This window comes from Chaetodon auriga, chromosome 13, assembly GCF_051107435.1.
Source record: "Chaetodon auriga isolate fChaAug3 chromosome 13, fChaAug3.hap1, whole genome shotgun sequence".
NCBI classification, from domain to species: domain Eukaryota; kingdom Metazoa; phylum Chordata; class Actinopteri; order Chaetodontiformes; family Chaetodontidae; genus Chaetodon; species Chaetodon auriga.
In genome coordinates, this window is record NC_135086.1 from 11,795,751 (window position 1) to 11,939,929 (window position 144,179).

At 40.8% G+C, this 144,179-nt stretch overlaps 4 protein-coding genes across 7 annotated transcripts; 2 read left to right on the forward strand and 2 right to left on the reverse strand.

Annotated features, from left to right (window-relative positions):
* Positions 1-23,241: 23,241 nt before the first annotated feature.
* LOC143330813 (uncharacterized) lies at positions 23,242-35,066 on the reverse strand. Its single transcript, XM_076747574.1, has 12 exons — positions 34,867-35,066; positions 34,195-34,302; positions 33,572-33,679; positions 33,036-33,143; positions 32,413-32,520; positions 31,141-31,278; positions 30,909-31,007; positions 30,333-30,485; positions 30,087-30,212; positions 27,154-27,195; positions 26,648-26,755; positions 23,242-23,295 (listed from the first exon to the last, which is right to left on the reverse strand). Exons 1-12 carry the CDS (start codon positions 34,984-34,986, stop codon positions 23,242-23,244), a joined length of 1,272 nt encoding a protein of 423 aa, XP_076603689.1. The 5' UTR covers positions 34,987-35,066.
* A 6,513-nt stretch (positions 35,067-41,579) lies between these two features.
* Positions 41,580-42,700, reverse strand: rprma (reprimo, TP53 dependent G2 arrest mediator candidate a). Its single transcript, XM_076747168.1, has one exon. It carries the CDS (start codon positions 42,455-42,457, stop codon positions 42,149-42,151), a length of 309 nt encoding a protein of 102 aa, XP_076603283.1. The 5' UTR covers positions 42,458-42,700; the 3' UTR covers positions 41,580-42,148.
* A 2,294-nt stretch (positions 42,701-44,994) lies between these two features.
* Positions 44,995-82,444, forward strand: galnt13 (polypeptide N-acetylgalactosaminyltransferase 13). 4 transcript variants are annotated; one of them, XM_076747699.1, is made up of 14 exons: positions 45,049-45,481; positions 48,882-49,149; positions 57,026-57,194; positions 59,544-59,710; positions 60,436-60,643; positions 62,358-62,528; positions 63,269-63,386; positions 63,991-64,171; positions 65,927-66,066; positions 69,245-69,343; positions 69,964-70,098; positions 70,380-70,409; positions 73,643-73,860; positions 79,125-79,223. In XM_076747699.1, the coding sequence occupies exons 2-13, from the start codon at positions 49,008-49,010 to the stop codon at positions 73,826-73,828; spliced, it is 1,746 nt and encodes a 581-aa protein (XP_076603814.1). In that variant the 5' UTR covers positions 45,049-45,481; positions 48,882-49,007; the 3' UTR covers positions 73,829-73,860; positions 79,125-79,223. The 4 variants fall into 4 exon arrangements, with proteins under 4 accessions (XP_076603816.1, XP_076603814.1, XP_076603813.1 ...); XM_076747698.1 differs by having other exon boundaries at positions 73,643-73,852; positions 79,125-79,216; XM_076747700.1 differs by lacking the exon at positions 70,380-70,409 and having other exon boundaries at positions 73,643-73,852; positions 79,125-79,216.
* Positions 82,445-89,974: 7,530 nt separating this feature from the next.
* On the forward strand, positions 89,975-113,978 carry kcnj3a (potassium inwardly rectifying channel subfamily J member 3a). Its single transcript, XM_076747702.1, has 3 exons — positions 89,975-91,526; positions 93,107-93,323; positions 112,119-113,978. Exons 1-3 carry the CDS (start codon positions 90,849-90,851, stop codon positions 112,712-112,714), a joined length of 1,491 nt encoding a protein of 496 aa, XP_076603817.1. The 5' UTR covers positions 89,975-90,848; the 3' UTR covers positions 112,715-113,978.
* Positions 113,979-144,179: the final 30,201 nt, after the last annotated feature.

Here is a 144,179-nt window from a genome sequence, read left to right on the forward strand (position 1 = left end):
TGAATGAAACAACATAAATTATGGGGAACAGGTGCTAAATTGTATTTCTTAAATGTCATTATAACCGTAATTATATTCTGTGTTAGATGATCCACTTATTTGCAACCCTCAGCCTGCCTTTTCTTGCTCATGATGCAGAATTATTTGCCGAAGAGGTCTACACTGTTACAACAAGCGCTATTTTAGATGTTATAACAGGTGCCCATTTCAGAAGCCGCAGTAGCTGTCGTTCAGACACAGCAAAATTACCTTGGTGTATTGGGGATCATTTAGAGAACTGGCTGTGATTTTCCAATTATTGGCTCCTGTGACACAGTTCTCCTGGCTGTCTGTGCTTGGAATGATTCCCAACTGCGGTGGGAAATTAGAAAGTGGTCACTTTTTACCTCTTTAAGTGCCATTCACACGGCTACAGTCTTCATCCATCCCCTGCTCCTCTTGCTCCTGCATTCTGGTCATACATTTTTCACACAAAACAAGGTTAAGCAGCAGCTCACCCATGATGAGGCTTATTCAAACAGAAAATTAGTTTGATGGCCTAATGAACACATTTATTTTCATTTATTGCTGCTCTTGTCCAGCTGAGATGCTATGTGCACTGTCTTAAACATTGTGGACGATCTGGGTTATGTACTGAAGATCTTTCCAAAATGAAAAATGGATATTACAGATGTGCAGCTTATCTATATGCTGCTCAGTGCTGTTGTTTACTGTGGACTTGTCCCTGGGATTTAGAGGGCCATTGGAGTGTGAAGCATGCAACAAAGAGTTGGGAAACAGATGAGCCCACACTTGAGGTAGACTGCAATAAACTCTGATGAATTTACTGACAAGTGAGGGAGAATTCCCTATCCATTCTCTTAACAAGCCAAAAAGACAGCAAGGCGACAGTGAGGGGCAGTGATGGATCGAGCTTCAACCTAATGATGGGAGTCAGTCAACCACGGTGCATCACTTGTCTTCAGGGAAACAAACATAAGACCAGCCATGAATCAACACGTTGCATAGCTGCAGATGTTTTTGGTTGGACTGAATGATTTCAAAAAAGATTATTTGAAGACATTGTTAAACTTAGGCATACGAAAGAAAAAACTGAGACGGCACCAGCAGTTAGAAGGACTTTTCCTCAACCTGCTGTTCTCAAGCATTATGTGGTAAGCTGTTTTAATCTTTATTTTCAGTGTGATGAATCAGTTTTTACTCGATTTTAGACCAAAATTCTATTTGAAAATGCAAACCAAAAATCAATCTCAACTAAAGATGCGCCAGCACGGTGGTGCAGCAGGTAGCAAGAAGCAAGAAGGTCGCCGGTTCAATCCCCGGGTCGGGCAGGGCCTTTCTGTGTTAAGTTTGCATGTTCTTCCTGTGCATGCGTGGGTTCTCTCTGGGCACTCTGGCTTCCTCCCACAGACCAAAAACATGCTCATTAGGTCTCTATATATTGCCCTGCCCTGAATGTGTACCCCGCCACTCACCCGTTGACAGCTGGGATAGCAACCCCCGAAAGGGATAGGCAGTATAGAAGATGAATTAACTAAAGATGCAAACACTTGATAGCATATATATCATATATACATCAGAAAATAATATTAAAAATATAGTTTATATTCTATATATCGTATATTATTGATTTTGGGAAATTCATGATGTAGAAATATGAACACTATGAAAAGAGTAGAATGTCAAAATGTAAACTATTATAATTCTGATCTCAGCAAATTAATTCAATTTTTGATCTTAGTTGAGGACTTTTTAACAATTTATTATTAGTATTTATTCTGTATCCAGCTGGAATTAATTAGGAAATCATTTAGAAGAACTGTTGGTTGAAATTTAGTCCCTGATACGAACAGCTGGCATTTTAACTGGTTGTTATCACAATTATGAATTGTAATAGCTGAAATTCACATGTAATAATAACTGAATTAAAAAAAAAAATCCTTTAACTCTTTAGATGTAAATGTGAGAAAAAAAAGACAAAAAATGAAACTATTAAAACTGGTTGCTATGATGCTGCCTTGGCGGAGGCGCTGCCACCAGCAGAGGCGCTGTCTGTATCTGATCACATGCACACACCTCACTGCAGAGTACAAGTGAAGAGAGATTTTCCTGAAAGCGATCAATAAAACATGTCTGACACAACTCAAATATCGGTCCGGCTTAACTCTTTGGATTCAGACTTCTATTGATCTCACATCATCTTTTATTCATCATTCATTTTCTTGTAGACGACAAGTTTGATCTGATGCCCAAAACTTTGCCAACAACTGCTCCTATACACAGCAGATGTAAGCAGAGTATATTTATGTGCTCTGGTGTTCTATTTATACATCCTAACACAGTTTGCCAGCGCCTCATTGTTGTGTGTGTGATTGATTCACAATATATGAGGTGGTCAATGTTTGCCTCTGGCCATTTGACTCAGTGAGCGTCGAGTCCAGCATGCTGCTGACCTGCCTTACAGGCACTCTTCTCTCATCTAACAATTGGCTTCCTGTCAGGCATGGTCACATTAACAATCAACAACACGCAATATTACATCTGCAGCGTGCTTTTCAATTTCCCCTCTGAAATAAAGGCGCCAGCACACCTCTGAATGAGGTCATATGAGTCTGTTTAACTTGTTTTTAGACTAGAAAGCCTTGACAAAACAAGCATTTGTAGGGTTTTTTTGTGAGAAAATTGTCACAACAGTCATGATTTTTCTTTTTATGGTTCATAAAACTTCTTTTCATTTGGAGATTTTTGTGTTTACTTAGGATCACACTCTCTCGGTAACTTCACCCACAAAATGGTTAACATGATAACTGATTTAGTGGCACACATAGGCACAGTGTGGTGTATCTTTGTATTGCTGTAGCATACGGTTATCTGCCCTCAGGAGATGATTTTTCCTGGCTATTGGATAAGTATCGTCCCTTTTAAAAGCAAGGGCTAACTCCGCAATCATGCCTCTTTAAGTTTTTTGCTGCAGTCGTTGCTTGAGGAGAACGTGTTTTGTCTAAAAGCATATTTATCCTCTGGCTGATTATTGACAACTGTGCCGCATGATCAGTGAAAGCATGACCTCTGAGCCAAAAAATCAAACATTATCCATTTACTTCATGCTACATGCAGCAGCCTGGTCCATGTGCAAGTTTACATGCCACCGCCTCTATCAAACCCTGGGATCACAATTGCGAACCTCGCCTACACCGAGCTCTGCAGAGCACATTTAGAGCAGGAGTCGAGAAACTATTTTTGGCAAGATTCCTCTCTGGGTTGCAATTATCACACAAGAACACACAAAGCTGTTGATTTCTGAGTACCAGCTATTCACAGTCTCTTGTTCTGAAATAGTTGCTGATTTCATGGATATTCTATCATTTACACCAAAGGGTCTACTGTACTTCCCCATAGCCATGCCACACATGCACACACACACACACACACACACACACACACACACACACACACACACACACACACACCATATACCACCATAGAAACCCCATGATGTTAAAGCACAACGGAAAAAGTATGAATGAGACATGCCTGCTGAATGTCAGAGTAAATGTCAGCCTGTATTTGGCTTCATTCTTACTCTTTTTACGCTTCAAATAGAAAATATCTGAAAAGATTTGTTTTCTCAGCAACATGACACTCAGGAAGATACCCGGGCTCAGACGATGTGAGGTATGAATGTCTTCTGTCTGACAAACCTGACTTTAAGCTCAGCACTTGTGAGCTTCTGCTGAATGTGTTCTTCACTGGCCTACGAGGACGTGTGAGCACTTTGAGAGGATCTAAGACGCACTGTCATCTGAAAATGAATTGGGTTGAGATGGACATAAAGACAGTGCGTCCCAGAGTGTCACTCACACTCACACACACTTGCTCACTCAGGACTATCCCTGCCTGACTGATATCATTTGCTACCCAGCATTAATAAATGTAGAAATAAAAATAATGCGTACTCCTGTTGAACTCATTATAGTAGGAAATTTGATTATTCACTTTCTTACCAAGAATTATGAGAATATCGCTAACACCCTCATGTCTGTGCGGTAAATATGAAGCCACTGCTGGCAGCCAGTTATCTTAGCATAAAAACTGGGAGCAGTGGGAGAACAGCTAGCTTGGGTCTGCTCAAAGGTTAAAAAGCTCACTCTTTGAAGGTATAGCTTGACTTTTTCATAAATACGTTTATGTAAATTTGCTTCCTTGTCGAGTCCTAAGAGAAGATTGATAACACTCTTGGAACAGTACCAAGCGCCAACCTTCAGAGCTGAAAAACTAAGCTAACGCAGAAGTGCCAAAAACTGCAGTTCCTCAAATGGCCACTTGAGACTGGCTCAAAAAGCAAGTCAATTCCCCATAGCCCCCCATATTAAGATGGTAAGGTAACAAAAATGCAATTCTTATTTTCAGGTGATTTTCCACATGAGTATTAGATTCTATTTCTGCCTCATTCTGTCAGTTGATCCCCCTGAACACATTGGTCTTTTAATGCTTGGCAAGAAAAATAACAAGTGTGTTTCCCAAAATGTCAAACTGTCTCTGTAAGGTGAGGCCAGAAGTTCTAAGACATTTCCGACACAATTTTGCTAAAAATGGTTTAAAAGAAAAGTCATGGAGATGACAGTCTGGTGATTCAGTTCTGGCCCAGCAGGGACACACATGGCTCTTCATGTGGCAGACTTAACCTCTCCACCATCTCTGTATGTTAGCAAAAGCATTGGTTTGATTTACATGACTGACATGTAATAATGCATTCACAACATGATCAAAATTATTTCAATTGCTTTAGTTACTGAAATGTTATGTATTTAGTCCTCATCCAGTCATTCGGTAGGCTCCATGCAATATTTCTGGCTGGCTCCATTTTGGAATGCAGCAGGAAATACAGTTTATCTTTGATGCGTCTGAGGTACGAAAGAAGGTGCTGAGTGGTTTTCATGTGAGGACTGATGCCCAGCTGTGGGCACTCGCTGGCTGCTGTGTCTGTGGTTTATAATGAGAGGAAATGGCTGGAGAAAAAGGGGAGAGCAGTGGGAGCACAAAGAGGATGCCAGGGGATTTATGTGTAATAGCAGCCCACGAAATTGGCCTTTATGCTCCATGTCCTTCGTTTCAAATTTCCTAAAGAGTATCCTGTTGCTGCAATGTGTTTTCATGATTGTGCTGGTGGAGGGATGCATGTTTGCTGGAAAATAACCAGGATTACATTGACCAAGAGCCGTTATGTCTGAATGTAATATGACTGCTGTTCTTTGAGCTATTGTAGAAGTTTCATGAAAATTTCCTGCAGGTATTTTTCATATGAATCTTTCCATGTCAGGCCAGATTGTGGCGCTTCTTCTAGTGTATATTGCCATGTATTGTATACATGTTGTTGTATCTTTACTTGCTTGTGTACCCTATAACATAATTGACAATAATAACATAATCAAGTACGGTATAAAGCTCATTCTTATTCCTTCTGTGCAGCATTTTAAATCAGTTCAGCTGCTCTTTATTTTGTATGGGAGACACTTACACATATGCATTATGCAGCTGCATATGAGAGCTTTGTACTAAACATCACAGGTTTAATTAAATCATGAGCTCTCGACCAAGTGAGTGCAGAATCACATATACTAATAGTCATAGGATGAATATTTCAGCCACAGGATTTTTGCGGCTTATCTTGATGAAGAGCAAGTGGGTTATGGTGTAATCTCTGGATCAGCTATGGCTTTTAACCACACTAACCACACTGCTTTTGCAAGATTACTTTGAAATATAGTCTGCTTTCAAGAGAGAAGCCCATTTAAACCCATCTGATATTAGTCCTATCTCCAAGGAACAGCATAGGACTTTCTTTCCCGAAGGAAGAGAAAAATACGCAGAATCGATAAGCACATTGAGTTCCACTGCTGAATGTAATTGCTGTTATATAGTTCCTCCCCTCTTCACAGAACATTGTGTTCAGTACATGAATGAGCGGTCAATTAGCTATTACAGTGCTCATTTGTCTGTATGTAATACCCTGCCCGTCAATCAGACAGAGTGACTCAATGGAGATAATGATGCTCACTAAACTTCATGACTGTGAATACATGTGAGTCGTCTTGGCACATGGCAACAAATCAGAAGAGATAGGCTCACAATCAGGAGTATCTGTAGGCCTGATGTGGCATCTGTTTGTGAAACTGAGCGTAGTTGTTTTGAAAGACTGTCGAGATCAGGTGGGGAACCAACATCAGGTGTGGAATGAGACACGGATCCCGGAGGGAGCCGCTGTGGGAAGTGTACTGTAAAATGGGGCAGTGATGGCAGGTTCACCACACCTTGTTGAGTTCCACAGTACTTGACAAACTGGAGATAAATACCCCAAAAATGCTCATCCAGAGGAACCGTTTGACATCTGTTATGCAAGAAGACTAATTCTGTAACACAGTGGAATGCTTCTAAACATCTGGCAATACCAATTAGACATGCAAGACTGACCACTCGGGCCACTGGAGAACAGAACATTTTGTTTTGAAGTTTTGTTGTGAGAAGTTTACTGGGTTCATTCTTTGCATATGCCTATTGACCACTGATTTTATAAGCCGCTTTTTTTTTGTAAATTGTCACAACTTAATGTGCCAGCAGCAGATGAGACTCCAAAAACTGCAGGACATAATTATATTAGTGAAAATATGTCACAGTTTTGAGCATGGACTGTATCTTGACCAGTATTAATATGTGTGGATTTCACCTCAAAGGTCCACTTATGTTTTTGGTACTTTAAACCACATTTCACAGTATTCATCACTGAATGGAGCTGGCCAAGCTGTCATCATGTGATGGAAGTCTCTATTTTAGTAAGTCAGTGGTAATCAAAGTCTGTTTCTGCCACAGTACGGCGAGCCACCAGGGATGAAAATACTTTTCATGTGGTCGGTCTAACCGCTGGTCCAGACTAAAAACTGCTGGATGCATTGCCATGAAGATGTGTCAGAGGTTAAGTCTTGTCGTTGTCCAACAACTTGAAACTTGAAACTTGCTTTCATTTTTGCACTGGAGGTGCCATTTTGTGTTTTTCCTATTTTGAGTACATAATTAAAAAGGACAGTCAACTGGTGATTTTAATTTAAATGTCACTTATATCTATTGCAGTTATACCAGTGGACTTGGAATTAATTTCCCGTGTCACGTTTCACCTATGTGAAAAGTAAATTTAGTATTTTATTTCTGGTCCATTTTATGCTTTCTATACAATTATACCTTTGAATTTATTTATAGGAAGTTCTTTTTTTTCCCTCATTGCTCTATTTTCTGACTATTCTATTTTCAAAGCCTCCCTGGGGCCCATGAGACCCTCAAAGAGTCAGACAGACCCGTTGTCCTCCCAGATGTGGTGACTGACACAGCATTATGATATTCAGTTAGCTGAAAGCACCTGCTCCCAGTCTGTAATGAGTATGCAGAGTTTGCTGCACATGAACCAAATGGCAAAAAACCTGATGGAAACTGTGAGCCCAGACAAAAATAATGACCTAATGTCTGAAGCTCAGGTGGGTCGGCTCCATTTAAAAATCCCTCACCACTTTAACTCACTGACACATTTGATATTTCATTATAGTGATGCCTTAAGCCGCCACTGGAATGTGATGAAGCGGTGTCATGTTGCTGTCTGAGCTCTCTCTCTCTGCTTGTTTTCATAATTTTTCCAATCCACAAAGCAATTTCTCACCACATAGTGAAAGGTCATTATTGTTATGTGATCAAAAGTTAATGAATAATGAGGAGGGCTCTGACATTTTCATGTTAAAATAATGCTATTATTTAAAAAAGACATTTTTTAAAAAACTATTTAAGCATTAATGAATAAGACATGTCATGAATGTGTGAAGTAGATTTGTTGATGATAATGAGTTATTGATAATGTGTTTATAATACGTACTCTTTGCTATTTGTGCATTGATGATATGTACCTTTGTCCTCACTCATTTTTGGAAAGGACCTGCAGTTACAAACACACTCATGTTGTCATTTATGTTGAAAATTATATCCTCTCAGAACAATGTGGGGAATTTAAAAATTCCTCCGTGCAACATTTCAGCCAAATTGGACACTTCTGAATGTGTCTGCATCTGGCAATCCCTGATTGTTAATTAGATATCATGTTAAACTGTCATTCTCTGTTTGCCTGACTTATTTAATTTGCTCCATCCCAAATGCTCTCTTCCCCCTTATCTCCAGGAAACAGTTGGGCTGAGGCCATCTCTCCGCTGGCTGGTGCAATCCTATTGACTTCACACATGGAGCAATCCTTTTGTGCTGTTTCTCAGAAGCTCTGATATCACAGGTCTGTCCTGTCAGAGTTGAGACAGGCATTTAATTAAAAGAGCATTGCTGAGTTGTTTTTCACTGTCTTGCCTTGAGCGATACCACTTCCACTTCAGTGGGTCAAGAGGTATTTGAGGCACTAACTTTTGGTATTTCATCTTTTTTAAATGGGATATCCAGTGGAGAGAAATTGATAAACCTCTAGGCCTCTTTTGAATGGTCTCTGAACCACATCTACGATGATTAAAAGTTTGTGATCGCTGATGTGAAGTAAGGTGGAAATGCACCACAAGATTTAGGGGATATTTTAGAAATTCTTTGAAATGAAGCTGCCATTTTATTGCACTGCCTTTAATAGTAAAATGTGTGTATGGTACCATTTCCCCTGCTGCTCATTTACTTGGACTGAAGACTTTGTTTCACTCACAAATTGGAGCATGGAGTTCACATATAAGATTTTGAGTGAAATGTCTCAACAACTATTGGATAGACAGAAGTGATCTCTGTCCAGTACTTTGGTTTGTAACCAAATATCTGTAAAACTAATCTCATTCCCATCACCCTCAGTTGAACTAGCATGCCAAACTAAGGTGTTGAGAATGAAAAACACAGTATTTGCAAACCATTAGCATCAGCCAAACCTGCAGAAACTGCTTTTGGATCTGTTTTTGTTATTATACAAACTAGGTTGCAATGACAGATAAAACAAATACAGACACATAAGTGCAGTCAAGTAAAGAAAATGGTCACACATACCAGAACAAAATGCTGTGGTTGTATAGATAACTTATAGATGAACAAGACAACACATCTGCTGCAGGCAATCTTTCCACACCTGCCATCCTTCAAATTAAAATAAGGAGCTTTAACTTCAGGAAACCACTCTCTGTTGCACCTAACAGGATTAGAGGGTCCACAGTTGATGGAGGAAATTACCCATTAGAACTAACAGACATGCAGGATTTATTTGGGAGCGTGCAGGACACCTTTGTGTGTTACACAGAGCTAAACCCAGCTGACACATATCAGTGAGACAGCAGACGCATGCATGAAGCATCAGATGCCTTCAGTTAGTATGGCAAGAAGAAACTATTGCAGGAGAAATCTGTCAACACAAGTAACAGTTGTGTGAAACAGGTACGTCTAAGACAGAGCAAAGCATAACTAGCAGCAGCTGCAAAATCACTGAGAACTTGTTAGAAAATAGCTCTGCCTCATTGACTTCCTCTGTGATTGGTGCCTTGTTTGAACATGATTAGTAATTATAACAGTGTTCTTATTCTGATTGTGTAAACAAATTCAAGTGGTCTGACAGAAATTATGTGATACTTCATTAATTTAGCCTCGCGGCAAAAACTTAGATTTGCAACATGTCTGCATGCACCTCCACGGGAGGTTTTTGTCTAGAGCCCAGTGTGTTTGTTTGGGTGTTAGTCAGCAGGATATCTGCCATAAAAACAAAATTTGGCTGGACGTCAGGCAATGGGGCTGCATGCTGAGAGCCCTACACCTCAGAGGGTGTCCCCATGTCGTACTGCCACACCAGCCCTCATCCACCAAGACTCGTTTCTGGTCTCATCATCATCGACTTCTGGTTGGGCAGGCAACTAGGGCAACCAGCCTATGGACATAAGTCTCCTTTCTGTCTCTTCCTGCATTGTTAATAGTGTTTTTCCATTCATCATTGTGCTCCACAGTGTTTTCCGCAGATTTCACTGTTTTTTGCACAATTAGTCAGAAGAGCGAAGGGGGATTAGACCATGAGGAGCGCTGTAATGTTCTCACCAGTGTGAAAGGCAGAGTGAGTTGTTGTCCAGACCCCTTGGCATCACTTTTCATTGTGCAGGGTGGTCCAGCACACTTCTATAGAAGTCTCGCAATGTGTCAAATAATGTATAAAGAATGAGAAAAGTCAACTAAAAAACTAAAAATCACACATGCATTCACCCTTTTGTTGAGAATACGGTGAAGAATGACTCATCTAACTACACATATTTCTGTAAAACCTTGCTCCTATGATTTTTTTTTGCACTACTAAACTCTTAAATGTGGTTGTGATGGGTTTACACACTGCTATTCTCCTATGCCTCCTATACATTCTCTAAGTTATCATTGAGAAAGTGTTATTGCAGAAAGTCTGATCACACTCACTTTCTCTCATATAAAATGACGTCTACACAGCACCCATTTCTTAGGCTGCTGCGTTCAAGGTAATCATCTTTAACTACCTCAACAGAAACTGGAATGTGATCATGTCACATCAGTCTATTAAAGTACTCACTGAAATTGAAATACCATACCAGTGATTGTAGTGTTAATGTTTGAGTGGCAGCTGCTCCTTGTTAGAGGTGCTTATTAAATCTGCAAGCCCACTCACAAGCCCACTAACATGCTCATTTCCATTATAAGAATCTTTGAAGGATGTGGTGCCTATTATCTCCAGACCTGAACATGGGAGTAAAGGTCAGGAGCTGGAGACATTAATTCAGTTATAAAGCAGTGAAAAGGAAAGAACAATCCTTTGAACAGCAATTTGTTGTCTCTGCGTGTGTGCTTTGACCAGACAAAAACAAGGTTTGAGAGCGATGCAGGCCACAGCTGAATATTTATCAAGCAGCTCTCAGATTCCGGCCCGGTGTCCTGGCTACTCAAATATGAGTCTCAAAGTGTCAGTTGCCTTCTGTCAAATCTGTCCAACCTGCCAGTAATCAGAGCCTGCATTCAAAGGCTAATATCATGTGACAGTTGTCAACCCCATGCAGCATGTCACCCCACGACATCCTTCCAGGAAAGCACAGTACTGTACACTGCTCACAGCTATCTGTTAAGAAATGGGAGCATGTCCATCTGTACAGTCTTTGTACAGAAAATACACGGACAAAGATGTTCTTTGGTCTGATAATCGCATTTTAGACAGATCAGGAAAATAATGCTGTCAGAGTGAGTAGTGGATAGAGCATCTAACAGGGGCTGCACAATGTGAGTGTCACCCAATGAATGGTTTTGAAAAAATAGTAAGTTCAAGATTAGAAAAATGAACTAGCCTGTGCAAAGCTGAAATCCATGAATGGTACCTTTGATCATTTTGTCTTCCTCTCTTTTAACTACAACATTTTATTAGTTTAAAACATTTTATTTTCTTAATGCCTGTGTTTCCTTTTGGCCATTTTCAGGCAGCGGAACAACCTGTCAACACAACACTGACATTTTATCACCGTGTCACAGGGTTGTTGAGAGCACAGAGACTGAAACAAAACAGGGAGATAATTTATTTTTGCAGGTGTAAAAATGTAGACAGCGAATCAATCAAGGTGTAACTTACCTTGATGTAAGTTTAGCTTTTATTCATCGGATGGGACTTAACCTTATTCTAGCAAATGTAAGGTGTGCACCCCGCAGCACTGCACCTGTACTAAAGATTCTGTTTTTACAGCGACACCCTTGTGCTTGTTATAGACCAAAATGCAATTGGCAGTTTCTATATTCACCCTAATGATGTCATTTGCATGTTTTAAAGCTGCAGTTGTCATCTTTCTCTTCTTATAGATCTCCATGAGGGCAGTATCCACAAAGGAGTATTTCGAGAAGAGCCTCTGAAATTGGATGCCACAAAATCAAGTGGGGATTATGAGGCTAACCGGTACTGAGACACTCAATGCCACTTGTCTCATTTCCGACCAGATGCCTGAGCTGAGCATTTCTGCTCAGCCACAATGAGAATTATTGATTGCCGACACAGTCTTGGTTGCCAAATTTGTGCAAAACTCAGCAGGGTCGCACTGTTCTGTAATGAGAAAGAAAGAAAAATGTGCTGCTCATTAGTGGCAAAGTTATCACTGTACCTGTTTGCCATGGCAGGTCCACTACCTTTTACATCTGTCCCTGTTCTTGTCTCTAGGAGTCTTGTTGCTATGTACATTGCCATCTACAGACCCATCATTCCTCAGTAAACACATTATCACATTTATGGGTATTATTAGAGTTCAATTTATGTTCCTTTTAGCCTAGAGCAGTCTGTCAGGCACTGATTACAAAAACAATGCATTTATTTTGCTGGGTGTGTGAACAGTTTTAATGTCATGGTTTTAGGGAAAGATGAGGGTGTGTGTTTCCCCTGTGAGAGATTTTCCATTTGCATTCACAGAGCCAGGTGGTAGAGCCTGGTGGCACTGAAACCTGCTCTGCTCCGGATACAGCTGATGTGTTTTGACTTTGCTGTCACCAAAATCACAGGCTGAAAGCAAGCAGAGGGACACTGTGGACCCCAGAGAGAGTGACACACACTGAGATGGAAAAAGGTAAAGAGGAGAGGATTGAAGACCACTGAAAGCCACAGGAACTACTAGACAGAGAAACACGCAGGTTCTTGTATTAGTCTGCTTAAATAAGCTCCATTTCAATCCTATCCACCTCAAAAATTCAGCAGCTGACATGTTCTGTTCTTACATTTTCATCATGAAATGAACAATTTCCTAAATGTCACCTGTAGTTTTCAGGGATTACTGACCAGCAGAAATAGACTGTAATGGAAGTCGCCTGTCATACTGCCTCAGGGATATGTCTGAGCCACACCTTCTCAGACAGTTTATTTGCACGTGTGTGTATGTTTGCATGTCCTCATGCGATGTATGTGTGTGCTGCTTGTATTGAGAGAGCTTTGAGTTCACTAACCTCTATATGCCCATTGCTTCAGGGCTTCAGGGGTGACTGCTGTCACTTAGCTGTCAGAGGGCATTAATCCTAAAAACGCATATACAGTGACATGCTTGAGAAGAAAAGTGCAATGCTTCCAGTCCTTTCCTCACAGCCGCTGCTGTGCACTGACATCGTCTTAGGTTAGAAAAGATTAAAGGAGGTGGCAACATTATCAGCCCATTTCATGTCAGTTTCATCCATTTTGTGCCACAGCGCTCCCTGTGCATCACATCTGCTGCGTAAAAATAACCTAGCGTGGCATGGCACCACACTGACTGAGCTATTTTTAGAGAAAACCTTTGGAAACCAATTTGGCTCGCCAACAATATACCCAGACAAAGTAACGCCCGTGTCTGACATATGACGGAAAGGCCCCCCTCAGAGGCTTTGCTCTGATGTGCAGCGCGTGATGAAAGTGGGGGGCAGCAGAGTGCTGCTTTCTCTCTGTCTGCCCTGGGGTTGCTCCAACAGGGACCTGCTCTGCCTTTACTGCCTGTCAGCTGAGGGACTTTATGTTGAACCAGTCCAGCCTGGCTAGCTTACTGTGCTGGCTACTGTCTTTGCCAGTGAAAGAGGCAGACGCTTTTGTGCTGCTATCAATCTGCCATATTGGAAAGTCATTTGGTGAAACAGCGGTGTACGTATCTGCTCTCAGTTGAGCAAAACACGTGACAAGCAGCAGTGGAAAATCTCATGGATTCATACACATTGATTTTAATTTTGTCTCATGAATTGAAATGAATGGGATGAACGTGACCGGCGGCAGCAGCAGTAGGGAACACTGGTTTGGCCAGTATGTGAACTGAAGTTTGAGTCCAGAAACCAGGCAGTAGATGGAGTTTTAAACTCTCTGATTTGTTGATTACAAGAATAAGTGTTAGAGACTTATTTTGACTCAGAATGCATTTTTTTTTTATTACAGCATGAAAGTGCTGTTTGGTGTGAAAAGTAGCAGCAAGGAGCCATATGCTCATGGTTGTCATGTGCAGACAGTTGTTATGAAGGAAACACTATTTCATGCACATGGTGCTCTGACAAGTGTTTTTTCTTTCTTTCTTTTTTTTTTCTTCAGTTGTCAAGAGCAATTATTTTGTACAACTATTCAATGTCTTTATATTTGGTAATTTCCTCTCTCATATAAATGAATGATTAGAATAGATTTATTAAAGATTTATTATTTATTCTTTAGTCTTACTCTACAACCAGCAGCTGGTCAGCTCAGCTTAGTGAAAAGACTGGAAACATGGGGAGACAGATAGCCTGGCTCTGCTGTCTGCAGTCATATTTACTGTACAGACATGAGAGTGGCGTCAGTCTTCTCTGTAAGGTAGGTAGATTCACTGCCCATTTGGAATTTCTGAACAACAATAATAATGTGCTAAGAAAATTTTGTTTCTTGCAGGTTTTTGTGGCTACGTTATCAAAAAGCCAATAGTACTTTGGCTGAGTGACTTTAAAAGGTTTGAAAAGGACACAGAGAGTACAGATGCTCCGTGTCAGGCGCCAGAGCAAGTCTCATTGACAGGTAAATGTGTGACGAGAGGTGTAGTGAAAGGCACCATCGGTCAGGTGAAACCCTGAGGCGTTGTCAAGGGATGTGATCAGCTCTGCAAGTGGTGGAGGGGAGGAGGTCAGAGTCAGAGTCAGGGAGTCAGACTAAAATGGTGCACGCCAGGTGCAGCTGCTGAGATCGGTTGTGACTGCAAGGCTCAGATTAATGACAGCCATGACTTTCTGGCACCTCTCTCACAGCAGCAGTGCTGTGGCAGACTGTTAGTACACAAAAAGCCCTTATTTCCACACTTTAAGAGGACGTGCACACTAAAGCTTCCTCACATTCATACACCTGCCTAGTTTTTGCCAATCCTGGATGAGCTAAGCCATCTAAATTTTTAAAATGCATCCAAGTTCATTTTAGCCCTCCGTGCACACTAAGCTGGCTTTTCTTCTCACACAATTATGGAGCTTTTTAAAAAATGGTCATCAGGATTTAACTGTGGAAGGGGAAAATAAAACTTTTGGAAAAACATGACATATACTTGCTCAGATGTTGTCAGGAGCAGTGGGGGCAGTAAAGTTTGACAGCAACTTCCTCTTTTATGTGTTCTGTGCTTGACAACACACACACACACACACACACACACACACACACACACACACACACACACACGTGTTTTCACACAGAAAGCTGAAAGAAAAATGTTTGCCTGGCTTTATTTGTGTGAATTTGACTGCTGGAACGTTTGTCCAGTCTGTGTTTATTGGCCCTAAACAACCAACCGACTGTACAGATGTTAGCTGTAAGCTAACTAGCGATGGACAAACAGAGTGTGTGTTTGAGTGCTGTGTGTGTGTGTTTATGTGTTCATGGTCAGCTCGGCCCCTGACTGATCTCCCTTCAGTTTCTCTTCATCAAACACATTGACAAATGTTTTGCTCGTGTTGAAACATTCAAAGAAATGGGAGCACAACTTCTTTGGCTCAGTTGGTGCTGCGCCTGCCCGGAAACAGTTTCTATTTGGCGCCTGTGCTGCTTGAACATTGAGCTCTCAGGGCCACCTTATCTTTGGTTCAGCAATGGCCTTCTCACTAAAGCAGTGCACAAGTTACTGCTTGCCTGGTCAACATCTATGAATGTTGATCACCGGTTTACGCTCATGTAAATGCCTGAAGGAGAAACAGAAAAGTCTGTGAATGAGAACAAACAAATTTGTCAACCAAAAGGAGGAAGAGGATGTTATTTCTCCATCAACCTGGTGCTTCAGTGTACATGGAGTTTTTTCCAAAACCAATCTGAAAATGTTACCGTGGACACTTCTAAATGTAAAGTGCATTTGCAGACTGAGCTGGCTTAATGTTGACCTCGTCCATCCGCCCTGGCACAACCGCAGCTACTCTCTCACCCACGTAACTGGGAGTCTGTTTGGACACAAAGACGCCTCTCCTCCTCTTCCCTTTTTTAATCACAAATCAATTTCCTCTCAAAGAGGACCTGGGAGCTGTTTAATGGTTACAAAGAGGGGAAAACAAGCAGAGAAATAGATCAAAGCATCTCTAACACAAGGCAGGTGCAAAGCTCTGAGAGCCAAGCTTTTATGTGGTGACTGGAGCAGCTGTGTAGATGATCCACAATATTACAGCCCGGCTTTGTTTTTCAAATGGGTGGTTCTACAGCTCAGACCCAGTGTAAATGGAATGAGGTCACATAGGATAGTCATGAATAGGCTAATCATATCTGAAATGCTTGATTGGATGACTGGTGCTTTAGAGGAGATGTGGTTTGCAGCTATGACATCTAATAAGAGCTACTTAAAGGCTAAATTACATATTTGTGATTGTGATTAAAATGTCAAGCTAGAGTTCTGAAGATGATCAGGGAGTGCTGGTGTCATTTGTGGCATCATTACTGAAAGGTGTTTGGTGGGGTTGAAGCTCGGGATAATAACCCATTTTTAATGCAAAATTATACCTTGAATAACCTACTTTGTAAGACTGTTTGGAAACCTGAGCTGATGCAAACTGGCACGCTCAAACAGGCGGGAGTTTATTGGTCATGTGATGCGCCTGACCTTTCATTTGTAAGAATAAGCAGTGGGGACAACAGAACAGCAGAGGTCTTTGAAAAAGCGGCTCCTGGAGTGTGGTGGGCTGGATGCTGATCCTTTGTGACAGCTGTTGTGCTGTAAGGTGTGGCTCCGCTAGGCCGGGATGTCATTTCACACACACTGCTGCAACACTCTGTGGACGCAGCTGCACCTGTAATGCTGGCCCTCATAGCTTATAAGCAGGGGAGAGAAAGGTGTCACACACACCACATGGTAGAGGTAACACTGTGAAGAAGGGAGGGAGATCCGCAAGAACTGAACAAAAGAACCCTGAAAGCGAGATGCTATCTAGGTGCTTGTAGTTGTTGATGAAATACAGGATTATTCGCTGTTATTTTGGCACATGGATTTGTAAAATAACACATCAACAGATTTAGCATGTATGGGAAGACCTATAAGAAAGAGTTCGGTTCCTTGGCTGCTGCCCATACATTGACTGTACAGTGACGGGGACTAGCAGAGCTGTATTAGTGACATTTTCGAATGTCATCCCATTCAGCGGCTGTGAAGTCACACGGCACATGATGTGAAGTGAAGTGGATGATTCTGACACTGAGTGATTGACGCTCCTCTTCTGTGCTCAGATAATATCATTTGCACAGAATAGAATTTCCACAAGTTCTCTCCTTTTCTGACTCATTTGCTTTAACTCCCCTCTCCTTCAAATCTTGGCTTTTTGTCGACCTGAATCTCTTCTGCTTTATGATAGATCTGTTCTGTCAATACAGCCTCTTATCTTTGCTCACCAAGTCTCCCCTTTAAAGATTGTGTCTCTTATAAAATATGATACTTTTAATCAGAAAGTCATACAACGTACATGGGAGTAATTGTTCTCTGTCACAAAGGCAGACTTGTCATTAAGGAAGTACTGACAGCTTGTTACAGTTTTAATCATGGACTTACCCTACTAGGGGAAGTGGAGCGAATCAACTTTATTGTTTTTGCTGCGCTTCTTATTGGTGTTGTTGTTGTTGTTGTTGTTGTTGTTATCATCATCATTATTATTGTTACTATTTGTTTTCTCTGGAGCTAAGCTGTAGCATTGTTTATATGGAGGAAGTCAGCGATGTGACTGAAACACTCTTGTAGACGGAACAGGGCGATAATGGCACCACGCCTGGGGGAGGAGGAGTTGCAGCACCGTGAGAAGCAATTCAAGGAAGCTCAATAAGTCATGACCCTGTAGAGGTTTTATCATACAGCACTCGGCCTTACTTTCATGCGCTGTGACAGAACCAGGAGGTGCACCATTGAATTCCCAAGGTAAAGCATTGGATCTGGAACATGGGACACCGCTCTGATGGGAAATCAGATTATACCGTTCATACTCCAAGTCGACAGTGTTGTCGGTGAACTCAGTGTTCCTGTGTTCAGGTTTCCTATATCAAAAGAAAAGGTCTATCAAGAGGTAGATTTACTCAGTCTACATCAAGCATGTTTGAGTGTAGCATCAGGGGCTGTGCTCAGCCTGAGCTAGCACAGACCTGCTAAGTGCTTTAGCGCTGATATTTCAGGCTTGACGTACCCCGATGGTATGAAAATCCCTTTCTGGAGAAATTGCACAGTATGGTGCTCCTATCAACAGCTCCATGCAGCTGAATTCTGGACATACTGTAGTTCCTTTAACCCTGAAGTGGGCACATCAAGGAGAAGGACATTTCAGTAATTTAGTCACTATATAATAAATGTGTGAATTAGAGTCTCTGCAAAAGAATTCTTCGGGTCAGAAAAACAAGATTTTGGACCTCAGCAACAGAGGCTGTAATAAAAGCATTGATGGACAATTTTAGATGGGAGACTTTGTAAAGTGTGGCTGGGGAGGCGGTGTGGATAGCATCACATTTATCCTGATCAAGTTTAAGGTAATTGCAGGTCATCCAAGCATTAATATCATGTAAGCTGCCTGTCATGTTGTATTGTGGTAGAGTGTCTGAGGGCTACGTGCATGTGTAGAGTTGTGTGTCGTCAGCATAGCAGTGAAAATTGAGGCCATGTTGATGAATTATGTCCAAGTGGGAGAACATAGCTGATGAACAGTAACGGTCCAAGAACTGAGTTGTAGGGGTACACTATGGGAAAAGAGGGGCGTGGGAGACCTGAAGCTGCTAATGGAAATCAACTGTTAAGCTGTGAGGTGTGACTTGAACCATGAAAATGAAGTGCCAATGACATCAAGTAGTGTTTATAACTGGTTGTTGATTGGTCTGTTATGACAGACAATATCAAAAGCAGCAGTGAGATCTAACAGGATATTTGTAAGTTTGAGTCAGCAGCTACAAGCCGGTCATTGGCAACCTTAGTGAGGATAGTCTCCATCTACCATCTACAATCTCCTACAAGTTATTTCCACTTAAAAAAATGTATTTTTTTCAGGAACAAAATTGTAAAAAAAAACAATGTCATTATGCATAAATTCTGTTGTGAGTAACTTACAGAAACAATGTTGATGTGATCAGAGGATGATGTGGGGAGGACATACTGTATGTAGGGTGGTTTCGCCAAAGGTGCTTCATTACTGGTCCAGTGACTGAGCGCAGCTGACAGCTGGGGCACGGGAGTGAGCCACATAGGCATGCAGGACACTGCTACTTGGCAGGCAGGTCCAAACTGTCACCGCTGATTTCTACAGTCAGGTCTGAAGAGAACGCTTCTCATCAGTGTATCTTTGCTCAGCCAAGAGTACTGGAAAGGACTTACATACAAACATAATCACATAATCGTTATAATTTTGTGTGGCTTCACAATTTATTTTGCGCTTTATAAGATGCCCAAGTCTTCTATTTGTGAAAATCATATTTAATTTGATTAATAATAGATATCTGCTTCAGACACGATCCTTGTGAGTCAGAAACTGCTTCTCTATGTCAGTCAGGTCTTAGGAGACCAAGGTGGTGATGATGATGATGATGATGAGCATGATGACGATGATGATGATGATGATGGTAATGGCTTGGGACCTGAGGATGAGTCAGTATCTATGATGCCAGTTTGAGCCAGGTGTAGAGCTGAGGTCTTGAGGTCTCTTCATGGCCCCTGAAACCACCTGTCAGTGCTCAACACAAAGAGCTCTGGGCACAATCGTCTCAAAGAAAGACCTTTTCAATAGTCTAATGAAAAATACATGTTCAAATACACTTGAGTCATGGTGACAGGTCGGGATAAATGTGGTGCAGCAAACTATAAAAGGAAAAAGAGTGCCAGTGGGTCTTTGGTGCTCTGTTGAAGTATATATTTAAAATAAAAATAGGAGAAAATGTCCCAAGGTTACACCCAGGCAGACACATATAGTATCAGAGATGTTTTACAGCATTTGTCCTGAGTATCTGTTGTTGTGACAGGCCATTCAGCACAGGAGTAGTTACACAGTTAGCCCCGCTAGCATCTTGTATATGGTACAACCACGAGAAGAGGCTTGGGTGAGCTTAAGTTTGTCGTGCAGATGCTACAAAAGTGAGAACAGAAGTACTAAAACCTGCACGACCTAAGGTGCAAATGCCAGACAGAGTTAAATAATGCATATATCTATTTTACATCTTGCTGTATTATTAGGACGCTTTGCTCATCACACCTGCCATACATTAGTAATGGCTTTCTCCAATCTAACAGGCTGCTATGCATTAGAAAATGTGATTTGCGAAGTCGAAGTAGATCCAGAAAATGGCAGTTAATGGGGCATTACAGGGCATTAAGATGAATAGTGGGAGAGTATGCTTACTGAGTGTGTATTACATGCTGAATGTACTATAGGTCAACTAATGCTCTGGCTGGGGAATAGTTCAGGTGATTATGATTTTACTGAGATAAAAATGATCCAGAAAGCCTGTACATTGACTAAAGTGAATACTATAAAGTGTGTCTATCCTATGAAACTGTATGTATGGTGGCAAAGTCCTCACATACTTCAGAAGTGAATTGGAAAGCTCCCTTGAAAGTTTATTTTATTGTAGAAAAAAAAACCCCACTTGAAACTCCATCAGCACCCTGAGTGCTTTCTTGAAAAGGTTATTACCTTTGTGGTTATGGTGTATGAAGAAACCTTCCTCTAAAAGCAAAGTAATAGTTCACTTTCAGAGACAAGGCTGTGCTGAAGCTGATGTAGCTGCCAGAGAGCTGCATGATTAGAAGGTCAATAAAGCCTGAAACACGCTCACGCAAGAATTGAAATGGATTTCAGGGTCAATATCACATCATCACAGCTATTATTTTTAAAGCAATGAACACTCATTACGCATTTGCATGACTGCAATGAATAATGAGTTCCTGCTGGTCGTCTATAACGATCCTGCATTGCATCCCTTCAGAAGAAAGCCAAAGATTATTCAAACTGGAAATTGTTTGGTTTAGAAAAATCTGGTGTTCTCTCTAATTACACAAGTGCATTTGTTTCTTGACAAAGAAATAAATTAATCTGGTTATCTCGAAAAACAGAGTTAATTTTGGACTGGTGCTATATTATGAACACACACACACACACACACACACACACACACACACACACACACACACACACACTTGTATAACTGTTCACATGGGGACACACCATTGACATAACGCATTCCCTGGCCCCTTACTGTAACCTGAACATTAACCTTATTCTAACTCTAACACCAATTTTTAACCCTCTAAAAGCAGTCTGGACCTGTGGGGACGTCAATTTTGTCCCCACGGTGACAGGAAGTCCCCATGGGTTGATGTGCAGTCAGGTTAAAGACCCCACAGGGACACAAGCCTACACACACACACACACACACACACACACACACACACACACACACACACTTTACTTACATTAATTCCCTGAAGTCTTAACTTAAATGTGTACCCCAACCCTGATTGTCATGTTTTCCCCTTTACTGGCAGATTACCACAACAAGCTAAAAATCACAGCATGGAGCAACATTTATTCAGGGTCATGTTTCTGTCCAGCTAACAAAAGTAGGTCCAATACTCTCTTTTTAACTCTATTTTGGTCTCCATCAACTCCTGAGGGAAAACATCTGCACTGGGCTATAAAAGTCCCCTGGTTCTTAGTAACGACTGACTAGTTTCAAACTAGTGATTTACTAAATTGGGTTGCACCATTAAAACTAATAAGGACATCTGTGATGTGCTGGAATAATACTTTGTGTGTCTCAGGTCAGAATGTAGACCATATTCCGTATTATCTCTTTGACTCGACACTCTGAATCACTCATATGTTAGCTTTGTCATTTGTTTCAGGATGCAATAGTTACATGTGGCAACAACTACCATCGATCTAAAAATTAGTTTGTGTGGTGCAGCTGTTTTAATTTGGTGTTGCGTAAATCTCCATTAGTAAACTCTTACATCATAACTAGGCTAAGTTTGAACCTATGAAGAGCTTGTGCAACTGGCTGCTATCCTTAGGCCGCTACTGTCTAGTCTCTACTGCAACTTTTTCTTTCTACTGTGTTTATACTCTGGTGGGATGGCAGTGCACAGGGAGTTTATTAGAGCTTTACCTCTGAAAACAGCTGCCTGCTCTGGCTGAACACAACATTAAATTTACGGGCTGTAAAGAGAAAACAATTAGCTAAAAGGTGCTTAAACGCTCTGCAGATCTGAGGATGACTGCAAAATTTGGTGATTAACTGTGGTTTCCTTGCCACAAGATACAACTTTTGGTATCTTTGACCCATCTGTGATATAAAAATATTGATTGGTGCAACTTTAAAATAACCAATCTGACCTAATCTGAAAGTCTCAACCTTCAACTTTGAGGGTTTGTATGTTGGGACCGGCTTTCTCCTAATCATCCCCATAATGTGACTGTATCAACAGACCTTTGTTCCCACAGCATGCCCCCCCCAACACACACGCACACACACACACACACACACACACACACACACACACACATACTCGTATTTGTCCCTTTTTGGGGCCCCACGTTTTTTACCAAATTGTGGGGCCCACCCTTTCCAATGGTCCCAGACCTCTGTAAAAAATCAGGCAAGCTTAAAAAAAAATAACAAAATTTTCAGTCACTTTAGATTAGCCATATTCAAAAGTTTTTTTTCTATGCTAGTTTTTTTGGTCACTTATGGGACACATTTCTAGCATTTATTACTTGTGGGATCCACTTCCACACACACACAGATATGTCAAGTCTTTCTACCTTAGCAGGGACCAAAAACTAGATGGAGATATCAGTTATTTCTATAGTTTTTTATTAACAAAAAAACTGCAAGGCTGCATCAGAGGTTTACATCCTGCATCTCCTCTTCTCATATTCGGTAGACAGCGCAGTGATAATCAAAAAACAATCAACTGGTAAACATGAATCAACTGCTGATTATTACAGTGAGCTTTGATAACAGGAAAGCAGTCCAACAGCTCCTTGTGTTGATAAGAACACAACATAATAACATAATAGCATAATAAGTAGGGCTATCTCAAATATAATAGCACCTCCTCCTACAAGCCTACCTTTTACCTTACCGTAAAGTGAAACACTTTTACTCTAATTTTCTTCGCAGAGAAGTAATTCGATTTTTAACAAAGTACTTCACTGCCCTCCAGTCTCGACTCTTCAGGGCTTGAGGTTCTGCAGTGATACAGCGCTGACAGTCCTCCTTTGCTGGGACTTGGTTCATCAGAATGAATTTCTTCAAATGGCGCTCTACTGCAGCACATTCTTCTGTTGTCCAGGTTCTTTTAACAGCAGTTTGTTTATCTAAATGGGCATAAAAAGGACAAGTCACAGAGTTGTAAGAACTTCAACTTGTAACTACAACTGAAAAAATCAGATTGATTCCACTGGTCATCCAATGAAGTACTGACTTGGTTGAGACCATAGAGGACTGTCCCACAGTCAGGAAAAATACAGTTTTACCAACAATTAACTAAATACCTCTTTTATGCACAACCCCCTAGGTGCCACATAACTAAAATCTATTTAAGGCCGGGTGATGGAGGGCTTTTAGATTGCATATCAATGGCTTAATCAAGCCCAGATTTGGAATATTATCCACCCCACTATGTGTTAATAAATGTTCAAAATGCAGAGTATTGTTCATCCATATGCAGACAGAAAAGGCTTCAGTTTTTGTTTTACTCCTACATGGGTTACAACAGAACAAATTCTTTTTTTCGAACTTCTGATGTCCCCTTTATCAACATCCCCTTTATTAACATGGATCATCCACTTTATATCATCTTTAATGACGAAAGGAACAACGGTGGTGGATGGCTCCTCTATTTATATATGTTAGACGTGAGTATATTTTTCTATCCTTTTTCTGTGTAGTTACCTATATGTTTATTGTACACATCTACAGTGTATTTGTTCATTATGGCTATCTATTTATGTATAATTTATTCATATAACCATACATTTATACATATATTTGTGTATAAATACAACATTTTATATTTCAGTACAGAGGATGAGACAGCGAAGCGACACTGTCTCCATCTCATCTCTAATCTATTTCAACCCTACAAGGAGATGGAGATGATGAGAAAGAGGAAGATGAAACAGCCATGGAACAGATAAGATTTGTGTGGAGTTTGTGAGAATTAGCTTGGATTTTGCCTGTTCACCAAGTGAAAATTTCTCTCCTCGCTCTAGCTAGTTTGTAAAAAAATATTTGACCTATTCTTCATATGAAATCATTTGTAATTTCATTTTTGTTTCAGGAACACTGACACTGTGCCAAAATATTTCCTTCTTATTCATTATATTCTTTGTAAAATCATTTTATTCTATCTTTCTTGAGCAAATGTGCTCAAGACAGAAGTACAGAAGACACACAGGTCTATTCATAAAATATTTTTTGATAATTTCAGGTATTTGATGCATTCTACACCTGGGCCATTGGTTGATAATAAATGTCTCTAAATGAGACTCATGGTTGCCTAAGTGTCATTTGTAATGCATGTTAATCTTTTTTTATTGATAACACTTTTAGACTAATCTTTGTGATCAGCAAATGAAATAATGTAAAACACCTACTTTTCAGAGAAAAAACGCCTGGAGTTATGATTAAAAATGGCTGTAACTTTATAGGGAAAGATCAGTTAAGAATATTTTTTTATGGGAAGACCAAAACATCAATGGAATAAAAAAAAAGCTAAAACGCAATTAAAATTTAATATTTTTTAAAAAAGGAGACCTATAATAAACTCTCAAACTATTGACGTGACTCGTCTATGTCTATACTTCTTATTGAAGTAAAATTTAGTGGATTCAGCACCTGCAGCTCTGATTGCAACAGATAGTTATGGGCCAACTTGTTCTGGTAGGAGTTAGCTTTTTCACTATTCTCCATCTATCTAACTTACTACACTAGGCATTGAAGTTGCATATTAAATGTCACACAGTCAAATAACCTGCCGTGTTCTTAACGTACGTCTCTTTTTTGAAAACCTCCCACTCTGGCTTTCTGTGGAGGTCCTCTCTTGTAGGGATGCGGTGCTGGCCTCGTCTTCTGATTCCTGAGCTTCTGGTATACTAGCATCTGGTCAGAGAAAAAAGTTTAAACAGAAAAACAAGACAGCTATAGAGTAAAATATGAATATGAAGTAGCTCTTGGTAAGCTGGCTGCATTTTTGTTTGTCATGCATACCTCATTTTGTCATTGCAACAACTATAAAATTGTAATAATAGGAAATAAAGATTTTATATAATTTGTCCATGGTGCCTGCGTCTTTAACAGATAAATGGGCAGAATTTGTCCATTAACCTGCCCGATTCTTCTTAGCTCACCTCTAGTTTTTGCAGAGGAAACATTTGCAGGTGTTTGGAGTTCATTATCTGATTAGGTTGTGCCACCATGGCATTCCAATATTGAACCTTTTCACAATATTCTAATTTTTTGAGACACTGAATTTTGGGTTCTTATCTGTAAGCCACAATAATCAAAATTTCAAGAAATACAGACTTGAAATACTTCACTTTATGTGTCATGAGTCTAGATAATATATGGGTTTCACTTTCTGAATTGCGTGAAAGAAAATATTGAACTTTATCACAATATAATATTTTATTTTATCTAGATGTGATAGATGTGAGTTCATCTTATTTATTTTATCTTATTTTATTATCTTTTCTTTTTCACACGGGGGTTGCAATGCAAATTTCATTGACATGGCCATGCTCAATGACAATAAAAAAGCAATCTTGAATCTTGAGCAATCTATTCTAATTTTTTAAGATGTGCAAGTAATGGCTTCCAAGTCCAACCTACGCACAGCTTTGAACTGGAGTAGGAGGAACTGAGTACCAACCTTGTGTACGATGTGCCTGTTCAGATTGAGATTTCACCCAAAAGATACTGACGGGGTGCTCAAGAGAATATAAGCAGATGCCTTTTTGGAGCTCAACTATAACTGACACTTGAGGTAAAAAGCAATCAACTGAGCATTTTTAAGAGTAGATATCTTGGCAACCCAATCAATGACAGGCTTATTTTGAAGAGAGGCAATAAGCTGTTCTTCTAGAGTTTCTGGGCCAGTCAAAAGTATTCTGATCTTTTCATGGATGCTTTGTGGAACCTTTACCAACCCTTTAACAACCCAGTGTGGTTTGGAGCAACAAGTGCTAAACTGAAACCCTTGAACCAGATTGTGAGGACTATGAACAAGATAATCAGGCAGGGACAGAAACGTCTCTGCAGCCTTCACAAGAGACTTACAGGAAGACCTCAAAAATTGCAGTAGGAAACACATGCCTAACACCCACTAGGCCTCCCATGTCCTCTGTGCATCTATATACAGTAGTTACTTGTCACTCAGACTAAAAGGGTTTCTTCCCTCCACCCTTAAGCCCGCCTGCTAACAACACAATAACCTTTGCACCTACTTTTGCAACATTATTGCCAAGAGGGCTGTTGTAGAAACATGCATTTTATTCAAAATGTATGAATGAAGAGTTATTTCAGATATCCTTTAAGAATTTTACACACACAACATATTCCACAGATGACCCTAGTCATAATTGGACTGTGTTTGTTGATTTTGTTTTGTCTGTAAACTGTATGAATCAAGTTACTCATGTTTCTCAGAAATAAATTTAAGAAGCTTACCTCTCTTTTTAGCAAACTTCCTCCTCTGGTTTTTGGCAAAGGGGCTCTCTTGTGATGATGTGGTGATGGTCTCGTTGTCTGACCCCTGACCTTCTGCCATACTTGCATCTGAAAAAATTAAATAGTTTAAATAAATAAACAAGACAGTACTAGCATTCAGGAAGCTGACTGCATTTGATCGTTTTCTTTCTGATAATTTTGTACATAATGTGAATCTATCTAAGGTGACAGAGAAAGTTGTGCATACTGTTCTAATTTGACAGAGAATAAATCATAGCAGATACAATTTTTCAAAATTTGTGAGTCTATAAAGTCACCAAATATTTGAAAGCTCTAAATGTTGTGTGATATCATCACTTTTCCCTATTCCCAAATGTGCAATCCCAATAACTGACATTACGTAGGGGAACCTGCTGTCATTGTATAGCCAAAGAAGATTTAGACCCAAATATTCCAATCCAATGACTGATAATTCATAACCAGTGTCAAAAATGCTTCAAACATACCTTCGATGTCCTCTTGTGAACAAGCTTCAATTTCAACAGTCTCTGAAATGTGAATTGACAAAATACTGTATGAATGAGCTGGACAGCTGAATGTGTGGTGACCTACCTCTGACAATCAAGAGAACAACAAGGGGAACATAAACAGCTAGACTGACTAAATAGTTAAACTTAAATTGTGCTGTTATGGTCAAATTCCAACCAACACAAGCTTACCCTGTTCAAAACTCTTTCCATTAAAATATATGTAAATATATAAAAATATATATGACTAAGTACCGTTTGGATCAATGTGAATTTCATCCAGACTCTTTCCTTTGTATTTTCCTAGCTTTCCCTGCTCCAATGCCAGGAGGACTTTGCTTATTTTAGCTAGCTGGAGGGTCCCCCCTGGAAGGCGGTAGTGTTTTCTGTGTACATCTATGTTATGCCCAAGGAAATCTGCCAGCTGGTCAAGTTCTGTGTTCTTCAGATTTAGAACAGTAGAGAGCGTTGCGATGTGTTTCCTGAGTTTTGTTGAGGTCAGAGCTTTGGGATTTTTGATACCACTGCATTCATGCACTAACTGTCTTATGCAGTCAGAACCCCTGAGGTGATGGACAGAATGAGGCAATGCAAACAAGAATCCATTTTCAGTCAGTACCCCACATTCTTCTCGCTTCTCAACCAGAGTATCAAGAGATTCCTTCATGAGTGGAGTGAGGAGAACAGGAACTTTCCTTCCTCTCTTTCCAACAATGGTTATCCGGACAAAATGTCTGCAAAGCTTCTGCTCAAGTTCTGTCAGGGCCAAGTTAACGTCTTCATGCGTTTCTGATAGGTCTCTTGACAAGTACACAGACAAGGGCATTTTGGATACCTCTCCTTCTCTGCGGCGGTTGAAGAGGATAACTTGTGCCAGGGTCACTTTAGCCAGGTCTTTCCAGTTTGAGGGGGAAGCCTCTTCTTTCAGGGCATCTAAGTGTTGCTGTTGTTTTTCAGACAGCTGGGAATTAAGACTTTGGACATCCTGCGTGAATGGCAAGAGTTGAGGGGAATTCCACTTAGACTGGTCGAGCTGAATCAGTGCTTGGCTTGCAATGTCAAATTTCCAGCTTTCTTGGTACAGCTGTGCAAATTCCTCAGCATCTTGGACTGTTTCTTTATCTCTATTCTTCAATCCTTCAGACTTCTTGAACATGGCCAAAGCAAGCAAGCTGTGTCCAACTTTGCGAGCCAGTGATGGACATTTATATTTGCCTGTTTCATCACTGAATCCTGCTAAGCATCTTGCAGCAGTGACAACATGAGAATACTTTTCAGGTTTTATAAGTTCTTTTATAGTGTCCACTGGTGCGACTTTTTTTGCTGCCAGCATCAGCCTGCCAAGTTCCCTCAGCTTCTGTCGAATGTACTGGTGTTGGCTGATTACCCTTTCGTTCTTCTTGAATAGTCTGTAGCCGTACTCCAGAAGGTAGTGGTCTTTCTTTACAGCTATTGCAATCTTGTCTTGATTCATATCATTCAAGAACTTCCAGTATGCATCACTAAATCCAGGAGGAGCTGGTTCAGCAAAAGCACACAGTGCCTGGATCCTTGTTTTACCTGGTTTAGATGTCTTGTCCTGAGGCTTGAATTTGCAAACCTGAAAATGTCGCCACATGACTCTTTTTGTAAACAGTCCGTAGCAGTACACACAATGTTGAAATTTTTGTCCCTCAGTCTTTTTCGTTGGCTGCTTGAATGGTATCAGCTTTCCTTTCTGGCTCTCCAAAACGTCAGTGTTATGTTCAAAATTTCCTTTGTTTCTGATTAAATCTAAGTGCAGTCGTCTTTCTTTTGAGTTTTTTGGAAAACTGAATGCTTTTGAAACGTCTATTTCATCACTGTGCCTACGTAACAAATGTCTTGACATTTTTTGAACCACTTTTTTACAATAAAAGCAGTGATGCTTCTTGTTATACCGTCTTGAACCATCCTCCTTCTTCATAACTGGATTGACGAAGACAGATGCATGGTTTTCAAGATCATGCTCATCAGTACATGTTTGCCCCACTGTCTCTTCATTCATACAAGTGCTTTGAGCAGAACCATCGTTTGTTTCAAAGCTGCTTTGACTGGAAGACTCAAATTGACTCAGATTGGAACACTCAAATCGACTCTGACAGGAGGACTCAACCTGGCTCTGCCTGGAGGACTCGAACTGACTCTGACTGGAAGACTCAAATTGACTCTGCCTGGAGGACTTGGACTGGCTCTGCCTGGAGGACTTGGACTGGCTCTGCCTGGAGGACTTGGACTGGCTCTGCCTGGAGGACTTGGACTGGCTCTGCCTGGAGGACTTGGACTGGCTCTGACTGGAGGACTTGGACTGGCTCTGACTGGAGGACTCAGCCTGGCTCTGACTGGAGGACTCGAACTGGCTCTGACTGGAGGACTCGAACTGGCTCTGACTGGAGGACTCGAACTGGCTCTGGCTGGAGGACTTGAACTGGCTCTGGCTGGAAGACTTGAACCCGTCCTTACTGGAAGACTTGCATATTTTTGGAATAGTAGATACTTTGTTCGCATTTTTATTTGCCATGGGTATTTCCAAGCTGCAGTCACTGTCTGTGCTCTCTTCCATGGGACCTGGAATATACTCCTCTCCACTATCTACACTTGAGGCATCTGATCCTACAAGAATCCCTTGCATCTTGAGAAGAAAAAGAAAACCTAAATTAATAACTCAACCTCCTCCCTCCCTTATACTAAATAACATTAGTAACTTAAAAAATTGAATACAAATACCTTCAAACATTAAACTTACAAGATCAACAGACAGGCTCATTGATGATAGTGATGATGACTGAATCATCTATATGCATGTCTAGAACTTCAGTAAGGGAACTGTGTTTTAAGTTTGGGAGGCATGACCCTCAAAGTGATTACCCAGACAAAATAGTTAGAAGACTTACCGGACGGAGGCAGCTTCTTCTTGGCCTTTGTGAAGCCATCTCAGACTTAGACCAAGTAGATGGATCCTCTGCACTGTCATCACTTGAATCATAGAGGGCATCAGAATAATCTGGTGCTTTTTTCATCTGTGAAAAGAGTGTGTGGTCATCCTTTTTTACAAACCATCAAAATGAATAACAGTTGACAGATTTAGAGGGGAAAGGTCTGTCACTTAATTATTGGCATTTAAAGTGCAAGAGTCATACCTGAATGGTTTTTGTCATTCTCAGCTTTGGAACAACCTCAATGTCTGACTGCTCATTGGAATTATCCTTTATGGAATCCTCATAATCGGTTTCTTCCACAATACTCTCATCTGAATCACTGAGAGGTTGACACAAATCTTCTAATTTATGCATCTACAAAGAGAGTTGTTAGGTGAAGGTTATCTCTTTTTGTTTAGTTGTACTAATCTATATGTTAGAAGAAAATACTTTAGTTATGTGACAAAAATGGAGTAAATATATCCCAATTTGTTTGTCAAATGTTGAGGTAAAATTAAATAGGCCCACCCTTTGCAGAAATGTACAAAAAATGTTTTAGAAAATATGAATGAAAGCAAGAACAATATTTACAACTAAAATGGCAGCACCCACAAAAAAACAACACCAAACTCACCAACTAGAGCAAAAGACATGTAATCATGACTATCTGACCAGTTATATGTATGTCTGACAGAGTAGTTAGTAAAAGAGGTATTCAGTTTAGAAGGTGTTAACCTTTAAGAGATAATACAGAGCAATAACAGACAGGCTTTCAGGATGATAACAGTCTCCACTCACCCTTTGTAAAGCCATCTCAGACTTGGACTGAGCTGAAGGGCCGTCTGTACAGTCATCACTGTCGTAGAGGGCATCAGAAAAATCTGGAACTTCTTTCATCTGCAGAGAGTGTTATGTTATGGCGTAGTTATACATTTCAGTTTACATTTATCAAAATCAATTACAGAGAACAGATTACAGAGGTAAATGTCTGATCAATAAATTATTGGTATTTTAAGTGTCAGGGGCATACCCGAATGCTTTTCATCCTTCTCAAATTTGGAAGACCTTCATCACAGCGTGGAGCCAATGGCTGGTCATTTAAACAATCCTCATCGGTTCCATCAGTGTCAGAATAATCCACCAGGGATGATCCTCTGATACCAAATTCCTAAACATTGTTGAAGACAAAATAATCAGATAGGTTGAGCATACCATCTCATATAAACACTGTGGTGCAGTTACCACAAGCAGACTGTACATGTTACACTTTAGCTTAATGGAGATCACAGTGCTAGGCTGTTAGCATCAGTGCTTGTGATAAGCAGTTATTTATAATGAGGCTCAGGTAAGTCACATGAAAGCACACATGCTGTTTGAATTGGAAGGTGTGGATTGGGCTCCTTTTAACAAGTTGAAAAAGTACAGTGGCACAGTCCTTTAATACAACAGCCCATCAGTATCATCACTGTCGTAGAGGGCATCAACTGTTTTTGAGGAGTCTCATAAACTTACAACATCAGAAGAGACGCTGAACAGTTCTTTTTCTAAAAAATTTTCTTCATCATGCAGCAGTTAAAGTGTGTAAAATATTCATTCATTCATCTTCTATACCCGCGTATCCCTTTCGGGGTTGCGGGGGGCTGGAGCCTATCCCAGCTAGCAATGGGCGAGAGGCGGGGTACACCCTGAACCGGTCGCCAGCCGATCGCAGGGCAACATAGACAGACACACAGACAGACAACCATTCACACTCACACCTACGGACAATTTAGAGTCACCAATTAACCTAATGAGCATGTTTTTGGCATGCACGGGAAGAACATGCAAACTTCACACAGAAAGTGCTGCTGCGCCACCGTGCCACCCCAGGGTGTAAAATAAGTACAGGAAATACTTATGGTTACTTTGGAAGTGAAAGGTGTCACCCATTGAGAAAAAAAAACACAGAAAGGGGGATCCACACAATGGGCCCCATGAGGGTCAGTCTTAGAAGTCTCCCTACCTTAACATCTAAAAAGAGGCCTAAAAAGGTATCTTAGTATAAAATATTTCCTTCATCATGCAGCAGCTCAGAAGGTGCATTATTGTTATTGTAAATGCTTTAGTTTGGATGCTGAGAAGTGTTGTCCTGTATGTTAACAATCACTTATAGAGGGGTCCATACGGAGGGCCCCATAAGGACATGAACTGAAACTTGGTGTGTGTGAAACCAGTTAGCTTAATGGAGATCAAATAGAAACTAGTCTATCAATTTATTAGTGCACTCTGTAAAGAACTCAACCACATTCATTCGTTCCATTACCTTTGGTCCATCATCAGTTTTCTCATCATCAGCATCAACCTTGGAGGACAGATTAACAGGAGGCACAGCCATCTCTTCTTCTGCTGCTGGAGCCTGCTTGGAGGTCACCTGGTGTTTAGACATAAAACCAGAAGACAGTGAGCTCTGACAGGAATCATGAGTCTAGAAATACTTACAGGTCACCAAGATATAATAATCTAGGGCCCCATGAGGGTCAGTCTTAGAAGTCTCCCTACCTTAACATCTAAAAACAGGCCTAAAAAGGTATCTTAGTATAAAATATTTCCTTCATCATGCAGCAGCTCAGAAGGTGCATTATTGTTATTGTAAATACTTAAGTTTGGATGCTGAGAAGTGTTGTCCTGTATGTTAACAATCACTTATAGAGGGGTCCATACGGAGGGCCCCATAAGGACATGAATTGAAACTTGGTGTGTGTGTGTGGAAGAGAAAAGTTGAAAAACCCTTTTGTAGGAAGAGTACCTAACAGGGCCCCATTAAGACATGATCTGAACCTTGTGTGTGTGAAACCAGTTAGCTTAGCGGAGATCAAATAGAAACTAGTCTATCAATTTATTAGTGCACTCTGTAAAGAACTCAACCACATTCATTCGTTCCATCACCTTTGGTCCATCATCAGTTTTCTCATCATCAGCATCAACCTTGGAGGACAGATTAACAGGAGGCACAGCCATCTCTTCTTCTGCTGCTGGAGCCTGCTTGGAGGTCACCTGGTGTTTAGACATAAAACCAGAAGACAGTGAGCTCTGACAGGAATCATGAGTCTAGAAATACTTACAGGTCACCAAGATATAATAATCTAGGGCCCCATGAGGGTCAGTCTTAGAAGTCTCCCTACCTTAACATCTAAAAAGAGGCCTAAAAAGGTATCTGAGTATAAAATATTTCCTTCATCATGCAGCAGCTCAGAAAGTGCATTATTGTTATTGTAAATGCTTTAGTTTGGATGCTGAGAAGTGTTGTCCTGTATGTTAACAATCACTTATAGAGGGGTCCATACGGAGGGCCCCATGAGGACATGAATTGAAACTTGGTGTGTGTGAAACCAGTTAGCTTAATGGAGATCAAATAGAAACTAGTCTATCAATTTATTAGTGCACTCTGTAAAGAACTCAACCACATTCATTCGTTCCATTACCTTTGGTCCATCATCAGTTTTCTCATCATCAGCATCAACCTTGGAGGACAGATTAACAGGAGGCACAGCCATCTCTTCTTCTGCTGCTGGAGCCTGCTTGGAGGTCACCTGGTGTTTAGACATAAAACCAGAAGACAGTGAGCTCTGACAGGAATCATGAGTCTAGAAATACTTACAGGTCACCAAGATATAATAATCTAGGGCCCCATGAGGGTCAGTCTTAGAAGTCTCCCTACCTTAACATCTAAAAAGAGGCCTAAAAAGGTATCTTAGTATAAAATATTTCCTTCATCATGCAGCAGCTCAGAAAGTGCATTATTGTTATTGTAAATGCTTTAGTTTGGATGCTGAGAAGTGTTGTCCTGTATGTTAACAATCACTTATAGAGGGGTCCATACGGAGGGCCCCATAAGGACATGAACTGAAACTTGGTGTGTGTGTGTGGAAGAGAAAAGTTGAAAAACCCTTTTGTAGGAAGAGTACCTAACAGGGCCCCATTAAGACATGATCTGAACCTTGTGTGTGTGAAACCAGTTAGCTTAGTGGAGATCAAATAGAAACTAGTCTATCAATTTATTAGTGCACTCTGTAAAGAACTCAACCACATTCATTCGTTCCATCACCTTTGGTCCATCACCAGTTTTCTCATCATCAGCATCAACCTTGGAGGACAGATTAACAGGAGGCACAGCCATCTCTTCTTCTGCTGCTGGAGCCTGCTTGGAGGTCACCTGGTGTTTAGACATAAAACCAGAAGACAGTGAGCTCTGACAGGAATCATGAGTCTAGAAATACTTACAGGTCACAAAAGTTTGCTCACATAAAATCTGCATTTGAAATAGCATGTTACTACTCTACTACTATGTTCAATTCAATATTCAATTCAATATTCCTCAATTCAATATTCCTTTATTTGTCCCACGAGGGGAAATTCCATGTTTAACTACTCTCCATGTCCTCAAAGACACCTGACTTAATTATGCATTTATATGTAATAATAATGACATAGAAGATTGGAATATTTTTAAGTTTGTAAAGCAGATTTCTTTTGCACCAACACACCCCGTTTTAAGTGATGGTTTCAACCTTATGTAGACAGTTTCATTAATTAGAATGAAAGGAACTTTCATTATTTTTCACTATTTTTTTTTTTTTTCGGTTAGAAAAATATACTTTGAACACTGGTCTTACTATGACTCACAGATTCTCATTTAAAAGACATAAAGTTGTGTGAAGTGAAACTAACATCTTTAAAAATCATGTAGTGTAACCAATGCATGATCTAAAAAGCTCACCTTTTGACGCCATGGCCATTTTGAATCACCGTAGTTATACTCCAGTTCAGTCCCTACTTCGATGTTCTTCACAGCAAACAGACACAAATGGGGCCTGTTGTTCACTATTACTTTTTTCATGACACAGTTTGGAGATCGGTGGTTGTCATTGACTAATCTTCCAAGGGAGCCGTCTTCCTTGGATGCATCAATACTAAAAATAAACAAAAACAATACATCAAATAAATATAAACTTTATAAAATATATCTTCACAGTTTTGTTAGAAGAGCCACTTGAGATTTAAAGTACATTAGGTGTAATATACTACTCATTTGTTCATCAAATATTTAAACACGTTTCAGGTCTAAACAAGAATCCCCTAATTGCTACTAAAAATACATCTCATATAGGCCTACTTACCACCACTGGCGTTTCTGCCAATCAAACTCGTACAGAAATGTGCTCTGTGTCTCTGAGTACTTCCTTGATCGGCATTCCTCTGCTGACAGGAAAGCACCCCTGTACTCCAACACAAAAGAACCTTGCACCACTGGTTCTGTAGCAAACACTCCTCTTCCTATAATGACACAGAATTAAATAAACTTAAATAAAAGTCACACCAAGTTGCAACATAAATGTGACATGACTTCTTAAAAATGTGATAACCACATGACCTACAAGCCTGTATTCTGGTTCTCCGTTTGTGTTCTATGCCTTAACTTAAAATGTTACTTCTGAATACGCAAAACAGTCGCAAAGTATTCAGACCTTTCACATTTTCGTTAGTCTTCTATTGGTCCATCACTTACCTTAACAGTACTTGAATGTGCTGGACACTTTACATACAGCAGAAATAAAATAAATAACTTTACATTTTCTATATTTGATTATACCAGTGTGTACCTGAAACTTCTCTTATGGAAATCAGACTCATTTATACACGCCTATACCTAAACACATTGGATTTAAACAAGACAGACGATTGAAGCCAGTTATTTCTATAAGATATCTTCTGAAAAATAACCTAAATCTTTCTTCATTCCGAATGAAGAATGTTAATGATGAATAGTATCTAAAAATGTGCTGCTGTAATTTGCAGCTACCAAAAGGACTTGAGGTCATACCTTTGATATTATTGATGAATCTCTCTGCAAATGATGGCTTGTCTCCACCTGACAGAATATGTGAGATTGCATCTTCAACAGGCTTTATTCGGGCCTTCCTTTTGGACGTCATTGCTCTGTGAAAATATTTTTATAGCATTTAACAGCTGTGCAGCATGAGAAAACAGATTGCTCATTAACTAATTCTGTAATTTAAAGAATATCATAAACAAGGTTTATGATATTTGCTGAACTGTAACTTAGCACATAATTATTACTGCAATGAAGTTAGTTTTAAGTTGGATATTCGAGAGACATTCGCTCCTTCGCTCTAACATTTCAGGTGCACCCGTATTGCAGGCTTTACAGTGAACACACGGAGCAGAGCAGACGGCTACAGCGTGTACCGTACTGTGTCTACAGTTACTGAGCTAAAATGCTGATATTTACCAATTCAAAATAATTTTTAAAAATTAGAGATTTAAGAGGAAAAAAAAAACAAAAAACAAAAAAACGGGGTGTAACTCATGCAGCCAGTGGAGTACTATCATCCCACAGTGATTTTGAGTCTATTGGTCACATGACCTGGGAGCTATTGAGCTAAAATGCTAATATTTACATATAAAAAATTAATAAAAATTATAAACAGATGTTAAATGTACAAAGAAAAGGTGTATCTCGTGCAGCCAGTGGAGTACTATCATCCCACACTGATTTTGAGTCAATTGGTCACATGACCTGGGAGCTATTGAGCTAAAATGCTAATATTTACATATAAAAAATTAATAAAAATTATAAACAGATGTTAAATGTACAAAGAAAAGGTGTATCTCGTGCAGCCATTGGAGTACTATCATCCCACACTGATTTTGAGTCAATTGGTCACATGACCTGGGAGCTATTGAGCTAAAATGCTAATATTTACATAGCCTATAAAAAATTAATAAAAATTATAAACAGGTGTAAAACGTAAGTAAATATTAGCACTGGCTCACACAGATCATTAACCCCTGACTAATAACATCGGTTAGCTTAACTCTTTCTCAACACGAGTTACATTTGGGGGTGTAACCCGGACCCCAGAAAGCTTACCTGACCTTTCCCTGACCAGGCCTGAGCCTCGGACCACCGTTAGCTTACCTGACAAGGCCCGGGCCTCGGACCACGGGTAGCGACCCTGGCCCGTGCCTACCGCGAGGCATATAACGTAGACCGAACAGTTAAGTTTGTTTTACAATGATTTATCTGGCCGTATGTGACATTTTTGACTACTATAACATGACGTTACGTGTACACCCCCTTAAAGCCTGCGTTGAACACTGTTAGCACTGAGTTGTAAGTCACCTGGACGTTCGGTCTTAGCAAAACAGTTTCTACCGTATATCAGCTTCCATAAAGTAAGTACGAGATTTCCGTTGAAAGCGGCAACAACACATTTATCAAATACCTTATCAGACATCTGTAAACGTAACACAGCACAGCAACTCCTCACTTCGTCTATCCCAATTGTCTCTTCGTCTCCTAGCTCGGTCGTTTTATGAATATTCGCCGGGTTAATTAGCCATGTGTACAACCGGATATGCGTCATCGACCGGATGATACGTCCTGCTGAAAGCGCTAGCGTCTCCAAAGCTAATGGTTAGCAGCTAACTAGCAAACAAGTTAATTTAAAGGTAAAATAAAAATTAGCAATTTTAGCAGCTAATATGAGCATCAAATGGCGCAGTTTATAGTAATAGGAATGTTGTAATTGTAATTGAATGTTGTGTTTCTTGTAGTCCCACAAAACTCTTTATAGTCAAAAAATGTTAATTAAAAACAAAACTGAAAATAAACTTACCTTAATTTAAACTTACCTTAATAATTTGAGGTACTATTCAGTAGTTACAGCATCGAGGTGTTGTCGTTCCAGCATTAGCTCTCAAACAAATCCCGTAAAATCCCGCGAGACTATGACGCTTAATGTTCAAGGCGTCTCATTGGCTAATATCACACACACTTCAGGAAGTGTGTGTGGGGCTGCAGTGGCATCAAATAACCTCTAGGGGACCAGTGAGCACACACACTTCACACACAGATTTCCAGTTTTTGTCACCTTGTGGGCCAAGTGAGAAAAACGCATGAGGAGCATCAGGAAGGCTCCTGAGCCACTTTAAAGCACTAAAACGGTCTGGGGCCCAGCAAAATGGCCCCACAAGAATTCATGGCCCCATACCGTTGGTGGGCTACAGGTGGTATGGCCCCACCAAGTAATAAATACGAGAGCACACACACACACACACACACACACACACACGCACACACAGGATTACAGTAGAGTGCTAATGGCAGGATTGTTCAGATGTTAAATCCCTGTGATGTTTTAGTGTGAAACAATCAGCGGTACAACAGAGCCATGACTCATCCCATAACTGGAATCAGAGATGTCAAGTAATGGATTCATTCTTCAAAAACAGTCTGCATGGATTTGTCACAGCTTGACTTCCACAATTACTGCGGGTGTCGTAGAATCCAGACGCCACATGATGTCGGCAACAGCTTGGTTCAGACTGAGTAGGCATTGCTGCTGATGGAAACGTCTGCATTACACAGCCTGTGTTCACTCCTTTTTAAAATAATCTATTGAGTCTCCTACTAAAGTGAAGTTCCCACTGGTGTCAAAGATCTAACTCAAGCCAGAACTGGCTTTGAAGGCACCACAGTATAAGATCAATATGGTGTTCATCAAGTATTCTTTTCATGAAAACAGATACAGTGGAAGATGAACAAGCACAATATGATGGTATAGATAACACACCACAACAGTGTACCTTTCACCACAAAGGAGCAGAAGTAACCTATGACCTTAGCAGAGGAAGGCTGGATGAGGAGCTGTGGGAGAATAGGAGTAAACAAGGGAGGTGATGGGGGGCTGCCTTGCTTCTATTTGGAGCTTTGAGTCACTATCCAGTTCATCGACTGGACCTCTCCTCGCCAGCCAATCACATGAGAGCAAGCTAGGACCTGAAGCCACTTTTAGCCCACAATCAACACCCTGCAGATGCTGTCACAGTTGAGCACAGCACACATACAGTAGACATGGGATAAAATACGCTGATGCTGTTTTGACCTGTGCTATATTGGTGATGTGCTGCAGGTACACGATGAAAATGTGAGCATTTGTTTTTTCTTGTTTGGCCCTCAACACTTCCTGCCTCTGGGAAGATATGTGAGAACGTACTGTAACACCAAGCAAAAGTTATGAATTGAACAATGTTTTTTTTTTAATGCCCTGGTTTTTGTTTTTTTGCAGAGAAAACCTCCCTGCACATTCCTAACGGAGTTGCTCATAACTCCTGCAGAGGACTATCAGGTTGTTGACAGCAGGACTATCCAGGGGTATAGATGACTGTTTGCTGTTGCCATCTTCAAAATCTCTCTGAGCATTGGTGTGTGACAGGTGTGCGAAATCTTTGAGTTGGCAGTAACAACCGTCTGTCAACAAACTGACTGCGCAATAAAGTCCTCATTTTTAAACTTTAATCTCCAGCTTTACATCTACCTCTTACAGCCTCTTCAAATCGATCAGAATCTCGTCCGAATAAATGTTGTAGGAGACACAGCTGGATACACTAACAATGCTTCAGCTGCAGACAGAAGATTGTTCTCTGCTGGATATTAAACTGCCACAACGCTTCCCTGGGAGCTATTGCCAGCTCTCCCTAATGAAAACAATCACACAAAGCGGAGAGAAACACTTGGTGTGACATATAGAAAGTAATTCTCCCTTTTGTGTTGTCTTGAAATTGTTAATTTTCTTCTACAGTCACTACAACATAACATGTACTCAGTTTGATGATTTTTTTCTTTCAGGAGTGAGGTTTCATTTTGTACCCTGGAAAGCCAGAGATGATTGTGCATTAATCTCAATCCACCAATCTCCATTACAAAACTCCTAAATGTAGATAATTGGTTACAGTGTTAATGTGTTATTCCAACTGTGCAGGATTCTGCATTAGGTGAAAGTGAAGCAAATAGATACACACTTATGAGTATGGTTCATCATACACAAGCTAAATGTATCTTGGAGAGTGTCTGACCTCCATGTATGCATGCAAATGTAGCCAGTGTGATTTGTATATTTGCAAAGAATCATTGTATGTGCAATTTTAAATCTGCTGTGACTGGACTGGCTTAGATTTAGATGTCCTGTGTAACTGTAGCCTTTGAAAGAGGCGAGACAAAAGGGGGTTGAAATGAATTTAAGAAATGTAAAGTGCATACAATGCATCGGCTGAACATCCATCAGGTGGACACAATAGAATACGACACAGTACAGCTGACATGCAATAAAATCTGTGCTATGATATTGAGTTTTGGTGGAGAGGTGCTGGTTCAACTGTGGAAATTTTTGAAGCTGCTTATGTTGATGGTGTTGCATTAAATGACACTGTATTGCAAGACGTGCCTGATATATTCCACCATGAACAAAAAGGGGGAAACATCTTAGACTATATTGCAATCTTTGAACTACGCTGTCAAGCCTCCTCCTGTTCAGCCTCAAGCTGAATGTTGTACGCTTCACAAAGGTAGTGTTTATTCTATTCCCACTCTATACTACATTGTGAGAGCTTGTTTTAATTTTTTTTTTACCCCAGTGCATGCAACAGGTCTTGCACTCCCCTAAAAAGCTGTTGAATTACAATTTTTTTAATTTGCTTGTGATGGATGAATTTACAATTTTTGCCTCCTCATATTTTAACTGCTGTCATACAAACGCTGTATATCATTATTAAGTTAAAGTTCACAAAACATTTTAGCAATATCTGTGAGGACTATATGGATTTCATCTAAATCCAACATGAGGACATCAAGCATGTGGTCTAAGACAGCGGTCAGTGTGACAAACTGCAGTTATCCATAATCAGACAGAATAAGGCCTCATCGATGGACGCGAGGAGAACAAGAGGAAGGAGAGGTGAAGGACATTTTAGGAAAGGAAAGATTCAAACAGTCTGCATTTGGAGCACAGGTGGGCAATCAGACAGCAGCATATTGCCAGGTGGCTTCATCCTCCCTGGGCTGACATGACAAGTCATTTCTGAAGCTGCTGGTTTCACCCTGGGGAGCTGGCATCCAGGTTAGCCAGGAGCAGAGCACAACAGATGCTTTGACGGAGAGAGGAAGGATGTGAAACGCTGCATGGATCAAAATCTGACCCAGACGGAAAATCTAAGTTTTTACACAACACCCTCAGACGCTATAGGCACCTTTTCCGAGGAGCTAAAAGGAATGATTTTCAGCTGAGTGAACCGAAATGACGTTGAGATTTTGACCAATGGAAAAAGAAAATGAGAGGAGAATCATTCTGTGTGAAGCCATTTCTTCTCCATTCAGCACTCTTCAGATGTAGAGAGAGAAAATACACTTCTTTACGTCAATTCGAATAAATCAAAGCAATAATAACTTACATTCTCTCTTGTTAACATGCTATTCTTTTTGTAATTACCACAATAAACCCAAGATCTGAATTAAATCTCTTTGGAAATTTCCAAGCATGTCATTTCAGTTTCTGAAATCGAAATTACTCTGGCGCAGGGCGTGGCGAGGAATTATTCATGGCAGAAAAATAGACCTTAATTAAGGGGAAATCTTTAATTACAGAATGAATTTATTCCAATTAACAAGATACACAGCATGTTGGGCTCTCTCCACCGCCCCAGCAGACACTCATACAGTTATCAGCAGGAAATCCAGAGAAATACACTCATCAGTAATATTGCATATTGTATGCAAAAACACATACAACATACAGTACATGTTAAACATTAACTTCTCCATCGCATTAGCAATATGAGAGGGTATTTACAAGCAGCAACTACGAAGACTTTGCCACTGAAGTGACAAAAGATGCTGCTTTACAAACGGTGCTTCAACTACAACAGTGCTTGACTGAATACTTTATAAACAAAGAGGTTTAAAACGCTCTATACCTCTTGGAGATGAGTCTTTTTTTTATTGGCATTAAAAAGCCTCAAGAAATAAGGTGAAGCCTCGGTCACCAGCAGAGCTTAGTTACCTCCAGCATGGTGGTGGTCTCTGAGGTTTTTTTTTTAAGTACCAGTGTGAAAACAGGGGCAGCTGGTCATCGCATTGTCTCCCATCTGCCTCCAGCAGACTTCAGATCTGATTCAAATCACAATATAAAGGTCCTCGTCAGTCAGTAGGCTCCAACAATTACTGCCTCCGTTTCTTTGGACGGTCTCCTGTCAGTCACTAAAAAGTTAATCATCCCCTCTGACTTTATGAGAAGGTTGCAACCCAAGAAAAATATGCCAAAGACCACCGTGAGGGACAAAACGCACATGACGGCTATCTGGACCACCCTCATGATGAAGAGGCTCCTCTCATCCGGAGCGGCGGCCACAAAGCCGTTATCAGTCACCACGGATGAAAAGTTGCAGCAGAGGAACTCCTCTGTCTTGTTGAGCAGTCCGCCCTCCGTTTGGTTGAAACCGGTGTTATTCATTTCCACTTTAAAAAAAAAATGAAAAAATCAAACTTTTAATGCGAGAGATGCGAGAGGCAGAGAGGGGAAAGACACGCCTGGCTCGACCCCCACAGAGATTATCATCAAGTGGAAAGTGAAGACGGTGAATTGAAGAAGTTCCGTCAGATCAGACCGCGCTCTTCTGGAGTTTAACACGCTGCTTCGGCATCGCATTACTGGAGGTTTCATGTGTTCAGTCGCCAGTTTCAGAGCGGAATGAATCTCCACCAACCCGCGATTAAATAGCCAGACGCTACCTGCCTGTGTTCGACCGCTGAGCGCCAGAACGAAGCTGCAAGAGCGCCACCATACGACCGGTCTGCACGCGCGCCATAAAGGTCCATGTGCATCATTACGCACGCACATGGTACATCATGTTCTGCGCGTGTCTGATGCGTGTGTGTATGCAGCCTGCTGTGTGAATGCATAACCTCTGTACATGCACATTGATTTACCAGTGTTGACATAATGGAGCCCGGAACAAGAGGAATCCTGCAATATGTCTGATCTTTGGGAATTGAAGTATTTGCGGTTTCAAGTTGATTATCAATTATCGATGAGCTTTTAAAAGGGTAAATTGTTTTAATTGCAATTTGTATGTGCTGTGGACAGCACTGACTGGAAAAACCTAAAAGTTCAACAGGTTCAATCTATCTATTGATCCCCTTTGTAGCTAGTTACCTCTTTGGAAACACACACACACACACACACACACACACACACACACACACACACACACACACACACACACACACACAAAGCCTGTCTGTAATTTATAAAGTCAGTTGCCTGTACAGTCAGCAGTAAATTTCTTAAACATTTTGCATTTTTACTTCTCAAAACAAGGATGGATACTTATTTCATGCAGCCCTTTGCAAACTGGTGATGTTCAAGGGAGTTTTTATTTCTTTTGTGAACACTTTATCAATCGATAAACTCGTCTTGGAAAGGCCCAAGAGTTACTTTCACATTCACGACGGCTCAGTTCTTTTCAGTAAGTCGTGACAGTGAGTCAGCTTGAACAATACAGGATCCTGAAACCGAAGCAGCTAAACAGAATTCAACCTTGGCAGTAATTTTCTTACTGTTAAGTGTGAAAAATGTTCTCAGTGAAAAAGAGCCTACTGACTAAGGCCCATGGAAGCGCTGCACATCACAAAAAACTAAACAACAGGCAGAGGTTGAAGACATTCTTCAGATGTTGGTGGCAAACATGTCATAAGAAGACCCCAACATGATGTCCTCCACATATAAAAACAAGTGCGAGTGCAAGATCAGCACTCAGATGTTTTTTCTTCTCCAAACAGCTGCTCAAAGCCATAACTTGAAGTCTTACATCCCTCTGGAACAAAAAGGAACCAGGACATGCACTGACATCTAGTGGATGTTTTGAATTTTGGTGCAGCCGCAGTATTTGTTATCCATACAATTATAAATTGAAGTCATTTATTTATTTATCTCGCAGCGCACCTACTACAGAATATTCATCAGCTTTTGTATTACAGTCAAGCTCAATGAAATAACAATAAAAGCGTCATGTAAAAAAAAAAGCAGTTTACAGTCTGTTACAGCGCTCCGTTCACAGCACATCAGATCATGAATTGCTGAATGGGAATTGAATGAAGGGCTTAGACTTGATCCACATCAATGCCCGGAGGCCAAGCCAGCGCTTAAGCCCTCTCACTGGTGGCAGCAGATGGCAGCATTGTTCAGCATGATTCACCTAAGGCCTCTCCTAAAATAGCTGTGATCCAGACAACAGTGTCAATCCGCCAATTTAAATTAACTGGTCCGTAGACAAACACACACACACACACACACACACACACACACACACACACACACACACACACACACACACACACACACAGAGACATCAAAGTGTATCTGCTTAATATTTAAGTGTGTTTATTCAGCCAGTGTCTGGCTGTACATTACTTAACTGTTTCTAGTTTTACCATCATGATGCCTAACCCCCCTCGGAAGTCTTCACACTGTCATTTTTGATGCCCATTAGTCATGCAGGCTTTTCTTGAGATGACAGAGGGGGTCAGAATGTGGTGCTATTACTGTATTATAGTTGATTTCAGCCTAAAATTAGATACATCTGGAAGACATTGAGATACATATAAATTCCTAAATGAATCTGATCCACTACAATTAAAATCACGAAAACTCAAAGCAAAAGTAAACATTTTGGAAAGCAAGAAGCTGAAATATAAATTGCAAGTTCACTTCAAAGGGAGTTTTGATGCCCGAAAAGAAGAAGAAGAAGAAGAAGAAGAAGAAGAAGAAGAAGAAGAAGAAGAAGAAGCAATGACAAGAAGGAGAAGAAGCAATGACAAAAAGCTTACGCAAAATGAAATGAAACAGACATTAGTTCAGATGTGTTACAGTAACATCGCAGCACTGATGACCGTGTTTTGCCCGTGGTGATGGTGCGCGCGCCTACATATCCCAGGCGCACATGATGCTCCACTTTCAAGAGGATTTGTTGAGCGACGTCGCCTTTAGCCAATCAGAGGGGAGTATCGAGGCATTGGCAGTTCGGTCTGAGCTGATGTTAGATTGTGCTTAACGTTATCTCGCCTGTCCCCTCTTACCGTCATAATATTCAGACGGAGAACAGGTGCGTGCCAACACGTATGTCGCCTTGACCGCATCGGCGTTCGAACGAATGGGGGAAATTCATGGAGACTGTCCGTGTGCACCGGTTTACTGCGGCTCAGCTGAGGGGAAATCATATCAAGGAGTCCAGACAGGTACCATGAGAGAGGCACTACCGGACGGACAGTATCACAGGGGATCGTGGACTGTTGTGTACTGAGATGGACTGTGTAACTTAGGTGTCACGTCGAGACATTGCGCGTTTACGGGAGCGTTTTATCCAGTTTCACGTGAGCCGCCGGTGCTGCTGCATACCGGGTCATGTTGTCTGCGTTCAACACGTTGCCTGAGAGCGACGCTGGAACAGGTCACTGGTTCACTCCATCCATAATTTAGGTAAGCCGAGTATCCTCGGAGTACGCTGCGTGCACACCTTGAATTTGGTGAGCGCTGCGCGGTCTTATTCCTTCATGCACCATGTCAGTGCATGTAATGATGCGAATGATGATGCTGATCATTTGATGTTGCATTAAATCACGATTATCACATTTGTTGGCCCTTAACTGCTTGTTGTCACTGTTTTTTCCCATCTCACTCACAGCCCACAATGAATAGAATGAAGTCAATATATAATGTGCATGCATGTGATGGGCAGTCTGTGTGTGTGTGTGTGTGTGTGTGTGTGTGTGTGTGTGTGTGCGTGCACACCTTTAAAACCAGCAGTGAGGAGTGCAATCTTTTTGTGTTGTTTGGGTTATAAAAGAAGCTGCAGGCATTGACCTAATGGGCTTATTGTAGGATCAGCTCTATAATCACCTCCTGTTCCTGGTAGGGCTGAGTATAGATTGGTATTTTTCAATACTGGTCCCAATGCTAATATGATGCCGAAACAACTATATATAAAATATGTGTGTGTGTGTGTGTGTGTGTGTGTGTGTGTGTCAGTATATATGTGTGTCTGCCTTGACAGAATTCAACACTTGATGCCACAGACACAATTTGTTGTGGACTCAGAGAATATTGGTGTTCGATGCACAGAATTATAACAGAGATGCAGCTGTCTGTCTGCAAGATAGCTGGTTTGAATCCATGCCCCTGACAGCATGTGAATGCACCCATGAGCAAGGCACTTCAATCCCAGTCAGTCCCTTATTTGTCAACAGCAGAGGACTGGCAGGATCTGATCACTTTTTCTTCATATTGCTGTCACGGTTCCAGTGTTGTGGATCTGACTAGAAGCTCTGCTGTTAAATGAATGAATGAGGAATATGGAAATTAGCTCATAGCACTGCACCAGACATTTCACAACAAAGAGTTTTGCTAACAGCACCATCAACTGTCACTTCAGGAGGCGGTTAATAATGCCTGGTGGTTTACACTTGTCTAAAAAGGACTTGGATAAAGTGGCTTGTAAAGACTGGAGGGACCTGTTTCTAGCACTCTGTACAGCAGACAAGAAATCATCCGTGCAGATGGTTATGTTAATTGATTCAGGCTTCTCCGGACGACACTCCAGCAAGCTGCCGGTTGCGCGGTTGGGGGTACCAAACCCAAACATGTCCCTGCCACTGACGCACCAAAGCAGATGGTTTGAGATGCAAACAGATAGAATCATCACCGATCTGTTTATGATGTGAGTGGAGGTGATATGCTGTGCTTGGAGTTTTACTGAGACTGTTTTCTTGTTTACGCTCATTATCTGGAAGTCTGCATCTACTCAGTTAGAAGTCAGTGAATGTGTTTGAATTGTGTCTGTCTGAGATCATCCACTGCGCTGCAATCTCTGGAGCTCCTGATGCAGCTGGACAGAGGCTGCCTTGTTTTTGAATGAGATAAGAATTAGCCCTGGGCAGCAGTGTCAGACCCTGTGATGGACATTTAGACAGGGAGCGGAGAGGACAATGTGTGCGTGTGGGCGTGTGTGTGTGTGTGTGTGTTGGGTGCAAAATCATTACCATGCTGCGAGTGAAAGATAAGGAAATCTGTTGGTTACCCCACAGGAGATACTGCAGGCGTTTTCTGCTAGTTGTAAAAGTAAAGGGTGTAATAAGTTATTAGACATACATGCATCTGCAGTCAATCATATGCACAAACTAGGGCTGAACGACATGCAAAAAAATCATATTGTTATTATTTTGACAGAGATTGTAACTTTATTAAAAGATAGCAGCGCCTGCAGTTTTTTTTTTTATAATATTTCGATTCATTTTTACGAGCCATGAAGGTTTTACTATGTGATGTATATTACAGCCTATGTTTCTGTTCTGAATGTCTAAAAGGCCACTGGGTATTTGTGCGTTTGATTCTCGATGCTTGAAAGCATTTTTTTCATCATCCTACTTCCATTCTGATTATACTTTCATAAGCCTTTCAGTCAACAAAAAAAAACAACTATAATTTCAGTCAAGCAGGAATCCTGTTTGACAGAAAATGATGTTGTTTTTCATCAGAAATATTGTGCGGCGTACATCCCATGCCAATGAGAGATCTAACCTCCACAAATTGCCTGTGGTATGAAAGCTTCCCAGATGGTCTTAGTGTAGGAAGTGGGAGAAGTCTGTAAAGGGGAAATTAGCATTCATTCATCCTTTCAAATGGAGAAATGTGGAGGGTCTGGGGTCAGTCCAACGCGGGTAGTCGGGTGTGACCCTCTGCCTCGTAACGGTCTGTGCTCGACTGAAGGCAGTGACACCCGTTAAACCCTGTTTTCAAAAGGCAGCAAACATAAGAAAGCTCTATTAAAGAAAAGAAACCTGGAGTGGACCTCACTCGCCTGTCCTGGCTTGCATATATGTACTGTTGTTTTTAAACCGTGAACCCATTACACACATGCAGAGCACTGGCAAGTTTATTTTTCGGCTGCAGACTCTCCCAGTTCACGCTAACCCAGCCTTTCCTCCTCCTGATATGACTCTGATACCCCGCTCCACTGAGTCCTGATGAGAACAGTGCTCTCCTCTCCCAAAGTTTAAAAGCTGCTCACCTCCCTGCAGTCGAACTCGCCGGGACTGTTTTTATGTGAGGTAACTCGATGCCAGATATTGCTGTAGCACTAAAAACTGAGTTGGCCACCTGCCATGGCTTAATGAATGTAACTGATAGTGGAAACGCTGAATTTTATTCGACGCTGTCGAAGCAGCTTTTTTTCCCGGTGTGGGTATGTCACGTCTGGCTGATGCCAGATCTGCTAAATCTAACTTCACCCTTAACCTTTAACCCCTCAGCGACCCGTGCACCTCGTTATCAGATGTTCTTACTCTCAGACACAGATACCTGGTATGACCTCCACCTCAATCGGTCAATGTGTACACGTAGATATACTTTACATGTTTTTTCTTTTCACTTCTTTCTCTTCTCTGCCTTATTTTGTCTCCTGTTTTTCATCTCCCTCCTCATATTTGTACAAATCCAATCAAAATGTCTCCCAGTAACATTCTCAACTGTACACTTGTACCAAATCTCACTTAGTTCTGTTCAGAGTGTCAGTTTTTGTTGTGCTTTTCCTTCATTTTGTTTCACTTTTGTTGGTCGAAATTATTCCACCTTTTGTACCATCAGATGATGTGTAACCTCAGATTGTGACTAAGGTGAAACGCTTAAAGTGAAGTCTGGAGAAGATGATTGCTAATCACTTTTACAGGAGGCAAATATTGATCCACTTTAAATGTGGCTCCTCACTGATTTTGCTGACATCATGTTTCATCAAGTTGATCTTCAAACCTTTATGATTCACAGCAGGAAGACTGAAAATTGTCATGATTCTTCTTCTAAATTTTTTTTGGTCTCTGTCCCGCAGGATGACGCCTCTCTGTCAAACCTGCTCGCTCTCCTCCCTGTTTCCTCACGCCGTCTGCAGAGTTCATCCACAGACCGAGCGCTCCTGAGCACCGTTTGGCTGCCCGGCTGACATCACGGGGAGGTGATGCGACGGTTTGTCTACTGCAAGGTGGTGCTGACCACCTCTTTGGTGTGGGTGCTGGTGGACGTGTTCCTGCTGCTCTACTTCAGCGAGTGTAACAAATGTGACGATCGGAAAGACCGCTCGCTGCTCCCTGCCCTCCGAGGTGAGTCTGCTCCGCTGCTGCTGCACCGGTCATTCACAGGATAGACCTAACGGGGCTGGAAGTTTTCAGGGGTCCATTCAACACTTTACTCCCTCTGGCCTTCTCACGGCTGGCTAATTTTTACGTTAGTCTACATCTTGTGCATGCTTAACCACTGAAACTGTGCTGTAATACTGATTTCCTGTGTTCATCACAGTGAATGACATGTCTGTTTGTTTTTCACCAAGGTCACATTTCAGATTCATTAATTAGAAGATTAACCCTGAAGCACAAAACATGATATTGGAAGACAAGATAAATGCATAAATAATAGTAATGATCATCATGCTAATATACACACAAGGGTTCTTCATCGTACATCCCTGTTCCAAGTGTCATCTGCACAAAATTAACAAGAAATAGAACAGATTATCACTGCCAGACAACATAACATCACTTCAAAGCACCGATAAACCAAAAAAGATGTTAAATACAATCAGAAACGAGAACAAGATCTCAAGCAAAGAAGTTATCGATAGAAGTAATTGATCTGAGCAAGTTAGGAAAAATACAAATAGTATCATTGTGCAGTGATGCAGCTGTAAGTACGGATTGATTTTTCTGCTTTTCGAAGTAATTTTGACAAAAATACACATGGACATGCTGTTGGCTGTAATGGACAACCTGTCTCATCTATTCTAAGGCAAGTTACTACAAATAGATTTTAATATTGTTCTGAAATAAAGTGAAACCAGCACACAGAGGCAGAAATGTTTTAGCTTTCAGCAGTCACAATTCATCCTTCTTTAACACAATAATCACACACAAATTAAAACAAACACAGGATTCTTATCAGTAATTGTTAACAGAGGCGATGAGCGTGTTTGCTGAAGGCAAAGTGAGACTTCTCTCCTGATACAACTTCCGTGTTTAGAAAGACGCAGCGATTTAGAAGTACATGAAGTGGGGCTTTGATTTAGGTTTTCTTTCAGATGTTGATGTTTTGATGTGGAATAGAGCAGGTTTCAACACAAATATCACAGCGTGAGAAACAGCCAGGTTCAGGGAACATACAGTGTGTTTGATCTGGAGGCAGCAATCTGCGTGCGCTCATCTCTTTTTAAGATTACATCTTTAGAAAAGAGCTTTTGGAGTTTGTAGGATTATTGAACTTCAGTTAATAAATGAGGCAACAATTAAATAATTCCCTTTTTTTGTTTCGGGTCTCTGCATTTCAGATCTCGTAGAATCTACTTTTTGTTTGCCATCGAACAAGCTTGTGACTTAAAATGTCCCATGGTTTCACCAGGATGCTAAACACAATCTTCATCATCCATCACAAATCCTATTAACATGATGAAGTTCACTTAGGGGCAAAACCTTTGCCTGAGAGGTCAGAAAGACATGTTGAAAAGCTAAAGCTAAAGCATGTCATTTTAAAAAGTTGCCTGTAATGTAATAAAATTAATGATTAGTAGTTACTGATCCCCAAAAATGCAAAAACACCAGATTGATTGTCAGAGTTTTATGATATGAAACCGATATAGAGTGGGACTGTGAGACTGATTCTGTACCTCAAAGCTGTGTGTGTGTGTGTGTGTGTGTGTGTGTGTGTGTGTGTGTGTGTGTGCGTGTGTGTGTTTGTTTGTTTGTTTGTTTGTTTGTTTGTTTGTGTGTGTGTGTGTGTGTGTGTGTGTGTGTGTGTGTGTGTGAATGTTGAGTTCGACCTAAGCCACAGCACCTCTCCTGCAGAGTTCATTTCCTCACACGCTCTGCAGTAAGCAGGTTTCTAAGAGGCTTGCTAAGCTGCTTTTAAGGTTAGAATGAGGCAGAGCAGCCCGTGACTGAGGCTGATTACTACACAAAAGTACACTGTTACACTGGAGTCACTTTGCTCATTTAATGACCTAAATATGACGATGTGCTGCATGTATGACGTGAGTGTTTGGAATGTTTTTCAGATGCTGGTTTTCTGCAACACTTCAGGTTATAACTTACATATTTTAAATTTAACCCAGTTAATTCAGACCAATTTTAATCTGGCACTGATTCACATGTTCACTTTTTGATTGGAATCAGTTTACCCTAATTTTATTATTGCTTATTGCTGGATGCCACCCATTATGATGTTGGCCAACCTGCAAAATATATGGTGTTAACATTCATTTTAGGTCATGTTTTCGGCTACCTGATGAATGTACATGCATGTTATCTCTGTTTTGGTCTCCACTACCTCCTGAGAAATACATACTGTAGGTTGATTAGAACTGAACCACACAGTAAATATGAGGGACAAGGTTAAACCAAAACTGTGAGCTAAAAGAGGCTAAAAAGCTCAGCGAAGGTAGAATTGTTGGGTGATACTCTGTGGCATCATGAGGGACACATTCACATCACACAGAGCAGTTTGTTTGACGACTGTTAATATTAGAAAATGATCATTGCTTACGGTAATATAATAATAATAAACTTTATTTGTATAGCACCTTTCATACACCAATTGCAGCTCAAAGTGCTTTACAAAAAAAGTAAATTACATGCACCAAGTGGTTCACCTGGGAAAAAAAAAGACATGGAGTGACCATAAAACAGGGTTAGAAAACTAATGTAAAATAAGATGGAGAGTAAAACACTGCCTGTGTGCTTGCTCTACCAATCAGTGCCTCTGAAGCAAACAAGCATAACAGAGTTTCCCAATTTCCCAAATGGTGGGTGACTGAATTTCTATCTTTTTGTTCTTTTTTGGCTCTATTCAAGAGTGCGTGTTTTAAACTGGTCGAACCGTCCTTCACCAGACTGAGATTTGTGGTTCTGCTTCCTTTATGTTATGCAAGAGAAGTACCTGATTATGAAACTCACTTCCTTCAGGCTACACATTCACTGCTGAATATTTCAGGCTTGCTTTTTTTCAACCGTTACTTTGTCTGTATTTAAAAAAGAGGACTGTCAACAGATCAGATGACTGAAAATGGTCGGTCGATTGGTTTTACGGAGATGTGATAACACAGAGGAGCTGAGGTGAAGGTTTGAGTCACGACACCATGAGGTGTCCTGACTTTAAGCTGTTTTTCAGAACACAGAAATATCGTTCTCACTGAGAATTACTGTTTGTAGAGCATTCTCCCCTCACAGAGGAAGCCTCAGGGTGCTCATACCTTTGCAGGTGTTAAACTTGAATGTCACACAATACTTCTGATCCTAATTGCCCTGAACCGTGTTTGTGTGAGCATCGCCTCACTCTGCGGGGAGTTTGGGCTGCTGTTCTGCTGCGGTTTTGTTTTCAGCCGGAGCTTCTCTGATATGCAGTGAAAGGGTTTGGGTACCTCTGGTCCGTTACTGTGAATCGTTAAGTGAGAAAAAGATGACTTGATTTCCAAACAGTGTAAAGTTATGATGACACATTTCTTCAATATTTTAAGCAAGAATACTTTTTTGTTTCTATCTTTTCCACTTTCAAAATAACATTAAAACAAAAAAGGCCTGAGGTAAAAGTTTGGGCACCTTGCAAGGTCAGTACTGAAGAACACCCTTAACACCCCCTGTGGCAAACATCACAGCTTGTAAACACTTTTTGTAGCCAGCTAAGAGTCTTTCAGCTCTTGTTTGGGTGGGTTTCTACCAGTCTTCCTGCAAAAGGTCTCTACTTGCATGCACCGCTCTTTTGAGGTCTATGCACAGATTTTCGATGGCGTTCAGGTCGGGGGACTGCAAAACCTTCAGCTTGTGCCTTTTGAGGAAGTCCATTGTGGATTCTGAGCTGTTTTTAGGATCATTATCCTGTTGTAGAAACCATCCTCTTTTCATCTTCAGCTTTTTTTTTTTTTATAGACTGCATGATGTTTGCTTCCAGAATCTGTTGGTATTTAACTGAATCCATTCTTCCCTCGATCAGTGAAATGTCCCCTGTGCCAAAAGCCCAAAGCGATCCACCCCCATGCTTGACAGTTGGAGAGGTGTTCCTTTCATGCAATTCTGCACCCTTTTTCTCCAAACATAACTTCGCTTGTTGTGGCCAAAAAGTTCTATTTTATCTTCATCGTTCCACGGACTTGTGTGTAAGATGCATCAGGCTTGTTCAGATGTTACTTTGCAAACTGATTTTGTGGTGGGGATGCAGTTTTCTCGTGAAGACTCTTCCATGAAGGTCATATTTGTACAGGTGTCTCTGCACCACTGATGCAGAGTCTGCTAAATCTTGAATGAATTTCTTTTTCTGTCGAACAGGGGCTTCATTCGTCTTTCCAGCAGTCCTACAAGCACTTCTCTCTGAAAGTTTTCTTGGTCTTTCAGACCTCAACTTGACCTTCACTGGTCCTGTTAACTGCCTTTTCTTAATTACATTCCAACTGAGGAAACCTGAAAAGGATTTGCTATCTTCTTATAGGCTTCTCCTGCTTTGTAGGCATCAATTATTTTAATTGTCAGACTGCTCGGCAGCTGCTTCGAGGAGGCTATGGCTACTGATTGTTGGTACAAGTTTTGAGGACTCAGAGTATTTATAAAGCTTTGAGATTTGCATCACTCAGCCTTTCCTAACGATGATTGTGAAAGCCATAGCCCTACCAAGCTAATTAAGGTTAGAGTTGGTAAAAGTTTTCTGAGAGCCCAGATGTCCTGGGGTGCTGAAACCCTTATTGTACAAAACAAAAATAATACACTAGTCTTGCTTGTTGAAGAGAATGTTTCATCTTGACTTTTGGGGATCAGTCCGTCTTCTACTCACTTAACCATTCACTGTAGCAGAATTTTTGGCCCAGACTTTTGCATGCCACTGTATAATGCAACACCAGCTGGGTCAGACTGACAGGCAGGAAGCAGAGCGGAGCCACAGAGGGAAGAGGTGGAGGTAAACTGCGGAGGAAAGAGAATTCATCGAGCTTGTGATGGAGCCTCCAAATGCGCACCACCACACAGACCTTTTTCCTGCAAAGTAGATGAGAATGAAAAGAGCTGGAGGACAATCTGCATGCAGATTAGTGTCCTTGACTGGAGGAATCTTGCAAACAGGCATCAAAGAGTCCAGCTGAGCTCTCGCAAGACATTTCAATAATGAATACAGTGTAGAGAAGGATTGCACACGTGCATTTAGAGAGGCTGCAGTTGTAATTCACATAACGGACATGTCGACACGTGACACTTTATTTTTGTTCAGCACTGAAATATGAGTGATTGCGTCTCAGAACACTCATTACCTGTGAATGTGAGGGGAACCTTTTCATTGTAATTGCTTGGCCTGACGCTGCAGGCAGGGACATTGAATTAGATTGATTGACCCAAGGACAGACAGAGCCACTGTTTTCTTCCCAGATGATCGCGGTCATCTTTTATAATGAATGCTCTGCGACCGCAGGGCTTGAAAACACCACCGAGAGTTCGTTTCCTAAGGCTCCTCTGATCTGTGTGTTGCTAAGCAAAACCAGACTTGTGTGTTTGAGTGTTTCTAGACTTAATACTTGATCTGTTTGTATAATTTCACAGATGGAGAAATTTTGAAAGCGCAGAGGGTGAAAAATGATCATTTAGAGTCATGAGGGAACTAAGTTGTTAATTTGAGCATGTGGCAAACACATAAAAGTCATAGATTATTTTAAGCATAGTTTGATAAGCTTTTCTAGGAGAAATAACAGCCTGTCTGATGCAGCTTAAATGTGCTGACATTTGCATTGCAAATACTATGTAAAATAAATAGTAATGAATCAGGTTAAGGGGTTGAAAACAAAGCCTTGCAGGTAGGAGATCCTTGATTTACCCCATGTATCCCTACACCCTGAAACCCCAAAATGAGTGTTTTTAGTTAAAACTACACAAAGTTTACAGGTATGTTAGTGTCTCTGGCTGTTGGTAGAGTGAAATGCTAATGTCAGCATGCTAACAAGCTCACAGTCACAAAGCTAACTAGCATTTATAATGTTTATCATGTTTATTGTCTTAGCTTAATGTATTAGCATTGTAATATTTTCTTATTAGCATTAAATGTAATCATTTAGACATTTCAGTCTGGTAGCCTGGCTGATGGACCAACATTGCAATCGCTAGAGCCACGCAGCCAATGTCAGCGTAGATAAAGAGTTAAAGAAGTATGCAAGGTAAAGACATAAAAGAAAAGCTTCAGTTGCTTCTGCAGTTTTGACTCTGATATCCTTTGGCACAAATGGAAAACATTTCGTTAACTTTTGCAAATTCGTGCTTTTTTATGTGAACCATGTTATTCTGTCAAAGTCAGCAACATTTGACTATCATGTGCATCACATATAGGTTTATCCATGCTTGAGAAATATGAATTTGTTGGATTATTTTGAAGCATTCACATAACAGAGAGAGCAGAAGTGCAGCGGTAAACTGGGACTGACAGTTTGCCTTGTTATTTCAAGGCCCGAGGACTGTCTCCTACAAAATTCACAAAGTGTTCTGCTCTCTGCGCTTGTTCACGTATGAAAGTGCTGTTCCATTCATTTTTCAGTCGGGTTAAGATAAATGTCATTTTTCAGTTTCAAAAATCTGTATGATTGGTTGTTGTGGTAAAGGCAGCCCAAACTGGTGTTGATGGTTTGCTGGATTTTCCCTGAAGATTCATGAGCTGCGTTGATCCGGATCTATAGACCGATGGATTGAAGAGGCTGAGCATGTGTTTGATGGACATTTTGTTCAATCATCCAGCTCAGCTCTCGAGCTGTTTCCATCAGATTTAAGCCAATGTCCAAATGGAGGGTGTCATCAGCGCTGTATAGAAAAGAGCTGGATCAGTTGAGGTTAACAACCCAGCAGACACCAGCCCGGCTCCACGAGGGGTCGGAGGGAATCCTCTTAACCTGGGGCCTGCAGCTAATGTGAACTGTGTGCCCCCCTTTCATGGAAATCACTGCTTCTGCTCTGAGAGATTATTACGAGAGAGAGAGAGACAGAGAGAGAGGGGACAGTGATAAATCCATAGAAGGTTATTTACCTTTGGTGAAGGGAGCTGCTTCGGTGCAGCAGCAGCCTGCAGCAGCAGTGCTGCTGTTCTGTAGGCCATGATTGTAGCAGCATACAGCAAAGACGACTGTGGTAATTCTTGAAAGGATTTTGCCTTCACGCTCCTTTTTCATCTATTAATACATTCTCCCAAATCTCTGAATTCAAAACCTCCTAATAGATTAAATTAAAATTAAAATTATAGCTGCCGTGGTGCAGTGCTTAATACCCACTCAGCCCGAGCCACAGCAACCAGGAGAGAGCTTAAACAGAGTGCCTGCATCGTCTGTATTAAATGTCTTTTTCACGTTCACCGATGTGTGAGGAAACAGATTTTTTCCCCAACCGGTGCAAGTAAGAATGCCCTCACATTTTCTGTATGTGCTGTGTTGTTATAAGGGTCATTAAGGGGAATACGACACACTCTTCATCCCTGCACATCCTGTATGCATTCTGCCTGTACATGAGCTGCTTTTTTTTATTATTATGCTGTTTTAGGAATCAGGGTTCAGTTGTATATATGTCATTTTCCTTCACTGAAGCTTCACTTTCACAGCCAAACCAATACTGTGTTTCTAATATAGTCATTCAACTTCTGCACAGGTAGTTCATTGAGTTCTCGAAAAACCACCACGACTCGTTTTTTTCCCCCTCTGGTGAGAACAGGGCACACAGCCAACAGGCTGGGGTCAGCGAGGTCAGCCACTACTCATTACTCTCAGTTCCATTTATGGAGGAGATGTGGAGCATTTGTAATTTAGTGGGATTTTATATCATAGTAGTTCTTTTCATATTTTCTCCTTATCAAGAATAGACTGTATATACAAAGTGATTTATTTTACAGCCGTTTGACCTTAATTTCTCTTCTACTTACTGAGAGAAAAGCCTCAAATAATGGGTCCGATTTCTCATTCGATATCCTTGTTTTGCCTCTGTAATGTTCCAGCGGTGATATCTCGGAGCCATGAGGGTCCGGGGGAGATGGGCAAGGCAGTGAACATCCCCAAGGACGACCAGGAGAAGATGAAGGAGCTCTTTAAGATTAACCAGTTCAATCTGATGGCCAGCGACATGATTGCACTCAACAGGAGTCTGCCGGATGTGAGGCTGGATGGGTGCGTAAGCTTGGGCGTCTTCCAGATGCACGCTGTGAATCACACAACTGACCCTTTAACACCCACACACACATGCACACACATCCACTTTCCAACAGAGTAGCACAAGTCCTCACCTTGCTCCTCCATGGCCTGCAAACCTATCTTTGATACCCATCACACATTGCAAGGCGCTCTGGTTTCTTTATCAGAAAGCTGACATTTACTCTCTGCTTTTTGCTTCTTCATTTCTTTATTTCTTCAACTCCTTAATGTCTGCGGACTTCTATGCCTGGTTGGCTAGAAACGGTTCCAGTATTCAGACAAATGTGTTCGATGGGTCAGCAAAGCAGCAGGGATCCTTTCTGTCGTCCAAAAAGCCTCAGCGGGGTTGCAGACAGTGACTGTTTCTGCGGATGAAATGCTCTGAACTATCAAAGCAATGTCAATCTGGCGATTAAAACCATTTTTAAACTGTTTGTTGAGTCCATCAGATTTTATTGGTATTAATAACTTCAGCTAATGTGAAAAGACATCTCTAATTATGGCCACTGTTTCAATGCAGAATCCATCAGATCCCTCAAGTGTGTACATTAGGCCTGACATTTGAGTGGGAGCAGGGTTTTGTTTACTGTCACTCAAGATCCACTTGAGCACTTAATGAAGATCCAAGGAGCAATTTGTGTGAAACATGAGCACATTCGTCTCAGGCTGCTGATATGCGCTGGCATTCGCCTCTCGTGGAGACATTATCTAAGTGATTCATGTTTAAATATTCCAGCTGAACACAAGTTCTCCTCAGCACTTTCATTAAGTGGATCGCGAAGGCCCTGCCAGTCACATACATTGTGAAAAATAGGCCACAAGAACGTCTTTTCTTCACGCCTACGTTCCACAGTAATTCCACGCTATTCACATCTATACCAAGAAAACGCCAAGTCAAGACTTTTTGCGATGTGGAGATGCAACTATAAAGATCATTTTGCCTGCGTAGTGCAAAAGAAGACCTGTATTACTTGGAAAAGGCAACACTCAGCTGATTGCAGCTCCTCCAGTTTTCTCTCCGTTATGGCTCCATACTTCTCTCAGTATAAATATTGCAGCAGTTTTATTACAGAACACACCTTAGCCTTGCAGAATTTCACCAACTGGGTGGTGGAAATTACCCAGAGCCACGCAGAATTGTCAGTCGCTGCCTCTGAAGGGTAATAACATTTTGTCTTGAAGGCAACCTCCTGGCCTAGTTGTGTCAGTCAGTGCTGTCACTTTGAATAGACAGGACTGAGCCAGCAGTGCTGTCTGCTCCGATGGCTTCTTTCACCCTCCGTCACCTCCCGCTACCCTCCTCCTGCCCTGGCCGTCCACCTCCTCCACTTCTGTCACGCAGCTCATTCCTTATTCAACATCATCCACTACAGTTTGCCACATTCTCCCTCTTTGACTGTGACAGACGTCCCATCAAGCCAAGGACACGCCGACATGGCTGTCAACACTGGTTTAACTTTTTCTACTCCCTTTCTGCAGATATTTGATATATCTCATATGACAATGTTTTTGCACTGACGACAGCATTGGATAGCGGCAGGACACACTCAGATTCTTTTCTCAGACACCTCTCATGCAATGTAATGAGCTGCGGGCGTAGAGAACCGCTGCTGCTGCAGTTTGAAAACATCGCTGTAGTTTTAGACAAAATTTAGCATTTTCAAGTTTAAGTATGAGCACGCACGCGGTTATGTTCAGGTTTTAGCCATGGTTAAGTTTCCTTTAGCTGCTAATAATGGTTTTATTTTCAAATAACCTCTTACTTTTTATAATGTTAATCATCATTTCATCTAAAAATGTCACAATAGAAACAAATGACCATCAAATAAGTGTTCGATTAATTCCTGAGGTACAGGTATCACAAGCTGGTTTTAAGTCACTGTAAGTGGTCATTGTCATTGACAAAAATAGCATTAAATCTATGCAAGAACAGCACACAAAAAACTGTAAAATTGATTAATTAATTTGTTTAATGGCTCCCCTGAAAAATCACTCTAAAGACTCAGCTGACTCAAATTATAGATAACACCGAAAGTAATTTCTGCTCTGCCTGCCATGAGGCTTGACCTTAAACATTAAATATAATATAAAATACTTTACAGTGTGTTCTAAATATTTATGAGTGCTGATAACTGTAATTATACAGTGTAACAAGCAGATTATAAGTATGTTTATGATGTGTGTGTCATATGGATGTTTATTTTGAAATCTTTCCAAGGTTTTCCTCTACATGCCTCTACAAACTCTGAAAACATGTGAAATATTCTGCCGGGTAACTTTCCTGTGTTCAGTTCTGCTTTACTGATTTCTTTTTCGCTCCATCAGCTGTAAGACCAAGGTGTACCCCGACGACCTGCCAAACACCAGCATCGTCATCGTGTTTCACAACGAGGCGTGGAGCACGCTGCTGCGCACCGTTCACAGCGTCATCAACCGCTCTCCCAGACACTTGCTCGTGGAGATCGTGCTGGTGGACGATGCCAGCGAGCGAGGTTGGTCGTCTACACTCTACCTAACTGAGATGCAGGTTTAACTCTGTGGTCAAAGATACATCATCTGCTCAAGTAGGATGATGTTCAGTGTGAACAATGTGGGACACAACCAGGCTGAACCAGGCTCAGCAATATAAGACAGTATTAATGCGGTGTAGCTTTTTATTATGATAGCTGGGATTTGGGGAGTCAGTATTTACTCTTCACAACAGTTTACCTTTGCATCTTTTAACTTAAGTCTTATTTGCATTATTAGATTTGTTTCTTTATGTGTGTAAATTGATTGTGTATGCGTACTCCTGTTTGCCTTTGAATGGCCCCTTGAGGGACTAATAAAGTACTTTAAACTGGAATTAAATTGTGATGAGAATAAAGACTCAAACTAAATTGAGATGCAGGGCTGCAACTAACATTTGTTATTGATTCATCTTTTGGCTATATTCTGGATAAACAGATTAATCTTTTGGTCTAAAATATGCCAGAAAGTCATGATAATGATAACAGTAATAAAAATTTTACTGAGCCTCAATTCATTGTATTTACATTTCTTCCAAAAGCCAAAAAAAACAAATACTCATCGCATCTGATCAGATCTGAAAAGCTGAAACTAGAACATTTTTGCCATTTTTGTATGGGAAATGACTTAACTGATTCTCAAAATTAATTAAAAATTAATTTTCTGTTGAATGACTAATGGATAAATTAAATCTGCTGTTTGGTTCCAGACTTCCTGAAGAAGAAGCTGGAGAACTACGTGCGGACCCTGGAGGTGCCGGTGAGGATCCTGAGGATGGAGCAGCGTTCGGGTCTCATCAGAGCCAGGTTGAGGGGGGCAGCCGCCACCAAAGGCCAGGTCATCACGTTCCTGGACGCCCACTGCGAGTGTACCGTCGGCTGGCTGGAGCCCCTGCTGGCACGCATCAAAGAGGACAGGTAGCACCACCAAACCGACCACTGAATGCTTCAAATGTAATGTTAATCCTTAAATAATGAATGGACTCGGCTAACGAGCTGCTCATTGTCAATCATTTTAATTGCGTGCCTGTTCAGTCCAGAAACCCGTTCTAATATGCTGGTATTATCACGTTTCTCTGACGTTGCATCATCGGGTGCTCGGGCCAAAGCTCCGTCTGAATATTGATGGGACAGCAAACCCTCAGTTATGAATACACTGCTCGAGCCTGACGCTGCTGATAGGAGAAGATAATCATTTTGCATCGTCTGCTTCTGCTGCTGCCTCAGAGGAAAACCTAGCTCCAATTACTGTAGCTCTGTTTTTGTGTTAACTCTGCAACGACTGGTGTTCGTAGACGCTGGTGAAGTCGAGATTAAAGAGGCCAGAGCCACGTTTTTTTTTAGCTACAGCAGATGCATGTTCGGTGGCCTGGCTGCAGGAGATGGTTTCTTGTTCTTGTGGAGACAGCAGATGTTTTCTTCAGCTTAGCGTTTGTACGGTTTCGATAAACACGTTAATTTAAAGTGAGAAGGTGTTTCTCAGGTAGCTTTTATTTATCGGAGCATTGGCTATTGTTTCAGGCTCTAGCTTGATCTTTAAAAACAGGGCGAATCTGCCTTGTCTGTGAGTGACATTTACAGATGGATGGATTGATAATGATTCTCCTGCGATCCATCTCTTATCTGAGGTCAGACACATTCATTTTCCCTCAGGAAGAAATCAGTATCATATGACTCAGAATATTATATTATGGAGCCATTCCACTTTTACTGAATGCTGCTGCAGATGTATTGGTGTCTTTAAGCATGGGCGCAGACTGATGAGGCGGTGAGGGAAGCTGTGCTCACATGATTGATGATCCAGGTTGTTACTGAGGGGGCTGCTTGACAGCAGGTTGGTGATATTAACATTCTGTCCAATGTTGATTGTACTCCGTCAGGGTATGGAGAGTGTGTTCAAAGTCATGTATAAAACATCAAGCTGATGCTCGTCGCTGTTAAGTGTGTTCCACTGCTGTGCATTTCATCTGACAAACCCCCCCAAAAACTCAGTATCAAGGTTGTTATTACAGAATTCATGATATTATTATATTAGCATGATAAATCCCAGAATCTAGAAAAGATGGGACGCTGTGTGAACTGTAAATGAAACAGAATGTGGTAACTTGCTAATACTATTCTAATAGTAGGATGCATTTTTTTTATTAATGCAAGAGCAGCTCAGCTACATTATGTAATATGGTTTTTTTCTGTTACGCAATGAGTCAAGCAGATGATGAATTAGCACCGGTTTTGATAATTGATTAATCAATCAACCAAAACGTCTAATATTCTCTGCTTCCAGCCTGTTCGTCAGACAAACACGACGTTTGATGATGATCTATTCTTTGGCTTTTCATTGACTTAACCATTAATCAAAGGGTGAACACTCAGCCGATTGTAAATCCTCCAGTTTTTCTTTCCGTTTCTGTTAAATCTACACATTAATTAGTAACATAAGTGACGCTTAGCTGCAGCCCTGCTGTGGTCGGCACTTGGTCATTCTTTTTCCTTACTTAAAAGATCGACCATGACCATCGGTGACCACGACTTCGCTCTCATTCAGAGTATGTGAAATCATCAGTGATGTGTATTTTAGCATGGACGTATTTAAGGTGTAATTTATCTCCACTTTGTGTCTTGTGCCTCTCAGGACAGCTGTGGTGTGTCCTATCATCGATGTCATCAGCGACGAGACGTTTGAATACATGGCGGGCTCAGATATGACCTATGGCGGATTCAACTGGAAGCTGAACTTCCGCTGGTACCCTGTTCCCCAGCGGGAGATGGATCGACGCAAGGGGGACAGGACGCTTCCTGTCAGGTACACTGAGAAAATATTTCCTCCTCCTCTGAAGCTAAATCTAGATTTTCCAGGGGAGTGTGTGTGTCTGATGTTCCACTACTGTACGTGTAATGTCTTTTGATTAAGAATTAACAGAGAGGAGATATAATTACACAAAAAAAGGTGAAGAGACACTTTTGGTAAGTTGAAACAGATGTTAGTTCTCTGTCTCTCACCGGAGCTGAGAATGGGTTTATGTGTGATGGCAGCAGGCTACAGAGAAGACATGGGCAGTTAGATGTCTTCACAAGTACACCTTTCATGAAAGTGCCATTTTTATCTGCAGATAGAAATAGATCTCTTTCCTTTGTGTGTCCCTCTGATGCAAACAGCTTCCTAAATAGCATCCTGATCACTGTGCTTGTGCTCTGTTGAAGTTTAATTATGTTGGAGCTCATTTAATTAAAAAAAAATAGAAAAATAGAAACTCTGCTTTTTGTTTCCGCTACACAAAAGGAGGCACGGTGTGTCGTCTCTATGCAGATCACTCCCAGCAACAAACAATATCCTTAATTAAGGAGCGACTGTAACATAGAATGAATTAAAAGATAGAAGTAATTACCTCTCTGAGGCTTTGTTTCAAATTGTCAAACAAATTGGTCTTTTATTAAAGTCTGAATGTTCCTCAGAGTTGCACTAAGATACTAATAACTACAGCACGAAGAGGAAAGGTTTTTTTTTTCTTCACTTTTTGTCTTAATTGTTTGTGTCTCTTGCAGGACTCCCACCATGGCTGGAGGATTATTCTCTATAGACAAAACATACTTTGAAGAAATAGGAAGCTACGATCCAGGCATGGATATCTGGGGCGGAGAGAACCTGGAAATGTCTTTTAGAGTGAGTGGGGGGGGGGGTCTCATGTCAGTTGATGTCAGTGGTTACAGGCAGCCTCCCTGTATCGCTTCCACTTTAGGTTCAAGGCAGACGTTCAAGGAAAATATGAGGAGAAACAGGAATCGTGTCTAGTGACAAGAGATGTTGTTGCTTTATCAATGATTCACCGGTGAATTCATGATTTAGTAATCCACACTGTGATTACTGTGTGCTCATCTATTTTTACTGTTTCAGGGAAAAACAAGGAAAGGATGTAATTACTGCTCTCGTCAAAGTGCACTTTCCTCCCATCGCACCGAGATTGATTTGCAGTTTCACGTGAATGGAAATGACAATAAAACGTGTTCATTGCTGAAAGGTAGCAGGCGGCAGTGACGAGGGGAGATGTTCTGAATAAAGTCCAGGTTTTATTACCCTCCTGCTCTCCTGGACTATGAGATTCAGGTTGAAAAGGGAAATGAGAGGTTTTAGACATGGATGTAAATGCAACTTGACTGGTTAGCGGAGCCATACAACCGCGAGGTGGTAATTGTGCTTGTATTGACTGCATTTGCCTGCTGCCGTGCCACTCGCTGTATAAATCTACATTGTCTGCATGTGTCTGCAGATCTGGCAGTGCGGTGGCTCGTTGGAAATTGTCACATGTTCGCACGTGGGCCATGTTTTCCGGAAGGCCACCCCGTACAGCTTCCCTGGAGGAACGGGCCAAGTCATCAACAAGAACAACAGGCGCCTGGCTGAAGTGTGGATGGACGATTTCAAAGACTTCTTCTATATCATATCACCAGGTACAGAGCTGCGGTCTGACTGCACGTTTCTGCTGCTGGAGCGGCAGAGTCAAATGTTGAGGACTTTGCTAAAATGTCATGAATTCTTCACGTTTAAAAAGTTTTCGGGAATGTAAAGTTCAGTCTGGATTTTAATAGATGTTTTATTCATTTTGCGCTGCCGTTCAAAAGCAGATATGAACAATCCTCATGAACCTTCGGTACTGCTTGCACGCTGGCTGATATTACATTTAGCAAATTGGTGTGAAAAGGGAAGACTTGTCTACCCTCTTTTATTCTCTCATTCTCTTTCATGGTACTTTATTTTGCTCGTTTTCAGTCTTTTTTTTTTTTAACTCTGCCTTGCATTGGAATTTAATGCTGCTTTTGTCATCTCCAAACTGAGATTAATTATTTCCAACTCGCAGACACATTTTTAGTGCTCCTCCGAAAATTGGGTTCAGAAATTTGTCAAAGATGATCTCCGACAGAGCCCAAATGCACACGGACAAACCGGAGCAATATGACTGTGCAGATTGAGAGATGAGTACCCCTCCATCTGTCGACTTAGTAATGTGATTACCCTTTAGCAGACAGCAGTGTCCCGGAAATCTCTGGTTAAGTGTTTTAGATGCCAGCCAACCTATGAGGGATCATCCGTAATCTGCCTTTCTTATGGCACAAATTGTGACCTTCTCCTCCACTCAGTCAGGCAGGATTGTGCGCAGGCAGGTGTGCAGACAGAGCTGTGATGGATGAGTCTTTCTGCGTATTGTGGCCCCACAAAGACTGTCTCTTCCTCCAGGACATTAGGGAGAATGATCTGGGCCAAGCTGCTGCCAGACCTCACTTATTGGCACAGAGGAACACAGTATGTTGCTCTGGCTGAGTTTGGGAGTGGCATCTAGTGATCCTATTAAAAGTGCGTCTCCCTCCTCGTCCCCTCCTCCGCTCTGGTGATTTCAAGATCAAAGAGGCTATTCATCATCTGCAACATGTGATGCTCAGACCCTACAGAGAGAGAACGGGGGAAATGGAGAGCCGGGGGAGGAAGAGTGGCCTTCAACCCCGCAGCTTTTATCTGCCAACTTGTGATTTCTATTTCACACATAAGTGTAAGACGCCGGCGTTACACACGGTGCCGTTTGCATTGTCTGGCTCCTGTTTGATGGATAGTGCTGTAAGTCTTACATGTTGGCTGGTTTTTGAAAATTGTATTCTATTTTCCCTTATTGCAATCATGCACTTTCATGATAAATTACCCCAGCGGATCTATCTACATGCAAGCTACGAGGCGCTCTGGGGAGAAACCATCTGCCTAATGTGTTTGTGAGTGTCTGTGCCCAGTCGCTGTCTAATCCTTCCTCAGTCTTCAGTTGCATCGATCTGCATCTGCGCATACATGATGCAGTTCCCATTTGGCTAAAATAACACACCTCATGGAGCACAATATTCCAGCAATTGTTGCATTTGTGCATTCCTGGAGAAGATGCGGTACCTTTAACATATAAATGTGTGTATAAATAGGATTTGACTTAGTTTCCTCATATGCCCTCCGTGCAGAATTAGGTTATTCATGCTTAAATAAATAGAAAATCCTTCCATGACCACCCACGTAGCCCATATTTTCAGGTAGGATTATAAAGTGGGTTTTTTTTTTTTTTTATAAAGGGTCCCTCTGGTGTTTAATCTCGGTGGTGCAAGAAAACAAAAAAAATTAAATACTGAGTGATGCGTAGTGATGCACATGGCTGAATCCTTGTCTTTTGTGTGCAGGCGTGATGCGGGTGGACTACGGAGACGTCTCTTCCCGCAAAGCCCTCCGTGAGGCCCTGCAGTGCAAACCGTTTTCCTGGTATCTAGAGAACGTGTACCCAGACTCCCAGATCCCAAGAAGATACTACTCACTTGGTGAAGTATGAGCTTTCTCGTACTCTGATCTCCCATAATGCTGCAGATTTACTGCTATGGGCAGAAATATTCACCACTACAAACTGAATTTGAATCTGAATTGCTCAGTTTGAATAATCGCATTAAAAAACTGAATCTGAACAACGTAATTTGAAAGTGAACGTGTTACTTTGGAACTGAATTCCTATAAACTTGAAACTGTATGTAATATTATAACACTGAATTCATTTAATGTGTATTTGATCCTCACTGAAAATTCAACTCACTGTATCACTTCTCACAATTCAATTTCAGTTCACTCAGACACACATCCGGTCGTCGAGGAAGAGCAATCGAGCGCAGATTCACAGAACTCCTTCTCTCCTGTCTTTATCCAAGAGTGCTGTCTTTCCATTTGAGAACATGACTTATTGATTTCACGGTCAGATTTTCTAATGCTTTCCCTCCAAACCCCCCCCCCCCCCCCCCCGCGCTCAGATAGCCGCAGCTCGTTCTTAGATTTGCTTTACTTCTGCTTAAACTTAAAGGTTTCCTGCGCTCCGGCTTCAACCCTTCTCCTCGCACTCAGGCTGCTTGTGAAACAGCTGCTCTCAGGTTTCCTGTGCGGTAACCCTGTGAAAATCAACTAATAGAATGCCAGGTGCGGTGCTGACCAATGAAATGATCCCTGCCTCGTTGCAGGTGCATTCGCTCTACTTTAGGGCATGGAGGGAGAGAGTGGATGTGAGTTAAGAGTAATCGCCCATAAGGGACGCTCTGAGAAGTCAAGCGCTATTTGAGTGCGAGGGCGAGGGTATTGAGGGAAATCACTGCAACATCTGAAGGTGAAATCATTGAGTCGTGTTCTCAGATTTAAGAAGCGCACACTTGAATTAAGAGAAAAAAATCCAAGGCTTCACAGTATCATGGTTTTCTTCTTCTTCTTATTCAGCTTCTTCTAGTTACAATGAGCCATAAAGGAACATAAACAGAAGAGGTGTTTGGTTAAACAAACGCTTTATCATAATTTCACAAAACAAGATGTCCTACATTAACACCAATAACACTAATATGGTGGAATTCAATCCTGCAGAAAAGCAAATGCACATGGTATGATAACCATCAATTTTCACACCGCGGTATATCAGCTGCTACTGTACACTGCATGTGTGTCCCAGTGAGCTGAAATTGAATTGTAAGAACTGAATGTGGATGTATATATAGAGAGCTGAATTGAGAGTGAGGACCAAATGAAGTCAGTTTCATAATATTACATTCAGGTTCAAGTTTATTGGAATTCAGTTCCAAACTAATAAATTCAAGGCCAAATTGCGCTGCACAGATTCAGTTTTTTAACGTAGTGATTCCAGTTGAGCGATTCAAATTCAAATATAAAGCGTTGAAATTCAGTTTCAACTGCCCGTCCGCTGCCTCCCTCTGCCTTCAGTCAGATATGTCCTTGTGCTGTAGCTTCTGGGTCGTGCTTTCAGAAAAACAATATTGCCGCGAGATAAATCAGAAAATCTCAGGACCCAGCAAAGGCTGAACGAAACCAGATAAAAACAAACAGCCCCAGCTGTTCGTATTGAACGTGCATGATAAACAAACAAGGGAATGTTGGTGCAGTCAGTATTGATCCCAGTCATATGTTTACACAGTTATACTATGAATGCTGGCGAGGTGAGATAAGGCTCATCAAAAGTGAATTTCCAAATGCGGAAAAAGTGCAAACATCAGTCAGAATCGCTCTCAGATGGGTTTTTAAACTGGTAACCAGCACAAATCTGAAAAAATGCGAGACATGTTTCATCAGACGATTACTTTAAAAGTCAGAGATGGAACATACAAAGTAGTTCTGTTACACATTAAAAAGGGGTTTAGGGGAACTGTGGGATAATTTGCAGCTAAAGCACGAGGATTCATAGTTAATTATTTTCAAGATTCTGTAAATTCAAGTTCTTTTTATCAGTTATTTCCGTCTCACACAGAAGAGGAGATTTATTTTGTAAGTGACCTGAATTTGCCTGGTGATGCCCGTGGCCCCGTGTCGACAGCGGCGCAGCATTGGGGTAAAGTCAGCTCTGACATGCAGTGTGCTGTCTGCACGATAGACGGAGGCCATTTAAAAGTAATGTCAGCTGAAGAACTCATGGTGAAATGAGCTTGTAATCCTCCAACATTCATACAGCTGAGGATGAAAGGAGTTTTTTTTTCATCGTGCTGCTCTGCTCTGCTGCAGCACAAGCTCGATCTCTCTCTCTCTCTCTCTCTCTCTCTCTCTCTCTCTCTCTCTCTCTCTCTCTCTCTCTCTCTCTCTCCCCTGCAGCACCTCAGCTCCATCTTCCTCCAAACCAGCCTTCTCCTGACTGATTCTCATCCTCCATAACACACAGTCAGCCTTTCTTTAACAGCTGGAACCATTAGGTCTTATATCACTTAATTATGAACGTCCACTTCCTGCATGATGGGCATACTAAGTTGCTTAGGCAACATATAGAGCCGGCTTAGCTTTAGCTCTGCGAACGTATGGGTTCATTATAGAGCTGAGTTGACTGGAAAGTTAGTAGAAGCTCTGGTAGCAGGAGGTTTCTCCGTATATGACAAAGAAAGGCTTCAAATCTTAACATTTGAATGGCTTGAACCTGCAAATGTTTGGCATGTTTGCTAATAAAATAAATAAAATGCTTATTCAGTCATCAAAATAGTTGCTGGTTAATTAGACATGAAAAATACTAACTACTATTAATTGATTTTCAGAATAGTTGCAAATTAATTGTCCATTTGATTATTAGTTGTTTCAGTGTTGTGCAAAACAAAATCAAAAAAATGTAAAGATTTATAAATAATATAAAATCTGAGTAATGGTGAAGGATCCCAGGACACTAAAGAGGAAGAGGAACACTTACAGAAAAACGTGGCGAAGAGAAGATGATTCATTTTTAATGAGAAATATTGAGCAGGACCGGACTGGTTTCTGTTCGGCTTTGAAAAGAATGCATTTGTTTTGCTGTTTGGACGTGCAGCCTGGAGTCCCGTCAAGTAATACATACAGTCTACACGATACCCTGAGAGGACAGAAACACACTAAGATTTGCGAAGGTTTAGCTGTTTTCAAAAATATATTTTCCGAGTTGTGAAGATAGAGACAGAAGGATCGTTTCAAAGGATATTTAAGTAACAATTCCTTTCAATTCCTGCCTGTAGATCAGAAATGTTGAGACCAACCAGTGCGTGGACAACATGGGCCGAAAGGAGAACGAGAAGGTTGGCTTTTTCAACTGTCACGGCATGGGTGGAAACCAGGTGAGGGGAGGACGTGCAAACGCTTAAGTAGCATTTTTATTATTTGTAGACTGGATTTTTAAACTCTCTGCACACAATGTCCCATAAACACTAACTGGGAACTTTAAGAAATATTTCCTAAGGGCTGTAAATGGAATGCAGAATCAGTCTGTTTAAGATTAACACCGAAGCAGCCGAGCCTTTGATTCGTCTTTATCTTGGATACATGAGCTCTGGGATTTCGCCTTGCTAGAAAGCCTCAGTTCAGTCAGGGTGAGCGCAATGAGTGAATATCCAACTTTCAAGTCAATCCGCAGATTTTCAATACAAGTTAGAGAGTTTTTCTTTCTTGTTCTTAAGTCCATTGTTGATTTGGCTCCATGCTGGGGTTCACTGATAAGTCTTGTATGTGTTTATTTTTTTATTGTTCCCTCTGGCCTCACGGCTCTTGTTAGGGGTTGTTGTGTAGCTGCAACACATGAGTCAGAATCTCAAGGTAAGCCTGCAGTTACAGGAAAACATAAAAAACGGAGAATCAAACACTCCGTCTGTAGAAAGATCCCAATCACAAACACAATCATTTCTTGAATGCACCAAGATGAATGAAGTCGGCCTTCCTGAGTGAGACGTCTCGTTTCCAGGTGTTCTCATACACGGCGGATAAAGAAATTAGGACAGATGACCTCTGTCTGGACGTCTCCCGCCTCAACGGGCCTGTCGTCATGCTCAAGTGTCACCACATGAAGGGCAATCAGATGTTTGAGTACGACGCTGAGGTAGGATCTGCTTTTCACACAGCAGCCAGATAATCTGTTTCCCGGCTGCTGATGGCCGATGTGTTGAAAACGACTTTGATGAAGTGCTGAATGTGTTTGAGTCTGTGTCATGAGGGGTTTGCTGTGCGGTGTGAGCTCACTGAGGACGTGGGAAGAACGTGAGTGTCTGTTTGCAGCCACCAGATGGCGCTGTGTGTCAGTTTTTGAGCACAGCAGAAACTGAGATGCTTTTTCCACCCAGCAGCTGTGTCTCTCCTCTCATGTTCTCTCCTTTCACATAGTATGTTGGCAAGTGGGAATATGATTTTGAGGTAAGCTTTCCAAGTCATCGCTCCCAGAAAATCGCCCCGTAGTCTGAGTCCTGTGCAGTTTCGTGCTACAACCCAGACTGTGAAGTGGATAGTTGTTATTGGATCATTTTAATCTCAATGTGAACTTGAGCCTTTTTAGTAGAGGAATGAAATCAAGTCTTGAATGGATTTTGATATTAACGCATTCAAAAAAGTTTATTTACAAAATTCAGCCACGCAAATACTCCCAGTCCTGCAATAAATCCTCCCTTCATGACGGTTATAATGCTCAGCTTGTGTAAACAGTTTAAGAGAGGTGGTGATTCAGCCTTACGGTCATTTTGGAGGCTGCAGTTTGTGGCGCTGTTGAACTGTATTGCATCATACAGAGATGTGTTTTTGCTTTTAAATCTACCCTCATTGAAATATATGGGGTGAAAAAATGTTGCTTACAGTCAACATTAATTCACCGTATCTGCCACAAAACAATCAAACACTAAGCGGCCGGATCGTCGTTGAAACCTGACGGCCAGTCGTTGAAAATAAACCAGTGAGAGACAAAACATAAAGTGAATGTCTTAAAAATCAGATCAACGCAGCAGTGATGGCGGAAACAAATAACCTAATCCCTTTGTGTTTTTAAGTCCGGTGGAACATTAGAGAGCCTGCAGCCTGTAAGACACACTCAGGGAAGACACTATTGAATCTACACAACATACAGATGTGTGAGTGAGTCACAGTTCATTCATCTGTGGTAGCACCAAAAACAGATTAGATAAATGATATGCAACTGCATATCAAGCAGCAGACTCTCATTTTGCTTAATAATCCTGGCCGTAATATTCTTGCAATTTCAGTGTTCAATTAAATGCAGAAACAGACGTTGCAGGCTTGTAAATGCAAAGCAGAGTGACATTTTGATTCTCACCGGAGAATGAAAATATGTTCCTCAAGCCCCGTTGACTCAGAACTCAAAGTACATTATGGATTATACAACTCACAAAGCATCTTTTGTATTATTTTTATATTCATTTCTTTTTTAAACCACGATGAGACGCTTATGAAAGGCTGCAGTGAATACAGTGTTGCCTGTCGGTGATTGAGATGTCCTATCGCTGACATGTAGATATGACAAGGTGAGGAAGCCTGGAGGCCTCTCCATCAAGCAGCGAACAAACCCAAGGAGAAATCCTTTTATTACTCTTTGTTCTCTCGGTGCATTCTTAATATGAACATTTTGAATAATTCATAAATGAAGAGGACTGGTCCCGGTTGTAAACAGCACTGGGGTTTCACCGTGTTCGGTGGCCGAGGTTATTTTTAGCCCAAGTGTGACAGACGGGGGCTGAATCCTGGACTACAGTGCCATTAACATTTCATCTGGTCATCGGTTTCACTTTCACAGGAATACCTGACTTTTTCTATATTCCTGCTGTGCTCAGTCCTATCCGTGACAGACAGCCTTCCTTCTTTCTCACCTGCTCTGCTGTTTCAGCCAGAAATAAGCTGTGTTGACTGTTAATATAGCAGTTACCGTACAGAGGTGGCTCGGTCTGGGGGTGTGTTTTCAGCAGCACAGATGCTACTGAATGATCATAGAAATATTATAGGAATACTACAGGCAGCAGTGTGTCTCTATGATCCTCTCGCTTGTCACTGTGATCATGAAGGTGAGGCTTCTTTATAGACTATACAAACTAGAATACAGTGTAGAATTGAGTATTTTTTGTATATAGTTTAGAGAATAATGTAGATCCAAGATGAAACTGACAGAAGGGCACGATTGTAAAATCTGTCAGCTGCTTCAGCACCACGGACAGCGCCATTGATTTATCAATACACAGCACAGTTATCTGACTGATATTTCAGAGCCGCGGTGGGAACATAGATTGTAACTAAACCTCAGTTAGATAAAGCATCTATGAGTCAGGCAGACTGGATTAATATAATGAACTAAACAACCCCTCTGCCCCTGCTCTCTCTCTGCTACCAGGGGATGGAGAGCGGGGGTGGGAGGTTAACCACAGAGGTGCATTTTGGTCAGTCTGCTAACAATCATCTGCAAACAAACCATGTCATAATATCCTTTATACAGTCATGTGTTCACAAAGTGGTGAGCCTCACTCCATCATCGCTTGTGAACAACTGAGCCTTTCCAGGATGCCCCTTTCATACCCAATCATGATACTATCACCTATTACCAATGAGCCTGTTTACCTGTGGAATGTTCCAAACAGGTGTTTTTGGAGCATTCCACATCTTTCTCCGTCATTGGTTGCTCCTGTCCCAACTTGTTTGAAATGTGTTGTTGCATCAAATTCAGAAAAAGCAGTTGTCTACAAAAATCAATGAAGATGCTGAAGTAAAACATTGAATATATTGTTAACATGAATGCTGTTTACGAGTTGGAAGCTCATAAATACAGTAACTCCGATGTGACTTGAACATGGCATAAACACACATGAGCCAAAATTCCAACCTTTTCAAATAACTGAGATAATTGACAAAAACATCTTAAAATGAATCAAACAATATATGTCAAAATCCATATAATCCAGATATAGAAAAAAATGAATCATTTTCATTCCACAAAAGAATAAATGGGCGATATCGATGAAGAAGGTCACTTTGATAGTGAAGGTAACCCTCTGTACTCTACAGAGTATATAGACAATATAAACTACATGTCCTGTAGAATTGAGAACTGAGTGTTTTATAGATCCAAGATGAAACTGACCGAAGGGCGGTACCAAGAGAAAACGGTGCAATCACAAATCTGTCCACTACTTCAGCACCATGGACAGCACCATTGATTTATCAATACACAGCACAGTTATCCTACTGATATTTCAGAGCCGTGGTGGGGACATAGATTGTAACTTGCACAAACCTCAGTCAGATAAAGGATCAATGAGTCAGGCAGACTGGACGAACACATTCAACCGAACAACCCCTCTGCCCCCGACCCCCCCCCCCCACTCCCGGGGCATATTTGTGCAAATATTTGAACTATTTCATCATGACGCAGCAGCATTGTCACGTTTTATTTAAAGGTCAGCTGTTAAGTCCTGGTTTTGAACACCTTAAAGAAACAACACATTTTTTCTGTTTGTATTGAATGTCATTGAAAAAGCGCCTCTTATTAAACTGGAAAAGTTGGCTGTGAAGAACAGATGGATTCATTTAACAATAAGTGATGACCCTCAGACTTACCTTCACTACCATCTGTCCCTTTCACTCCCGGCTCGCCGCAGAAGCACACCTTCCTCCACATCATCACCCAATCATGTCTGACCATCAGCCGTCTGGAGGACGGCACCTACGGCCCCACAGTGGAGTACTGTAACAACACTCCCATACAGGCCTGGATCCTCCACAACTACACACGTCTGGAGGTCGCCAGACGCCTCTACTTCAGTCCCACTGATTACTTTCTCTAAGCTCCGTCTGCTGTAGGGCCTGAGGTGAGCAGGTTAGTACAAACTAGGATTAGAGTAGAAGCTGGTGGTCATTTTAGCTGCTCTGTAGTGGTGTACTTTGTCATTAGCATTGTTAGAAATTAACGTAGATTCATTTGACCTGTTCGGGCTTTAATAAGCACCTTTGTGGCCGCTTGTTGTCTCTGAGTATTTTTTATTTACCTTGTTTTTGTCAGTGAGAGCGGATGAATGTAGAGCTCCTTGTTATGATGTTGATCTTTGTGGTATTAGTCAGAATCTGCACGCAGATTGTTTTAGGAAGCATTAAGTAGCTTTTACCGGTGACCTTTCAGAGGGACCGTATGAAGATGGAGCTAGAAACACCTGACAGATGTCCCATCAGGATGGGTCTGTGTATAAGATGCTATCTGCAAGACCTTTAGCCAGTCTTCATGCTAAATTAGATCTCATTTGACATTTATTTCCCAACATAAATATTTTATTTTGATGCGAAAATTGGCTGCTGCTTGGACTGCCAGCGTTCGGTGAATGATGCCTGAGATGGAGGAGGACATGTTTATTTTTAGCTGATTATCTACGTGCGGGGCTGATTGAAATGGGCTTGCCATTGTTTACTAGTTCCTTTGAAGTGATCCGTCATTGTACACCAGCCTTTCATGGCCCTGGCCTCTCAGGCCACTCTCCTGTCGGCCTGAAGCAGCTGTGTACACTGTGTGCCATGTACTACATATCGTCTAAGCAATGAATCCAATTCAAATCAGTGCTTTTCACCATTCGGCCTGCTTATTTACATACTTTTGTTAGGAATGTGTTTTTTGGCTCAGTGTTTCTGTCAGTTTCAGGGTTGTTATTTTCCCGCATCTTCCAGTCTCTCCCTAATTTTCTCTGTATCCAATTCTGTTCTGCTGAGTTATATGGAGGGTGCACCTCAGAGTCCAGAATTGTATTTCTCAAAAAGCCGAAGAGCGGTTTCGCTGTAGCATGCCACAGTTTTTGTGTCCAAGCAGGGTAAATTGGGTAAGGAGCTCCCAGGGCTGCTGGTGTGTGTCGGAGTTGCAGCAGTAAAGTGACCTGCTGTTAGATGGCCTGATTTGTTGCTCACACTCAGAGGTCCTCGTGGCATAGCCAGCGCAAGAGGAGAGCATGCACACAAGAGCAGGGCACCATTAGAGCAAATGAGACTGTTGTCTGACTCTGCCTAGAGACAAAAAGGAATCTGCTGTTTTTGTATTTCCCACAAAAACGCAGCTCAGCCCTCGAGATCTCCTTCCAGAGTCAGCACAAGATCGCATCAAGCAGGAGCTCTTGCTCCTCTCAGCAAGGCCAGCGTGCTGCTTGGTGACAAAGAGGATAATGTTCCTCAACCGGGGCTTATGGTTAGAAACCGTCCTCATTTAATTAGCCGGCCTCAGCTGTGCACACACTCAGCAACTTGCAGCGGAGACACGAGTTGGTTTGCTGGGAGGCTGAGATGGGAGTTTTCTCTGCCCCAGAGGAGGCGTGAAATAATTATGAGCAAAGGACAGGACCTCCACATTTCGAGTATTTCATTAAATGTGGAATGGTTTTTCGACCCTCTGCCATTACACTGCTCGTCTGTCATCTCTGCCGCGAGAGTAGGTTTGGATCTTTTGAATGAAAGAAAAAATACTATCTCTTTATTGCCTGAGCCAGGTTCTTATGATTTATAGATTAGATCTATAAATAAATGTAATGCACTGTGGATGGAGCTCCAGGAGAAGCTCCGTGTATGAGCATGCCTCGACAGAGAAGTATCTGTTGATTATACTGCCTGCCATTTGCACATTCTACAAAAAATGGCTCATTTCTGATTATCGTCACTTATCTTTAAAACTGTGTCGGGAGAACTCTACCTCTGTCTGAGCTGTAGATGCCGTTAAAAAATGAATTATTTTTTAAGAAGAAAAGTAAAATGTCTCTCATGTAGAGCCACTTTATTGTTCTTTTTAGTTTTTTGACAGGTGTGCGAGGTCGAACGCCACCTGCTCTCTTTGTTCTTGTTCTGTTTGAACAAATGTGCCTGTAGGGCGGTCTGCGATGTGTACTTCAAGAAAAGTGTGTGTGCATGTGTGGGGGTGTGTGTGTGTGTGTGCACGCACTTCTTTGTATCCAGGCAGAGCATGTCAGGCCCTTGTGTTTTATAGCTTAAGATCAAACATGGCCTGAGTGTCTCTGTGTGCTCATTAGTCTGAATATCCTCTGTCAACAGTGGAAGCACAATCTTGTTTTAATGAAAAATTATGCCGCAACCACAAGATAAATCGTGCCAGTGCGCATGTATTAATGCCACATGCAGCCTGTGGTTTGTATTTTTTCCATATGTATTCCGTTTCATGTGTGCTGTGCTTCTTAATTTGAGAATGACCCCCAAGATAACTGGTGCGGACTGGTGAAACCAAGGTGAAGCTCTCAGTTTGTGATCAGTTATCATACATGTTGCAAGTTTTCTTTTAAAAATCCTACATTACAAGGCTGAATGGCGTCTCAGTAGCACCTGACAAAAAACACAAATTTATTTCTAACATCATTTTCCCAATTTCTCTCATGGCATTGTTTTCCTCAGCAGAAGCCCTGCGTCTCCTCACAAACCAACTTCAGCCTCTCTGCTTCTCTGCATGCGATCATTAGGACCAGAAAAGCAACTCGAGTGAGGAACGAAATTGCGGAAGCGTGTTACTTCTGAGGGAATGAACATAAATGGTTAATCAAGGCCATTGAGAGCCCTCTTCCAGTTGTCAGGGAGGGGGGTGTTATCTCTGGAGCTCTGGTGCCACAGAGGATTTCTGTGCTACATGCTCATGTGGTGCTTGAGTTCAGCTCATCACAACAGGTGTGCTTTTCCAGTCTGGACATTTTAAAAGCGCCTGCTCTGTCTTCTAGTGTCTCTGGTTCATGTGATAAAACAGTAGAACAGACAGGACTGATGGGTGGAGAGGGGACAATGTGTGGAGCGGAGCAGGGCGAAAATTTGAGCTCATTTTTTGTTTTGAGGATATATTTATACATGTGTTCTTCAGAGTAAAGAAAACAAATTATGGGAACATTCGAGGTTTGAGGAACCATTTTAAGTCCACCCGTAAAAGCACTTCCATGATCTGACACAGTAATCCCACATCTATTAATTATGAATGATATCGATGAAACAATTAGAGGATGAATTGATGTGTCAATCAGCCCAAGGTGTCGCTGATAATGATGGCAACACAGTGTGACAGCGAGCCAGCACGCACAACACCAGGACCCCAAAGCTGAAGCAGCTGAATGGAATTTAGCCGTCATTCATTTTATTATTTACTCTGCTTTTCCCACTGTGACATGTCAAAATGTCATTGGTAGTCTTTCAGTCTCAATGATCTGTATTAGAACAGTACTGAAATGTAAAAAAAAAAAAAAGTTTCCATTTTCCAGGAAAACAGGAACAGTGGCAGCTGTTGAGGCGTTTCTAATTGTAAGCTGGGGCTCGTCGTGATTGCCTGATTGATGTCTTATTCAACCTTTCATTTAGGTGAAACTTCCCATAATTTATGTTTTGCTGATATTTATGAATATGAGCATTTAGGTGTTTTGCATCTTGTTGAATGAGCTTTAAACTATATAGGAGCTATAATATTGATGTAGTAATTACAGTAGTCACAACATTAGCAAAGGCGCTAATGGTGCTAATTATATCACTTTCATTAACTTTTTTGTTGCACACAAAGGTGTTAAAGTTACACTTTGCAAGATTTTCCTCAAGAAAACAATGTACAGAGAGTAATCCCTCTCAAATTTCAATTATGACTCAGTAAAAGTGTTGGGGTGGTGTATTCATCTTCAGAGGCCCTGTCCTCTGCCTGTTTCTAAATTTATTTAGGAAAAGTGGGTTGTTTTCATAATCAGAACATGTAAATACCTAAGGCTACCACATGACCACATATATGCAATAGAGGTCAGTCGTGGGGATGAGCCTATGGATAATTAGCACCTGATGCTGCAGTCGCCCCAGTTCTGTGGAGATTTATAGCATCTTTCAGCCCAACGCTTTGGTCTTCAGGCCCACAACAAAGCTGTTGGAGAGCAGAATGGAGCAATAAGATGATCATCAGAATCAGAACATCAGATTTTACTACTCACCAAGTGGCCAGAAACAGGACTACAAAGAGATGATAACGTTCCTCCGTGTCTGTTGGATGCGTAAATCAGTAACTTTATGCTAACAAGTTCCTCATACCAACTTGAAAGAAGATAATGTGTCACTGTTGTCTTCACAGCATGTTTTCTGTTGCCCCCACGGTTAAGTAGTCCTCATCATCTTGGTCTAATATGTCTGTGCAGTCTTGTCAAGTGTGGGCTACACAGAGCTAATATTTTAAGCTAGTTGGATGTTTGATAGCAACAAGCGCCTCCTCCTGCTGTCGTCTTCTGTCCCACCAACCCCTTTGTCAAATGTCCACTGGCATTTTATCCCCCGTTTATTCTCCCAACCCCGACTCCAAAAAATACTCTGTGTTTTGGCTCGATTTTCTCCATCAACCATTTGTTCATTTGGTCTCTCTCGGACAGAGCAGGCAGCATAAAATTGGTTCCCAAACCAAAACATTGAGATGAAAGTGACAGAAAACTGCTAAGAGCTGTAGACAAGGGTGTTGATTATCAGAGGTACCGGTGCTACTAGCAACACTTTTACATTACAATGACTCTTTGATTATCCAAAATGTCCAAAATAATACTTATGCAGCTGCAACATTAGATGCTTAATTTGAGTCCAAGTAGAGATATTTGTTCCTTCAAGGCTCTTTTTTGACATTTTGATGTTGTTGATGCTCATTCACAGAGAAATCCTTCCTAATAAAGTGGCAATGACGGCAGTCTCCACACCAACAGGAGCCTCAATTCTCCAAGCAGGCTCGGTGCATGTTGTGTTGTATAAGGGGCACAACTCTCACTTTTTCTCGACAAGAACATCCTGCTCTCTTGATGTTCCTATTGTCTTTTCTTGCTCCAGCTCCAGCTACCGAGTGTAACAAGCTCGGGCCATTTACAGGGTCGAGAGGTATTTTTGTGAAATGCGGGAAATCAATAGTTGAAGTGTGTCTGTGAAGGTTCGTCTTAGTCATCCAGGTGGATTCAGCTTTCTCCACAGAGGAGTTGAAGTGCAGTCGATGAGGCAGGTTGAGGGAAGCTATAACTGAAAAACTTTAACACCAACTTTCAACAGACAAAACATTGGAAAGTGCAGATTTATTTGTGTGCGTTTGTACATTAATGTGTCTGCATTTCCGTCTTCTTTCTCCAGCGACTCACCCTGCTGCATGTGAACAGCAACCAGTGTTTGGACATGCCGTCTGAGGAGGACAAGATGGTGCCCACCCTGAGAGACTGCAACAACAGTCGCTCTCAACAGTGGCTGCTCCGTAACATGACCCTGAGCGTCTGATCCCTCACTTCGCCGTCCCCCCACCGCTCTGTCCTCATGCTAACCAGTCCTGGCTCTCCACACACTCACCAGGTGGCTCTTACCACACACATTATGCGCCTCTTCCCGTGTCAGCCTGGTCAGCGATTGCAGAGATCCGGGCAGCAGCGGCTTATCTTCCATTATGGAGGCGTCTCCATTTACGGCTCGCCGCAGGTTTGAGAAAGGTCGCGGCAGCCACTTGGGCGGCCTGACGAGCTGTGGCTTTGGGGACCTCGTCGTATCCGGGCAGGGAGAACGATGTGTGAGGTCTGTGCATGGAGAACATTGAATTTAAAGCACTCGCCAGCCAGCCGGCTGCTCCCCTGCATCCACTGTGCTGCTCAGACTGCTGCTTAGCTGCTGGATAAACAGTCAGACAGAAGAAGAGCATCTATAACAAGAACATTGCAAGCCACGTCTCAGCAATGGTCTGCTCTGTAAATGACCATCCTTGTGCTGTGTACAGTACATGCAGTGCATTGATTTCCACTGTAGGTACAATCTCAAAAACAAGACTGTTGTTGTTATGACTGCTGCTCATCCTCTTTCCATATCAGCGTCTGAGTTACATTCAATAACAGGGATGTGATGTTAATAGACCCCGACCAATACTCGGTTTGTGAAGCCGATGCAGAGTTTCATATTTGAGAGTGAAAAGAGTCTCATGACCATACAAGACACCAGGACACACTGATATTTGTTTTTAAAGTCACACTGAAATTTGAACTCTCATCAGTTTCAGTGCATGGAAATGCAAACTCTAATTATAGTACAGCTATTGTGTGTATTTTTCCATTTTTTCCCAAAGAGGATTAAATACTCAGTGGACCAGTGTCTCAGTGCTGACTGGGGAAGATAGTCATTTTTTTTCTTTTTTAACAAGCCCCCAATGATTTGGCCATCAGTCTGACTCAAACCATCTGTCCCTTAACAACATTCAACATGTGGGACGACCCATAAGTTGGTGCTCCACTGGAAAGTGGAAGTTAGTTAGCCTAGCTTGCTAATGTTGGAACTAATTCCCACAAGATGGTCAGTGCTGTATTCTTCCTACATTATACAAAGGAAGGGGTCCAGTTAGCATTAGCCATCTCTTTTACATGGTCCAGTCAATAGAGAATGGCCAGACTATCAAAGCTAACAAAGAGAGCACGGAAATCACAGATCACCACCCTACTCTGACTCTGACTGGCTAGTACATGTTGCCTTTGTTGGTTGGGTTGGTTATGTTTAAGCATGAGGAGTGAGATTGGTTAATGTCAGGGTAAGAATATCAAGGGAAGCCAGTCAGATGCAGAAAGCAGGTCATGCCTTCACCATCCTGAAAAAAAATATATATATCGTACAGTAGGGGGTGTAATCGCTGCAGAAAAATCAACAAAGCTGGAAATGTGTTTTTGTAATTAGAAACCAATGAAGGAAAAATATATACAAAAGACATAAGTTATTATTTCAGTTTGACTTTAACATAAACGAATAACATTAACAAGATTTTCATAAGAATCTCTTAAATTTGATCGTTAAAGAATTGTAAACAAACTACGAAACATGCAGGTTTACTCATCGGTGCCCCCCGGTGGACACACAATGTAAGGGAGACCCTGTTTCACCTTCAACATATCTTTGGGATTTCTTTGGCAGTTACTTGTTAATTGACACATATGCAGATAATAACAGAACTGTGTTAAGCTAATATCGGCCGATTTATTGGTTGGGCTCTAGTTGTTAAAGTGGATTTCTTGAGTTGGTAAAAAAAAAAAAAAAAAAAACCAAGCTGAAGGTTTCGAACCATAGACTGTAAGACAAGAAAAACAACCTGAATGATCACATAATGTTCCATTTGAGTGAAACGGGGATTACAGTTTGTACGGTACAGATGAAAACGTGAGGCAGCTTTTTCAATTGACATACTGCATGGAGGTTTATTTAGAGCAGGCGCTTTACAGAAATGAAAGAAGTGGCTGCGGGGAAGGACGTCGCAAGTAGTTGAGACTCTGCTCTGCGCAGATGTAATTGATTTTAAATGAATGTAAGCGTTTTCCAGAAATGACAACAGCAGTATTCGGAAATACTTTAACCGCTATGTGTTATTATGGCTAGCCGAGAATGTTGTTACTGAAAACACATCACTTTCATCAGATTCCTGCTACCGAGTTGTCGTTAATATCTTGAGAAGTCATGATGGAGCCGAATAGTGACGTGTGCCTTTAGGAAGTTGTTTTGTATTTGGTTCTTTGGTTTTTAGTTGATGGTTTATTTTGGTGTTGAAAACGGAGAATGTTAAATCTTTTTTTTTTTTTTTTTTTTTGCATTTCAAGTTAAAAAAAAAAAACAACTGCTGCATATTGATGTTAAATAATTGTCTTATCTCATGAATATGTCACTGTCGTGTTAATGCTTGATCAGATGTTTAGTTTCAGTAAAGTCTATATGTCTATATCGGTACTCACCCAACGGCCATGCGAATACGACAGTTCCTTCCCACCACATCGTCGATCAGGATCAGGCAACAAATGTTATTGTACATAATGCTGTTGACATGTTTCTATCACCACTGTTGTTGTACATACAGAACCAATTATTTTTCTAAGATGCTGTAAAACTTGAACACTCCTCAGAGAAACAGACATTGAATGGTAAAAAGATCATGAGGTATTGCAGTTTTATTTGGAATCGTGGTAATAAAAACCAGTGCTTACCTTGGGTTTTGAAATTGCGGTGTGTTTTGGAAATCATCATCGGCCCCACGAAACCAATTCTCAGACTACCTAAAGGACCTTAGGCGAGTATACATGAGGGAGCAACTAATGGTGAAATACTATCAATGCTGCTTGAATACTGAATCCTTGCCAAGTGCCTGCTTGGCATTCAGAATAAAATTCAATCACCTCTTCCGTGTTATGCACACACTTTTATTGTTTTTCATTATCTTAAAGTGCATGGTGTTAAAATAGGAATGTAATGTTTCAATGTACTGGTTGCAAAGTGATGTTACCTGTTTGTACATTTTGCCTTTTTTTTTGTAGAAAAAAAACGAACTTTGACTGAACGCAGATTTAGTATTAATTTCAGTGTTGGACAACTGATGAAAATGTGAACACGAGCACATCGCACCAATACATCAGTTGTTTAATAAACCTTGTTCTGGAAGCTTTTAAGACCCCATGCATCTCATTGCTAGGCTTCAATGTGTGGGCTTTTAAATGTGGTAAATTGCAGCCTCTCTTCCATGGTGACCGCAGAACATGCGTACGGCAGGATGCCATAAGAACTACATTGTGATGGATGTTACCGTCCTCTTTTTTTCCAGCATCTGTAAAAGCACCTGCCATCAGCTGATTGCGGTTCAGCTGAGAAAGGTACCTCTGACTCGGCTCATTATTCCGTACAAGGAAGGCTTGACCTTTCAGGTGACTCTGGCTTTGTTAAAATCTGAAAGGCAAAATGACTCTTCCTGAATGGGACACAGCAGAAAGAGCTGGAGGGTCAATAGAGGGCAATGGAGATGGAGAGCGGGGAATATCCAGCTGACAATTAGCCTGTGAATAATACAGCGCTGAAACTGATGATTTCATTACCAGTTCATTTCGCAGTATTTTGATCAGTTGATTAGTGATTTATTCTATCAAAGAAAATTGGTAAAATGCCCATCACAGTTTCCCAGAGCATAGCGTGACGTCTGAAGATATTCAGTTTATAATGATATGGTATTTGAGGAGCTGGAACCAGCCAATGTTTGGTATTTTTGCTTGAAGCCATTCATCACCATTCATCAGTCTTGTTGATTATTGATTTCTCTCGATGGATTGATTGATTAAGGAATGGGTTGATGTTTTTGGAAATACACTGTGATGCCATTGTTCCACTGCCAGTTTTTCTCATTGCCTTCATCATTTTTTTTCTCATCCATAGTCCGACCCTACTCTGTCTCTCAGTGGCTCTGAGATTTTCTTCTGACCTGAACATCTCACCAATCATCTAACCCTAACCAAGCAACAAACTCCAGCCAATCAGAGGGACAATGGGCGAGTCATTTCGGACATTTTTCTAACTATTGTTAATATTGTTAATTGTTTCTACGCTGGGCAGTGCAATATTACAAAATAATTTAAATTGACACTCTTATATGCTATATATTTTCATTTCACTCACTTGAATAAATATTTGTAAACCTCTCCAAAGCAGCCATTGCAGAGGTAGTAATACTAGTTGTTGTGGAGCTGCCAACACATCAGCGGCACACCACACTCTCAGCGGGGGCCCTGACTGCGGTTTCAGACAGTCTCACACCTGTTGTAAGCAAAACCCCAGTTGGTTAACTGGGCCTGCGAGGATAAGATAGCGGGTCTGTGGCTCGGCCAGGGGAGTCCATTAACGGGTGAGATGCTTTAAAATAACAGCTCTAATGGAGGCCTTATCTGTGGTTCACTGCGACTCTCAAAGAAAGTAAGCTACATGCTTCTCATGGAGGCTGCATAGTTCTCTTATTATATAAAGCATTGTTATTTCAGCTCAGGAAATGTACAGATAACTGTGGCTTTGTCTTAAACCTATAAATGCATACATTAGGTCAAGGACCATATTACATGCTGTCTGAGTCATTCATTTTATTCAGTTCATCCCGGAACCTCTTCATCTAGCTGTTTGTTTTTTCCTCCAAAACATTGGTATGCTCTTCAGAAACCTGAGGTATGTAAGAGCAGGTAACGCTGTTTCTTGTTCGGCCTCTGCCGTGTGGTGCGAAATATTGGATTTTTTGACCCCTGTGAGCCTGGAACAGATATGAACAGAAGTTTAGAGGGGAAATTGCCCTTTGGTGGAACTACTAACAACTCACAGACATCTCAAACCTTTGAAAAAGGGCTCCATGTAGATGCTACTTTTAAAGTTTTTGGGTTTTTAATTGTATTCTATGTTTTTTAATGAGCAGCGTTCATTTGAAAAGTAACTACTTTAGCTGTCAGATAAATGTAGAAAAGTACCACATTTCCCTCTGAGTTGTAGTGGAAGTACAAAGTAGCATAAAATGGAAATAACTGAGATAAAGTTTTTTACAGCACTTGAGCAAATTCGTACATGTATATAGTTTCCACCATTGACAGCAACATGCTGGTGCAGCATCAGCGTGTCAGGTTCAGTGCAGCAGAGCAACACTCTGAAGCTGCTAATGATGAGGATGATATTTACTCTGCCAAGTGTTCGGTCTGATCATTTTAAAGCACGATTGAGGCATGAGTACGACAATGCTAGCTCAGAGGTCACTGGTACAGTGGACCGCTGCAGGCTGGGCATACAGCCATGTTGTAATGAACACAAGACAATTACTGTGATTTGTGCTGACTAATTTATGTTTGTTAAGTGCCAGTCATTTAGTAGTAACAGCAGCCTGCGGGTCACAGTACAATATGTACACAAGTAAGAAAGACAATGACTCTATGTTGACAGATACCGCTAAGGTTTGATTTTTTTGTTTGTATTGTTGCATTGAAAAACAACGAGTCTATGTTCTAAACAAATGAAAAGCAACGATTTAATTTAAAGTTGAATCTGTGTTACACTTAAACCCAGGCGATGTGCAAACACTGAAAGTTTCTATCACCCCGCTGTCGAATGCCTCAAACAAAAGCTCACATTTTTACCCTTTTTCACTGATGCTCTCATCCAGGCCACCGTTCAAGGACACTGCAGCAGGAATTGAACCTCTTACCTTCTGGTTATGTGATTGTCTCTCCAACCTCCTTCCATTTGACCATCGTGGCAAGAAGCTCTTAACACTTTCGTGCCTCGACTTAAAATACGATCCTATACATTTTCTGTCCTATTTCTCCAGGTGTCTCCGGTGTGCTTGATTGTCTTTCTGTCTCTCCCTGCTCAATATATGGGGTTCCATCAACTGAGTGAATCCAATAATGGATAGAGGCAGAGAGGGGGGAGCGAGGAGGATAATCAACCCCCTGGATGTGCCTTTTCTTCTCACTCGAGACCAGAGGAGAAATCCTGCACTTAATTGTTGAGGGGACCTGAAGTTCCAGAGCGCCTGCATTGAAAAGCAGCTTTAATTAGACATGGTTTGAGGCCAATATCTCAGTGGGGGTCAGATCTACTGCCACAGGAGGCCCACACCCACACACATACACACAGAATAATGTACAGTACCTGCCCTTAAATGCACAGAACCAGCCATTGAATTCAAGGGAGACATTACTGATGTATGCTTGCAATCTCTTGAGTAATTTTTATTGATTTGCAAGGAGGAAGTGGCTCTAACAAGCTTCTCCTATGTGATAATCTCCTTTTAGCGACGAAAGCAGTGATTAGAAGGAGGGGCCCTGCTGCTTTCAGCAGTAATTGTATAGTAATCAATCATCAATCTCCAGGAGCTGTTCCACAACACACTCCTGTTCAGTTGCTATTTTTGACCACAGTGACAACTAATAAGGTCTCGCTTCAGCTGAGGAACAAAAAAGCAGCAGACAGAATAATATTTCCATTTGCTTTTAAGGCGTACCTATTAAGGATTGTGTCCATAATAATTCCTCATCTGACTCGCTAGCCTCCACTGAGGATATGTGGTTAAACGCAGCTGCTTCTTTCACCGTCACTCATAAACAGCTGCAATGTGCTTTGATTACCACAAGATGCTGACAATCTCTTATGTCCCTTGGAGGCTCCATATTTTGACCCAGTTGCTGTGCCCCATGGAATCACTGGTTTAAAGATCCACCACATGGTTTAACATTACATGCCAAGCATGAAGGGGAGCCTGTTAGTGCTTGATAATCCAGTGAGCATGCCTCAGATCATGTTAAAACCTAATCGTTGCAGAGAGAAAAATCACAGCGCATGTCTTTCATGAGAAGGGGATTGTTTGTTTGAAATTAAAAAAATCAATATTGCAGCAGAAAAATACGATTAAAGAGACTTTTTAGTGAGGAAGTCGAAATTTGCGGGAGGGAAACAGAGGAACAAATCCATCAAAGTCGACATCAAAGCTAAGGCGGTTTTCCCTGCTCTGTCTCTGATTGTAGAGATTATAAAGGAAGATGGAAAATTAGAGAAGATTGTCTGAAGTGATTGGCTGATCTTCTCGAAGGATGACCTCAAGTGCTATCCAGGCTGATTCAGAGAGGAGGACAAATGCATCTTGTGTCCTACATTGGTCTGATTAGATTAATAAATCAATCCCATCCCCACCCTCCCATCAGGTTTTGTCCGGGTTATTTTTATGAAATGGGTTACAGAAGATCAGCAAAGTATTTCTGATCAGCGACTAACAACAGTCTGACATGCTCTGTTAGAAGACATGCCAACCATATACAGCACTCGGGTCAGTGATGGTGATGGAAGATTGTGTTTCATTGTGGAAAAAGCAGCAAGCCTTTTCGGGGGATGTTGCAGAAAAATTACTTTGTGGAAGCAAAATGTGCAAAAAACAGCTGTTATTAGATAAGAACTCATCTGCATATATTTCAATTTAGTGCAGTGTTACACATCCTCTGTGTCCTGGTGTGTGACAAGAACAAGACTAGACCTCTGTCTTGCATTAAGCTGTCACTGACAAAGCCTGCTGTATGTGTCGAGCAGAATTAAAAACGTATTTCTGTGGGTTTGTGAATGTTTGAATGATGATTCAAATAAGGGTTTCTGTACTCTCCCTCATGGCTCATTATTCTAGAGACACTCTTTACACCACATGGTATATTGTGTAATTGTCATTGTGAAAAACACTGATCCTGAAATGAAGCCACGTGGAATTTGGATCTCATTATTTGAAACACGTGAAAATATCTTTGAAGAGGAAAACAAACTGCACGTGACTATTATCCATTTCTGTAACCAGGTGTGTCATATATGTTTTTCTGCCTTATCACGTGAAGGTGCAGTATGTAAGAATTGGCCACCTGTCAAATTCATACTCCAGGGGGCAGCATGTATGCAGAGTAACCCCAAACTACTGTTAATTGTTGCTGCTGTTAGCTATTTAGTTCAGTTAGCCATGCAGTTAGCAGTCCTATTAGCTGACTCTGTCCATGACTGGGAGTTTGGAGCACAGGAGGAGTGCTGCTGTATTTACAGTGCGAACACTGGAGCTTTGGACTACCTGGAGGATGAGGATTTGAGTGCTGGGGCAGGGAATGCTTGCAGGAAGTCGGCACCAGAACCAGAGCCGATAGAGCGGGCACTGAAACATGGATAACAGTGCCGAGGTGAGACATGGTGGGTTCACTCGGAACTACATAGGACTACCTCCTCTTGAGGTAAAAAGTGGTATTATGAGATAGGATAGGCTGGGGCTAGCTGTTAGCATGCTAACTTCAGTGGAAATCTCTGCAACACAATACAGAGAGGTCTTTCACATAACTTCCAAAAAATGATTTCTTCAAATTCTATTGATAGTTGTTGTTAATTTTGGAAGATTTTAAACAAAAATTCTTCCATATTGTTCCTTTAAATGTGTTTTTCATATTTATCTTAATCTCCATGAATTGTTTTGGTTATTTCTCATAAGAGATTTCTGTTTTTCCTTTTGTCTCTGTGCTCTTCTCACTGGTCTGAAGTGGGCTGGACTTAGTCAGAAAAAGGTGATGTCACCAACTTGCTGTGCACCAATCAGGATTCTGTAACATTTGAACCAGAATATGATGACAGGTGGTGGACTGTTTGGTCGCTTTCAATCAAATGTAATCACGCCACATGCACACAGACCCAATGAAGCAAATTAGCTAAGATTTTTGACTGTGAAACGACTCCTAAAGGAGCTTTTGCTGCTTGTTGCATATTCAGTCATGGATATTTAATGTTATGGAGAAAAACTTTGATTTGAAGTTACTTTAATACTTAGGAACACGAGACATTAATGCAGACAGACTGCGTCATCAAACAACCCACTGCATCCTTAACTTAATTGCTTTTTCTGAATGTACATGCAGGACAGACACTTTGACAAGAGTTGTGGAGAAACTTTTGTTTCAATTAGTATCTATGAAATACAGCAATTAAAAAATCTCCAGCTCATTTTGCTGCCTGTCTGGCTGTTGGCCTGTCCAAACTAATAGCCTTATTTTTGCTCTGCAAATATGTGACTAGCCTTTTCCTCCTAATGAGGGCCAGAATGCGCGGTGGATGACCCGTGTCCCCCTACACTCATTATAAAAGCACAGAGTCCTGCAGACGCTGTAGCTAATGTTCACCTGGCTATTATGATGGCCGGATGACTGATGGGCAAATCTTTTCCTGTCTGTCCCCCTCAAGAGGACTGAATCAAAGAGCCTTGCAGACAACACTGGGAGGCACATCAACATCGCACTGAGCTGCCATGCAATCGCTCATTTGGAAACGATTATGTCAGGCCTTCGTGCTGTTTTTAGAGGCTACAGTAGGACATGCTGGGCTCAGACTGGACATGGAATATTATGCCGTGAATCACAGGAAGCTACAGGATAACAGGAGAGGTAGATTTCGCCTGGAACCAGACTGACTCGACAACATATTGATCTGTGCGAGCCCAGACAATGGATCCAAAAATGGTTTAAAACAGCTACTGTGGACATGTACAGTATTGCTTTGCACATAAAAGATCAACAGATGCTGCATGACATGGCAGCAGAGTGTAAAAAAAAGATCTGTTTCATATTCACAGGAGATTGTGTGTAATGCTATATGGAAGTAACACTGTCTTGTGCATGAGTAATGAGCTAATTTACAAGGAGGTTCAATTGGAGGGCTTATTCATTTATTTATCTACTAATATTTACTCTTTCTGGGGTGAAAACGACGAAATTGAATTGATCCCTAAACTGCTTTGTTGTTAATACACCATTGCCTCCAGCTAAAACTGGTTGTGATTTTCAAAGCTGCAGTCATCAGTGATTTCTTGATTAAGTGATAATAGCTCTTTTAGGGGGGAAGAATATTGCCAGAACATGCTGATTTAGTACATCACGATACTGAGTGGCGACGGAAAGAGAGAAGGGAGAGGGGTGCAGAGAGGTAAACTACGTGTGAGAGAGGTGGTGCTGTGTTGTTCATCCTGCCTCGTGTGTGTTTGAGAGACGGTGTGTAAGCCTGGGTAACTATGGTGTGGGTGTATTCCTCTGTGGCCGTGATCTCGGTAATATGATGAGTGAATTCTGGGTAGTGCATGCTGGTTGCAGCTCTTTGTCCCCCTGAGATACAGTGTGCTGTGAGCGTCCACGGCTTTCCTGTAGAACTTGTTACTCTGTTAAGATGTGCAGCGTTCACGGAATAAAGTGGGGGCAGTCACCCGTGGGATGGAAGTGGGGTTATCAGTGGCCCTTAGCACAGGTGACCCAGAAAAACAAGCAGCAAAGAGGTGCATTTGCAAATGTCCACTACCGTTCCTTTGACTGCAGATATGTTGTGGAGAAAAATAAGGTGAACAGTGGAAATAAAATAAAGGTGTAAAATACTGTTATTTTCAGTTCCTATTTTCTATCATAGCTAGAATTAGGCATGATATTAACCAATGTGGCAATGTTACAAAGAGCCAGAGGCCTGCTCACTCTGTGTTCAGAGGCTAAAATGTGGCGTACAATGTGATTATTTCAAAGTCATCATGACATCTTGGCTGCAGCTTCACATATTTGATCACTTGAGGAAAAAAAAAAACAGAAACTGTCAAATCAGGCAAACCCTCTTCCCTCCTCCTCCAAATTGTCTGTCTTTGTAGTACCACTAGGCAACAGTGAGTGCATCACTGGAAACGTGGAAGTGCGCAGGAGCCGCGCAGGGAAATCGAAGGGAAAGAAGCATCTAAGCAGCCAAAAGAGCATCTGGTGGATCTCTACCGCTGAACCATGAGAATCCAGCCGACATTTGTCTAAGGCAGGGGAATAGGTGCCCGAAAAGAGCCTGGCAATCAGCGTCGATGCGCGCAGCCAAAAATGACGACAGTGGGACAGTGATTTTCTTCCTCCGGCTCGTCATTTTTTACAGTCATATGCTTGGATGCAATTCATCTCCTATGTATACAGATCACAAAGGAAGGACTGGAAACCGAATAATCTTCAACACAGCCGCAAGTGCGCACAGGGACGTTTCATCCTGGAAACGGTTTCCAGCGACTAATTACGCAGAGATATTGGTGTTTCATGGGCCGTTGAAGGATTTTGAACTTTCGCATGAAAACTTACTCTGTGAGTACATTTTTGAACAGGTCGATACAGCCCCAACCTTCACGGGCGATGAGTAATCCACGACGCAGCAACTGATAAACCTGTAAAAACCTGGACTGCGACTGGCGCGTTTGGATACCTTATCCTGTGCGTCTCTTATTTTTTTTTATATGGCTTCTATCCTCGGGGTTTGTAAACTACCCGCGCGTTATTGATATTTCATGGCTGTAGAGTGTAGCAACAGTGGTGTGTGGCGAAAGAGGACGGTGCAAGACTAACTGGGGCGAAGACAGCGCACTTTTATCGCCTTTATTTCCAAACAAGAGGCATTGCGCACGGGCATTGACGACTGCAGCAACTACAACCCAGACTTTTTTTTTTTATTTATTGAATCCTTTGTTATTTCTTTCGCTGCTGTCATCGTAGTATGTCTGCACTTCGAAAGAAATTTGGGGACGATTATCAGGTAGTGACCACCTCATCTAGCGGGTCTGGATTCAATCAGCCCCCTCCAGAGAAAAAGAAGAAGAGGCAGCGGTTCGTGGACAAGAACGGGCGATGTAACGTCCAGCATGGGAACCTGGGTGGTGAAACCAGCAGATACCTCTCAGACTTATTCACAACACTCGTAGATTTGAAATGGCGCTGGAATCTATTTATTTTCATCCTCACCTACACAGTCGCTTGGCTCTTCATGGCCTCTATGTGGTGGTTCATCGCATACATCAGAGGAGACCTCAACAAAGCCCACAATGACAAGTACACTCCATGTGTGGCCAATGTCTATAACTTTCCTTCAGCCTTTCTCTTCTTCATAGAGACCGAGGCCACTATAGGATATGGTTACAGATACATCACAGACAAATGCCCCGAGGGGATCATTCTCTTTCTTTTCCAGTCGATCCTCGGATCGATCGTCGATGCCTTCTTGATCGGCTGCATGTTTATCAAGATGTCTCAGCCCAAGAAAAGGGCCGAGACTTTGATGTTCAGTGAACATGCGGCGATTTCTATGCGAGATGGAAAACTAACTCTCATGTTCAGGGTCGGCAACCTGCGTAACAGCCATATGGTCTCCGCACAGATCCGCTGCAAATTGCTGAAAGTAAGTGATGCTACTTTTAGTCGGGAGGCATCCAGTGTTTTAGGTCTGTGCCCATTGTTTATCATGGCCCAGTCCGTGTTGTTCTTTTTCAGGAAACAGGTACTGAAAGGCCTACACACTGACATTTAAGCCTACTCCTAACAGTGCATGAAGCCATGATGCCTTTCATAGACAAAGCCTCATTCTCATTTTAAAGTATTCTGCACTACAGTGGTGCAAATAATACAAATAGGCCATCAAACTGTTAGCAATCATTGACCTAACCATAGTACAGAATCTGTCTATGTCACAAATTACATAATTTGCACCACTGATAGAAGTGAAAGATAATCCATTAAGTTTGGCCTTCATCACACCATTGAGTCCCTACATCAGACCGTGAGAAGAACGTGTTCCTATGCTTTTTACTAAACTGTGACAAGTGGTCGTGTGGTACAACTTGGAGTGAATGTGCTGCTGTTCGTCCTCAGGAGAGCATCATCTCTGGATTTCCCTGCTGTCAGCCTCCTGGCTCACAAGAATCTAAACCCATAATAAGCCTAACAATGCTCTCTACTATGCATATCCACCAATTATCATGGTAATATACAATACACGTATACAGTGACAGTGGAAGCGATTAAAAGTGTAAATTCAGTTTTACTACGCCACACTGCAGTGTTCTACTTGTTTCTAGCATCCATGTCGTGACACAGCAGATGAATGCAACAATATAAAGAATTTCTTTTGAACATCTTTTTATAGCTGAGGAGTGTACAATAACTAGCACCAATGGGTGAAAATACAAGCACAACAGTACACTGAGTATCCTCATATTTCCCATCCCTTCCCTCCACCCCCATACGCCCGAGCAGACAATAGAAAACAAGGAAAAAAAGTGTGGTTATATTTTCTGAAACAGCACTTTATACACCTCCTTTTATCCAGAGGGTGCACTAAAGCCTTGGGAACTTGAAACCACTCAAATTGTACTTGGTGTGCTAAAAGTTATATACAAGATGTGCTTAAATATGATTTAATTATACTGCTGATGTGTTCTTGGATACTTTTGCTTATCAAAATAGTTTTAATAGATTTGCAAGAGTACAACCTAAGTCTCGTTAGCATCTCCAGTGTGTGCTTAAGTATACGTAGATTATACTTTGAAATATCAATGACCACCACACTATATATGTAATGAAGCAGCAAAGATACATTATACTCTCAGAAGAGCAGATATTGATGGAATGTGTTTAACATACAAATAATATACTGGACTTTCTTTAAAGAAAATGTTCTTGCATTTGACTGAAATATTAAGAAATTTAAACCCGTTGATTAGATGAAGTTGTTTCAGAAAGGATCAATTTTAAGACTCGGTGGTTCAAGTCAAATTCATGCAGCACAGACGCCTCTTTAGATGTCATTTGAGAAGGTTATAATCATTTTTCTGATGGGCAGATGATTTATTGCTCTCATTGCACATAAAACACACAAAGCTCACACAAAGACTCTGGATAATCAATAGATTAAGTCTATCTTACCCCTTCCTTCCCCCACCAAACCTCTCTGTCTCTGTCTCTTCCTGTACGCTTCCTTAGTCTCGCCAGACGCCCGAAGGCGAGTTTCTTCCGCTGGATCAGTTGGAGTTGGACGTGGGTTTCAGCACCGGGGCAGACCAGCTCTTTCTCGTCTCACCACTCACGATCTGCCATGTGATTGACACCAAAAGCCCCTTCTACGACCTCTCCCAGAGGTCCATGCAAACAGAGCAGTTTGAAATTGTGGTGATACTAGAAGGAATAGTAGAGACTACAGGTGAGTAACCACGCACGTTTTTACAGGCCTGCTGTGGAAAGCGAGAGCCTGGAGTCTGTGTTGCTGCGTGTTATGGCTGCAGGCGAAATGTACACTGGCTGAGGATGTTGTGTTGTCTTTTTCTGCAACAAATCTGACAAACAATATTGAGCTCTTTCATCGGTGTTGACATTTGAATCTGCGGACATCCAGTTGAACTCACTGTTGAGCTTCTAATTGCATTTTACCGATTTTTGTTCCTGTGGCAAAGATGCAGAGAAGCTAGTAATAGCAGTGGTTAGCATTAATACATCAGAGATTTTGTGTTGCGGGCTTAAAGTTAAACATTTTTTTTAAATCTATGCATTAAAATACCCTCTGGGTTTGGGGGAAATAGAGCCAAGTTTCCAGCTAAATATGTGCTTTGAACACTTTCAAACTCTGGCAGGTCACTGTTAGGCTGTACACATTTTCTCTTTCTCATCTGAAGCAAATTCCACTCCGCCTTTGTGCCTGTGCAGCACCTACCTCATGGCTGCTGTTCTCAGAGGGGATAATAATTTGCTTTCTAAGGTCCCTTTGGAATTAGGGAATTCCATTTCCACCAGATGAGTAATGCCCCGAGTAAAATTCTTCCACTGTGGTCATTTTAAATTCAAGCGTTTATTTGACACAGCTGATGTAGTGTGGGGAGAGCTCCTTCAGTGCTATAGAGGTAACAGTTGTAATAGGTTGGTTCAGAGAAAACAGCATATGGAGGTGTGACAGAGAGGCTTACAGGCTCACAGTGTAGACAGCAATTAGCAGAAATATTCAGTTGCTATTACATAGTTCTGATAGTCATTTAGTGCAGTTTTATTAAAGCGTCTTTGCGGCTGAGATGTGACTCTTCAGATTGCGACGTGATGCACATACAGTCTGGGTGCAGAGGCCGTGTATCATTCACAGTAATAGCGGTATCATTTTTGATATGATAAATAATTCATAGAATATTTCGACTTGTTGACGTAATGATGTGATATTGTTAAGCACAGCAGCAACAACAACAACCACGACTGAAAGTAACATCGCTACCGGCTCCACAGGGGAGGAGTTGGCTCCAGAAAGGGGAGCGACTACAGTCACGTGGATGATGTTTGGTTACAAAAGATCAGACATATGACAAACTGCCACAGTATGTAAGATGTACAAGAAGACTGTAACAACAAAAGGGGGCCACACAACAAACTTATTTCACCATCTCAAGCAGAAGCTCCTGGTTGAGTGCGAGGAGAGCCAAAAAGAGCTCATTGTGAGCTCTAAACCAAGCAGACAGACAGCACTGGCTCAGCACTGCATCGCAGAATCTTTGGCAAGTTGTATGTTATATTTTGTCATATCTTCAGTAGTAGCATAATCGCAGAAATACTCTGAATATTGTGATATCGTTTAAAGGCCGTATCGCTCACCCCTTGTGGAGCAGCATTTGGTCTGCTCAGCGTTTGAAGTTGCAGTTTCTTGCTTTGCTTCTTCTTTCTTGCAATGATTTATTTATTAATTCAGTTAATAACCAGAAAACATGTGGTGTAAAAATCTAAATGGCATGTTTCTTATGAGAGCGATTGTAATGTGCAGCTAATTAGCCTGAACTCGCCCGCCGCTGTGTGCAGGCTGCTTTGGTTTTAAGGTATGTAAATATTCAGCGCAGCCATGTGATTGAATTATGATTAGGTATATCAGCAGACATTTAAAGGATTCCAGTGGCTTTCATGGAAGTGTACGGCATCATATCATCCTCACCTCTAATCTCAGTTTTGATTAAACTGGTCTGGACTGTTTTGTTCACCTTTTGACGTCGCAGACACGTCTGCATCGAGGAGCAGTTGTGGTTCTGCGAAGTTGGTGGAAAGGCTGATGTGGAAACAATCTATGGTTAAAAATTTATGTACAGTGAAAGTCTAAATCCTCAGACGCTTTCATTTCTGGCCAATGTAACTCTGTTTCCATGGCAACCGCTCCTTGAGTATTCAGGATTGCAGCACTGCACCTAAACTTAGGTTTTTTATTCCTATGGTATAGGAATCCTAACACGGTTTCAGTAATAATCCGGGCAAACATGTGATACCGAACATGAAATGAAACTGCTTTGTTGACGACATCATCTGGTATTAAGGAGGATCTCTCCTGAAATATGAAAAAGCACACGGAGGCGTTACTGTACTATGAAGCCTGCCAGAACAGGTGATACAGCAGAGAAAGAATAAGATGAAATATTTATGAGGCTTGTTGTTTACTAGCGAGGAAGCTGCCCAACTCCCCAGATCTGTGTTGTTTTTTGGTTGTTGTTACGTGTGGAAAAACCACTGTCTGGAACACAAGTTGCCCTCCGCTGCACATTAAAGCTTCACAATTACTGGCTCCTTGTCCTTCCTACTAGATAATAACAGACACAATAGTGTACCCTCTTTGACATAGTAACCTTTTGTTCCCTGAGATCACACAAAAATATTTTGGACTGACTGAAGTAACGCACAGGAAAAGAAAAAAGGAGTGCAGAGCACGTAGGAGCCCTGAATTGTTCCATTTTGCTGTAACCTCTGACAACCTCTACATTGTATAAAAAGGTATGAGCTGTTCCTCGCTCCTTTTGAATAGGAGCCCAAGACGGTTTTTGATCATCACCTCAGTATGATGCACGTTCCAAATGAGACATGTAGGATGTCTGGTAGCAGCATATTTTCTTCTGGAGTCATGCCAGTTGTGGCTTTGTGGTATCGAGTTGGCTTTCTAACACAGCTGCGGTAAGATGTTGTGCTGCTGAGGATAAATTGGCATTACATCACGTTGCAATTAATGCACTGTACATGCTGTCTGACGGCTTGCTCTGAAAAACAGGCGAGCTGCAGGGGGAGAAAAAAAAAGGGACAAACAAGAAGCTGTTAGTAGTTTTGGTTGAGTTAACAGCATTAACACGTTTAATGTCTAACAATCAATACAAGCAACACAATCCACATCACCCCCCAACAAGTACCTTTAGAGTCACTACAGTGTCATTGGCTACAGAGTAAATGTGCATATCGAGCTCTGTGTGTGAGCCATTCCTCCCCTTGTTACTTTGTTGCTGTGAATCTGAGCACAATAAGACCAAGCTGAGTAACTTCTGCATTATTTGTGCATTGCAGGCATGACAGGTGTTTGGATAAGAAAAGCGGACTAACACTGCTACAGTGAATAACAAGAAATGACTGCAGTCCAGCCGATAGTGGATATTTGTGTGCAGCACTAATACCGATTAATAATAAATACAATGTACACAAGAAATTCGAGAGTTGCTATTGTGGAGTTGTGACAAAAATATGTACTTATTAGATTTTAGAGCGTATTCAGTCCGCAGTGCAGTAACATCTGCTCAGTTGAGATATGGTCTGCTGGAAAAACTGATCCCAGTTTCTGTTGTTATCTCAATATTGCTTCTTTTAATTATTATATGCGAGGCATACATGTGGAATTATGTTTATATACTACTTACAACCCTGATTACAGAAAAGGAAGGAATAAAACAGAATGTGATAACTTTCATTTTTCTTTTTGACATACACTTTAATGTTTGACCTCATCAGCTTCATTGGTTTTTGTAAATATATGCTTATTTCAAACACGTTGGGACAGGAGGAACTAAAGACTGGGAAAGATGTGGAATGCTCCAAAAACACCTGTTTGGAACATTAAACAGGTAAACAGGTTCATTGGTAACAGGTGATAGTGTCATGATTGGGCATCCTGGAAAGGCTCAGTCTTTCACAAGCAAGGATGGAGAGAGGTTCACCACTTCGTGAACACATGATTGGATAAAGGATATTGGTTCATGAGCTCAGGAACACTTTGTTTACTTCACAAAATTCCAATATTCCCATTTTCGCAGCTAGAGCATTAAGTTCTTTATGTTTAGGGTTAGGGTTATGTTTATCTTTAAGCACTCAATGTACTGGATCTTGGTTTAATATCAAAAGTAAAAGTGAATTGAAATACACAACATGTTTACTTTATTTACATGTAATTGAAAACCAAACCTTTTCCAAAATGCTCTTGTTGCCTCACCATGACCATGCATGGAAACCCTGGTCTCTGGTGTTATAGTCCTGCACTCTGTATGCCCACCACCCACCCCGACCACCTCAATATGAGTAGCCTGCTGTGCATGAAATGAGTGCTCAAATTAGTTGTATATACTGTTTGAGGAGACATTGTGGATCTGTGATAAGCCAGGATCAGCCGATAATGTGACCATTTAAAAGCTATTACACGCTTTTGTTCTTCACACAGGTGTTTACACTCCGGTTGCCTAATTAGACCTCTTCTCAAGACTGTGTTTGACTGACAGCTCCCAAACCCTGCTGTTTAGGGCAGGACAACTTATTCTGTTACGATTCTTATTGGTCCATTGTGTTTGGTGACATGATGTGATTTCCAGCAAAGGTCCAGCCAGCTTAAACCTGTCTGGTGACCTAATCAGACCGAATGATTGAGAACACCTGTGTGGTCGAGTGTTCTTCACAGTAGACATGTTGGCTGGCTATAGGAGGTAAAGCAGAGGCGCTACTTACAAGATTAAGGGTGGCTACGTTCTAGTCCCAGTGAGCCATGACTGTAATGGAGGCATAGATGCAGCATAAAGTTTAACCAATTAAAAAAAAATACTTTGAAGTTGAATTAGTGTAGGTTTTCATCCACTTCTGTCATGCAAATACTAAATGGTTCATCCAGAGAAATGGCTGGTGGTGCTAATGTTCCAGTCTGGTGCTGTTATTTCACTGCAGAAGAAGACGATGCAACAAGATAACCTAATTAAACCAGTCAGTCAAACCTCAAATGCTGGAAAACAATGTAGAAAAGCCATTGGAAAAATGGCTTTTATGTTCAGTTTGAGGAAGGTCACAGTCTCCTCGTCGCTTTTTGTTTTTATCAATACACCAACTTTTCCACCTCAGCCAAGAGCGAAAACTTGTTTGTTCGAGTTGTTTTGTTTCCACCGGTGGATCGAAATGTGCTTCATGTCACAGTGAGCCAGGATGTAACAGCAAGACCCCGAAACTGAAGCAGCTAAGTGCAGTTCAGCCATCATTAATTCCATTATTTACACCTGTGATTTTCCTGCTGTGACATGTCAGAATTTCTCCTATCAAAAAAATAAAAAAGTCAACAAAAACATGTGAAAATAGACAGTATTAATAGGAGCGCAGGGTCATTTTTACTGTACCGCTCCAGAGCTGATGATGACCTGACTTTGACTCATCATCTGATTCAGAACTACTACATGCCGTCTTAAAATACATCAGAAGTTTAGATAAGTGTCCCATTAACACCAGCAACACTGTTCAGCATTACAGAGGCTTAAATACCAAGCCAGAGGCAAGCTGTTCATTAGTGGAGCTGATTCTTAAGAACCCAAAATAAACTGTAGCTGCCAGTAACAGACGTTCAGGTTCCTCCAACCATGAAGCCAATCAGTGTATTGCAGCTGAATTCATTTCATGATTTCCAGAGTTGGATTTGTACAGGATGCAGTTACACCACAACACCCTCTGTATGCCGAGGATGTGTATTTATATCATTTAAAATGAGGCAGTTTGCATATTAGAGAAATAATAACTAACAAAGAAAAACGGGCGGGTGATTTCATTTTCATTACAGAACAGAAAAGAGGCCTGTCAGCACATTAGTCTCTCCCTGACACTTTGTGTAGTGTTTGCGGTCTAACATGGTGGCAAAACACAGCATTAAGATCTTCACAGGCTCTGCAAAGTGTTTTTAAATTCACTCATCAGCCATGAAAAGCAATGATTCATAAACTGTAGCTTCAGCATAAACCTTTTTTTTTTCTATGCAGACTGATGTGACTTTCATGCAGATGTGTGGCGTGTGATCACTGCACTTGCTGTGAAATTGATAAAATGCTGCAAATAAGTCATATTTGGAATGTTTCTCAGCTGAACTGCCTTTTTTTTTAAAGGATTTTTAAACAGAAAGTTTACTTCAGGATAAACTTGGTGTTTAATTAAATGCTTGTATTTGTTGTTTTACAGTTTTTTGTTTGTGTTACAGTAATTTCAGTCTTGCACAGCACATTTGTACTGCAGGCAGACACTGTGAACTGACTAATAATCTCCATGTTTGTAAATGATTTTCCACTGGATGTGCATGTTGCACGTGAAGCACAGCGTCACATTTCATGTCTTGATTTGGTTATGAGGCAGATTACGGCCAAAACGCTCTCTCCTCTTCGGTAAAGTCGTGCCTTGATTTTGATTGTTTTGAAAGATTTCTGTCAGCCCCCTCTTTTTCATGCTGCTACAAGGCTTTCCTATGATTCACTGCTATAGAATAAAAAATAGAATATCCCAGCTATCTGCTCAGTTTAAAGTGGGTGTGGGTGGCATGGGGTTGGTTGCATATAGACTGGATCAACTGGTAATGTTTATTCATGTGTTTTTGTGTGCATAAATGCATTATGTGACTGGAACAGCTTTGAATAATGAATCGCCTACCTGTATGCTCAATATTTGAAATTGTGCAACTGTATTTTGTAAATGAAGTCTGTGTTTGGACCTGTGTGGTATTAAAGTTTTAGGAAAAGACGCAGAATTAATATTTATGAGCAAATATATCAATTCTTAATGAAAAGTCATACAGACTCCAGTGTGCCAGTGTGTGGGTAAATAAAAAATCAATTACCTGACCTGTGTTACGGAAAGATTTTTTGTTATATAATCCTATCATCACAGCTGCAATTAAGTTATTGCTGTTGTGCAACAAATATACATAGAGGCTATATTTATAAAATGAAACTAATGGTAATAATTGCTTTGATGCACAGTCTGTACAGCAGTGAAGCCAGCCAGCATAATTAACTGGACACATCTATTGCCACTGATTAGCCAAGCAGCCAATGTCATGGCCCGATCTGTGTTTTATCATCAGCAGCAGTAATTGAAATGAAAATGGAGAGCTCTCTCTTTCGCCAGAGGCCTAATACTTTCAATCATATGAGCAAGAGGCCGTAGCCCCCGAGGTCTGCGGTCGCCTGACGTCAGGAGCTTCAGAGCTTCGGTAAACACTGGCGCAAGTGAACCCGGGATATGAGCCAGCTGTGAAAGCCTGCGCCGTCCTCCGGATAAACTGACCATAATTCATTCTGAATCATTACACTGAGAGTGTGGCCTCTCTTCCTGGTGTCGCGCTCCCTGCCACAGCCCTGCGGGGTCAAAGGGTTAAAGTGGCTTCAGTGGGGACGTTAAGGCTGCAGATCAGGTGAGAGCGGGAGTTTCCAATTAAATCTAATGTGCTCAGGGTGAGGACTCGGGAGAGAAGTGGCGGTCCCTGCTGAGCTCCAGCTGCGATAAGCCGCATGCTTGGATACGTTACAGCTCCCTTGTTAAAATGTGTTCCATTGGTTAATTTGACTTTAGTAACATTTTCCAACCTTGAATATTTCAGCATGACAATTATGGGTAATGTTTGCAGTGCCAGAGGTGTAGTGATACGTAAGGTCTAGATATCAAAACAATAATGTACAGATACACTTCAAACTGCATAGACTGCATGATATCACCATTTACTATATTCATCGAAATTCCAAAAGTTTTACCGATGCTGGACAGCAAATAAACTTTGCTGTTCCTTTTATAAAACATAATGCGTTTTTGTAGAAGAAATTACCCAACAGTATATCAATTTGAGTCTGAATGCAGGTCTTTTACATGTAATGGAGTATTTTTAGATTGTGATGTTGCTACTTTTACTTGAGTAAAGGATTTGAATACGTCTTCCACCGCTGGGTTTTTACACGTCAGAATTGGATTTCTTTCTGGTAAAATAGTACAGTAGATTTAAAATGATTTCAGAGGCCAGCTGATGTAATACTTTTTATATGATGCAGTACATGCTTGTGCAAGGAATGTACATAATATTATTAAGATCTATATAATCCAAGGCAATCTGTTGCAATAGTCCTGCAATGAATGCTAACTTTGTTTTGCATAGTCCTATTTTACAGTCAGGGAGGTGCTGGTTCAACTAACTCGATTAGTCTTGATTATGTTGTTGTTGCACTGGATTTTTGGTATGTTGTGTACTGCATATACTGTACATAGGAGGAATATTTTCATTGTAATTCAGTTCATTACAACAAGAAGAAAAATTACACGCTCAAAAAAGTCATGAAGATGAGTCAACACCTCACACAGTCTAAAAATTAACCGAACTTTAAAAGCTTCACAAATATTTGTTGCAAGTAATTTGATTACATGATAAAGGCGTTGATGATATTTTGTCCACCCCCTGTATATTGGCATCTGCTGAACAGCTTCCCATTCTGATCTGCACGGAGGCAGCCTGGTTTAACTTGCCTGTTGGATCGAATAACTGAAATTAGCTTTACTAATTTTAGATAAACAAACAAGAGTATTCTGTGAGATTTTCCTCTTATGGCTACTGTACATACAATAATTGCACTGGGGATGAACTCCACATTGTGGGCACTGCAGCGAACCGGCTATGACATCCTGGATTCATTATCCCTTTTAGATGAACTGTGCAGGCTTCCCGAGGGGGAGCACGGTAATTGTGTCTTTAGGGATTTGTCAAGTCCCTGTTGGATGGCAATAAATCATTGGTAGAGGAGGTGTGGCGGCAGACCTGGGATGAACTTGTGTGCCGAAAGCACCAGAAATGTATACCCCAACAATGCCTCCGCCTTCTCGTCATGCCACAAAGAGTTAGAAGTATTACCGCTGGGTCTCGTCTATGTAGAAGTGTGTGCCATGTTGTTGTGAGAAGGTCACTTTTTCAGTAATTAACAACACAAACTGTAGACCTCAGTATTAACCCCTGTCTAGATGGAGAATGAACACCCAAGGCAAAGTATCATGCGTCCATTATTGAAATGGAGCTCCACTTGTTAAAGAGGTTATGAGGAGGGCTGTGATGCACTGGCAGTGTTGGTCATTGGCAACGTTTTTTGCCTTGAAGTGCAGGTGAATTAGCTCTTTTTGTCTTAAAAGCAGTGCATGTTGTCTCCTAGCAAGACCCTCCTCTGGGAAGTGTTTTTTTTTTCACTCAGACACGCTCGAGTTTACTGGAATATTCTTCTCTCGAGCTCAAGTGACAAACTTGAAAAAAAAAAAATAAAACAGTAGGGACAGTGTCTTAACAGTGAGCTACCTCTCTTTAGCACCATCCAAGTCTGAGATCTCTTAAAGCTTAAAAAGCCTCTTTTGTCTCCCTCCTTTCAGCTGTAACTCCTCTTCACAGCTTAAGTAGATTTAATAGCTGAGATCAATATGAGATTACAGCTCTCACTCATTCTGTTTTAGGGAAGGAAAATGGTTTTCTGATCACTTCTGCACTCAATATATAATAAATAGAAAATCATTCATAGCCCTGGTTGGTTTGGACAAGTCCCCAGTGTGGTTTTTCCTATATGACCAATAGTGGATGTTTGCCCTAAAGGAAATCCATCAATTGCCGTTTTGCTCAACTGGTTCCCTTTACAGCAGTATTCAGAATTGCCTTTACTTGGTAATATGTGCTCTCCTGGCTGCGTTAATGGCCTACAGCCATATGTTCCTCTCGCCTGCATGACACCCCACCTTGTGAGGAGATGGTTGGCAGCTCCTGCTCCTATTCCTTTCCCTTCCTTCCCTTTCCAACAGCCTCCACACTCAAGCAATTGCCTCAGTGTCCAGGCTCTTCCCCTCCCCCACAGCAGTACACTTCTCCTGCCTTTTCCCTCCATCAGCGTCCTCCTTGTTCTCATTGCTCAGCCGATGCTGTATGGGTGGAATAAACAACTGGAACCTACCTTCTAAAACAGGATTTAGCAGAGGGAGGGGACTTATTTCTGTCTTTGAAAAGTCAAACTGTGGAAAACGGGTCACTAAATGCTTGTGCATTTTTCTACACTTTACCACTTGATGGTGGTCACCATAGAAACAGATGATCAGACAGGACTTGTGGCCACAATAGCAGTGTCTGTATCACAATGAGGTTTTTGTATTCTTTTATAGGTACAATTTGTTCTTTCCTTTGCGACATTTCATTGAAAAGAATAACAAGTCTGTTGCGAAAAGCCAAACTACTCAGAGCCACATTATTCAGACATGTGAACTGAACTTTGTCTCTTTGGTAAACACACTGCGCTGCATCATTATATTCTCCTCTTCTTGGGCATTTAGTGCAGCAGCTTCATATGTTTTAGCATAGATCCAAAAACAAGACAAAGGGAAATTCTGCTTCCTGCTTTGCAAAAAAAAAAAAAGAGAGAGAGAGAGACAGGAACTGGATAATTAATTGCATTAATTATTGTTCCTCACAATCCGGCGATGTTACAAAGGCATTTTGTGGATAGCCTTGGCCGCAGCGAGTGCCCGACAATGAGATCAGGATGAATCTTGGCTGGTGTTGTGTGGCGGTGCTCTGTGCATGCAGCGTCCAGAGTCTCATGCTTGTTTTTGCTAGCATTTTTCTCATACATAACACTTGAGCTGTTTCCACAGCCGTGATAGACTGTCAGGGGACTTTGCTGACAGCACAGCACTGGTGAGTGAGTTTGTATGTGTGTGTGTGTGTGTGTGTGTGTGTGTGTGGTCATTTGAGTGAAAGAGAGGGAGAGAGAGAGGGAGGGAGGTTATTTGTGATTTTGTCACTAAATCGGAGGTTTGCAAAGAACTCTTTGACGCCCACCTTCCTTTTTCAGTGACTTGCATTGTTAGAGTTCATCTGGGGAAGTCATTTGAATAAACCTTCATTTCGCATAGCAGTCAATTTTGAGTGTCATTTGCTTGGTGCCTGTGGGTTGTTGAATCATATAATGGAGCCCCCCCCCCCCCCCAAAAAAAAAAAGAAAAAAAAAAACCTCTCCCTGGTTTGACAGATCTGCAGCAAATAGACCTCTGCTCTCAGGTCTTTGCTCTGTCCTCACTGTCTCAAGTGCAGATCTGCAGCTGAGAATCTGACTGAGCCCGTCACCAAACGGATATGATCCTCCAGCTCCTACAACCTGGATGAGCTTCTTTTAGACGAGCCAGTCTGTGAATACCACTTAGGTTTTTTTTTTTTCTCAGCTACTATCAAGAAACACTGGCAGGCTGCCTCCGAGTTTACAGTGCTTTTCTATTCCAGCCCCCAAAGAACCCATTTTATCTTTGCTGTCACTCCGCTGAGTCTGCGGCTGCTTCACTTTGTTAGACCAGAGAAGCAACCAGCTCTGTGTTATCAAGGACAAGTGCATTTATTTAGAGTCTCAAGCTGAGATGGCTTTTGGGCATCGAAATCTCAAAGTTTATTCTCGACACTTCCTGCCTCTTTGCTTTTTGTCTGCCCATAATAGAATCAGCTGGGAGTGTGTGCAATATTGCATAGACTGTACAGTGCAGATACAGCACCTGTAATCTCCAGACAGGCAGCCCATCTTAGTGCTGTGTATTCATTTCCAAAGTCCACTTCGTTTTTTTTTTAAATCCCTATCTGCTTTTCATATTTGGATTATTCTTGAAGATTTGGTGTTTTAAAAAAACATAAGTGTTGCAGAGATGTAACACACCTGCACACATCTATGCAGAAAATGTTTCCTCTATCGACTCTGAAATGCACCTTTAATGAGATGCATTTTTTTTTTTTATATCTGCTTTGAAATTGTGGATTCAGCAGAGGATTATTCTAATGCCGCTCATGCTGTCACATGGATATCGCATACAGCATGGGAGCAGTAAACTGCCTGGTGAACTTAAGTGATGAGGGACTTCTGAAGGGATTTCACACTTGTGCAGGATTGGCCAGTCAGAAAAGATCATATATTCCACAACCTGTATACTGTATTCATAGTTGGAGATGTCACGGAACAGCTCTAACAAGTAGACATGATTTGCAGTTTAATAATATGTTATTGTCTAATTGTGTTGCCTTATCCTTTCTGCTTGGACGTGCGGTTGTATTATGCTGCATTTACGATATTTGTCTGAAGATGATTCCTTTTTTACAAACAGTATTGTGCAAACTCATAATTTGTAATTCTTACTTCCAACTTTAGATTTCATTCATTTGTGTTTAATCCAAAATAAATATGAATGATGTGAACGCAGAAATCCATCTGAAAGCATGAAAATCCCCCAAATTGGAGTGACAAGATTTGTACCTGACAGCAATAAACAGAGACGGCAGACTGTGACAGCGGGACCATTACAGCATTCAAATGTTTCTCACTTGTTACAGCAGTGAACAGTTTTATATTTGATATCTAACTACATTTTACTCGAATACTTGTTTTTTTTCTTTACTATAGTAGATATTAATTGGTGTTTTTGGCCATGTGGGAGCAGCGGAACAAGATCTAAATACAACAATGACATATTTATGCCTCATAAAGTTGTTGTAGAGTTAGCTGTTAGCAAACATTTGGCGAATTAAGCCTCCAGCAGACGCGGAGGAACATTAATGGTCATTCAAAGTTGTTTCTGGCTGCCTGGAGAATCTAAGTCTACTGTTCACTTTCCTTTAAGAGGTGTTAAGGTCCAAAGTTCTCCACCAACACTTGAGGAAAAAATCTCCTTAGCTGCTAAATGCTCCACTGTGTCCACCTGCTAGTCGCTAATTTCGCCTGCGGTTTGGGTCATTTTTAGCCCTGTCCAATTACACGTAGCCATTTTTATTCATTTGTAAAATAAAATTATTGATTAGTGCAGTTTTAAGCAATTCTTGAATGCAGGACTTCCACCTGTAATTCCATATCCGTTGTGGAATCGCTGCCTTTACTTAAGAAAAGGTCTGTAGCACTTCTTCCACCACTTAAGCTGATTGATCATTTTGAAACACTGACCGTTAGCAGATAATAATTTGAACTGAGCCTTCAGATACCCTCATGTATTGATGAAACTGCTAGCTTAAGAGGCAGAGTAGTCATTTAGTAATATGCAGAATCATTATCTGCTCAAAGGTTTTTTTTCATTGTACACCTGCTGTGAAATATAAGCTCCTGTTCTGAGAACCTGTAAGCCGATGTACAGACTCTTCATGTGAAACATAAGTAATATTACAGGAGGGACGGTACAGGATCTCTTACTGTGCTGCTCGTTGTTTTGAAGGGCCACTCCAGTGAAGATTTCAAATGTATTGGTTTTGGCTTATACTGAGTCACAGAGGGGAACAGATAGCTATTTACAGAAATTAGAAGTGTAATGGAGCCACAGAGTTACAAATTTCTCTCCTCATGGGCTGAATGAGGAATTGTCTGCTCATCAATTCTAATGATGTTTTGTTCCTCCTGGTTTTCTTCTGGCCCCTCTTTGCCCCGACAGAGCAGTGTTTTTTGTTTTTTTGTTTTTTTGTTCATGAATGAATCGGATTACATAAACATTGATTTGTTTTTATTCTGCTGATTCAATTCTATTCTTTTATCTCATTGATGAATTTGATCATTTCAGGTTCTCTGTCAACCAATTTTGTTTGTTTATAAAATGTATGAAAATAGTCCCACCACAAACATTCAGAGCCCACGTTAACACATCCAGATACTAACAGTCTAAAACCTAAAAATGTTGAACTTATAAGAAAAAGCAAAGCAGAAAATCTTCACAACTGAGAAGTTTAAAAAGTCAAAGAACATTTAAGCAATTATCAAAATGGCTGCAGATGAATTTCATCTCAAGTGACTGTAGATTAACTGACTGAAACATTTGGCTCTGATCCAGTATATCACACTTTAAATATGCAAATACCATTCTTTGTGTTTTTGAACTTTTGGTATGAGTTAAATATCATGGGTGAAAGTGAGTAATATCATCATTTCAGGAACAATCCAAAGATAAATTGAGGGATTAAATGTTCCCAAATGGGTTGAATATATTCTATGTCAAAGGCCAACAGCCACTGTATTAAACTTAGAGAAGTGTTGTGAGGAATCTTTAAAGAGCTCGAAAAAAAAAGCATTTTTTTTCATGGCTCATTAAAAGTCGACATGTTGGAGGTACACAAAATATACTAATGTGTAATTTCAGGCCCCGTAAAACATCCTAAAACAAGAATACAGACAGATGTGTTTAAGAATATGCTCAAAAAAAAAAAATAATAACCTGAAGTTGTGTGTGAGCTTGTCTGGTTTCACTTTTTAAACAAACTGTATGTTAACTGATGATACCAACACCCCTAACTGCCTGTGACAACGCTGCACGCACACATCAGAGGTGTTTCTGTCCCTCTGATGTGATGTGATAGTTGATTCTTGCATAGTTTTTGTTTTTTTTAATCCCCTGCAGTGCGTGTGTTTATGACACAACGCTCATATGATACAGAACACAGCGCCACGGATATAAAACACTGCAATATACTGTAAGAGTGACAGATGATAGAGGAAGAGAAAATTGCTCTGTGCTGCTACAAAGATGACATTTGTAAGATGAGGTCCGGCCTTCACTGATGAGAAGTCACCAAAATATATGATTTACCCACTCCAGCAAAGCAAAGACACTCTGAGCTGGGCTTTGTGTTGTAAAAGGTCACATTTCAGTGACAGTAAAGCCATTTTGGTCTGACTCTGGAGCCGTATGGATGATTTGAACCTGCCCTCAACGGAAAATACATTTTGAGCAGTTTGGATGTTTTTTTTTTCTTTCTTTTTTTTTTAACTGTCATGATCCTAGAGAGAGACTTTTGTTTTGTCGCTGTTACTTTTGACCAAACTCAGCAGAGAAAAGGTTTATGGCTGTCGCATGCACACATTCCTACAGTTTTGTTTCCATAGAAACACTGAGTCCCAGGCAGGCGTGTATTTTAGAGTTACATAAGCCTTTACCAGCAATACGAAATACACACTGACATGGCTACTCTCATATGACTGGATTTCCTATTTTTAGAAATTATATTCAATAACTGCGGAAAATGTGAAAATCAGGTTTTATTACTTCATACTCGTGCTACTTTTAGCCGTGTAACTGTACTCTGTTATCGTCTCAGCCTCTCTGTCTAACATCTTCGTCTAATAATGTGAAAAATTCTGTCATAAGTCAAACTGTGTCGCGGCCTCGGTAAAAGTCGAGGCACGCAGGTCATTGCCATCGCTGTGCCCGTTAATACCGTGTGCCATACGAATGTGGGTGTTGCAGAACAGCTGGTCTTTGGCAACACAATTGTACACGTGTGATGCAACTGTGTCTATAATTATGCACGGCTCAGGGATCCACCCTCGAATAATGTATGGAAATTAAATGTATATTAATGACCGTGATTAAGTCTAGCGCACAGATAGCATTGTTTAGTTTTGAAGAAGGGTACAGCTGATTAGACCATCCACATGTGTGAGATTCGTGTGTGTGTGTGTGTGTGTGTGTGTGTGTGTGTGTGTGTGTGTGTGTGTGTGTGTGTGTTGAGTGGTTCAAGAGGAGGGGAAACAGGTTCAGCCCCAGGCCTGCAGGGTTCATGGGTTTCCAGAGACAGAGGTTTTACAGTAACTCATACACCATCTGCAGGAACAACAGAGCATTATTAATAGATGTAAGATGAAGCTATTTGGGTCCTGTGTATTACTGTAGCAACCTTTTGCCTCAGGCACAATTTCATTTCACTTGTTCCAACCTTTTTTTCCTATCATGCACCAGTGCAGTTGCTATTGATGTCTTAGTCCTGTATTTATGGTATGTCCAGTTAACACCGCTGCATTGACGGTGCTTTTCAATAACGCAGATACGGCTGACCTCTGGTGCTGATTATTTGTTGTTAAACCAAAAGAGCCAACATTTTACACCCTCGGTTTTCTCAGAATCAGTATGTGTAAGCCTGCCGATGATCAAATGGTGGCTATGTTTTGACTGGAGGCAGCTTAAAAGGTTCACAATGCAGTAAGATTTCCATTCACACTTAACTCTCAATCGCTTTGGCCCTAAAGTTCTCATTAGCTCTGCCCGCTTTATTCACTGCAGCTCACTTGCATATGCCTGAAGGCTCCGGGACTCTGAAGCAATAGTGCAGAAGTAATATTTTGAATACCCCAAACGCACTTGATGTTCAGTCTCTTGCACATCTGCAATTGTGTACAGAGCTGTTATCAGTGAATTATTTTATGACCTTGGGAATCGGGCAGAATCGCAGATGCCTCCAGTTTCAGTGATCACATTCTCGCAATCAGCAGCAGCGTCTCGCTGTGAATGAGCACTTCGTCTTAGTTTGGACCCAACTGTCGCTGGTAGAACAATATTAAGCTGGTAATTAAAACATGTGATAATAACCTACTGCAGTCGCTGATTTCCTAATGGATTTCAACAAGCTTGAACATGAGTGCCTCCAGCCATTTCTCTGTGCTAAAATAAGGGCTTTTTGGACTGATATGGAAAATTTGGTGTTTTGTTTTAGATGTAAACCTAATTATAGACTCTATCTGCTCACTATCAGCAAGAAATGAAGTTTGTGTTTTCATCAGAATGTAGATAGAGCTTTGGTGTAAGCAGTGCTGTATGATGCAGGCAGCTATGATAGCAGCTGTTGAATAATGGTGATGAGTAATCACTAATAAGCATCCAATAACTTTGCATAAAAAAAATATATTGTTGATCATTAATTCAAACCTCATGACTTTGCTAATTGCATTAATTTGTGTCTGAGGACGTGAGGGGAATTTTTAAGCAGGGATTTAATTCAGAGTCCCCTGTGAGCAAAAATGTATTCAAAGCGCATCATAATCTTCTATCTTGTCCCGAATTTGCAGTGCATGGTTACGGGTACACACACAAACACAGAACATGCGAAATAGGATATTTTGTTTTAATTTGTAATCTCCAAATGACAGAATTTAACGCTTTTAACTAAATTGTCACACTCATTTAGGCTTTTCTCAAGCTGAACAATGTTATGTAACAGATTCTTCGTGTTACTTTTTTTAAATTTTGGATGAAATTGGATCCCTTTATTGTGTCAGAGAGCTCTTAAGAAATGTTAGTGCGAGCTAGACCTTCTGAAGCCTTGGCCTGCAGCCGTTACTCCCGTGGCTTTGCCTCTCCAGCAATTTGATTATCTTAATCCTCTATCTTTTGTAGCTAGTAGCCAAGCTTAAGGTGTGGACTGAACTGTTAAGTAGCATAAGAGGTGGTGTGGGGAAGACCTGTCTTTTTTTCTTCTTCTACTAACTGAAACAAGCTTCGCTTTTCCTCCTTTAAATGCATTGAATGTTACTATCTGTCTTTGGTCAGGTTTAACCTGTTTTGTATGCATTGATTTGGAGCTTCGAGTAAACAAAACAGAAAAAATCTAAATATGATTGAACACATATATGTTGACATCAGATTTTCTCTTTGAATATGCATTTCCTGCTCCTTATGAACAGTAATTACTGAATCAATTGGGTCTTCTCACAGTAAGAAGAACAAAAGCCAGTGTGGACAAAACGGAGGATCACCTTTCAGTGGCCACATCTTAATTTGCAGCGTTGCATTCTGCTACATCTACATCTAAAAAGAAATGAAAAGACATAAAAATGCATGAAATTATGGTACACACAACACTGAACATCTGTTTCCATTCTTCCATGAGAGACTCGAATCCAGAACGTTTTGTGGTTGTATTTCACGATGTGATGTTTCACTGCTCTCTTCTAGTCACAGAATGGTTTACAGCCTATTCAGGCATGGTGTCACTTTTCCCTCCACCTTACTCTCCATTCCTCAACCCCATAGAGATATTCATCTCCTCATGGAGGTGAAAAGTTTACAACCACCAGCCACATGATCAGATGTCCCTCTTGGACGAAATGAATGCTGGGTGTTTGGACATATCTGCAGGAGATTACCAGGGACGGGTCAGGCTAGATTCTCTCCCAGGTGGATCACAGGAGAGAACATAATGCAAATGCAGAAGACGCGGTTGACTGGCACTGTTGTATTTCTATATCTGTAGCTATCCTTTATACGTAGAGTACATATAGAGAATATGTATAGTTTTGTATTGCTTTACTGGAATTGCTAGTTTCATTTTGTGCAATTACTCTCTGCAAAAATAGCAAATAAATGAATAAATGTTAAGTCTACTGAAGCATTTCTGATTAATCTCTGTGACGTATACTGTGAGGTAGCACAATCCACAGCTATATTTGAGTCTTGGTTTATGATAAATGCATAAATGAATCAATAAAAGATACTCCAAAGACAAACAGTGATACATTCTGTGATGTTACCTGTTGTTGCTTATTTTTAGGTCATTGTGTAATCAGTGACAAAGTGTTACTGTTGGCAGGCAAATGTTTTGGCAGAAGAGTTGATCCTGAGATGTCTATGAAGAGTTTCGGTTGCATTAGTGCGTTTTCAGATGTGAGTGAAGAGAACCATTTTGAACTCAGTATGGAGCCCAGTGTGTTACCAGTTATACTAAACTAAATAATTAGACACTATAAAACACAAACAGCAAATAACTCAGCTGCACCTTAAATTATTTTTCAAGTTAGGCTGGAAATTGCTTATAAACATTACATTTGGAAACAGAAAAATCAATCAAGCTTTTATTTAGGCAGCTGTCTCTGTAATGTAGTCAGTGCTTATTTACTGAGGCACGTTTTTTTTGTTTGCTTTGTGATCTTAAAATGGCAGGAGTCCTGGTGAATACCGTATTGATTCTTATGGACCAGTGCCAAGCATATAATTAAATCACGGCTCTGTTTGTTTTATACTGGAGTCATGGAACATTTCATCCTAAAATGTTAGGCTCTACTGTGTTGGGCTGCAGCAACACAATGACACATAATTTTCCATAATTTTTGAAGCCTCAACACAAATCTGTCTTCTCTGTGTGTTTTTGTCTCTTTGATAGGGATGACCTGCCAGGCGAGGACGTCATACACCGAGGACGAAGTTCTGTGGGGACACCGCTTCTTCCCGGTTATCTCCTTGGAGGAAGGCTTCTTTAAGGTGGACTACTCTCAGTTCCACGCCACATTCGAGGTGCCCACCCCACCATACAGCGTGAAGGAGCAAGAGGAGGCTCTGCTCCTCTCCTCGCCGCTCATGGCTCCATCCCTGTGCAACAGCGGGGAGAAGAACAGCTCTTTGGACTGCCTGGAGACCCTGGAGGACAATGACAGCACCACCAAGCTGCCCACCAAGCTCCAGAAGATCACAGGGCGGGACGGCCTGCCCAAGAAGCTACTAAGGATGAGCTCCACCACTTCAGAGATGACTTACAGCTTTGGAGACCTGCCCATGAAGCTGCAGCGAATCAGCTCTGTTCCCGGTGTCTCTGATGATAAGCAGGCTGGTAAGGCCTCCAAGATCAACACAGAGCCCATGAGTAAGTCAGTGGCAGACTTACCTCCCAAGCTGCAGCGGCTGGCTGGGGGAGGAGGGGGCCGGATGGACGGACACCTGCCGCCAAAACTCCGAAAGATGAATTCAGATCGCTTTACATAAAGCAGGCAACATATTTTAACTTATGCCATCCACCTTTATTTCCCTACCTGAAGTCCTTGTACTATTCCTAATTTATTAATGGACAATATTCTTATATTTAAAGAAATGTAGAATATGTGCACAAATACCTTATATAAAGTAGGGTGATGGAATTGAGCACATTTGTTCTGGGTGTAAGTGTACATGGTATGAAGGAAGACCTCTGATATTTTTTTTTAGGATGATGTACAATTAGCACAATCTGGCATGTAAGAAACAGCGCATGTAGAACAGAATCTCAATAATTTCTGGCATGACATTTATTGATATATTATTTTACAAAAACAATTTCATTAGTGAATTTACTGACAGTGAAAAATTGCACAAAGCCATATGATTTACCACGTGGAAAACCTACATTACATGGTTCTGATTTGTGGTGACGAAAGGCACATACATTTGTTTTGAGTTGATTGCTTTTGTTGTTTAATGTAAAGTTGTGGCAAAGTTATGTTGATTGCATGCTCCTCTTATTGACTTAGCTATACAAAGGTAATAGACGAAGATGTTTAGCCTTAACTATATTACCTTGTTTCCATTTTCATGTTTGTTCACAGCTGGATTTTTGGTATTTCATATATAGACTATTTTACCATGTGCGATTTTATGAATTTATTGTTTATCAAATACAGAATATGTTGCTAGATGATGCATTTTACATTGGAAAATGCATTACTGGCCTCATATGACCCGTCTGAACTGGGCACAATGTTACGCAATTTTCACTTGCTTATTAAGGTAACACTTAAGTTGAAAGAGTCAATACTTGTACTTGATAAGCACAAAGAAATCACTCTATAATACCCAGTGATATTAGAACGCATTTATGGGCATTTGTCATAAAGTAACTGCTTAGAGCAGTAGTTCAGTACTGTGCAATGACTTTGATTATATAACAAAATCAACTTAATCTAGGCCTATGTGGTCATACAAGACACTCCATTAGAATTTCAACTTAGGTGTTACTGGTTAGATTTAGAGGTGGGCCTGTAAGGAAATCATAACCTTTGTCTCAAGGGCCCATAATCTCCCTCCTCTGTGATGAAAGCAATAATATTATAATGATTATAATCTTTATATAGCCACAGGGTCTACCACAGCCCCATACTCATTCTGTTTCCTGAATACATGCCATGAAATCTGGTTTTCTCTAAATGCATCAAAGACATTGTATGATACCCAATCTCTTCAGGAATAAAGATCTAACATAACTGTTTAACATCTTGATACTTTGCTTAGATGTAGTGCATGCTTTACCCATTCAAATCGATCAGATGTTATGAATATACTTCTTACAGGGTGTGGTCAGAATGATGGAAGGCAAATAGTCACTGCAATGAGGTGACCTGTGTTTATGCATCTACCACCAGATAATAGGCCTAAGAGCAATCATTGCCCAAAGTTAAACATGTTCAAATCACTGTGCACATAACAATTTTGACTGTTCAGTTTAAAGGAACACTTTGACATGTGGCAAACACACATATTCATTTTATCACGTCTGTACAGAAAAAATATGTAGCTACAGCCAGCAGCCAGTTATCTTAGCATAGCATAAAGACTGGAACCAGCCGCTAGCTCGGCTCTGTCCAAAGGCAAAAAAAAAGTCCCCCTACCAGCACCTTTAAAGCTCAAGACCAATTAACACATGATAGTGTTTGATTACAAGCCATCTGTTTAATCTATTTGTTTAATTCTTATGGGGGAAGAAATGCTAAAAACATTACATAACCCCATGTAAAAAAAAAAAAAAAGGCACATATTATATGATATGTTAATTAGCGAGCATTAAAAATGTTGATTTTTGTTAGCTTTTACAGATCCAAGCTAGCTGTTTCCCCTTGTTTCCAGTATTTATGCTAAGCTAAGCTGTAGCTTCATGTTTACTGTACAGATATGAGAGTGATATGAATCTCCTCCTATACAATTCTTTCTTTGGAATCAAGAATGTCACTGCAGTACATACCAGAAAATGTATACCACAGTTACTACATCTGTTACTTCCAAGGACATTGTTTCCTTGTAAATGTCCCAAAGCAGATGTGCTTTTAGAAATTTAATGAGCAAGCCCCAGCAGAAATGATATACTTGGATGATTACTCCAAATTTCTATACCGACTGATCATGTGCTTTAGTAGATAACTGGACCAAAACCCTGTCAAAAATATCAAGGGCAGAGACGCAGACGATTGTATCTTTTTAGAGTCAGCGGTATAGTCTGCAGAGCTTTTTCAAAAACACGAAAGATGCAACATTCACAGTGGATCGCTCGTGCTATTTTTGCACGTTTATCTTGCCTTATTGACAACACATGCAGGGCTGCAAATTGATGTGATCTGTTTCTAAATCTAGACCACAACTGTGTCAGATAAAGGATCCCACATCGACACAGAGCCAGTGCCACTGCCAGAGCTCTTTTCTTCTGGTGCTTTCATTGTTTTGATCATACCCTGTGCAATCGCTGCTGCTGCTCATTGTTGCTGTCAAATACGCTGTGTAAATAATAACTGTATTTCAAGAGATACCTTAAAGGACTTGTGGAGATAAAGTCAGTGGCATAACTATAGGTATCACAGACAGATGGAGACCTCTTGCCTGAATCTTTCAAATAAACCCATGGGATGGATCAGAATAGCCAAACTGCTGATGGCATTATCCTCTGACTCCTTGAAAAGGGGGTGCAAATCCCTTTAGGCCACCTTAAATCAGCACTTGCTCTGCCAGAAAACAATTGCCCTTTATCACCAAGGAGATCTTTGCTCTACATGTCACTTTTTTTTGGTTTGTTTGTTTGTTTTTTTGTCTTTTATCATATGAAGTCTCTGCAGCAGAGCCATTGATGCCTCTCCACAGAAATAGCATTTCAATACTAAAATAATTGGCTCAAGTGTATTTGGAAAATGTGGGAGGATTGTAGTAGGAGGCAAGAAAAGGGTTATTCAGAGTTTAAAATCTTGTTAGCATTTCCAGAAAAAATGTAAGTCTTTGGGAGATGTTTTGATAATTTCCATTATCAGGTTTCTTGTCAAAATATATCTGACACAGACTCAGCCTGTGGCAAAGAAAACAGCTGGCCCTGCTTCCTGAGGACAAATGAAACACAATTTTGCACTGAAATGGCAGGAATTTCTATTCCCCTTCAAAACTATTGAATTCAAACGGTTCCCTTCAATATGCCACAGTCGAATCTGTTTACGTGCCTCCACCGGAGGAACAGTGTTTAAAGTTAGAAATACAACTCTACCGTGCTAAAAAAAAAAATAAGCCAATTAGAGTGAAACTTCATTGAACATTCCAAATTAAATATGGCATGCTGACTGGCTGTTTGAACTTGCTTCTCTCACTTCTCAAGATGGGATGATACATGACGGATCACAAAGGAAGAATGGTGCAACATAAGACCGAACTGTGGGTGACTTTGCACGGCATGAGTCACTGTGAAACAAGACAACAATCCTCACACCGTTACAGTGGTTTCCTAAGTTTCCCTTTTACTGCAACAGGCCTGCTCTACCATTTCAGATGCAACACATGAATGTGTCTCATCATATTCAAAAGGACAAAGACATGTCTTCGTCAATGGGCAGCAGTGGCATGAAGAATCCACTTTCCATGAATGGTTCCAAATAAGAAGCCAAATATGTGCTACTACACATGTGAGTAAGCCAAGTGTGCCAATTGCCCCTTGATGTATATTTTTAATGTCTTAGCAAATATTTATTAAAAGCTTTTTAATTTGTAACCATCCAAATGACTGCCCGTGAAGCCCCTCCCTTGGACTAGTGATTGTCCAATCATAGCTTAGTAACCATAAGTATGGTAGCCCACAAAGAGAGTTGCAACACAGTCAGCAGTTCTAAACAAACACTGTGTCAACGTAATTCGAACTCCTTCAAGGCAGACCTCTTTTCATAGCATACAATACTATGCTATGAAAATGACAAATGACAAACTGTATGAAGCAAGACCATGGTTGACATGTGGTCATGGATGAGGTATTTACACCTCAATCCTGCAGCAGTGCACCCGTGTCCAGCCTGTTACCCAACTCATGGTCGCTCTGTGCCAATAACTGCAATTAATTTGAGTTTGGCCAGCTGACATCTGCTTATGGTAGCTAGCCAAGTGTGGCTTATGTTAGTGAACTGCAGTTAGAATCTAACTAACGTCGCTGTACTCTAGAAACCATATGAAAGCAGACAAAAGTTTGGAGACATACAACTTTCTTGTTAGCGGTTGGGTCCACGACCTCAGTACCAAAGTGCTCCATGATGACTGTCATTTTGGTTTTTTTTGTGTAGCTTTTATTTTCCCGTGGATTAACCAAGCAACAAACATTCAGCGCTGAATATTACGTTTATGTAGATGTTCGTTTGCTAGGTTAACCACTCGCAAAGGTCCGGTGAAACGCCACTAAATATGTGGATCATCTCAAAACAAGGGTACATTATTTACGAGGGTGCATAATTTACGTTCAGCTGTCTTATGTGAAACTGTTTACACCGATTTAACAAGTGCTAGTTGTGTTGTTTGCAGCCATTACAATAGCTAATGTTACACCTTTCCACCATTAGACAACTCGGCTCCTCCCAACTGCAAACAGTTAACAAGCAATTTTTTCTTTCTGTCATTTTGATGCATTTTTCACCCTTATGAACAACTTTTGGTACTCAATAAAAGCTCCTCCTGGTTTCTTGGTTTGGTTGATCTGAGCAACCGTAAACGACGCAAAACGTAGTCATTTTGAATGTGTGTTATAGTGCTTCCTTTGCAGAAAATCACTTCTGGCCCTCCATCTCCATTCATGAGAGATCAGCTAAGGCGTTACAATGCCAGAAAATGCAGTCATTTCACTAACTTGCCAGCTAACATGCTTGGGAAATGCGCTGCTTCTTAATTTTCTTTTTCAACAGCTCAGGGATTTCTCCACATGTTCAAGCAGTGTTCATGTGGTGTAGTAAGAGCTACACCCTGTATACATGTATGGATGTGGGTTCCTTTTGCTTGTCTGTCTCCATGACTCGCTAATGTTAGCAGCTCTGTCCTGCTTTATTGGATTATGGAACTTGCTTGTCAAGCAATTCACTAGTAAGATAGCGGTCGTTGCTATTCTGATGTACAAAGGGGAAAGGAGGTTTCTGAAACTCCTCGACCACTTTGGAGTATACTTAGCATCAGTCTTTTAGCATAATATCATAACATCATGTAAGTAGCCACGAAGAGCATGTTAAAGATCGTGTTACAAGGTTTAAAAAGAATCAGCAGATTAACATTAAAAATTTAGCCAGGGACAGTTCATGAAGATAACGCTAGCTTCCTTAGCAAGCTAGCTATCTGCTATCAATAACTGTCATTTCAGCTGACAAGATCTACCTCCGCCTGATATCAAGGACCCATTGTTTCAAAAGAGAGTAGCAAATCTGCCCCCATCATCATCATTAACTACATATATGCCATATGAGAACGGAAAGATTAACAGGCGTAGCAGCAGTAGGCGGTGGGACTTAGTGAACAGAGTTGTTTTGGTTTTGTTTATTCTTTTGTTTTTCTACATGTGACACTCTATCCATGGATGAAGCCGCCTTTTTTCCTTTAAAAAACCTCCCTTCCCCCTCCCAGATCACCAGTGGGTGTATGAGACTATATATATATAAACACTCCAGTTATTGTGTTTTATCACATATTGAAGTAGAGCTGTATTATCTGTCAGTATGAGCCCAGCTCTCGAGTATAAATGTAACCTTGCTGGACTGACAGTCAGATTTTGTCACCGTCACATACTTGTGGCAAGTGCTGTTACATGGCGATTTCTGTCAAGCGTCAGATTAGTCTTTAGTCTATCTGACTAGAGAGTGAATCAACTTTCCAAGGCCTCTGTAGTGATTTCCAATTCATTTTTATGGCAGCGGCTCCTGACTCATGAGCTCTGGGTGTGATTTACTGAGGTGCAGGTTGAGGTGGGAAGCTTGGTGCTCACTGCAGCTCCAGGCGATCAGGATGGTGGTTAGACAATATCTGCACCATGAAACAAACACGAGGGTGGTATTAGTGTTTGTTGTTCAGCATGCCTTTTGACACTGAACATAAACTGAAGCCACATTGCTAGAGACGGGCTCTACTTATGGGAATGAAATGAAGAAATTATCAATGTACATGGATATATTTGCCAGTAACATGCAACAGCTGTGTTCTTTAAAATCAACACAATACATTTCAATATAATATTACAAAAATATGGCAATATATTATGATTGTATAATATATTGTTTCTAGTGTCTTTAAATTGTGTGACTCTCTGATATTTTCCTTTAAACTTCACAGTCCATTACAGATCCCCAAAGATCAGTGCCGTCCTACGACAGAGCAAACTGAACAAAAGACAAAACTGACAGGGAGATGAGAGAAGTGCATTACAGGCAGCAGAGGAGACTCAAATTGGTGTGTGGGATGAATAATGCATTTGTCTCAATCCTTCCAATCCTGTAAGTTTGTGAAATGACAGTGATCAAAGTTGAGTCTGGAAGGGATGGTATTAAGGGGGAGATTAAAATGGTTGAGAGAGTGTAAAAGAGAACACCAGAGGGGGAGAGAGGATATTTCTGTCTCTTGTCAGATTCTGTCATGACTTGTTTTACATTTACACTTTCCCTCTTTATCCCTTAGCTTCTATCCTGGCAATACAAATAGGTTTGATAATTCACTGTGGAAACAGCTGCCACAGCGTAATGCAGCCGCTATCAAGACAGCACACTGCTGTGTTTTACTCTCTGACGTTTACACAGCAATCAATCCGCCCCTTTTTACATATATATTTGCACAGTGGATTGTCAGAAGTTTGGATGCGTGGTAACAGAAAGGTGGAAAGGACAAGAGATGCTAAAAAAAAATACGTCATCTGTTTGTCTTCCATCGTTTTAAACATCCACATACTCACAGAGACACAACCACATCCGTGCATACTTCTGCATCCTCACACCCACACCCACACACACACACACACACACAGCCACAACAGATGCCTTGTCTCTGGTGTATTGTATTTGTAAGATAACGGGCTGGTGTGGGCGTCTGCAAAACAGCTCAGTTTGCACCTGAGTCAAAATCTATCTCTGCTTTAGTCGCCAACAGCGCATGCAAAAAGGAGCTGAGGAGGACACATCACACCGAGCCCACTCTCTCTGTAGAAAACCGAGTCTGTTTGCCTGATGCTCGCTTTATCTGCTCCCTTTTTCATATTTGCTTTAAGATCAGTAAGCAACTGTCACCCTCCTTTGCCAAAAATATTGCTTTGAGAGCACGGGCAGCATGAAAAATCTATTTTTTTTCCAGCCACGGGAAGCCACTTTATGTCATCCAGTTGTGATCCTCAGCAGAAAATGATTTGAAACTCATTAGTATAGTAATTTGGCACTGAAGAATGATTTATGCTTTTCTTGCTTGTGTCTAGTGTGTATTGATTTTGTGCCTTTTGCTTCTTTGTGCATTTAAAGAAAAGCGGGATTAAAAAAGATTTTAATGCATGTATATTTGTGAAACTGTTTGGTTCTAGTTAAGACAAATTACCCCATCATTAACTCACTGAGGGGATATTACAGAACGAGCAAAAACCACGCTTATCCACGGCCATGAGGAATGTGTCTGTGAGCTGCAGTGAACCTTCATAAATCCTACCACGTTTTGTTCATCCATGTGGTGGATGTACGCTTGAGGAAAATGACTCTGCATACTCGAAGGGCACCAAATAATTGTGGTGCTTCAGGCAGAGCCAGTAGGACTGAAATAAAACAAGTGCTCTCTCACAATCCATGCCTGCTAAAAATAAGCCTGTTCAGACGAGGGTGGTGGATTCTCGGATGCGTCCTCAGCCCTGGCTGTGGAGGCAACTGTTTGATAAGTGTGGAGCTATGAGGAAGAGATTGTACGTAACCGTGTGCCTCTGTTCATCTGCAAGTGTGACATACAGTCCATGAATGTTTGTGATAAAGCTGCAGTACAATACAGAGTCCCATCCAGCTGTTTGTACACATCCGATATGGCAAAAAAAGGTCCAGTGTTCACAGAGACAATTCACAAGCAATGCTAACATCCAAACTATGTGACGAGATCAAGTTAAATGAACACAAGCTCTTACTGATGTGGGTAATAGTATTTAAGATGAGTATTCAAATACTTCTATCTGCAAATTAGCAATTAATGATGCATTGAAAATACTACATAATGAGGGTTTCCCCCTGAAGCACTTGTTACCTAGCAACTGCAACCAGAATACATTGCATCCGCATTTTGTCAGGACTCAACATGTTTTAATTTAAGTGTACGTCTAGTTTGTGTATTGCATGTTTTGCACAGGAGGGGGGGTTTTGGTTCATGAAATCTCTCTGTGTTTTGAGCAGCGGGAGTGAAACCTATGATAGATTCAGGGTGGTTTCACTTGGCTGGGCAAAGTCTCTGTCCTGCAGCTGGCCATTCACTTCATCATTGTCTTCTCCACTGCCATTTCACTGTCTGCTGTGGCACTGGGATGAATATTTCAGAAGTCTGAGCTGTGCTCCATTTGTAAATGTATCTTGGTTGTAAACAGTGTTGGACTCTTCCCCGGGTAGTCAGGTGTTTACATCCTGGCAAAAAACTCACTGCACACAAACACTTGGCTGTTAGCTAAAATGCATTTACAACAGAATAATGCCACCTCGACCCCTTTCTTTCACCTACTCTGCAGTTATTACAGTGAACAGATAACAATCATGTAAAATCACAACTGAAGAATCTGCTTGTACATTAACTGTTGTCAAGCAACCAGACATATATATAACAATGAATAATGATTTTTTTTTCTTATCAGATTAATTTTTCACAACAGCCTCCTCAGACCACTAATAATCCATGTTGGATGCCTCATGATGAAGGCTCCAGTCCAGTCAGCCAGTAGACTGTGATCCTGCACAGCCATGCGCTTATAGGCTATATGGGCTTGTTAAACATAGACCTGCATGTAATTCATAATGCACTTCACCCACATACATTTTTGATGCTATAGAAAAATAGAGCAAGCTTACAGCTTCCACTTTCCTTCACCACGGGAGCCAAGCCTCCCATCGGCGTTCAGCCTCAGGGAGCTGATTGGACTAAATGTTGCAGAATGAAGCACTGTTTTCTTTCCCTCTCTGTCTTACTTTCTTGTCGGGGTCATGTAAGCACAAAAGAGCTTAATGTTCTTCCCCTGCTGTTATTTTGAAGGACCGGTGAGATCAATAGGTGACAGGCTCTAGGACAATCAAGATAAAGATAAGCTGAGAGAGGTAAGGTCACTTTTGACACAGGGTCTCTGTACGTGTGAGATACATCGAAAAGAAACTTGCCTCACCAAAGTGCTTAATTTAACTTAAACACCGTTGTATCACTTACACACACACACACACACATCAATAGCTTCCCAATGGAGTAGGCTCGTTGTTTCTAATCACCATACATACAGAAGTGGAGCAAGCACTTCATCTGTTAAAGTCCAGACAATCGAATGACTGGCCTGCCCATCTATTAAAAGCAAAAACTCTTACAAGAAGTGTTGCTGTAGAAAAACACCACCTAATTGGTTTCCTCAAACTTACATTTGACCCATCTTTCCTTTTGCCATCTTCCACGTATTTCATTATTAGAGAGTTATACTGAAAGTAATAACATGGAGAAACAATCTTAATTGGGGTAGAATAGGGAGTAGCTTCCTGGAGGCGATGAAGTCGAACGTGGGTGAATGTGATAGCTTTCACAGCCCTGCGTTTGAAGGCTACATTCAATTATGGGCAACTTGTCAGATGGAATAAATCATTCAGCAACTGTAATGCATAATGCAGTCAAACAAAACTTTGCTGCGAAAAATATTCCCACGCTGGAGAACTAATGACCATGGCGATATGGTGGGGTTGCCTCATCATCAAATGTCAAAGCCCATCATCACTGAGAAAGAGAAAAAAAAGTAAACAGCAAGCAACCCAAACAAAAATAAGACTTTAACAATGGGCTGTTAAAAGGAGTTAATGTTGATGCTCGCCAGCGCCTGAACTGAACTGTTATTTATGGTCAGTGGGGAAAATATTTAAAGCAAATGGCTGACAGTACAAGGTCACACCCTGATTTGTCAGTGACCAGTGGAGTGACAAAAACTAGGGCCTTTCCTGCACATGTGAGCTGATGTGGAAACAATAGGACCCACCACATAATGTGCTTGGCCATGTCGCAGACTCCTCCATGAAGTGATTCATCAGAGCATTAGTTCAAAAATATATAAGGGTTTTACATGAAAATCGCATGAAAACATTGACCTCACTTTGCAGGAAAAAAAAATTCTATTGAGGCATAGCACTTTTTTTTTTTTGCAGTGGATTATACCCTGAGTACTTCCAGGAAATGTACCACAAAAATGCTCTGCCACCTCTTATTTAAACTGACAGGTAGGTCTGAGGGCAACTGTCCCCTCAAGGACAAACATCCAGCATCTGAACCTGGAAAGTTAAGCTGCTGTAAAAGCAGAATGTCACACACAGCAACAGCTTGTTTACAAAGGTAAACCAAAGATCATCACAGCGAGGCGAGTGCAAACTAAATATTAAATCTAAGGACGAGCTTGTGGGCGTTGTGATTTGTACGGTGTTTTCTTTTTTTTCCAATTTTCACACTTTGACATGTTTTTGCATTTAGGGATCTATCAAAAAAACATCCATTAAAATGTGTTATTCTGAGGTTTGTGACACAGAGGCAAAAAAAAGATGACTTGAATACACAAACTAAAACTTTGCTCACAACAAGTTGGGAGTTTTCAAAGCTGTTGCTGGCGTTGCTGTGTCATCAGTTGGGGGAATTATTCATTCTGGCTCAGCTCAAAATATGCTTACCATCTGTTCCATTTTATTCCAGCGCCCGGCGTATGGCTCATGTTTAATGTATCTGTGCTAATGGCATCATCTACGTACAGTACAATGGCCATCTCTACATCAGGAAATCAGTGAAAGCAATGAAGGAGGGAGACCTTGGTTGTATGAATGCCTTCAAAACAACCTTTTATCTGAATCATTTGCTCCATCGCCTCTAAACGCAACAATGACATGAATAATCACCCTTCCAAAACACATCACGTAGATTAAAGGCCATTACAGTTTCACCACTTTGCCAGCCAAATAACACATTATCAAACATACATATTAGTAACATATCAGTAATCTGACCACACTGAAGCAGTATTTATGATCTATTTAAATCCTCTGGAAGGGAGGTCAAGTGTGACTCACTCTAATATGATTATCCCCCTGAGAAATATATGAGGGACATATGGAAGTGGAATATATAATAAGCCTTTCAGGCACATTTGTTCACACTCATACAACATAAAACATGCACATCAACACATACACCCACGCACATACTGCGCTGTACACACAAAGTACATGTTCACATACACATTTTATGATCACAAATCAAACACCAAACAGAATTTCACAAACAAGCTGTCTCAAGAAGCGGCTTGTGTAAGTTCTTGAACAGGCTCTGACCTTGCTCTAATAAGGTACAAATTATAACCGCACTGTATAGGGAAAAGGCTTTCAGCAGAAGGATTATAAATTTTAAGACCTTAACGTCGCCCCCCCTGGATCTGTGTGTGTGGAAGATAAACCAAGGAAAGTCAAGAGGGAGGACCTGAAGGCTTACACAAAAGTTTGTTGGGGCATGATGATTCTGTCTTTACCTGTCATCTCATTCAAATAATAAGATGTAGGGCTGCCACTAATGATTATTTTCATTGTTCTTTATTAGTTTTTCACTTGATCAATTTATTGTTTAGACAATAAAATGCCAGAAAATAATGGAAAATGCACAATTTCCAGAGTTCGAAGGTCTGAGAATTGCTTGCATTGTCCAAGCAACAAAAGATATTCAATTCACAAAGATATAACAGAAAAAGTTGGGGTGCCCTATTGGACAAGTGGCTAAGAGGCATGTCATGTAATTGCCATGCCCCTGGTTCAGCTCTTGCCATGGACCTTTGTTGCATGTCATCCCCTTTCCTCTCCGTCTATACTTACACTTAATAACTCTCAGCTTTTCTTTTTTTAAAAAAAAATCCTTTATTTACAGCCTTTTGGCAGGGTCACTGCATGTCTCAGTCTGCCATATTGTTATTTTCAGAATAAGCTGGAAAGCTCTGCTCTGTTATTCTACATGCTCCAGGACAACTGAACACTGTTCTTTGCTTATGTCCACAGATTTCCAACATAGGGCAGCTGTACATGATTGGATAGAGGAGAGAGGCAATGCTCCGGGGATATAGGAATCATGCTGACTAACTAACTATAAGAGTGCAAAACAAAAAACTAATATTAAAATGCATTAAAGAAAATCTTCTCATTTAAGAGGCTGGAAACAAAGAATGTCATTTTCACTTGGTAAATGACTTGATTGACTATCAAAATTGTTGCCAATTAATTTTCTGTCTGTCTGCTAATTGACTTATTGACTAATCGCCTCAGCTCTAATTATATCTCTTCTGCTTTCACTGTTATTGGAGTAATACATGCACATATTATATAAACATCTGATACACAGTGTCAGAGGAGTTATGGTACTTTACATATTTGCAAATGTTTGGCTCCAGACACATAAAATCTACTCTGTCGGCAGATCCTCAGCAGGAGGAATTTCAAATGCACTCTGTGATGTGCCAAGCCAAATCTTTCAATTTATCGTCTAATGATAGCCACTCTCATCAAAACATATTTGAATATGTGTATTTTCATTTGTGATCTGCTGCCGAGAAACGTTGGCTCTGGACGAGCAGCCTGTAGAGGCCACATCAAATGGCTCTGGCTTTGAGGAAGATGAGAAAGTAGCATCGTCTTAATCTTTTGCTCCCAGAAAGGGCCTTCACTGCTACCTTTAATCACCTCGCTGCGAATTCTCACTGCTGACTCACGCTTCCTCATTTCATTTTATCCTCGCCCAAAGAGAACCACACCGCCTTGAAAGTAACCACAGTGGACAGCTGAGGTGGCTCATTAACACCAGACATGTCCAGGTCCAGGAAATGTGCCTCCTAATGGCTTAATAAAGACATACAGCTGGGTTGCAGTGCAAGTGTTCGGCTGCACATCTACAGTAACAGTTTGATCTGTCACAGCAGTTTATATGAAAGAAAGACATTCTAAGCTCAAACAAACAATATCTGATTTTACAGTTCTCTTAATCAGATCATGGCAATAACACAACAAACAGCATCCAGTTGTTGCATTGTGAACATGAATTAAAAGAAAATGTGTCTTGAGAATATTTGAGGGAAAACATTTATGAATGCTTGGAGCCATATGCTCTGCCATTAGTCACAGGATTTCAGAAACCCTTGTAAAACTGTGGCTCCAAATGTGATGTCGAGGGGGGCTAAACAAATTAAATATAGGCGCAGATTTGAAGAGAATCTTATCTCAGTGGGGTAATATCAGTGTCACATTTCTTTCCTGCAGTCACTGACGCTAAAGAGCGATTAAGCATGCAAGATGACTGTCGATTCAAAGGGGAAAAAACTGCGCTGCACACTCAGTTAACATCCTTTATTATCCCAGAAACTTAATGAAAAGGTCCATTCATATACAGACAGCGAGTAATGTGCTGTGTTTTACCTATAAAGATTTTTTTTCCTCTTATACAACAAAGTAGAATTTTTCCAAATTTTACCACAAGTCTGTCTATGGTTCCATTAAAAGAAATATGCCTGGATTAATTCAGTGGGGCTTCTGGCAGTGGGCTGAACACTATGCAGCAAGGAGTCACAAGAGGACTGCAACAGACTGTCAGTCTGCTGTGAAGTCAGCCAGATGGGAGACAACATCTTCTTCACCTCAGGGAAAAGCACTGGACGGAAACAGGTGAAGAGAAAGAGAGAGGAAGAATGAGAAAAAGAACTGAAACAGAATTAGAGGAGCTAACTCTGGGGCTGACACAAGGATGCTGGATGCTGCAGTCAAGCGGCAATCACGGGTCTAGGTTAGCTATGGATGACGGGAGAGGAACTTCAAATGTGAGACATGAATAAAACAAAACAATGTGAATAGGTGAACACGATGTGGGGAAACACGTTCCACTCCTAAGAGGCTTCCTGCTGCATGCTGAGACCCTAATATTTATACATGTCAAGTTAGTTAGAGACTGTAGCTGCTGATACTGCAAAACCCTGAAGAATATGTTTGTGCTCGGAGTGCAGGGTCAGGTCATTTTAAATCAATGTGGTGGGGCTCCAGATATATCACTCAGGATCAAGGTAAGGTGATGGAGGTGAGAGGTTGGAAAATAAAAATACAAAAACACAAGAGCATACATATTGTTGTTCCACGCCAAGACCAAAGCTTTGAGGTCTACATACCAGCCCACATGCAGAAAGATTCCCTGCGTGGTGATTCAGGGAGAGATCTCAGTCACAACTTCACGAGGCATCAGGAGTCATGATCTCCTGTCCTGGAGAATATATACTGTCTGTCAGCCACATGATGAGGAGCCTTTATATGGGCCATAAATTTCACAGCCAGACTCAGGCAACAACAATACATGTTATGCCAGGATTCATCACCTGCAAACAGATAACCTTTCTCAGTTCCCACTGCCCTCAGCTCACAGCTTTCAAATGCACTCCTGCCTTTAATAGACTGCAATTGTGAACCTGTGAACCGGGACTATTACATTTAGTTATTAGTCGAAATGTGCAGCATTTCTCTACCAGAATATACCTAATTGAGGCCAAAGCATGGCTGCATTGTGTAACAGCATGATGTATGCATTCAGCCAGCTTTGTCATGACAATGAGGTCCCTCAGTGAAATTATCTTCACTTATTAAAACTGTCTATCAGCAGTGCGGTACAGTTAATGAAATTGCCCAGGTCAAAGCTATTCTTTAGGAGAACACTGCTATCATTCTGGGGCAATTCACTCAAAGCTAGGACCACTAGTCAGCATTTTCCCCCCTCATTGTGTGAACTGGAGTCCTGACATTCTTGCATCATGCTAATTCTCTTGTCATAGAAAGGCACGCATGGAAAAGCTCTGCTGTAAACTGCATTTTATCCTGTGAACATACACGGTTTACTGCCATACACCAGAAGAACTGCAGCAAAACAGCACAGTTTCAAATGCACCATAAATCTTTTAACAAAGCTTACATGGAAATAGCAAAGCAGATTATTAAAGGCGCCCATGAGATGGGGAAGTACTGTACAGTACATTCAAGAGGCGTTGCTAGGAAACGCTACTGCTGGGTGAGTCAATGAGCAATCCACAGGCTCTAAGAGGAGCTACAATAGAAGAGACAGCCCAGCAGCCACACAATAATCTCAGTCCACATGGTCATAGCAATTATGCTAATTAATATCATCCTTACAGCCACTCCAATGAAAAACGTGGTGTTTTGCTCACGTACCCACGCCACCCATTTGAATCAGAAAACTGGGGGCTCCGAGCAGGTTCTGCAGGGAGGCAGATTAGAGCTGATAGAGTTATACGCCCATGAACATATAGAAGAGGAAAGTTTATGGGAAGAGAAGGAGAGAGGTTGTCACATTTTTAGAGAAAATGTGACGATGTTACAACAGTGAACATGCAGTGCAGGTCAGAGAATTGTCACGTTTAGTAAAACACTGACTTCATGTACAATATGCTCAGAGGGAAAATGTCATATCACACAGATGTGCGCCCACATGCTAACGCACAGGTAAACACACACACACACGCACACACAAACGCACACACACACCGAGAAGATCAGATAATGAGTCACCTATAATGAGACACAGTTCTCCTGTCAGACAAGCTCTGTCAGGTGTAGAAGATTTTCCATGTTGATGTGGAGCGCAGGCCACCTTGCTCGGTAGGGGCTGTGAGAAAGTGTTTTTCTCTCCCCAGCACAATACCCCCTGCTGTTCATACTGTACACCTGGAACTGATCACAGATATGAGGAGAAATCATTCAGAATACATCTTGTACATTTGTGAATTTTCAGAACCTTGCACCTTTTTACAGCAGCAGGCATTGCAATTATACAGCCTGTATGAAGAGCATGTGTTTTTGCCATTTTGGACACATTGTATACATTTACTGCAGTGTTCTCAGCATAGATCCATAGGACCTTGGGTCAGGAAGGTTTACAATCAGCCGAGCAAGGGGGAAAAATCTCAGCACTGAAGTCAGTGGTTCTATGTGCTCAATAATTTCCAGACAATTTAAATTCTCTATACAATTGCAAAATTCTTCATAAGAATATTGAGTGAAATAGTTTCTTGCAATCTTTAGGGACATCAAAGACATTTACTATATTTCTATGCTTCTTCTATTATCTATTATCTATAATGTATATTTCTGTGTTTTGTACATCATATTCCTTTAACACTCTGTATAAAAATACCTCTTCTCGTGCTTTCTGAATCATTTATAATGAGGCCGTCTTGACACTCTCATTTACCTACACAGATATTTCCAAGGAAATAGGATTCCCACAATCTGTCTTTTTAAAGTCTGTTCCTCTGTGATCAAATAATATCAAGTAACACACGAGCACAATCAGGACAATCTGCGTGTATTTACAATTGCTGCTCTTCATAAAAACTGGAAACCTATAGCATGTATAATAAGACAGGGAATGCAAGGTAATCCTTCAGTAAACCAGGAACACATGAAGGCAAAGTGGCTGTAGGATGTAAGCCTGTTAGCACCATGCATCTTCATATAAAATGACAACATCGGGGCTTGTGCAGTATTAACTCCACATACATGAAGCAAACCGAGCAGCCTTTACAGAGCCATAGAGGCTATTCAAGACACTTCATAATCTATACATCACCAAATATTATACAAGTGCAACTTACAGTAGGTGCCGCTGAGTAAATTATGACCACAAACAGCATAATCTATTAATATTGGTTTCATAATCTTCACAGCAGGTTTTACTGTTTTAATTAGGGCAATAATCATATGCTAATTTTCTGCAGCAATCTGTGACAACCGTGTTACAAACCAACTGTATTCAGTGGTTCCTTATGGTGCTGACAGCATTGCTCTCTTGCTCTGCAGTCATTATATGAACATGTCTTCAATCTCTATTGAAACTGAAGACACTATATCTATATCATACCTCAATACACAGTTTGCAGCATGCAGATGAAAATAGAAACAATCTTCAACTTGTTGATATCAGTTATGCTGCTTGCTTGTCTCAGTAATGCTGACTTGAGAACGTTCACGTTTGACTGTGGGTTTAACCACCATATCATAAGGACAATAGTGCCATCTAATGCACAGAAAGAGAGTTGTCAACATCTTTGCACAGTTATTATTCTTTTCAGTTTTGTTCTGGGAAATATTAATGATAGAAATATAACTGGCAGCAGCACTTTTCATTCTTTATCAAATCTACATTGTGGTTCTATGTGTGAAAATAAGATGGTGGTGTCTATACCTGCTGTCTGAATTACCATGTATTTCATTATAGGCAATACTGTATGTTTATTGCAATATTAATAGAGACCAGTCATCAGACACACCTGTTTTTGCATCTGTTTTCCTTTTCTCATCTCCCTCTGGGCTTGAGGCATATCAGTTGGAGATGTTCAGCTGATGACCTCAGCATGATGTTCCCTGCAGTCCTCCAGAGGCTCTCCTCAAATCTCACTCTCCCCAGCCACTTTCATGTTGAAGATGAGGCGGGCTGGTGTAGTCTACTGAATGCAGTCCGTGTTAGCTTCAGACCATATGTCACTCCTCATTATGAGCCTCCATCAGTCCAGACTGCAGTATGACTGACAGCACTCCCCTGTGCACATAAAGGTTGTCAGGTTCTCTATATATAGCAGTACAGAACTTCTGAATGTTTCTCAGATAAAATGGACTTGCCTCAACTTTTCTGAAAGTTTTGAACCCTGCCATTGCCGAGTGAGGACACCAAACTTTAGCATAGATTAAAAAGACAGACAACACGAATGATATGACTTAAAAATGCAGATTTTGTTTTGTAGATGAGCAGGGCTGTGTACGTTAAGGTTGTCAATGTTCATTAAATTCTGCATTATCTTGTTGGAGTGTTACTCTGACAGCTCACTGGACACACAACACAGCACTAATCAACATGCAGGCACTCCTGAATCATTTTCATAAACCAGTAGGTGGTATGTGTCAGTCACCATCTCAGGCATCATGCTCTTACTGTACAACTTGTTTTATTCTAGACTGGTATATTCTTGGTCACAGCTGCAGCTCCTTTGTTTGCCAAGCACCTGTCCTGATTCAGGGAGAAGGCTATATATACTGTATATAAACTGTCCCTTTGTTCACGCCTTTCTCCCCCTCTACTTCGCTGTAGCAGCATCCTCTGATAACATAGCTTCTCCAGATGGTTTTGTCACCACTGAAACTGATGTGCTGCCATGGGAGTTGGTGTGTTAGCATTGTGTTGTCTGGACAGTATTTGTATAACCTTCTTTTTCTAAGATGAACTGAACTGAGTAATTACTGTAAGAGAGACACAGGAAAGACAAGTTCCTGTTCCACTCAGACCTCGGCCAGTGAGGAGCAAGAGATTCCAGAGGGGAGATAGCTTACCACTGGACTATATCTCAGCATTATGGTAACTGTAACAGGCCAAATTCATTTACTTTACAAATTAAGGCATCAGGCAAATCTGTCCAATAGTTAAAATATAAGAAACTTTCCGATACTTCTGCATTGACCACTGATGAATTCAAATGCCCTGACTGTTCCTCTAATGCCACCATGTGGTCACAATTTATACCCATGCCCTCCCTTTACTGCACATGTTGCCAGATAGTACTGTGTGGTCCACTTCTTAACCTCAAAATCATTTTCCCTACATGAAATCAAAACTTTAAGGTATAATTCCAAAAACAATAACAATATAAATAATGAGCTTATTTTAGCCCCAGTGACAAATATCATCAATGTGGAGTGCAAATCAAAATCGCAAGACTATTATTTAATTGAAATGAATAGATAGCAGAAAATGTTTAAGTTTCTCAATAAAACTTAACAGTGTTTCCTATCGTATGAGAGCTGCAGTTTAACTTAGAGCACTTAAGAGTCAGTTGAAGCTGAAGCACTGAAAGGGTTTCAAGTGTCAGTTTAAGTGTAATAAGTTGAAGTGTAATCACTGAAAGCATCTGTAATTTCATTTTCAAGTGTAAGCTCTGTATGGATTTAATTGTCTAAATGCTGCCAGTAGTTACAAGTAGTTACTAACTCCAACTCCAATTTGCAGCTGGAGTAAGAGCTTAAAGTGGTTTAAATGCCAACTGAAGAGTATAGATAGAAGTGTCAGTCGATATCTAAGCCATTAAAGCAACTGAAACATCAGTGGATGTGATAGCACTGAAAGCAGTTGAACCGTTGATTAAAAAATAGTTTAAAGAGATGACAAAACTTAAACTATCATTTGAAGAGCAAGAGATGAAAGCAGTTGAAGTCTCAGTTTAATGGACATGAATTGTGAAAGCAGCTGAAATTCAAGGTGAAGTCTAAGAGAAGTGGTGGAGATGGTTGAAGCGTGTGCAGTGTCAGTATGTAAGCTGATATGAAGACGCTGAAACAATTGAAGTGCAAGTGCTGAAAACAGTTGAATTATCACTTGACTAGAATTTAGTAGGGAAAGAGGCTGAAAGTTGTGGTGAACTGAAAGTGATGGAGATAGTTGAAGTGTGTGTAGTGGGGACATTGTGTAAAATGTAAAAACAGAACATCAATGCTGGCATCCAATTCAGAATAAGCATGTGTTTACAAAAATCAATGAAGCTGATGAGGTGAAACATGAAATAGATTGTCTTTGTATGGTTTTGAGTATGACTCAAATGATGACATTGTGTTTTATTTATTTTAAAGCATCTCAACCTTTTTGAAACCGGGGTTGTGAGCAGTTGAAGTTTCATTTGGTATATAAGCACGGAGGGTAGTTGAAATGTCAGCTTAAATATGAGAGCTGAAAGTTGCTAAACTGGGAGTTGAAGGGTAAAGATCAGTTGAAGTGTCAGTGGTATACGCTAAAAGCAGTTGAACTCTCAGTTCAAGAGAAAGAGATGAGAGTAAAAGTGGCTAAACCAGTTGTCAGCTCAGATGTAAGCACTGACTGCAGTTAAAGTGTATGTTGGAGAGTGAGTGCTGAGAGCTGGTGAAATGTCAGATGAAATTTAAGTCAGGAAAGTTGTTGAGGGGTCAGTTGGTGTGAAAGTGGTACGAATTTTCGGTTGAAGTGTCAGTTGCTGTGACAGTTGAATTCCTCTCCTGATACTCCGAAGGCCGAAACTTAAAGTTGAATCGTGACATTGTGTGAATGAGGACAAGCTTGTCAGCAGTTTAATGTATAAAATTGTAGGTGTAAATTGTTGGATTAACAAGGACTGGAGAAGGTTATTTGCATTAAACTCCAACTGTGACATTTCGAAAAGCGCAAAGCAAAGCAGACACACAGGAAAATCAAGAACACACACACACACACACACACACACACACGTATATGTAGTCTGATAAATTTCTTTCCTGTAGAGGAAAATTATCTTAAATATAAAAAATTCTATTGATACATAGTGTCTTACATCTGAAACAAACAAACAAAATTTAATTCCATATAGCATTTTGATGGAAACATGTTTGGAGATAGCCTTCCCTTATGCAATAAAAATATGAACATCTTATACGATGAAAAAGATTATGGTATGATTTGGAAAATTAACATGATAATTACATTTTTGTTTCAGTGACGCATTTCACAACGACCTATGTCACTTCCGGTTGTCGTATTTGAATGGCAGGGTGGCAACGGGTCACGCTCGGTCAAATTCAATGTTAGGAATGTTTTTACCCACCTGCAGAAGACCTCGATACAACAGAGGAGTACCTGGGGAAGCTAAAATGTGTTAAAAACAGCGGTAAGTGTTGAAAACGACCTGCTTAGTTTTTCAAAGTTAGGTTAGGATTTGTTTGACTCCTGTGACCGAATTCAAAAGTCTCAAGAAGGACGAACGTTTTCACGTAATTAGAGTTATCTTAAATGTTAGCTTCAGCGTTAGCTTAAATGTTAGCTTCAGCGTTAAATTAAATGTTAGCTTCAGCGTTAGCTTAAATGTTATCTTAGGTAGTTATGTGAAGGGGAAATTGGGTAGTTATTTGGTGTTGCCAGTAGTTTTCTTACAGTCCATTAGAGTACAATATTGTCAAAAACTTTACTTCAAGGTCCTTTGCCATTTTTCTCAGAATGTGAATATAATTGAGTTGCTTCAAAAACGCTGTTGCTGTGGTACAGTTTTCCTCATAAAACTTAAGTCTCATGAAGTCAGTAGGAAGCTTTTAAAAGTTTTCTATGATAGTTTTGTGGCCTTTTATGCTGTTGTGTGTTTAGGCAACCTATCATTGGCAGTAATGCAGTTGCTTATAGAAACGCCTGGTTCTACATTTGGTTCGGCCCGGATTCATTAGAAAAGAGTTTGGAGAGAGGAACCAGGTGAAGAGTTCAAGCTATGCTTAAGTCAAAGTGTGCTGAGTGTACATTAAGGCTGCGATCAATAATTACTTACATTATTGATTAGTCTTAAGGAGAGGCACTACAGTTGAAAATATAGTTAATGCACTGGTCAATCTTGAGATTTGGAGCTATTTTTCTACATGTCTTCTTTTCTGATTAGTGGAAAGAAAACTCATACTCTCTGCCTCAGTGGCAAATTAAAACTGTCCAGTTTTATTCTGATGGGTTTAACTTAGGGGTTTGTTCGTATGCCATTCATAGCCTGTTTTCCATACACATTTTTATTTTTTTTAATGACTGTTGACACTATTTTCTGATTTACTAAGTGATAAAAAGAGATATCCAACATTCCCTCTGTAAAAACTTTTTACTCTAAATTGTCAACAAAAAGAAAAAATAATTTTGAACTCAGCTTTGTCCACTGTTCAGATTTCTGTTTTTCAAATCATGGAAAATTGTTCATATTTAATTAGTCAATGTCTCATTTGAATGATCATGGATAGCAATATCTATAATTTTACCATATCCACCTTCAGTGTGTTGCCTTAAATTTGAAATAATAGTGAAGAATTGTAAAAATGCTCAATTTACTGTGATTCGTGTATGGCCAAGAAAAACAACAAAGTCTGACATTTTTAAAGCTGGAAACACAGAATGTTGATGTTTTTGTTAAGAGAAATTACTAAATTTAAATATAAACCAAATGCCAATCAATTTTCTGTTGATCGTCTAATTGATTAATTGCTGCAGCTGAGTTTAATGTCATGTTATGAATGAGAAGATGCTCCACACATAAGCATGTTGACAGTTTTGTTTAAAATGCATAATTTTTACAGTTGTTAGTGTTGTAAGGCTTCCTCTCATTTATTACCTGTTTTATTGGTCCTGCTTTTATGTACATCAATTATGGCAGGCCTTTTAATTATTGACTAATTGTATGAAGTACATGTTTTGTTTTGTTTTTAATGCGATTACTTTTGGGTTACACCAGTGTCCCCTTGAAATATGTGTTACTATGTGTGTCTTTCATTTGTTGTCTGCTGTGGCTTGTCTGACTTGTCTCTTTTCTTATTGTCTTTGTGCATGAGCGACCAGTTTCCCCTCTGGGATTAATAAAGTTAACTAATCCTGTCAGCAGCAAAGGCATATCTTGAATTGGATTAGCTCTAGTGAGGGTATTATCTCTCAGGCTGTGGTGCCTGATACTTTTATAGAGCATTCCTATGTTTTCTTTGGATTATCACTGCAGATGTACTGATTTGATCAGATATTATTAAAAAAATGGAATATAGTGAGAACATTACTTGCAGTTTATCCTGGACACCAACCTTTACTTCAGTGTAGACAAATTTAACTGTATACATTACTGATTTAACTAATTTTAAGGTTTACATAATTTCTTGTATGGTAAACCACTCTGAAGAAATGTTGTGCTACGCTGTTTTGTCTTAGTTTTTTTTTAAAGAGAAAACCTATTTAGAAGGAAAAAATAACTCCAGATTCACCATAGCATCTGTAGTGAGACACTTTGCATTTACAACCTACCACCAGTAGATGCTAGTAGTAGATGCTGTAAAGGTTTTGATCATTACACCATCTTCCTCAGCAGATGGAGTTTGTCCAGTTGGCACTGGAATCGTAGATTAATTTCCATTTTAAGGACTTCTTGACTTGATATTTAGTTGGTATTTACAAGTTGGTATTTACAGTTACACTCTTTTTAGAGTGAAATCCCTTTTTGCAGCATGAAAAACATTGTCCGGACAAACACAAACAGAATTTTGTAGTAAAATGACTGTAATTTCAGAGGATACCCCACTTGATTTGTGTAACTCAGACTGTTGATGCGTCAAATTAACTTAAGATGACCTTAAGAATGCATTTTAGCATGAAAGGAGGCATGCACATTTTGGTCTTTCTCCTGTACTGGAATCATGCTGGGACAGGATCTCTTTACAGACAGTAAGAACAAGAGGAATGATTACCAATAACTCTGTCAATGTACGTATTGGCACATCAGTGTTGTATTAAAATACATTTGAAAAGTATCAGATTTTTATGTTGATGAAAAACAATATGATTGATATGTGATATTTGCAGCATTTTCTGGCTCTACAGTCTTTGCAATAATAAAGCATATATGACTTGCTGTCTTAATTTGTTGACAAAATTCAGAAATCCATGAGTATTTCTTTATTCCATTAAAAAGGCTTTTCACCTGAATGTTCAACTTGAGCAGGTTAGGTAAATATGACACTTAAATTCCTTAAATGTTGCCAAAACCTGCTCTTTTGATACTATGCCTTTGAGCTTTAGAAATGTGTTTTTAATTGCTTGGCAGCCAACAGCTCAGCTCCATTTTCTCAGGTAATTTCCCAAAGGCTGTGAAAACTACATTTATTAAGCCTATAACCTGGATGTCTCAGTAATTAACAGTTATTGGCTTATACTGCGTAAACCTATCTCTATTTAGCAACTTATTGACCTCAATTACTCTAACAATTTGCAGTCTTGAATATGTCCCCACAAAAGCGTCTAGGTCAGTTCTAGGTCTACTGGACCTAGCTTTAATTCTGTATTCAATGTTGTTTACTGAGAATATAGCTAAGCAGATAGGGAAACAGTTTGGACTTTCTTGCCTCATCCTGAATAGGTTTATGTCTCAAGGTGTTTATGTCAGCTAAAGGTGTGAACAGAACAGTGGCAAGTCTGCTCAATATAAATATAAACTGATTCCAATGAATATCTCAGCAGTAAAAACTGTACACTATGAACAACTTGTATTTTCTGAGATTTGTTCAGCTCTGGTAAGGTTTCAGGAACTAATTTGTGGTTTCTTGGTGTAGCTTGATTTAGTTTGGTTTAGGTTAGTTTATAGGGTATTGTGGTAAGGAGGAGAAGTCTCACTTATACGCAGACACAAACACACAATCACACACACACACTCAGATACACAATTTCAAGGATTCCACAACAAAGTCAGCACTTATTTCCTCTGTTTTTTTGATGTGTACCAACAAACCAACGCTGTAAATTGTTGTTATTTTAATGTGCAGTAGTAACTTTGCCAATTTGTGGCAGCACAGAACCTAAATAGAAGTACCCATGTTGGTATTGAACCTCTACTGGCACAAGTTCGCCACACTGGTTCTGGGCCAATAGCCAGTTCAGCTCCCCCAACCCTGCAAAGAGCTGTGTTGTTACTTACTGTTTTTTTTGGTTATTTAAAGCAAAGCACAGCTTTCTGTCTTTGAAGACTGCTGGTCCAGAAGGTGATTCATACTATATATCCATAATCTACAATAAGTATATGAATTGTGCTTTATAGATATTACGTGTACTGTAAATGCAAAATTTGGCAGTTTAAACACTTGCAGTGCAGCTGGCCTTTACTACTCCTGAAGCAATATAAATTTTGTCCACTAGATGTCAGGGAGCTCCCAGATTTGAGAATTAATTTAACAGCCTCCAGCTCTCAGTGGAATCAAACCTTTCAACTTTACTGTAACACAATGCCATCAAACTAAAGAAAACTATGACATCTCATTAGTGTTAAATAAAGATGCCCCCATGTCTCAACGATTTTAAGTAACAATATCATATTTAGATACAATTTTCACTGTGCACAGTTTAAATAATAGATTAAAAAAAACAGTCATTCTGAGAATTACAAAATTCAGGTGAACAGATTTCAATCAAATTACTATTAAAGGGCCGCTATGATGAAAATCTTCCTATTTTGAATTTCTGATCAAGGTGAAGGTGATTATTTCTCACCAGGATTTGCTGTCACCTGCTTTCTTTCTACAGCAGCCACCAAAAGAGGGAGACATTACATTAGAAATAAAGAAAAACATTAGCTCCACATATGAAACCTCCACATACTGTTATGTGTATCATGCAGTGTTTCAGTTCTCCTCACTTCAAGCTCCATATACCATTAAGTTTATTGACCAAATCAGTCTGCAGATGTTCATATGTTTATATGTTTTTTAAATTTGCGCAGTACACTTGACCCCGGCCCTTGTAGCATTCTTAAATTTTGCTTTTGCTTCATGTTCTTTGTCAATATCTTTACAAATGCCTTCCAACTTAATTTGAAGTTCACGTGTATGAAACTGACACAAAGCGTCATGTGTGACCGTAGTCAGAAGATGGCAATGGTGTCAGGTTATTGCTTGGCTGTCAGTGTTGGTGGGCTGGACAGGCAGCGGCTCCGCGGTGAGCAAGGCTCCTTTCTGCCTGCTGGAGATCTTGTACTGGCTGCTTGAGTCAGCCCTAAGCCGCTCTCCCCACGCAGGGCTCCCTTCACCAGCGTTCACCTAAATCTGTCACACAGATTTGACACTGCGTCACTTGGAGTGCACTCTGAAATGACATGTATATAATGTGGAATATTGTGCACATTTACAGCCTGGACTTCCCTTAGAGCGTTAACAGTTTTCTTGTTTTTTATGATTTTTTTTTTTTTTCTCTCTCTTGTGGGAAAAATAAGACTCAAGTTTAAGTAATTTTGAAATACCACTGCAATTAATGCAAGTCATTTTTATGTATAGGTCTAAGATGTTAAAATGCAGTTTACTGTTGTAACTGTAAAATTATTTTACACAAGAGATTGATTCTAATTGTTAAATAAAAACATTCAAATGATTTGACTTTTTAATGGAGAGGGGGATGGAGTAAGACGGTAATTGATTCATCAGATCCAAAACCAGTTCACAGTGTTACCATATGGGGGACTTTATCAACTGAATGGTGTCTTTACGTTTCTGTGGCCAGTCCAGATTTTACCATCAAACATTCGGCACGTTTAGGCCATAAACCTAACAACCCAAATCAACTCAAATTAGGCTCATAGCTATTTATGCGTGAGGAATTACCCTAAATGCTGTCTTGTATCTTTTTTCCTGTGAGAAAACAATTTACATTGATCCCGATTTTAGAATAAATGAACTTCCTATTTCCGATTAGTACAGTATAGAAATGTGAAATATGAAACTGAAATGTTATGGGGACAAATTAATAATAAAAATGCATTGATATTGAGCATTTTCCCACAAATTAGGTTAACATGCTAAATCTTGTATGTTTAACACACATTTACTGAACACGTGCACCTATTTTCTCACAGTCAACTCACAGTTAACATTAATTGTGTACTTGGTTTTATTATCTGACGATCAGCCACTCAGAACATGTATTTACACACTGCTCTCCACTGACAGCTAAATGTTTTTAAGATATTTGCAGTTAAGATTTGCCAATGTATTTCCAATACATAAATGCTCTGTGCCTATTCAGGCTTACATATCCAACCATCTGCTTGTGTCTGTCGTTGTGCGTTTCCTCGATAAGAAGCTCCTGCCTGGAGAAAGTTCAGCATTTGGAACAGAGACCAGACAGCGAACTAAGTGCCCATCACCTTGGGTTCACTTCTTCCCCTCATACGGCTTTCCCTCTGTCGCTTTCTTCTGCAGTATTTACTGGATAAAGTGGTAGCAACTGGCCTTGGTGGCCAGTAAGAAGGATTTTCTCTCCCCAGCTGGTGTGGCTTTGCCTGCTTGTACTGCAGAGAGTGGCTCGAAACTCTGGGTTGTGGTTTAGGGTTCTCGAGGCATAAAGTCTTAGGTTTTGAGCAATGCGGTATTTAACTGAATGATATAATGATCTTTGTTTAGATATATATGACTTAGCTGTGAGCACTTTCTGTTTTAAAAAACTGTGATGTTTGTGTCTCCAGGAGCTGGACTGGGAGGATCATTGTGATTCACTTTTCCAGTTGCAAATGGGAAATCATGGACATCTGCTCCTTTGGGAATCTCCACCCCTTTGAAAAGAGAATAGAGGTTAAAAATCTGCTAAACGAGTTAGCAGCAACCAGGATCCTTCTCCTCCACAGGTAATGAGTTTGATTAATTTTTGACCTTTGGAAACTTTTCACTCCTTTTTAAGCCTCCTTTTATATTTTCCCACCCTGGGATAATAAGGAGCTGTGTTTTGCAGGGTTTTTACACTGAGGACTTCAAAAAAGCACATTGTTTGTACATGAATTACATAGGTACACAGAGCTCATGGTGAAAATGGCAATTATGTTGCATATCATCAGCATTTCTCTCTATATTTTTACATTTTAAGGCATTCATCAAACGTGTGCACTGGATAAAAAATTTAAATACATTGTAAAAATATATGCACAATGTTTCAGATACTTTCTTAACTTAAAGGAAGAATAAAATAACTTTTTTGGCCTATAAATAATAATGCAGGGGATGCTTATTTTCTCACACAGGTGTTTAGAAATCCTCTCTCTGATAAATCATGATTTGTAAACTTACCCATAGACAGCAGTGACAGGTTTCCTCTGATAATGTAGAAAAATGGGGAAAGAGAGGGCTGGGCTTAAGTAGAGCTGTGATTTAGAGCAGAGAGATGCAGCATCTCTCCTTTCCAGTGGAGGCCCTCCTGGGTTTGATTTAATTCTCTCCTTGCACTATTAAAAAGGCCTTCTACTCTCTTCACTGCATGCACCTTGCTGTCATAACTGGCACAAAATCATTTATCAATGCCGCTTGCAGGCAGTGCGACTAAGGCCTTTCGCAGTGTATATTTTTCCATTATTGATTGTGTATGTAATGCATGAAGAAGTACAAAGATGGGTCTCCTCCTGTGTCGGAATGACCATATTAGGCCAGTAGATGAGGGAACTTTTTCTGCTTCATCTACGAATCCATATAGCAATCATCATTCCTGCTGGGAAGGAAACTTTGTTCTTAAAATGATTTTTCACTTCACTGTTGTCTCACTGGCCTCAGCACTCAACAATGATCCTGTGCTGGATGTACGACGAGCAGTTATTTGGTGCAATAAACTGAAAGGCAGTGAATGTCAGTGTCCCCCTTTGTTGTTTAATTTATTTTCTTTTCAAAGTGAAGGGAGGTGTCCTTGCTGTGAGAGTTAGTCATTGATGTGGCTATAGTTAGTCCATCCCCTGCTGAGACTGTCTGTAGGAGATGTTACTTCCTCTCTCCCGCTCATTTGTGGCTTCCTTTGCCCGGGACGATGGGTTCGTTCGGTCTATTTGGCAGCATTTTGTATTGGGGGGGGCACTTGATCAAGAACAAAAGCTATAAGTGTGAAGTACAGCAGGGCCACATTTCCAAGAGTTGCACTGCACTGGGGTCAAACAAAGTCCCGTAACCTTCTCAACAAAGCCGACACTCTTGAAATTGGTACTGTTGGGAGTTAGCTGTGATCAGTGTGTCTGCATCTTTTTAAATGTGATGAATTAAATAAATATTGTGTGCCATCACATGTTGCATAACAACCCTTTAGCCCAGAATAGGCATTAGTCACTTAGATAATACTTTCATGGGCTTAACAGTATAATAAAGTTGATGCTGATATCAGATATCAGACTTGTAAAGAAAAGGTTAAATGCTCTTAGTCTCTTATACCAAGGGTGTTTGGGAAGTTCTGTCTGAAGGCTGATTGTCTCTTGCATAATGAGCTCACAGATGCACCTACATTATGGATTTGGCTGTATATCATCTACCATAAATGCTTAAATATTTCTGATGGTAAGGTGCAGGAATTACACTAAAGTTTATCTCAATGGGAAGAGAAAAAAAATTACTGTGAAATAATAGGCAGTGTAATTGCTGGATGTTGATCTTATCTGTTGAACAACCTTCATTTGTTATGTTTAGAGTTGTAATGATACTAAATTGTTTTATCAACAACTAGCTAATGGTCTTATCAGCAATTGACGAACCCTCTGCTCGATAAGCTTAAGGTAAATGGAAAGAATCTATTATCGGCTGAGAGCCCTTTATCTCAGCTGTCTGAAATATTGACACTTACAGTAATTTGTCCCCTTTTCTGATTGATTTCTTGTTTTGCTTTCAGGTTATGCTGTAAACAGGGTAAATAATGACAGATTTGATCAGAGCTCCCTTCAGAGATGATCCACACTTAGCTGGCTGTGCTGCTGGCACAGCTCACTCATCAGCTGTATGACTAATGAAGGCTGTGTAGAGTGGCAATCACAGTCATTTCGGCTTTTCAATGAAGGCTAGGTCAGTGGTGACATCTCTCAGAAACAGACCAGGCATGTTGTCGATGCTGCAGAGTCTGGTTCAAACCTGAAGATGTTGATCAGAGCTGGCAGGGGATGTGTTAGTTTGCTAATTGTAATTCATAAGTCAGATGAAAGGAGGTGTGGCTTTTGCAGCAGTTTGTTAAAATGAGTGAAACAAGCCCTTAAAGGAGCAGAAAATAACAAAAAGTTAGAAGTGCAGAGAACAGTAAGCAGGCTTACAGTTGGATTTAAAAGCAACCTTTTCACAAGCATTATGTGAGGATAGGAAGAAAGACTTTTTTCATTTGACCTCATATTGTGTATCCTCTTATTATTGCAAATCCGTAATATTTTTTGATCATGCACATGGATTCTTACTCCATAAAAGAAATGCTCTTCTAGAGTAAAACTGCAAAGTTTTCAACTTCCCTATTTATTTTGAAGATCTTTGCCCAAAACTGTGATGTCTTTCCTGGGTTTTATCACTTCTATATCGCCATCTGGAATGCATTGGTAAGCCAGGCCTCCAAGGGCTAGCATATAGCTCTCTCTGCAGGCTTTGTACAGGATGAAGAAGTCGTAATCCTCAAACAGACTTAAATTCCTCCAGAAAGGCTCTTGATCCTGAATCCACTCATTTTCTTCAAACGACCAGGCCCAAAAGAGAAGAGATATTTGGGCATGGCTGAAATCCTTGATTGAAATCTTCTACAAGTGGGCACAGAAACACGTGCACATCTGTACATGTGCATCGATACACACACACATACACACTCACGTGCATGCACATACACACAAACAACCCCCACATGCACACAAATACATGCACTTGCTCCCCAGCCATCACCTGCTGTCGGTGAGAGCCTGGACCAGGTTTTTGAGAGGGCCTCTCTGAGCTCTTATTAAAAGGTAAACTTCTCTAAGGCCAGGGAATCATGTCAATCACAGGTTGTGTTTTCGCACCGAGCCCAAAGCCTGCTCTCTCCACCCTGTCAGACGCTGTTATCACCCTCAAAGCCATATCAGAATGCTGTTTGTTCTGCGCTTTAGTTTCACCCACACAGTGGATTCAAAAAGGTACAGGTCTATTTGATAGTGTATATTTCATTGCCGGAGAGAGACTGTGTTTGTCTTGCTGTGTTTGTCAGCTCATATTTGAGCTGAGGGTTCCTATTAAAACTAAACACCATATCAGAGGAATATTGCCACCACCAGTCTCTTTTAAATCGCATATTGAGCCCATGGAGTGTGGAAGCAATTTAGTTGTACCATAGTTTATAAGTGTGTCTGTGCGTTTGATGTTTCTATTTACTCTTGATTCCCATTTATTTACACAGAGTAACCTCCCTCCACACATTTCATATACTGTAATAATTATTAGTTAGATTGTTGTTTCTAATTTCCTAAAACTATAATAATACATTTTTTTTTTTTTTTTTTGCAGTTTCACTTATTAAAAAAAAAACCTCTATCAGAATATGGCTGTTTTCATTGAGCAGCATTAATCAAGTCCTCAAAGTCAACTAAGACTTGAAAACTTCATGTACCTTTACCATTATACTGGCAGCAACAGCAATGTCCTGGTGGTGTGTTGTTTCTTGTGTGGAGAACTCGGCAGACTTTACTGCTTATTGAGATATAGCTGGATGAGTGTTTTTTTTGTTTAAGCTGTCAGGACATTTGCCTTCACTGGGATTATGTCATGATGGTTTGATCATATCATGTTATCTTTTACTAAGTTCTGTTGTCCAAACTGATTGCAGGCAAGCTGTCAATGACAAAATAACAAAAGGCATTTTTTTC

Excerpts from the sequence above, each read along its gene's own strand:
- LOC143330813 (XM_076747574.1), bottom strand. The coding sequence starts at position 34,986 with ATGAAAAAAGTAATAGTGAACAACAGGCCCCATTTGTGTCTGTTTGCT. Across the intron at positions 30,486-30,908 it reads CTGAGATGGCTTTACAAAGG|ATGCATAAATTAGAAGATTT; the intron begins GTGAGTGGAGAC and ends CTCTCTTTGTAG. Across the intron at positions 30,213-30,332 it reads GAATGACAAAAACCATTCAG|ATGAAAAAAGCACCAGATTA; the intron begins GTATGACTCTTG and ends CTCTTTTCACAG.
- rprma (XM_076747168.1), bottom strand. The coding sequence starts at position 42,457 with ATGAATAACACCGGTTTCAACCAAACGGAGGGCGGACTGCTCAACAAG.
- galnt13 (XM_076747699.1), top strand. The coding sequence starts at position 49,008 with ATGCGACGGTTTGTCTACTGCAAGGTGGTGCTGACCACCTCTTTGGTG. Across the intron at positions 49,150-57,025 it reads GCTGCTCCCTGCCCTCCGAG|CGGTGATATCTCGGAGCCAT; the intron begins GTGAGTCTGCTC and ends GTAATGTTCCAG. Across the intron at positions 63,387-63,990 it reads ACCTGGAAATGTCTTTTAGA|ATCTGGCAGTGCGGTGGCTC; the intron begins GTGAGTGGGGGG and ends ATGTGTCTGCAG.
- kcnj3a (XM_076747702.1), top strand. The coding sequence starts at position 90,849 with ATGTCTGCACTTCGAAAGAAATTTGGGGACGATTATCAGGTAGTGACC. Across the intron at positions 91,527-93,106 it reads TCCGCTGCAAATTGCTGAAA|TCTCGCCAGACGCCCGAAGG; the intron begins GTAAGTGATGCT and ends ACGCTTCCTTAG. Across the intron at positions 93,324-112,118 it reads AGGAATAGTAGAGACTACAG|GGATGACCTGCCAGGCGAGG; the intron begins GTGAGTAACCAC and ends TCTCTTTGATAG.